Genomic DNA, 144179 nt, shown 5'->3' with positions numbered 1-144179 from the left:
GTGGTGGGGGGTTAGTGAGCCCTGGAACCCTGCTCTCTCTCCCGGGACAGCACGTGGTGGGTTAGTGAGCTCTGGAACCCTGCTCTCTCTCCCGGGACAGCACGTGGTGGGGGGTTAGTGAGCTCTGGAACCCTGCTCTCTCTCCCGGGACAGAACGTGGTGGGGGTTAGTGAGCCCTGGAACCCTGCTCTCTCTCCCGGGACAGCACGTGGTGGGGGGTTAGTGAGCCCTGGAACCCTGCTCTCTCTCCCGGGACAGCACGTGGTGGGGGGTTAGTGAGCCCTGGAACCCTGCTCTCTCTCCCGGGACAGCACGTGGTGGGGGGTTAGTGAGCCCTGGAACCCTGCTCTCTCCCGGGACAGCACGTGGTGGGGGGTTAGTGAGCACTGGAACCCTGCTCTATCCCGGGACAGCACGTGGTGGGGGGTTAGTGAGCCCTGGAACCCTGCTCTCTCTCCCGGGACAGCACGTGGTGGGGGGTTAGTGAGCTCTGGAACGCTGCTCTCTCTCCCGGGACAGCACGTGGTGGGGGGTTAGTGAGCCCTGGAACCCTGCTCTCTCTCCCGGGAAAGCACGTGGTGGGGGGTTAGTGAGCCCTGGAACCCTGCTCTCTCCCGGGACAGCACGTGGTGGGGGGTTAGTGAGCCCTGGAACCCTGCTCTCTCTCCCGGGACAGTACGTGGTGGGGGGGTTAGTGAGACCTGGAACCCTGCTCTATCCGGGGACAGCACGTGGTGGGGGGTTAGTGAGCCCTGGAACCCTGCTCTCTCCTGGGACAGCACGTGGTGGGGGTTAGTGAGCTCTGGAACCCTGCTCTCCCGGGACAGCACGTGGTGGGGTTAGTGAGCTCTGGAACCCTGCTCTATCCGGGGACAGCACGTGGTGGGGGGTTAGTGAGCCCTGGAACCCTGCTCACTCTCCCGGGACAGGGGGTTAGTGAGCCCTGGAACCCTGCTCTATCCGGGGACAGCACGTGGTGGGGGGTTAGTGAGCCCTGGAACCCTGCTCTCTCTCCGGGACAGCACGTGGTGGGGGGTTAGTGAGCCCTGGAACCCTGCTCTCTCCCGGGACAGCACGTGGTGGGGGTTTAGTGAGCCCTGGAAACCTGCTCTCTCTCCCAGGACAGTACGTGGTGGGGGGTTAGTGAGCCCTGGAACCCTGCTCTCTATCCCGGGACAGTACGTGGTGGGGGGTTAGTGAGCCCTGGAACCCTGCTCTCTCCCGGGACAGCACGTGGTGGGGGGTTAGTGAGCCTTGGAACCCTGCTCTCTCTTCCGGGACAGCACGTGGTGGGGGTTAGTGAGCTCTGGAACCCTGCTCTATCCGGGGACAGCACGTGGTGGGGGGTTAGTGAGCCCTGGAACCCTGCTCTCTCTCCCGGGACAGCACGTGGTGGGGGGTTAGTGAGCCTGGAACCCTGCTCTCTCCCGGGACAGCACGTGGTGGGGGGTTAGTGAGGCCTGGAACCCTGCTCTCTCTCCCGGGAAAGCACGTGGTGGGGGGTTAGTGAGCCCTGGAACCCTGCTCTCTCCTGGGACAGCACGTGGTGGGGGGGTTAGTGAGCCCGGGGACCCTGCTCTCTATCCCGGGACAGCATGTGGTGGGGTTAGTGAGACCTGGAACCCTGCTCTCTCTCCCAGGACAGCACGTGGTGGGGGTTAGTGAGCCCTGGAACCCTGCTCTCTCCCGGGACAGCACGTGGTGGGGGGTTAGTGAGCCCTGGAACCCTGCACTCTCTCCCGGGACAGCACGTGGTGGGGGGTTAGTGAGCCCTGGAACCCTGCTCTATCCGGGGACAGCACGTGGTGGGGGCTTAGTGAGCCCTGGAACCCTGCTCTCTCTCCCGGGACAGCACGTGGTGGGGGGTTAGTGAGACCTGGAACCCTGCTCTATCCCGGGACAGCACGTGGTGGGGGGTTAGTGAGCCCTGGAACCCTGCTCTCTCTCCCGGGACAGCACGTGGTGGGGGGTTAGTGAGCCCTGGAACCCTGCTCTCTCTCCCGGGACAGAACGTGGTGGGGGGTTAGTGAGCTCTGGAACCCTGCTCTCTCCCGGGACAGCACGTGGTGGGGGGTTAGTGAGCTCTGGAACGCTGCTCTCTCTCCCGGGACAGCACTTGGTGGGGGGTTAGTGAGCCCTGGAACCCTGCTCTCTCTCCCGGGACAGCACGTGGTGGGGGGTTAGTGAGCCCTGGAACCCTGCTCTCCCTCCCGGGACAGCACGTGGTGGGGGTTAGTGAGCTCTGGAACCCTGCTCTCTCTCCTGGGACAGCACGTGGTGGGGGGTTAGTGAGCCCTGGAACCCTGCTCTCTCCCGGGACAGCACGTGGTGGGGGGTTAGTGAGCCCTGGAACCCTGCTCTATCCGGGGACAGCACGTGGTGGGGGGTTAGTGAGCCCTGGAACCCTGCTCTCTCTCCCGGGACAGCACGTGGTGGGGGGTTAGTGAGCCCTGGAACCCTGCTCTCTCTCCCGGGACAGCACGTGGTGGGGGGTTAGTGAGCCCTGGAACCCTGCTCTCTATCCGGGGACAGCACGTGGTGGGGGTTAGTGAGCCCTGGAACCCTGCTCTCTCCCGGGACAGCACGTGGTGGGGGGTTAGTGAGCCCTGGAACCCTGCTCTCTCTCCCAGGACAGCACGTGGTGGGGAGTGGAATCTGTGATTTATCTCTGCCTGTAATCAGGAGCAGAAGCTGGTACATGTGGCAGAGACCCCCAGTACATGAGGCAGAGACCCCCAGTACATGTGGCAGAGACCCCCAGTACATGTGGCAGAGACCCCCAGTACATGTGGCAGAGACCCCCAGTACATGTGGCAGAGACCCCCAGTACATGTGTCAGAGACCCCCAGTACATGTGGCAGAGACCCCCAGTACATGTGGCAGAGACCCCCAGTACATGTGGCAGAGACCCCCAGTACATGTGGCAGAGACCCCAGTACATGTGGCAGTGACCCCCTGTACATGTGGCAGAGACCCCCAGTACATGTGGCGGTGACCCCCAGTACATGTGGCAGAGACCCCCAGTACATGTGGCGGTGACCCCCAGTACATGTGGCAGAGACCCCCAGTACATGTGGCAGAGACCCCCAGTACATGTGGCAGAGACCCCCAGTACATGTGGCAGAGACCCCCAGTACATGTGGCAGAGACCCCCAGTACATGTGGCAGAGACCCCCAGTACATGTGGCAGAGACCCCCAGTACATGTGGCAGAGACCCCCAGTACATGTGGCAGAGACCCCCAGTACATGTGGCAGAGACCCCCAGTACATGTGGCAGAGACCCCCAGTACATGTGGCAGAGACCCCCAGTACATGTGGCAGAGACCCCCAGTACATGTGGCAGAGACCCCCAGTACATGTGGCAGTGACCCCCAGTACATGTGGCAGAGACCCCCAGTACATGTGGCAGAGACCCCCAGTACATGTGGCGGTGACCCCCAGTACATGTGGGAGAGACCCCCAGTACATGTGGCAGAGACCCCCAGTACATGTGGCAGAGACCCCAGTACATGTGGCAGTGACCCCCAGTACATGTGGCAGAGACCCCCAGTACATGTGGCGGTGACCCCCAGTACATGTGGCAGTGACCCCCAGTACATGTGGCAGAGACCCCAGTACATGTGGCAGAGACCCCCAGTACATGTGGCAGAGACCCCCAGTACATGTGACAGAGACCCCCAGTACATGTGGCAGAGACCCCCAGTACATGTGGGAGAGACCCCCAGTACATGTGGCAGAGACCCCCAGTACATGTGGCAGAGACCCCCAGTACATGTGGCAGAGACCCCCAGTACATGTGGCAGAGACCCCCAGTACATGTGGCAGAGACCCCCAGTACATGTGGCAGAGACCCCCAGTACATGTGGCAGAGACCCCCAGTACATGTGGCAAAGACCCCCAGTACATGTGGCAGAGACCCCCAGTACATGTGGCGGTGACCCCCAGTACATGTGGCAGAGACCCCCAGTACATGTGGCGGTGACCCCCAGTACATGTGGCAGTGACCCCCAGTACATGTGGCAGAGACCCCAGTACATGTGGCAGAGACCCCCAGTACATGTGGCAGAGACCCCCAGTACATGTGACAGAGACCCCCAGTACATGTGGCAGAGACCCCCAGTACATGTGGCGGTGACCCCCAGTACATGTGGCAGAGACCCCCAGTACATGTGGGAGAGACCCCCAGTACATGTGGCAGAGACCCCCAGTACATGTGGCAGAGACCCCCAGTACATGTGGCAGAGACCCCCAGTACATGTGGCAGAGACCCCCAGTACATGTGGCAGAGACCCCCACTACATGTGGCAGAGACCCCCAGTACATGTGGTAGAGACCCCCACTACATGTGGCAGAGACCCCCAGTACATGTGGTAGAGACCCCCACTACATGAGGCAGAGACCCCCAGCCGAGTCAGTTTCCCAGGGTCCATGTAAATATTTAGGAGTTTCCGGACTATGCAGAGAGAAGGCCTGGAAACATCCGACACTTCCCAAGATACCGTTATCTCCCAGTTATCTCCCCTGGTAATCAGTGTCACTGTTGTGGGGAAGAGAGCGAGGCCTTCATAACCGCCACAACGGCCGCCCCCAAAATTTGCCACAACCCTGACATTTGCCGCCATAGGTATTGTATAAATCCTTCTAAAATATGGTCAACGTAGCGTTTCCCCCATGTTATGTAAATGTAACATTTGGGTAAGTGGAACACATGACTTTTTGAAGTCACCGCGATCCCCCGGAGAGACTGCCAGAAAGGGGGTCACTGAATAACCAGAACATATGGTGCCGCTTTGCAGCTGGGAGACGTTGATATATCGCCCTGTGCATTCCTCTAGTTACGCGGTTTCAGACATATACCTGCATGACAACTTAATTACGTTGTATGATCCTGCCATACAGCTCGGGCGGACAGCCATGTTACATCACGCCGACGCCAACGCTACGCAGGACTTCCTGTACCATGGATGACATCATGACATAGCGACCCTCTGTTATCTCTCAATAAACATTCAAACGTCAAGTAAGACTTAACCAAATAAACCGCCTTCCCATAAACAGCACTAACTGTATCCCAGCGGGACGTCACCCTGCTCTGTGCATGGCATGGCAAGGATGGAAAACAGCCGCGGTCTGGATCACACACATGTATGATGCACTTACACCCTACTAAGCCATGGTTAACCCCTGCACTGCCGTGCGGCCTGCACTGTCTCTGTCTGTCTCCGGGGTTAGGGACAATGTGCTATTGTGCTTTGGTGTTAACGCACGCAATGCATGGAGTTCGTGCTGTGCCCCCCCTCCCGCCCCCACCCCCTCCAACAGGTCAGGTTTTCAGGATATCCCAGCTTCAGCAGAGGTGGCTCAATCAATAACTGCATCAGCACAGGTGGCTCAATCAGTCCCTGCTTCAGCACAGTCTTGGACTGAGCCACTGATTGAGCCACCTGTGCTGAAGCTGCGATATCCTCAAACCCTGACCTGTTAGGGGTGCTCATCTCCAATCCTTAAGCCCCCCCCCCCCAACAGGTAAGGTATTCAGGACATCCCAGCTTCAGCACAGGTGGCTCAATCAGTGGCTCAGTTGAAGAAAACCTTACCTGTTGTGGGGGCTTGAGGACTGGAGGGGAGCCCCCCTGCTCTAAGATCTATTCACTGAAGCGGCTGCAAAGCATAGAAACCCGGCACAGGGACCCCCGGTGTGCACAGGGACCCCCGGGGCACATCCCATGGGGAATATCACTGCATTCATTTCTATGGGGTTCTCTCCCATACGTAGGGGTCATTTAGTTCCATCTTTTGGCCAAAACAAAGGAGCAATCCATGAGATAACTGATATGTGGGCTTTTAAGAACTAATCCGTTCTGTAGTATTAGATAATAGTTATGGCATTTAAAAAAAAATATTATTCAACTCTTAATGGCATTTTTAATGTGTTAATATACTGAGCATCCTTTGATTTCTATAGCAGGCTTTAGCCACCTCCCCAGCAGTGCAAGATCTTTGCAACACTTTTCCTGTTTGTGATCATTTGTTGCCAATGTTCCCAGCATCCTGAGCTGCAAACTGTAACAATAGATAATGTTCCCTTAGTAATATAAGGATACATTGTAGCTGCTGAGCTACACTGCATGAAGGATTGGTTGGAACTGAAAGGTGGCCATTTAGTGAACCCTGGGAAGCCGGATCTTTGCTGATCGATCCCGTGAGAACTAATCGATCGGCAGCTTAGGTCATTAGCTTTCAATAAAGGTAATCAAAGGCGGCGTATATTAAAACAAAATACAGTTTTTTTAAAGTTCCGCTTGAACTGCCTCTTTAATCTGCAACAACATCAAGGTATTTACCCAATCCGCAGGCCCGGCACTACCCATGCCATGATACACTGTGTGGTTTGTATTTCTTCCACTGCATAGAGAAAGCGGGAAACAAAACAGTGATATAGTCATTAGCATGAGATGTGTGACATGTGCGTGGTACCAGAGAGCCACGGCCCCTCATGGCACAGTGTGGTCACGTGACTGCGGCGGCCATCTTGTAGGAAACGGAAGAGGCGGGATCTTCCACCTCCGTTCCCTCACTCGTCAGATCGCTTCACGGGAACACAGGACGCGATCTAAGGCTACGGCCCTTAACTGCTGCGCGCGCCTGGCGACCTGGCGGCGCGTGCGCAGATTAAAGCGGCCTGGTGGGGGGCGATGGGATGCGCGGGGAGGGTGGCGGCCATGACGGGTAATACTGCCTTTCCATTGGCTGCCCGCCAACCACGTGGTCGCGGCACAGGAAGACAACATTGTTGTCTTCCCTGGCGGTGCTCGCGCCATCGCGATACCTGAGCGCCCACACAAGAAGCTGCTGGGGCCTGCCTGATAGAGGTGTGTATCTGGTGTACTGGGGACCTGCCTAACCCAGAAAAAACAAGCCGTTTAAGCATGATGCAGTCACTGTATCACGGGGGCCCTGAGCGCCAGTCCCCATGATGTAGTGACTATGTCCCGGGGCACTCAATGGGTTAAATTGTGTATGCAAAAAAAATAAAATCAATGAGAGTTTCCCCTCTGGTAAATCTGGTGTTTTTGTACTGGTTTTGCAGCCTGGAGACAATGTAACGCAGATCCGTGGGATCTGATGATAGAGCAGTGTTTAATTCAGAAGGGTGTATATATCACAATATACACTATAGTGACTGCATGAAGCTGGCATTAACACAGTACGAGGGTATGGGTGTTCCCTCTGTATATGTGGAGAATCAAAGGAGGATACGTAAAGAACTTTTATTAGAGCAGCAAACAGCTGTCAGTGTGAAACCTCGCACGGCCCTTCTCCGTAATTACTCTGCCGCCCACTGGGAATAACGCACAAATCCTAGTGCCACGGCCAGTGCCACGGGACAGTTCCACTTAGCGGGTCAACAACACAAATCTCGTGCCACGGGCAGTGCCACGGGGCAGTTCCACTTAGCGGGGCAACAGCACAAACCAACAACGTAGAAGTGTTATTAGAACGATTCACTCGCCTTAAACTGTCGTACTTCTTTCTGTGGGGTACAAACGCATTGCTGCTTCTTGTGGGGAACACCCAATTTAAGCAGATCAGCGCCTTAGAATTATCTGTGTGAGTAACATCGCGTTACTATGCAAACATAGGACAGAGCTAAGCTAACAGTGTGACTAGCTGGCAAACATCTTATCACACAATATAATAAAGGTTGTAACCCCCTCCCCCGCCCCCCTCCCCCCCCCCCCCAGGCATCTGTGCACCGTGAAAATGTTAGAAGGTTGATTTATTTATTTTTAAATAGATTTTTGTAAGAAAAGTGTCACTCAGGTATATGTAGCCTATTAAGTTCCCTTTCATCCCAGGCAGAGCCGAGCCCTCCCTTTCATGTCCCAGCCTGTGAGTCACCCATTGGAGATATGACTGATCCCCCGGCAGTGAAAGGACCGGGCATAATGAGACCTCTGATGTATAGAAGTGCTGCCTGGTGGGACCGGGAAGTTCAAAGCCCCTCGTCCCCAAGGGAAGCCCCTGGAATGTGGGGCCCAGGAGAATGTGTCACTTCCCTTTGCATACCGTGTGGCTGACAGAAGAGCCAGGTTTAAAGGAGGGGGTGGGGGGGGGTGGGGGGGGGGGGTGAGTGAGATTTGGGTGGGAAGCGCTCGGCGGAGATGTGAGTCTCCGTTACGGCATCCAACATTGTCCCAGGGGTTTGTACCCAGCAAGTCTTTCTGCCCCTCCAGGTGCCAACGTCAGGGCCAGCTAACTTTAAACAATCACCTGTTTGACGTTGAGCGCCTTGTGCGATTTGGGGAGCACTGGCAGGAGGAGTTGGCGCAGGATTTTCTTGGCACCGGGTTTAATATGTCGGTTCAGACTCAGAGACTGTAAACCCCCGGCAGTGACGACCTCCTGACCCATTATGTTATCATGTTTGTTACACTTGTTATCGCCTTCCACCTGCGCCGCGGAACATGTCGGCGCTACACCTACATTCATATACTACACTACTCTACTCTGGTACACTACACCTACATTGATACACTACACTACTCTACTCTTGTACACTACACCTACACTGGTACACTACACCTACACTGGTACACTACACTACACCTACACTGGTACACTACACTACACCTACACTGGTACACTACACCTACACTAGTACACTACACCTACACTGGTACACTACACCTACACTGGTACACTACACCTACACTGGTACACTACACCTACACTGGTACACTACACCTACACTGATACACTACACCTACACTGGTACACTACACCTACACTGGTACATTACACTACACCTACACTGGTACACTACACCTACACTGGTACACTACACCTACACTGGTACACTACACCTACACTGGTACACTACACCTACACTGGTACATTACACTACACCTACACTGGTACACTACACCTACACTGGTACACTACACCTACACTGGTACATTACACTACACCTACACTGGTACACTACACCTACACTGGTACATTACACTACACCTACACTGGTACACTACACCTACACTGGTACATTACACTACACCTACACTGGTACACTACACCTACACTGGTACACTACACCTACACTGGTACATTACACTACACCTACACTGGTACACTACACCTACACTGGTACACTACACCTACACTGGAACATTACACTACACCTACACTGGTACACTACACCTACACTGGTACATTACACTACACCTACACTGGTACACTACACCTACACTGGTACATTACACTACACCTACACTGGTACACTACACCTACACTGGTACACTACACCTACACTGGTACATTACACTACACCTACACTGGTACACTACACCTACACTGGAACATTACACTACACCTACACTGGTACACTACACCTACACTGATACACTACACTTACATTGGTACACTACACCTACACTGGTACACTACACCTACACTGGTACATTACACCTACACTGGAACATTACACTACACCTACACTGGTACACTACACTTACATTGGTACACTACACCTACACTGGTACACTACACCTACACAGGTACACTACACTTACATTGGTACACTACACCTACACTGGTACACTACACCTACACTGGTACACTACACCTACACTGGAACATTACACTACACCTACACTGGTACACTACACCTACACTGGTACATTACACTACACCTACACTGGTACACTACACCTACACTGGTACATTACACTACACCTACACTGGTACACTACACCTACACTGGTACACTACACCTACACTGGTACATTACACTACACCTACACTGGTACACTACACCTACACTGGAACATTACACTACACCTACACTGGTACACTACACCTACACTGATACACTACACTTACATTGGTACACTACACCTACACTGGTACACTACACCTACACTGGTACATTACACCTACACTGGAACATTACACTACACCTACACTGGTACACTACACTTACATTGGTACACTACACCTACACTGGTACATTACACTACACCTACACTGGTACACTACACCTACACTGGTACATTACACTACACCTACACTGGTACACTACACCTACACTGGAACATTACACTACACCTACACTGGTACACTACACCTACACTGGTACACTACACCTACACTGGTACATTACACTACACCTACACTGGTACACTACACCTACACTGGAACATTACACTACACCTACACTGGTACACTACACTTACATTGGTACACTACACCTACACTGGTACACTACACCTACACTGGTACACTACACTTACATTGGTACACTACACCTACACTGGTACACTACACTTACATTGGTACATTACACTACACCTACACTGGTACATTACACTACACCTACACTGGTACATTACACCTACACTGGTACATTACACTACACCTACACTGGTACACTACACTTACATTGGTACATTACACTACACCTACACTGGTACACTACACCTACACTGGTACACTACACCTACACTGGTACACTACACCTACACTGATACACTACACCTACACTGGTACACTACACCTACACTGGTACATTACACTACACCTACACTGGTACACTACACCTACACTGGTACACTACACCTACACTGATACACTACACCTACACTGGTACACTACACCTACACTGGTACATTACACTACACCTACACTGGTACACTACACCTACACTGGTACACTACACTTACATTGGTACACTACACCTACACTGGTACACTACACCTACACTGGTACATTACACTACACCTACACTGGTACACTACACCTACACTGGTACATTACACTACACCTACACTGGTACACTACACCTACACTGGTACACTACACCTACACTGGTACATTACACTACACCTACACTGGTACACTACACCTACACTGGTACATTACACTACACCTACACTGGTACACTACACCTACACTGGTACACTACACCTACACTGGTACACTACACCTACACTGGTACACTACACCTACACTGGTACATTACACTACACCTACACTGGTACACTACACCTACACTGGTACACTACACTTACATTGGTACACTACACCTACACTGGTACACTACACCTACACTGGTACATTACACTACACCTACACTGGTACACTACACCTACACTGGTACATTACACTACACCTACACTGGTACACTACACTTACACTGGTACACTACACCTACACTGGTACACTACACCTACACTGGTACATTACACTACACCTACACTGGTACACTACACCTACACTGGTACACTACACTTACACTGGTACACTACACCTACACTGGTACACTACACCTACACTGGTACATTACACTACACCTACACTGGTACACTACACTTACACTGGTACACTACACTTACACTGGTACACTACACCTACACTGGTACACTACACCTACACTGGTACATTACACTACACCTACACTGGTACACTACACCTACACTGGTACACTACACCTACACTGGTACATTACACTACACCTACACTGGTACACTACACCTACACTGGTACACTACACCTACACTGGAACATTACACTACACCTACACTGGTACACTACACCTACACTGGTACATTACACTACACCTACACTGGTACACTACACCTACACTGGTACATTACACTACACCTACACTGGTACACTACACCTACACTGGTACATTACACTACACCTACACTGGTACACTACACCTACACTGGTACACTACACCTACACTGGTACATTACACTACACCTACACTGGTACACTACACCTACACTGGAACATTACACTACACCTACACTGGTACACTACACCTACACTGGTACATTACACTACACCTACACTGGTACACTACACCTACACTGGTACATTACACTACACCTACACTGGTACACTACACCTACACTGGTACACTACACCTACACTGGTACATTACACTACACCTACACTGGTACACTACACCTACACTGATACACTACACTTACATTGGTACACTACACCTACACTGGTACACTACACCTACACTGGTACATTACACCTACACTGGAACATTACACTACACCTACACTGGTACACTACACTTACATTGGTACACTACACCTACACTGGTACACTACACCTACACTGGTACACTACACTTACATTGGTACACTACACCTACACTGGTACATTACACTACACCTACACTGGTACACTACACCTACACTGGTACATTACACTACACCTACACTGGTACACTACACCTACACTGGAACATTACACTACACCTACACTGGTACACTACACCTACACTGGTACACTACACCTACACTGGTACATTACACTACACCTACACTGGTACACTACACCTACACTGGAACATTACACTACACCTACACTGGTACACTACACTTACATTGGTACACTACACCTACACTGGTACACTACACCTACACTGGTACACTACACTTACATTGGTACATTACACTGGTACACTACACTTACATTGGTACACTACACCTACACTGGTACACTACACTTACATTGGTACATTACACTACACCTACACTGGTACACTACACCTACACTGGTACACTACACCTACACTGGTACACTACACCTACACTGATACACTACACCTACACTGGTACACTACACCTACACTGGTACATTACACTACACCTACACTGGTACACTACACCTACACTGGTACACTACACCTACACTGGTACACTACACCTACACTGGTACACTACACCTACACTGGTACACTACACCTACACTGGTACACTACACCTACACTGGTACACTACACCTACACTGGTACATTACACTACACCTACACTGGTACATTACACTACACCTACACTGGTACATTACACTTCACCTACACTGGTACACTACACCTACACTGGTACATTACACTACACCTACACTGGTACACTACACTTACATTGGTACATTACACTACACCTACACTGGTACACTACACCTACACTGGTACACCACACCTACACTGGTACACTACACCTACACTGATACACTACACCTACACTGGTACACTACACCTACACTGGTACATTACACTACACCTACACTGGTACACTACACCTACACTGGTACACTACACCTACACTGGTACACTACACTTACATTGGTACACTACACCTACACTGGTACACTACACCTACACTGGTACATTACACTACACCTACACTGGTACACTACACCTACACTGGTACACTACACCTACACTGGTACATTACACTACACCTACACTGGTACACTACACCTACACTGGTACACTACACTTACATTGGTACACTACACCTACACTGGTACACTACACCTACACTGGTACATTACACTACACCTACACTGGTACACTACACCTACACTGGTACATTACACTACACCTACACTGGTACACTACACCTACACTGGTACATTACACTACACCTACACTGGTACACTACACCTACACTGGTACACTACACCTACACTGGAACATTACACTACACCTACACTGGTACACTACACCTACACTGGTACATTACACTACACCTACACTGGTACACTACACCTACACTGGTACACTACACCTACACTGGTACACTACACCTACACTGGTACACTACACTTACATTGGTACACTACACCTACACTGGTACACTACACCTACACTGGAACATTACACTACACCTACACTGGTACACTACACCTACACTGGTACATTACACTACACCTACACTGGTACACTACACCTACACTGATACACTACACTTACATTGGTACACTACACCTACACTGGTACACTACACCTACACTGGTACATTACACCTACACTGGTACATTACACCTACACTGGTACATTACACTACACCTACACTGGTACACTACACCTACACTGGAACATTACACTACACCTACACTGGTACACTACACTACACCTACACTGATACACTACACTTACATTGGTACACTACACCTACACTGGTACACTACACCTACACTGGTACACTACACTTACATTGGTACACTACACCTACACTGGTACATTACACTACACCTACACTGGTACACTACACCTACACTGGAACATTACACTACACCTACACTGGTACACTACACCTACACTGGTACACTACACCTACACTGGTACATTACACTACACCTACACTGGTACACTACACCTACACTGGAACATTACACTACACCTTCACTGGTACACTACACTTACATTGGTACACTACACCTACACTGGTACACTACACCTACACTGGTACACTACACTTACATTGGTACATTACACTGGTACACTACACCTACACTGGTACACTACACCTACACTGGTACACTACACCTACACTGGTACACTACACTTACATTGGTACATTACACTACACCTACACTGGTACACTACACCTACACTGGTACACTACACCTACACTGGTACACTACACCTACACTGATACACTACACCTACACTGGTACACTACACTTACACCTGCAATGACATACGACGTTCTTGAAATGGAGTGAATACAATTTCTTTTTGTCCTCAAATGTCAGTCCAAATACCCCGCAGTGTCAGTCCAAATACCCCCCAGTGTCAGTCTAAATACCCCGCAGTGTCAGTCCAAATAACCCGCAGTGTCAGTCTAAATACCCTGCAGTGTCAGTCTAAATACCCCGCAGTGTCAGTCTAAATACCCCGCAGTGTCAGTCTAAATACCCCCCAGTGTCAGTCTAAATAACCCGCAGTGTCAGTCTAAATACCCCGCAGTGTCAGTCCAAATACCCCGCAGTGTCAGTCCAAATACCCCGCAGTGTCAGTCTAAATACCCCGCAGTGTCAGTCTAAATACCCCGCAGTGTCAGTCTAAATACCCCGCAGTGTCAGTCTAAATACCCCGCAGTGTCAGTCTAAATACCCCGCAGTGCCAGTCTAAATACCCCGCAGTGTCAGTCTAAATACCCCGCAGTGTCAGTCTAAATACCCCGCATTGTCAGTCTAAATACCCCGCATTGTCAGTCTAAATACCCAGCAGTGTCAGTCTAAATACCCCGCAGTGTCAGTCTAAATACCCCGCAGTGTCAGTCTAAATACCCCGCAGTGTCAGTCTAAATATCCTGCAGTGTCAGTCTAAATATCCTGCAGTGTCAGTCTAAATACCCCGCAGTGTCCGTCTAAATACCCCGCAGTGTCCGTCTAAATTTCACTTGGTACCAATAGTTTGGGGGTTAGTGACCCCTCCTCCCCCCTGGGTTTGAGTCCACTCGTCCCTTTTGAATGACAGCTCTTGTGGTGCGCCTGTGAATGAGCTGTGTAGTAAGACAGTGCTCCCTCTATTAGAGAGGTTAGGAGAGCTCGCCCAGGTTAAGTATTTAACGGGATCATTTGTCCTATTGGATGTAGCATTGTGTTTTTTATAAACTTTTGTTAAATTCCCCTCTCCACTGAACAGACGGTCACTGAGTGCCTGGGACTGGCAGACGTAAGAGAAATGTGTATTATTAATAGTAATAATAATATTATTATCATATCACTATGTAACGTGGGCACCCGCAGCTTTCCTTCATAATAAGGGATCTTTGCGCTCATGCCAGTTTTTAATTGCATTAAATCACAAAACGCATGCTGCGTCATTCATTTAACCCTTTGGGCACGCTCACATATCCCGCCGAGCTTCGTCCATAGGACAGCAAGAAATTGTATTCATGCCGTGTAGGTGCCGGCTAATATTTGGGGATTACCATGATGGGGTTGGCATTAGGAAACCTGAACCATGTTTTCATCAAAAGATGCAACAAAATGGCTCCTTTTTGTTAGTAGACTCGGGCTGTAAATATAGAAATGTCGCTCGTACACTGCGAGCCCGTGTGGGAGGAGCGCGGGGATTGTATGTTTGTTCCCCATCAATGTCAGGCCGATCCTTTCCCCAGCTGCATTCTCCATAAAGGGAGGCACGCGGGTTCTGTGAGGAGCGCGGGTTCTGTGAGGAGCGCGGGTTCTGTGAGGAGCGCGGGTTCTGTGAGGAGCGCGGGTTCTGTGAGGAGCGCGGGTTCTGTGAGGAGCGCGGGTTCTGTGAGGAGCGTGGGTTCTGTGAGGAGCGCGGGTTCTGTGAGGAGCGCTGGTTCACTACACCTACACTGGTACACTACACTTACACTGGTACACTACACTTACATTGGTACATTACACTACACCTACACTGGTACACTGCACTTACATTGGTACATTACACTACACCTACACTGGTACATTACACTTACATTGGTACACTACACCTACACTGGTACACTACACTTACATTGGTACATTACACTACACCTACACTGGTACACTACACCTACACTGGTACACAACACTTACACTGGTACACTACACTGGTACACTACACCTACACTGGTACACTACACCTACACTGGTACACTACACTGGTACACTACACCTACACTGGTACACTACACTGGTACACTACACCTACACTGGTACACTACACTGGTACACTACACTGGTACACTACACCTGCAATGACATACGACGTTCTTGAAATGGAGTGAATACAATTTCTTTTTGTCCTCAAATGTCAATCCAAATACCCCGCAGTGTCAGTCCAAATACCCCCCAGTGTCAGTCCAAATACCCCCCAGTGTCAGTCTAAATACCCCGCAGTGTCAGTCCAAATAACCCGCAGTGTCAGTCTAAATACCCTGCAGTGTCAGTCTAAATACCCCGCAGTGTCAGTCTAAATACCCCGCAGTGTCAGTCTAAATACCCCGCAGTGTCAGTCTAAATACCCCGCAGTGTCAGTCTAAATACCCCGCAGTGTCAGTCTAAATACCCCGCAGTGTCAGTCTAAATACCCCGCAGTGTCAGTCTAAATACCCCGCAGTGTCAGTCTAAATACCCCGCAGTGTCAGTCTAAATACCCCGCAGTGTCAGTCTAAATACCCCGCAGTGTCAGTCTAAATACCCCCCAGTGTCAGTCTAAATAACCCGCAGTGTCAGTCTAAATACCCCGCAGTGTCAGTCCAAATACCCCGCAGTGTCAGTCCAAATATCCCGCAGTGTCAGTCTAAATACCTCGCTGTGTCAGTCTAAATACCCCGCAGTGTCAGTCTAAATACCCCGCAGTGTCAGTCTAAATACTGTGAGGAGCGCGGGTTCTGTGAGGAGCGCTGGTTCTGTGAGGAGCGCGGGTTCTGTGAGGAGCACGGGTTCTGTGAGGAGCGCGGGTTCTGTGAGGAGCGCGGGTTCTGTGAGGAGCGCTGGTTCTGTGAGGAGCGCGGGTTCTGTGAGGAGCGCGGGTTCTGTGAGGAGCGCGGGTTCTGTGAGGAGCGCGGGTTCTATGTATTTGTGGCATAGACCAATGTTAATGAAACCCGTCAGATCTGAGGTGTCATTAACCTAGGGGCGCTCGACTCCAGCCCCCCCGCCCCCCCCCCCCCCCCGAGTCAAAGCCTGAGCCTCAGACTGAGCTATCTGTGCTGAAGCAGGGACTGATTGAGCCACCTGTGCTGAAGCTGGGATTTCCTGAAAACCTGACCTGTTTGGAGGGGGGGAGGGGGAGCTGGAGGACTGGGATTGAGCCCCCCCGGGTTAACCTGTGCGCCTAGGTCAGCGGCAAAAGATTGAGAAATTAGTTTCTATCTCAAAATTCATGAGCTGTATCAAGAAGCAAGTACAAGCGGTTTGTTACGCGACCTGTAGTGCGGTCCGGCGACCTGCAGTGCGGTCCGGCGACCTGCAGTGCGGTCCGGCGACCTGCAGGGCCTGCAGCCATTTCTTACATTAGATATCCATTACCCGGAATTATTTGGCAGGGAGAGGTCAGAGGGGTCTGTCACGGGGGACCGGGACTTTTAACACTATTTACCTTTCTGGGATCATTCACTAGGCAAAACGAGGTGGTGGAATAAAATGAGGTTTATTCGGGTAAAGCCGCGTACACACAATGAAATACAAAATACAGACAGAATACACACTAAGGCCGCGCTTATAGTGCGCGCGACAGATGACGTCACCCGTCGCCACCAGCGAAAGTTGTATTTCGCTTTGCAGCGAAGTCGCAAGCGACCTGGCCATCGATTGGTTCAGAGGCTGTCACATGTAGCGACAGCCTCTGAAAAATCAAATTTAACCGGCTTCAAAATTTTGCGCTGCCACCTCGCTCTGTCGCGTTGCGCTTACTATAAGCGCACGCGACAGCGGCAATACATTTGTTTTGCCGCGACGTCGCTATCGCCGTCGCCGGCACTATAAGCGCAGCCTTACTGGGGGTGCAAACTAGTCCCAAATAGGTGCAGGGTGCCTGCTTCAGCAAAGGCTTGCCCTGTCCGCTCCACACCCAGGAGCACACGGTACTCTTTTCCTGAAGCATGTTGTTCCTCAGAACATTGTCCCTCAGGAGTTGCCCGCAGCTCGGCTTCCCCGGCACCTCAATGCCCAGTGATTTGCTATTGCGAGCAAAGCACGTGGGAAACCCGCCTGCGCGTCACTGCACCAAGTCCTAAGATTGTCTGAAAGACAGAGAGAGCTCTCTGATTGGGCAGTCCCTTACATCAGCAGTGCGCAAAGTGGGGGGGGGGGCGGGTGTCACAGAGGCCCCTCGCTTCCCCCGAAGGCATTTAAAATAAATCACGTGAGGCCACTGTAACTGGTTTACTTACCTTGGTTCCAACGACGCATCTCCATGGCAACCGGCGGCAAAGGACGCCGCCGGGTCATGTGACGTCACGTTGTTATGGCAATGTGACGTCACACGACCCCGCGACGTCATTTGACGCTGGGCCGTGCGTGGGGGGAGGGTGGGGGCGGGTCGGAGGGGAGAGGAGAAAGGGGGCACATGAAGATAAGTTTGCGCACCCCTGCCTTACATAGACCTCGGTGTCCTATGTCTAACATGGAACAGGGACTAGAGCGTGGGAACTTTTCCCACCAGCCAATCAGAGCGTGGGAACTTTCCCCACCAGCCAATCAGAGCGTGGGAACTTTTCCCACCAGCCATTCAGAACGGGGGCTGGTCTGGCTGCTGATGTCAGAGGAGGGGGCGTGCCAAGCTGGCTTGAAAAAATGGGTGGGTGGGAAATATGAATTAGCCAATGAGAAACTCTCCCACAAGCAGCATCTTCCCCCAGCTAACCCATTGCTTGCTCCACCAGGTCTGGCAGTCTCAAAGGGGCCCCAGTTGGGTGACCCCTGTTCTCTGGAACTGGCACTTAGCCTTTCCCTGCTCACCAAACGGTTCTCTCACCTCTGGACGTCCTTCCTCCTTTGAATTTCACTGTCTATGCAGATATCCTGGCACCTTTGTAAATGCAAAGGCTGACTGCATGGACATTTATACATACAGTATAACACATTATAAAAGGTACTTTAATAAAGTATAGACCTTGGGGAACCTTATACCTGTGAGGGAAATAGGTCTGGGATACCTGGGCTCGAAAACCAAGATTCTGGGGGACACTATAGAGCCCCGGGTGTAATTCACCCCATGTACCCGCAAATTCCGCCTGCACGCCAGGGAGAATTACTGGACCTCCGGTAACTTCGTCCCCCAAACTCCTGCAAACAAAAGGAGTACATTTCGACCCAACTATCCCCCCTAAAACTTACACTCCCCAAATCCCACGTCTCTAGGAATCCAAAAAGTCCCTCAACAGGTCAGGTTTTCCCTATACTTAACATTGGGCTTCCGTAACCCACGCTGTCTTCATATACAGACGGGTACCCGCAAATCATACACTGTTTGCGGGTAACATAGTACTACCGGCGACTCCGCTCAGCAATACTTTATACAGTTTTTAACCCTAGTTGCTCCCCAATATCCACCTTAATCTCCTGCTCCCCAAGTCCCTGACCTGCAGCTATTTCCCAACAGGGATCCTAACTACACCTGGCTTCCCTAGCTTACACTCCTGCAGGGGACCGTAACATGGGGCAGAGAGACAGGGAAATACAGCAAGGTGCACAACTAGATCCAAGAGCTGACACTCCAGCCCTTGACATACGGTTTCTAGAGGCAGCCAGCCGGGCGTGACCTATATTAATGAAGGCCCCCTACCGTCACAGGGGTCCATGTTAAAATGGAGGAGAAGTGATGAGTGACCCGCGGTGCCTATTTGCATGTCATTACCCAGAATCCCTGGCGGCAGTGGACGCACTGTTTGCTAAGAGATAATGGGGAAGGGCAGGGTTGCAGACCTGTCTGAAACATGTGGATGCGCTCACAAGTGATATTTTTATTGACCTAAGAGGGACAAAATTAGTAAGCGATGCCAAACCACAAGACCACATACAGTGCAGCATAGTAACACACAACGATTTAATTTACAGACCCAACGTATCACTACCTTTTTATTTCTAGGCATACATTCCCACTTTCTCTTTAAGAAAAAGGTGTTTATTTTAGAAAGCAGCGTGTACAGACCAGGCACTCTAAAAAAAACAATTACTTTATTATAACAATCTAAAAAGACATAATGCCAACGTTTCCGTCCAGCAATGTAATGTACCTTCATCAGGCCTCCGGAATGCAACGTTTCCGTCCAGCAATGTAATGTACCTTCATCAGGCAAAGGAATGCAACGTTTCCGTCCAGCAATGTAATGTACCTTCATCAGGGCTCCGGAATGCAACGTTTCCGTCCAGCAATGTAATGTACCTTCATCAGGGCTCCGGAATGCAACGTTTCCGTCCAGCAATGTATCTTCATCAGGCGTCCGCAATGCAACGTTTCCATCCAGCAATGTAATGTACTTTCATCAGGCTCCGGAATGCAACGTTTCCGTCCTGCAATGTAATGCACCTTCATCAGGCAAAGGAATGCAACGTTTCCGTCCTGCAATGTAATGTACCTTCATCAGGGCTCCGGAATGCAACGTTTCCGTCCTGCAATGTAATGTACCTTCATCAGGGCTCCGGAATGCAACGTTTCCGTCCTGCAATGTAATGTACCTTCATCAGGGCTCCGGAATGCAACGTTTCCGTCCAGCAATATACCTTCATCAGGCGTCCGGAATGCAATGTTTCCATCCAGCAATGTACCTTCATCAGGCGTCCGGAATGCAACGTTTCCGTAGAGCAATGCTTTCATCAGGGCTTCAAGAATGCAACGTTTCCGTCCAGCAATGTACCTTCATCAGGGCTCCGGAATGCAATGTTTACGTAGAGCAATGTACCTTCATCAGGCCTCCGGAATGCAACGTTTCTGTCCAGCAATGTACCTTCATCAGGCCTCCGGAATGCAACTTTTCCGTTCAGCAATGTACCTTCATCATGGCGTCCGGAATGCAACCTTTCCGTCCAGCAATGTACCTTCATCAGGGTTCCGGAACCATCCAGCAATGTACCTTCATCAGGGTTCCGGAACCATCCAGCAATGTACCTTCATCAGGGTTCCGGAACCATCCAGCAATGTACCTTCATCGGGGCTACCGGAATGCAACGTTTCCCGTCGCTCACGTCATACAAATCTCAAAGGCCACGAATCGCTCTAGCTACAGGCGCACGTGACGCCATGCGCGCGCACTGCTATATTCAAGGCTTAACAGATAATGGGGAAGAGCAGGGGCCGCAGACGTATCTGAGACGTGAATGTGCACACACGCGGGATTTTTGTTTGCTGCAGATTGTTCTGATAAAGTCATGTGTCCGCGTGCCCAGCCTGCACCATGCTGCTTTGTGAGGGGACCCCTGATTCTTCAGCGGGAGCCGTTTTCTCTGATGTTTTTTTAGATTGTAAGCTCTCCGGGGCAGGGATTTCCTTTCCTACTCTCTGATCTTGTTTATTGCTGTAGAATCCCCTGTACTTCCTGTCTCTCTGGCAAAGCGCTGAGAGCTCCGTGAGCTCTGCATACATAAAGAGAGACATACATTCTGTAGACACACATTTTTTGCATTGAGTGCTCGCCCATATTTTTGTTTTATTTTGGAAAGACTTTCTCCTTTTTCTGTTTTTACAACATAAATATGGTATACATGCTACAGAAATAGGGCCCAAAAAAGGTTTCCTCCCGTGTTTTCATAAAGTTCCAAATAGTTTGGAAACCAGCCCCCGGGGGTAAGCCACTATATTAACCCCCGCCGAGCGAGGCTTGGGAGTGGAAAGACGTAGGAAAATATAAACCTCATCGTTTGGGGTTACAAATATATCTATGGGGAGGTCATTGTGTGTGTGTATATATATATATATATATATATATATATATACTGTAAATACTCCCAGGAGGCCGTCCTCAGACAAAAATCTCAATTTACTTCAATTTGGATATCTGGCCGAAAAACGACGTTGACAGCGACTGTCAGACTTTATAGACCAAGGCGGCTCAATTTAACCCCCCCCCCCCGAAGACTGAGCCTCTGATTGAGACACCTGTGCTGAAGCAGGGACTGATTGGGCCAACTGTGCTGAAGCAGGGATGTACTGAAAACCTGACCTGTTGGGGGGGCTGATGACATTGACTTTAACGGCGGGTACGGGCTCGATAGCGCGGATCACGCTTCGGTGTCTCCCAGCCTATGCGGCTTATTTAGTAAGCTGCAGTAGTGCCGATCTCACTTGAACGGGTCTTTTCCTTAATGGCTAAAGCCCCTGTGTGTCCCTGACGTTGCAATGTTTCGAAACGTTCACAAGCTTTCCGAATGATAAATGAAACGCAATTTTTTTTTTATTGCTGTACTCTGAATACTTCAAAATATTATTAGGTTGTTTTCCCTGCGCTGGGGAAGACTTTAGCCCCATTCTGGAGAAAGGAGCAGTACTCCTCGCCGGCACCGGGGAATGACTTCACATGAATATGGACAAGTGGGATAGGAGATTTAAAACCTTCCGCACATCCCGTACCCACCGACGCCCTCCCCTTCATACCCAGAATGCACCGGCTGTGAGCACTGCACTCTCCCGCTGGCATTTCTGACCTTAACCGGAGAACGATGTGTGGCTTTGACATTTTTGCCTTTAAATGGAGTGACCGGCGCTGGTTTCCTGCCCCTACATGGAAGGGGCACACACAGGATTTACCAGGATTTACACACACACAGGATTTATCTGTACTAATACCGGCCTCCAGCTGTTGGACATCCCTTCTTCCCACTGCTGTCGCTCATGTATACAGTGCAGTTAGGACCTATATCAATATATGTGCAGTGTGCCAGGGCCTGCGTTAAATAATCTACGGGACATGGTACCAGAGGCGCCTGAAAGGCATTGCGCTGAAGCAGTTTGCAGCTTTGTGCGCCTATTCCCAGGTGGGATCTAAAAGACACCGAGGGGGGTAATGACCTCCCAAAATTGCCTTTCCTTTATAAGTGGTTCTGTAAATCTGGGGTGGCCAACTCAAGTCCTCACGGGCCACGACAGGTCAGGTTAAGAATATGTATACAACAGGCGACAGAGAAGCCCAATGCTACATCCAACATGACAAAAATACACAGAAAAATACTTATATATTCTCTTGAAAAAGGGTCATTTAGTTTAACCCTTTGGCCAAAGCATTGTAAGCCTGTGAGCCACGACAAGGCAGACCCTGTTCACAAGGCCTAACACTACCAGATAAAATACTAATATATCTATTAGGATTAAAATTCTCATTTACCTCTATTAGGAGGGAGAAGGACCACAGTGGATCTATATCCAGTAGAATGAAGCATTGGGCTTCTCTGTCATTGGATGTAGCATTGGGCTTCTCTGTCATTGGATGCAGCATTGGGCTTCTCTGTCATTGGATGCAGCATTGGGCTTCTCTGTCGTTGGATGTAGCATTGGGCTTCTCTGTCATTGGATGCAGCATTGGGCTTCTCTGTCGTTGGATGTAGCATTCGGCTTCTCTGTCGTTGGATGCAGCATTGGGCTTCTCTGTCGTTGGATGCAGCATTGGGCTTCTCTGTCGTTGGATGCAGCATTGGGCTTCTCTGTCATTGGATGCAGCATTGGGCTTCTCTGTCATTGGATGCAGCATTGGGCTTCTCTGTCATTGGATGCAGCATTGGGCTTCTCTGTCGTTGGATGCAGCATTGGGCTTCTCTGTCATTGGATGTAGCATTGGGCTTCTCTGTCATTGGATGCAGCATTGGGCTTCTCTGTCATTGGATGTAGCATTGGGCTTCTCTGTAATTGGACGTAGCATTGGGCTTCTCTGTCATTGGATGTAGCATTGGGCTTCTCTGTCATTGGATGTAGCATTGGGCTTCTCTTTTTGTTGCAGGTTAAGAATATCCCTGCTTCTGCACACGTGGCTCAATCAGTGGCTGGTGGCCAACTCAGTGCTTAAGGGCCACCAACAGGTCAGCTTTTAAGGATAGCCCTGCTTCAGCACAGGTGGCTCAATCAGTGAAGAGCCACCTGTGCTGAAGCAGGGATATCCTTAAAACCTGACCTGTTGGTGGCCCTTGAGGACTGGAGTGGGCCACTCCTTCTGTAAGTGGCTAAATTAGAAAGTAGTGGTACTCCGGGTCCCCAAATAGGTTACTAAAGAAATAACACGGGGTGCTCCCTGCGGTATAATGCTGCCACACGGGGGTAGGATACAGAGGGTCAAATGTGTTCACGTTATTATTTGGGTTAACCTTAAATCCCAAGAAGGTTCACGTCAGGTACAATAAGGACAAAATACATCGCCCCCCCCCCCCTTTAATCCATGCCAAGCCACTTCCAAGTGCTGGGGATGAGATACGCTCCCGAATCAAGTGCTTCGGACTCAAATCTCGTCCGGCGCCACAAAGCGCTTCCCAGCTCGGCCCTACGTTATTATGTAATGCTACGGTCCTTTAACCCGGCGAGAGGTTGGGTGGCTAACAGTTAAATCCGCACTTCCAGCCCAGTGATTACATTCTGCTTCTCATCAGCTGGAATAAGGGCGCGTCCATACTGCACGCGGCGCCAGCAAAAGGCCTCACCTCAATGAGGCCGGCCACAGAGTGCGCGGCGAAGCGGCACATTTTTCAGGAGACAACATTTTTTTTGGTTTTGGCGCCCGATGGCCGGGTCACGTGAGCGGTTCAGCCAATTAGGGAGGACCAGCCTCGTGATGTCAAGGCCACGCCTCCCCATCGCTGTGGATCTCAGGTCACAGACTTAATGCCATTTTTAATGAGTTTTAAAGCATCCTTTGATTTCTATAACAGGCTTTAGCCCACTTTCCCAGCAGTGCAAGATCTTTGCAACACTTTCCTGTTTGTTAAAATTTGTAGCCAATATTCCCAGCAGTTTGAGCTGCAAACTGCAACAATAGATAATATTACCGTAGTAATATAAGGATACATTGTAGCTGTTGAGTTGCGCTGACTGAAGGATTGGTTGAAACTGAAAGTCGGCCATTATGTTAGGCACGCAACCAGGATTGTGACAGATTTATATCAGGAGCGCCTTACGATTGCCAGTTTAGGTAAGAAAGTAGAATTATACATCGTCGCGCGCTTTACATGTACAAATCTGAATAAATAAAAGGGGGATGTTTCTTTGGCTTAATGACGGGCTGATTTATGACAGGGTGACGGTGGGGGCAGGAATGTGCCGGATCTGGTTTCTGCAGCAGGGTCAGCGGGTAACATCCTTATAAACAAAGTATTGGCCACTGACACGGAGATGCATATTTCTGCCACGCTAGAGAAGGAGAGCTGCGGTTTCACTGAAGGACGCGGGACGCACGGCATAGCGCGCATTCCCCGGGGTCACTACGGATATAAATAGCGTGTGCAGCAGAGAGTTATATAACCGTCACATTGCAAGGAGACAGGGCTGTTCTCTACATTCACTGCCAATGTCCCAGTGCCTGGGAAGATTACAGCCCCGCTCATCGAGGGGAGAGAACAGAGTCACAGCATCGCACATACCGGCTTGTCACTACGCACCTTCTCCTCGCACTGAAGCAGCTGTTGTCTGTGAGCAGAGTTACTGGCTCTGCACTTCTTTTACCCCAGGCTGTGCTGAAAAAATGCTGTGTAACACGGCAGGGATAAGCTGATAGGGGGTCCGTGTTAAAATGGATTCGAAGCAAAAGGCGACGCTGTGCTCATTGGCATGCCATTACCCAGAATGCCTGGCTGCAGTGGAAGCACGGTATGCTAAGAGATAATGTGGAAGGGCCTTCTGTCACTGGAACTTTAACCCTTACAGTGCCAGGGGTTAGGGTTTCACTAGATCTGACACCTACGAGTCTTGTGATCACCCGTCCATGACTGGTGCATTGAAGCGGTCTGGCAGATCTACCCCCTCCCCCCCCACCCCCCCTAGGAAATGAGCTAGTGCCCCTGATATACTAGGTATGGTGTATGTGCCTCTGGGTGCCAGGGCCCATGTCCCCAGAACATCACTAGGGCGCCGTATTATGAATATTATTATTATTATGATTTATAGCTCACCAACATATTCCGTAGCGCTGTACAATAGGGAGGACAAAAGACAATAAGATAAGAAACATTAACACAGGGGGGCTCAACTCCAGTCTTCAAACCCCCCTAACCGGTCACATTCTCAGGATGTCCCTGCTTCAGCACAGGTGGCTCATTCAGTCCCTGCTTCAGCACAGGTGGCTCAATCGGAGGCTCAGTCTTCGACAACAGCTCTGTGCTGCCTGGTGGAGGTGGGAAATAGAGACTCGGCAGCAGGAGTTGCTATAACTAAAGAAAAATAAGGCTGGTTCATCTGATTTAAAGGGCCCACTTTCAAAATACGTCATATTGTGGGCACTGCACCGGGAGGCATGTGGGGGCAGGATGGGAGGCGGGTGGGGGCAGGGCGGCAGGTGGGTGACTGCAGGATGGGAGGTTGGCAGGTGCAGGGCAGGAGGCATGTGGGAGTTTGGCAGGGGTAGGACGGGAGGTTGGCGGGAGTAGGACGGGAGGTTGGCGGGGTAGGACGGGAGGTTGGCGGGGGTAGGACAGGAGGTGGGTGTGAGTTTGGCGGGTGCAGGGCGGAATGTTGCCGGGCGCAGGGCGGGAGTTTAGTGGGGTAGGGTGGGAGGTTGGCAGGTGCAGGACGGGTGATTGGCGGGGGTAGGATTGGGGGTGGGTGCAGGACGGGAGGTTGGCGGAAGCAGGAGGGGAGGTGGGTGGGGGCAGAATGGGAGGCGGGTGGGAGCAGGACAGGAGGTTGGCAGGGGTAGGACAGGAGGCGGGCGTGAGTTTGGTGGGTGCAAGGCAGAATGTTGCCGGGTGCAGAGCGGGAGTTTAGTGTGGTAGGTTGGCGGGGGTAGGATGGAAGGCAGGTCACATGACCTCCTCAGCCAATCAGCGCCAGTCAGTGTTTTGGCCACGCCCACCCCCGCTCGTGCTGACAGAAAAAGTTGCCAGACACCCGAACGCTCATGCTTATAGAGTTGGTAACATCACCACTCTCAAGCATGAGCGCGGTCCGCGGCATGAGGGACGCAGCAAGGATTCACTACATACTGATACACACATATACATAGTAACATAGACATATTCACAGGGCCACTGACAGGGGGGGGGGAGCTGGGACAAGTGTACTGGGGCCCAGTGGCTGTGGGTGGCCCAGCAACCAGAAAAAGCAGTGGGCCCGACCTCTGGCCGGGCCCAACTTCTTTGCCCAGCTGACAGTCCTCTCGTTGCCACCAGGCCCCGGCTCTCCCCTGCTGCGGGCCGCCCTGACTGCATATTCGACATAGGAAAGGAACAGGGGGCCAGGAAGGCAGGGACCCCCTCCGTAGTGGGACTTGTTTCACGGGAAACCCCCCTCATCAGAGGACAGTTTCTGAGCAGGGCACAGGTGGGAACATAAGGAACCTGATATCCAGCCGAGCACACGTTACCAGTAATGTCCCAGGACAACCGCCTGTTCCACGTCTAATTATAATGTAACGCTGCGTCACGTTGGCTTCTGCTGGGGGTGGATTATCCAAAAAAACGTCACAAAATAATCATGTAGCACAGTGATGAGGAGGAGGAGTGGGAAGGGTCATCGCAGATGCTGGCCCTCCTCGTCTGCTTTCCACTGTCTCTACCTCTATCTCAGGCGCATAGAGTGTAAGCTCACCTGGGCAGGGCCATGTGTCTGTAACATTCCTATGTGCTGCGTACCACGCGCTATACTGTAATTGTGACCCCCATCAAGAGAAAAACACTATATGAAATAACGTTATTATTATTGTCAGGTGTCCAGTCTGTCACTCAGGCTTTTGAAGGACTTGTTTAATCAATACTCAAGCATCAGCCTCCAGGTCTCCGCTGAGACGGTGGGAAGGGCAGGGTCTTGGGAACCCTCCCAGGCTCCTCGTGTTTCACGTGGGCAGCTGGAGAGCGCTGTAAGCCCCGGCTGATAACGTATCTCCATCCCACTGACGCAGCAGCAGCGCTTGTATGGAAAGATTGATGGTCATGTGATCCGGGCGGCGTTGGCAGGCTCCCAGCTCCCTGTCCGCAGTCTGTTATTACAATCACATTTTTTCGTGTTTTACTACAGAAAGAAATGACTATTTTGGCAGACAGACTATTTTTCCCTGAAGTTAATCCTTTATAAGAGTCAACACTCCTGTGGTCCAATGGTAATGGGCTATCCATAGAAATATATATAGTAATACATAGCCGGAGCATGGGGATATTTCCATTATGGAACCAGCGTGGTCACTGGTTTTTATTCCCCACTTAGGTTTGAAAATAGACACCAGGGAACTCTGAATGCCTCTATTGTACGTTATTTCCTTCTACCACCTCCACTGTGAGGCGGTGCTGTGCATCCACTATATTTTCTGCGAGCAAACTCTTATGTTTTCCAGTCTTGGTGCACGTGCTGCTCTCGGGAACACATGTCCCTCCGGTATATTTATAGCTTAGCGGTACAGAAATCCCTGTCTCTGTCCTGTATGTATGTGTAACTTCGGGGATTTTTACTTGCTGGCCAGTGGAGGGTTCTTGTCACTTTGTTTACCCACCATAACATAAACAGTATAACGTGTGGGTGAAACCTACTCCAACTTCACATTGCAAAGCCGGTATATCACTGAAGAGATTGAAGGTCGAAAGAGCTGTCTGTGAGCAGGGTTACTGGCTCTACACTTTTAACCCTGGCTGTGCTGAAAAGCTGTGTGATACGGCAGGCATACGCCAGCAAGGATTCTTTGCTTAATTGGACATGAGTAAAAATGTGACACTGTGACTGCTCATTTGCATGTCATTACCCAGAATCCCTGGCTGCCGTTGTAGCACTGTAGGCTAAGAGATAATGGTGAAAAGCGTAGGTGCAGACTTTGTATTATCCTCCATCATCTCTACTAGGCGTCTCTCCCACGCATTTGTCACTGCTTCAGCGAAGGAGGACTTCCTCACACTTTCCACGAGGCTTCCGCCCTCCAGCTTTAGAGAATGAATAACTATGTTAAAGCTGCAGTGCCGTTTAAAAAAATAAATAATGATTTCCATTCAATATGTGCATCAATACAATCTGCACACTGACAAGTGATTAGCTAAATTGCTGGTCGATCCGTTCTCCTGTAATCGATCGCTGAAGATTCGGCTGGGGGTTAACTAAATGCATCCTGGATCCTCTTCTGCTGCACTGACAGCCAAAGTTCTGTGAGGAAGATCATGTGACAAGGCAGCCACTAGATTCAATTGGTTCACTGCTAGAGAGGGCGGGGCTCAAAGGTGATGCTGTTTCAGAAGGGGAAGGGGATGTGACTGTATATGGTTGCTATAGAAACAAAAATGCTTGCTACATTAGAATTCATTAAAAATGTCTTTAAGTATTTTCTCATAGTACCGAACTGACTTATTAAAAAAAAAACCACACAGGTAGGATATTGCTTTGTCTGCAGCTTTTAGAGCAGGAATCCCCCCAGAAGCCTAAATGAGTATAACTCACATACTGTTACTATCTGACCCACTGAGCATGTCCTGCTCTTTAAAAAAAACCACGAATGCCTTCATTTCAAGTTTCTGGGGTTACCATGGTAACCTACAGCCGGCAATGAGCTCTGGGGAGAGCTTCATTTTAACCGCCCGGAAATGGAATATTTCAAACGCTTGAATCTCCCGCACGAAGCATTCCATTTTTAACAATAAAAGGCGCTTTGCAAAAGTAACCCAAATATAAAATGCAAGCACATGGCAATGAGCCTGGGCTGCTCCTTTAATAACGTAAGGGCAGTGAGGCAATTACAAATGGCCTAACATGTCCCCTCTCTCTGCACCCTCTTCCAGGTTGTACATCCTGCGTTCCTCCCCAATGTCCTTGGGTATACTCAGAAAGGTCACTTAGGTCATCAGATATTGTAACCACCATGTAACCACCATGTCACTTTCCTCTCTCGTGGGCGACATTACAATACATTAATAAACGCACAATCCCAGCAAGCTGTAACCCCAGAACCCACCACATCATGTGTATGTATATAGATACTGTATATATATATATATATATATATATATATATATATATATATATATATATATATATATATATATATATATATATATATATATATATATATATATATATATATATATATATATACTAGCTGAGAGACCCGGCGTTGCCCGGGATGTAAATGCGTAATAGGTAGTATTATTTATAAATTGTGGAACAATAGGTGAGTATTTGCTGTAAAGGTTGGATAATAATATTGAAAAGAAAGATGGAAGAAAATGTAATACGATGTTGTATAAAAATGGTTTATTGTAACCACACCACAGTACAATGTATATTTTGGTGCCATAAGTGATGTAAAAATGTGAGGCGTGTGTCCTGCTAGGGTGTGAGGCGGCGGGTGGCGCGTGGGTTGTGAGTGCTGTGTGCGAGTGGGGGTCCTGCTAGGGTGTGAGGCGGCGGGTAGTGCGTGGGTTGTGAGTGCTGTCTGTGAGTGGGGGTCCTGCTAGGGTGTGAGGCGGCGGCTGGCGCGTGGGTTGTGAGTGCTGTCTGTGAGTGGGGGTCCTGCTAGGGTGTGAGGCGGTGGGTCAGTGATGTCAGGGGGTAGGGGCGGGAGGCAGCAGGTGTGTGTGGCGGCAGGTATGTGTCGAGTGTAGCGGGTGTCTGTTGAGTGCGTGCAGCGGCTGTGAGGCGGTGGGTGAAAGGCAGAGGCGGCCGGAGTAAGGGCGGGTGAAAGGCAGAGGCGGGGGTGGGGAGGCGGTAAGGCGGGCATGAAGGCGAAGGGCGGCGGGAAGGGGAGGAGGGGGGCAAGGGGTGGAGGAGGGGGGCAAGGGGTGGAGGAGGGGGGAAGGGTTAGAGGAGGGGGGGGGAAGGGTTAGAGGAGGGGGGGGGAAGGGTTAGAGGAGGGGGGGGGGAGGGTTAGAGGAGGGGGGGGGAAGGGTTAGAGGAGGGGGGGAAGGGTTAGAGGAGGGGGGGGAGGGTTAGAGGAGGGGGGGAAGGGTTAGAGGAGGGGGGGAAGGGTTAGAGGAGGGGGGGGAAGGGTTAGAGGAGGGGGGAGGAAGGGTTAGAGGAGGGGGGGAAGGGTTAGAGGAGGGGGGGGAAGGGTTAGAGGAGGGGGGGGAAGGGTTAGAGGAGGGGGGGAAGGGTTAGAGGAGGGGGGGAAGGGTTAGAGGAGGGGGGGAAGGGTTAGAGGAGGGGGGGAAGGGTTAGAGGAGGGGGTGGAAGTGTGGGAGGGGAAAGGGTAAAAAGAGGTGGAGGGGGGGGGGAAGAGGAGCGGAGGGGGGGTGGAAAGGGGAGCGGAGGGGGGGTGGAAAGGGGAGCGGAGGGGGGGTGAAGGGGAGCGGAGGGGGGGAAGGGGAGCGGGGGGGGGAAGGGGAGCGGGGGGGGGGAAGGGGAGCGGGGGGGGAAGGGGAGCGGGGGGGGAAGGGGAGCGGGGGGGGAGAAGTGGTGGGAAGGGGGAGGAGGGGGGAGGTGGTGGAAAGGGGGAGAAGGGGGGAGGTGGTGGGAAGGGGGAGAAGGGGGGAGGTGGTGGGAAGGGGGGAGGTGGTGGGAAGGAGGAGGAGGGGGAAGGTGGTGGAAAGGGAGAGAAGGGGGGATGTGGTGGGAAGGGGGAGGAGGAGGAAGGTGGTGGGAAGGGGGAGGAGGGGGAAGGTGGTGGGAAGGGGGGAGGGTGGAGGTGGTGGGAAGGGGGGGAGGTGGTGGGAAGGGGGGGGAGGTGGTGGGAAGGGGGGGGGAGGTGGTTGGAAGGGGGGGAGGTGGTGGAAAGGGGGGGGGAAGGGGGAGGGGTGAGGTGGTGGGAAGGGGGAGGAGGTGGGAAGGCGGGGGGTGGGAGGCGGAGGGAAGGCGGGGGGTGGGAGGCGGTGGGAAGGGGGGGGGGAGGCGGTGGGAAGGGGGGGTGAAGGGGGTGGTGGAGGGGAGGTGAAGGTGGGGGGTTGGAGGGGAGGTGAAGGGGGGGTGAAGGGGGGGGAGTGGACGGGAGGTGAAGGGGGGGGGGTGGAAGGGAGGTGAAGCGGGGGGGGGTGGTGACGGCGGTGACGGGGGGGTGGAAGGGAGGTGAATGGGGGGGGTGGAGGGGAGGTGAAGGGGAGGTGGTGAAGGGGGGGTGGAGGGGAGGTGAAGGGGGGTGGAGGGGGGGGAGGTAAATGGGGAGGTGAGGGGGGGAGGTAAATGGGGAGGAGGTGAAGGGGGGTCGGCCAGGGAGCAGTGGAGTGAGGCGGAGGTGACGGAGGGCTGAGGGAGTGATGGGGGGGTGAGGGGTGGTGACGGCCGCTCCACTCACCCGTCCGGCCGGTCCCACGTGGATCTGAGGCGTGGAGGCAGCGTGTTGTGGCCGCTCTCCCGCTGTGTCCCGGGCGCTCGCTCGCTCCCCCGCTGACTGTAGCGGCGCCGGGGGGGGGGGGGGGGGGGTATCGGGGAGACACTGACACTGGAGGGGGAGGTGGAGGGGAGGTGAAGGGGGGGTGGAGGGGAGGTGAAGGCCGCTCACTCACCCATCCGGCAGGTCCCACGTGGATCTGAGGGGCGGGAGGCAGCGTGTTGTGGCCGCTCCCCCGCTGTGTGCCGGGCGCCACCATCTTGGGCACTCGGCGCCGCGAGGCAGCCTGCCTGGCCACTGGCTGTTCCCCCGCCCGGGGAGGGGTGAGTTGTAGCGCCGGGGAGGGGGGGGGCATGTATATGTGTGGGGGGGGAGAGGTGGGAGATATAGAGGGGGGGTCTCGCACGGCCGCTGACACTGGGTGGGGGGGGGGGGGCGCTGAAGGGTAATCAATAGTGTGTGTGTCCCGCTGAATGTAGCTGCGCCGGGGGAGGGGGGGGGGTCGGGGTGAAAGCGCGGGAGACACGGGGAGAGGAGAGGTGCGCGCGGGTGCTGCTAACTGTGAGCCCCGCTAATGTATGTAACAGTGTGTGTGTGTGTGTGTGTGTGTGTGTGTGTGTCACTGTGTGTGTGTCTGTCATTGTGTGTGTGTGTCCCTGTGTCTGTGTGTGTGTGTGTGTGTGTGTGTGTGTGTCCCTGTGTGTGTGTGTGTGTGTGTGTCCCTGTGTGTGTGTGTGTCCCTGTGTGTGTGTCCCTGTGTGTGTGTGTCCCTGTGTGTCCTTTGGCCCGTCACTCCGCCTCAGGCCAATGAGAGGTGTGCGGGGGCGGGCCAAGGGACCAATCAGATTTCCCCTAGGGACACCGGACATCCAGGCAGGCAGGCAGGCAGGCAGGCAGGCAGGCAGGCAGGCAAACATACAGTGCTTTCACTAATATAGTATAAGATATATATATATATATATATATATATTGTAGCATACCCAATGCTACATCCAATGTGACAAAATACATAGTTAAATATTTAAATGTTAGTATTCTCATGAGTAAGGCTCATTTAGTTAAACCCTTTGGCCAAAGCGTTATAAGCCTGCAGCCACGTCACGGAATGACCAGTATGCAGCCACGTCACGGAATGACCAGTATGCAGCCACGTCACGGAATGACCAGTATGCAGCCACGTCACGGAATGACCAGTATGCAGCCACGTCACGGAATGACCAGTATGCAGCCACGTCACGGCACGACCAGTATGCAGCCAAGTCACGGAATGACCAGTATGCAGCCACATCACGGCATGACCAGTATGCAGCCACATCACGGCATGACCAGTATGCAGCCACATCACGGCATGACCAGTATGCAGCCACGTCACGGCATGACCAGTATGCAGCCACGTCACGGCATGACCAGTATGCAGCCACGTCACGGCATGACCAGTATGCAGCCACGTCACGGCATGACCAGTATGCAGCCACGTCACGGCATGACCAGTATGCAGGTCCTAACACTGGCTGCGAGTATTTACCTCTGCTGGAGGGAGAATGGCCACAATGGACCTGTCCTGCACAGGAACATGGGAAAAACAGCTACTTAAAAAGTGGGGTGGGGTGAGCTTAAACCCTGGGGGGAGGGGCCACGAACCTTCAAACAACTGCTACTAGTTGAAAATGAATAAACACACAATCCCAGCCATCTCTAACCCCAGAAAGGTCACTTGGGTCATCAGATATTGTAACCACCATGTCACTTTCCTCTCTCGTGGGCAACATTACAATACATTACCAGTAATGCTTCTAGGTACCGGTGACACAGCTACTTGATGTGGTACGTTTCCTATGTATTATAATAAATTCATTGCAATTGTCTCCCAATGAGACCCAACGCGCTGCCACACTTACAGCACAGTGCGTGGTATACACAGGGTTTGTACACACACAGTATAGCATACATCCTGAAAGAGATGGGCAGAGTGAGGCAGGTGCTCCTTACCTGGCTTCTGCTTCTGTCGCCTGAACTACCCAGAGCCCACAATGCAATGGGCTTGTTTTGACTTGGCTGCACCGTGCTAGTGTTTTGTCTCTTGCGTAGGGTATTGTGTTGAACACCTGTCACTTTCCCACAGGACAATGCAGGCGTGACGCGGTGCTACCGTGAGCGCTGCACTCTATTCTTCTCCTGTTGCCTAAGTGTGCGTGCTCTGTTGTTTCTTTACCTTTCACCACATGCCTGGGGGAGATAGGAAATGCGTTGCCCTGGGGGGTACAGATCTATGTTCCCCATATTAAAGTAGCTATTAATATAGTTACCCTATTTCCGTCTGTCCTGGAGCCAGATTGCATGTTTACCCTGTTCTGAGGCTGCCAGCACCCCTCAGTGTAAAACTGCAACATTGTTGCTTCCACTTGTGGCTTCCCAGCCTGTTGCCTTGGCAACCTCCTCACTGCTAAAATCTGAGAATCTTTGCCTGTCCTCCCCTGCTAGCTGGTACACACCCTGCCTTGTCCCTGCTTGGACAGGAAAGTGTGCTTTCTTTTACAACCAGCAGCAATAGTGAGTAGCTGCACCTGTCACTGTCCCCCAGAAAAGCTTGCTTTTTTTTACCTTCTCATCACAAATGTTGCCTGCCTGCTGTTTTATACCTTCTGTATGTAGCCATGCCTGGTTTTGGCTACCAGTCTGCCCTCCCTGACATGCAAGCCCTGGCAACAGTGCAGGCAGTGTCAGGACCAATGATCCAGGGTCTTCCCCACAGTAGCTGCTCTCTTGAGTGACAGGGGAGGAGGTGGGACAAGGCCTGTGTTCTGCCCAATCCTGGGTTCAGACCTTGAACCTCCCCCCTCTGTACTTCAGGAGACGCACAGCTAAATTGTTTTCAGTTGTCTCTACCCTTGAGAGAGACAGGTACTCACACAGGGGTATATCTTGCATTGGCACCCACTGTCCTCTCCCCTTGGGGGAGAGTGAGTGATACAATTCTCCAGGTTCTAATAGAGAACCAGGGAAAGAGGAAGGACTACCTCAGGTTCCCTTGGCCTGGGTGTAGGTCCAGGGACCATCCAGAGGTTGGAGACCTGTTGAACTGTGATGAGCAGAGATCAGTGTATGCAGAGGAGCAATAAACCTGTTCCAGTTACTCATACTCCTGCCTAGTGTGCAAACTTTCTGGGGGGAGCGGAGTACGTTCTTCTGTAGGAGATTGCCTTCACACTACTGAAGCCTGCAGCAGATGGAGGCGCTGTACCAGCAAAGATAAAGACCAGTGCCCCAGAAGCCTGTCCAGACGTCCCAACACCACCGACGGACCACTCGGCATCATGTGAGACAACAGGTAGTCGGCACTATCACCATGTAATGGCAGAATCTCCCAGAGGGTGGGGGAAACACCGTTACGTGTACACCCCCTCCAATAAAAGTGACAGAAAATAGAAGGACTCCGTGTGTATTTCAAGGAGATGACTTTAGCTACCTGATCCTACTCACTTGCCACAGTTGGCCCAGGGCCAGAATACAGTCACTCGGTAGGAGGAGGCTTAAGCTGCTGGTGCTGTACCTCTGCCGTGTGTGTATCGCCCATCATGTATCTGTGCCGGCACCACATATTAACACTTTGAGTGCCCTGGGATGTAGGTGCAATGTCGCGGGTTCTGGCACCCTGAGTGTCCCCAGATGTAGTAGATACATCAAACACGAATGCTCGTTTTATTAGGGGAGATCGCGTCAGGAGTGCAGGACGCGATCGGAAATGATGGTGGGCAGAAGGGGGATGAGCGATAACCATGCGGTCATGTGATCGGTGTTCCGGAGGGACCGTGGCACTGTGGCCCCCGCTCCTCACCGGCACTTAAAGGGTCCGTGGCTGTCCACGCTGCTTTGATGCATTGAGATGCCAACCTACGCCACAGTGCGGTACAAAGCCTGTGAGACAGTAACAATATAATGGAAGTATGTTCACCTACCGATACAAAATGATTCCTGGGCAAAGGAGCTAGCAATCTACGAAGCCCTGTGAGTTTATGGAAAGTACACTTCTAAATTCAGAAGCCAGACGTCTGAGAAGTCGGTGATCTCTGCTCCGTCTATTACTGGAGACTTGGCCGTCCTCGGGGCGTAGGGTAATACACATAACAGCCTTACAGCATCTATTACAGAACTGCAGACACCACGCAACAACAAGCCTGGTCCCAATTACCACTCCTCTGTGTGTGATAAGCTCAACTCCCAAACAGCCACGTCTGCGCTTTCTGGTCCCACCGGGAGACAGAGAAGGAACAGCAGTGTGCCGGCTGTGCTCAGTGCACAGGGCCGCCGACAGCTTCCCGGGGCCCACGACTGGATTGTACACCGGGGCCCCCCATGTCGGGGGGCCTTGCGTGCCCCCCCCTTTTTTTACTATTCCCCCCTCACACACCTCATTCTCTCACCCCCTCTTTTTCTTTCCCACTTCTCACACTCCCCTCTCAACCCTCCCTCCTCCCTGTATTTCTCGCCCCCACCTCTTTCCCCCTCCCTCCTGCTTCTCTCTACTTCTTCTCTCTCTAGCTCCCCCACCTCCCCCCCTCCCTCTCTTACACCCCCTTGCTCACTCAATTCCCTCACTCTACCCCTCCTCTTTCACTGTTCCCCCATCTTCTTAAACTGTTCTCCCTCCTCTCTCAATTTCAACCCCCCTCCTTTCTCCCTTACACCTTCCCCATCCTCTCTCCCCCTTCTCTCTCACCCCTATCCCCCCTGATCTCTCACCCTCCCCCCTCTTCTCACCCTCTCCCCCCTCTCCTCTCACTCTCCCCTCTCGCTATCCCCCCTCTCCTCTCACTCTCCCCTCTCACTATACCCCCTCTCCTCTCACCCCCTCCTCTCTCACCCTCCCCCCTCTTCTCACCCTCTCCCCCCTCTCCTCTCTCACTCTCCCCTCTCACTATTCCCCCTCTCCTCTCTCATCCCCTCCTCTCTCACCCCCTCCTCTCTCACCCTCCCCCCTTTTCTCTCACCCTCTGCCCCCTCCTCTCACCCATCCCCCTCCTCTCTCACCCTCTTCACCCTTCATTTCTCTCTCTCCCCCATCATCTCTCTCTCCCCATCATCTCTCTCTCCCTATCATCTCTCTCCCCCATCATCTCTCTCTCCCCCATCATCTCTCTCTCCCCCCTTCCTCTCTCATTCCCCTCAACCCCTCTCACTCTCTACCCCTTCTCCTCTCTAACTCCCTTCCTCCTCCTCTTTCATCCCTTTCCTCTATTATTCAATGCCTCCCCGCCACTCTCATTCCCCCCATCTCTCTCATTCAATCCCACTTAACACCCCCCTCCTCTCTCATTCAAATCCCTTCTCATCTCTCACTCAACCCTCCCCCCCAGTCCTCACACTCAACTCTCCCCCACCCCCGTCTACCCACTGCTCGACTTCCGGGCAGGCCCAACTTCCGGCGCCGTCCGGCAGAGTGATTAGTGTGAGGGGCCGGCGTGTGCTGGGGGAGAGCTGGGGCCCCACAGCAAGCAGAGGCCAAGCTCTCCCCCCCCGTGTCAGCGGCCCAGTGTATGAATATTATCACTGCTGTGGCCTGTCTGCTCCATTCTAAGGGAGTCTGGGAATTACCTCTGTCTCTGTCTTGAATGAACTTAGAGAGAGAAATAGCAGGAATACTATAACTCTGACTCTCCTGGCTGCAACACTGGTGTAGAAAATAACAGCACCAGATTTATTAAAAGTAATGTGGTTTAACTGTTTGCACTTTTTTTTTGGCGTCAGTTTTACTCCAGTTTTTAACTTGACAGAAAAGGGGGATATTTTACAAAAAAATCTGGGGCAAAATAAGTGCAAAAAAAGCACCGTTTTTATGTTGGTAAATCTGGTGCGGTTCCTTTGTGCCGGTTTGACACCGTGTCCTCCAGAACTGCACACGCGGGTGTGATAAGGATTTTAGAATCTGATTTATCACTGAATTAAAGCACTTTCTCCTGGAGGGACTGGATAAATTGTTCTCTGGTGAAATCTAGTCGCAAATGCCAAAGTTGGAACGCAAATGTTGATTTTTCACTTTGACTTTGTCAATTTCGCCCAACAATTGATATTACAAGACAAGCTTCCGAGAGTTCTCTCTCTTCCTCAGGTCAAGCGATTTCTCCATCCTGAGGAAGAGAAGGAGAACTCTTGAACGCGCTTGTCCTATAATATCAATTGTTGGTCCAAATATAGAAGGTCTCACCTAATACTGAAGTACTCATTTATTCTGCACTATCGCAACGGGACTAACGGCTTTTTCTACTTCATTCAATTTTGTCCTGACTTTTTAGGGTAAAAAATGTTCTGGCAAACTGTGTTGAATTTTCCAGGTTTTTTTTTTACATTTGAACAGGAAGTTGGCAAAGCAAATGTGTCCGGGTTTGCACATCTGTAGTGAATAGGTTTCCTTTGGGTGTCGCACACACCTGTTCTCTCTCTGCCATGTAATGCAGCAGCCGAGAAGGACGGAGACAGGAGATCTGGTCTGTGCCGTTCCTTGCCGAGCCCACGGTTGATAAACCTCTTGTTGCCAGTTGTGCTTCTGGGAAAACCACTATGCAATTTATGTATCAGTGTGACAATGTGGGCGTTTAATAGTGTCTCAGCATCAGTGTATCAAGGTGTTTTATATCTGTTTTGCCACAGGTAAGGCCTCGGGCATGGTCAGCGCTTAGGCGCTGACCCGTGCTGAGGCACGCTGGTGCTTGCCAGTGAGCCCCTACAGCCGCAATGAGAGCGGCTTTAGTAGGGGCTCGCATACGCTACCGCAAGCGCGCGGAAGCGTAGGTCTTATACAAATTTTAGATTTGGAGCTCGCCGGAGCGCAGGGCCGGTCACGTGAGCGGTTTGCCCAATGAGGGCGAACCAGCTCCGTGACGTCACTGGCCCGGCCCCCCGACACGCCCCAGACACGCCCCCGGACGGCGCGCGTTCCAAGGCCAGGGAAAGCACCCGCTTTCCGTCAGCCTCCGCGCGCCTCAGCACGGGAGCAGGCACCCTGGACGCAGCCTAATTCGGCATGAGATTTTGGTGGTGATAATGTAAACCATCCTGGTTAACAATTGGAGTCGAATGTAAGCAAATCTGGTAATAGGCTCCTTAACCCTTTTGGCGCCGCAGGGGCATTAGAATGCCACGCCCTTCCGACAAATGGCGATCACGTGTCGGTGGCATCCATAACCCCGGAAACGGCAGAGGAGTCCTCCACTTCCCTTACCCTGCATTAACGATCGCGTGCTGTGCTCCATTGGAGTGCTGGACTCCATCATCAAAGGATTGGCGCCAGTAGAGTGCCAGGCCCCATGACATAGTGGCGACGTCTTGGGGCACCCAGAGCGTTAAAGTAGACATCTTCCAGCAGAAGATATAAAGACGCCGCAGTGGGGATGTGCCGCCATTAATCCACTGGGATGGGAAGGTACTAACAGTCTGACTTGAAGGGAAGGCTCCTGGCAGAGAGCTGCCTGGCATTGTGCACTCTGCACATGTCACTGTGCTGCTCATTGCCTGCCCACATGACACGGCTGCGCTGACAGCTTGGGGAGCTGGCGTTGTTGAGCAGAGGGGCCTTTATTTGGGAGCTGGAGCCAAACCCTTGGCACAGGGGTTAACCGCTGAGAGACTCTGTGGTGTTGTGATTGGAACATTGGCTGGCATGACAGCCCCGAGTTACTGTAAGAGTCAGTAACGCTAACCGTAGAGGCATCTCGTTCCAATGCAGAGCCATGTACAATACAAGGGAAGGGTAATGGGATCGGGGCAGCCACAGGGACCCAGAGAGATAAGGGAACCCCTGTCCTGAGGAGCTGCCCAATGTAAGTGCTAATGCACCGGACATCGGCCATGGAAGTACCTGTGGGATCTCAGCGTGCGACATATAATGTAAGTACATGGAGTGATTCATTAGGGCATGGGGGGCTCAACTCCACTCCTCAAGACCACCCCCCACCAACAGGTCAGGTTTTAAGGATATCCCTGCGTCAGCACAGGTGGTTCAATCAGTCCATGCTTCAACACAGGTGGCTAAATCAGTCCCCGCTTCAGCACAGGTGAATCAACCAGTTCCTGATTCAGCACAGGTGGCTCAATCAGTCCATGCTTCAACACAGGTGGCTAAATCAGTCCCCGCTTCAGCACAGGTGAATCAACCAGTTCCTGATTCAGCACAGGTGGCTCAATCAGTCCATGCTTCAACACAGGTGGCTAAATCAGTCCCCGCTTCAGCACAGGTGAATCAACCAGTCCCTGATTCAGCACAGGTGGCTCAATCAGTCCTTGCTCGACTGAGCCTCTGATTGGTCCACCTGCTCAATCAGTCCTTGCTCGACTGAGCCTCTGATTGGTCCACCTGTGGTAAAGCTGGGATATCCTGAAAACCTGACCTGTTCGGGGGTCTTGAGGACCGGAGTCGAGCCCCCTGCTGTAGGGTAAGGCTCGTATTATACTAAGAGCGTGCGCGCGCATGGCAATGAGAAATACCTGTCTTCCTACGGCAGTGTATCCACTGCCGACGCGCGCGCGGCAGACAGCGTTGGCGCGGCAGCCTGGTGGAAATACAAAGAAATTTGTATTTTCGAGCGACTGTTGCGTCACGTGACACTGTGAGCCAATCATAGATGTGCGCGCCACGAGCTCGCGCTTGCTATAATACAAGCCTAAAGCACACACGCTGTACATGGTCAGTGGATGTATTTTTATTAATTCAGAGGAAAGCAGACATGAGGCATTTTGTAGGGAAACACTGGAAAACAGTGGGGCTGGAAAACAGTGGGGCTGCAATACTCCCCTGGCTTTGTGTTCCAATCTCATAGCCTGCTGGTAACTTTGGTTTAATATATGGAGCATTATCACAGTGTGACCGGGAGTTAGTTGGAGGGGGTATGAATGCTGGTGTGAGAGCGGTCTCTCTCCGTGCAGGTGATGGTATAATATATGGAGCACTATCACAGTGTGACCGGGAGTTAGTTGGAGGGGGTATGAATGCTGGTGTGAGAGCGGTCTCTCTCCGTGCAGGTGATGGTATAATATATGGAGCATTATCACAGTGTGACCGGGAGTTAGTTGGAGGGGGTATGAATGCTGGTGTGAGAGCGGTCTCTCTCCGTGCAGGTGATGGTATAATATATGCAGCATTATCACAGTGTGACCGGGAGTTAGTTGGAAGGGGTATGAATGCTGGTGTGAGAGAGGTCTCTCTCCGTGCAGGTGATGGTATAATATATGCAGCATTATCACAGTGTGACCGGGAGTTAGTTGGAGGGGGTATGAATGCTGGTGTGAGAGGGGTCTCTCTCCGTGCAGGTGATGGTATAATATATGGAGCATTATCACAGTGTGACCGGGAGTTAGTTAGTTGGAGGGGGTATGAATGCTGGTGTGAGAGGGGTCTCTCTCCGTGCAGGTGATGGTATAATATATGGAGCATTATCACAGTGTGACCGGGAGTTAGTTGGAGGGGGTATGAATGCTGGTGTGAGAGCGGTCTCTCTCCGTGCAGGTGATGGTATAATATATGGAGCACTATCACAGTGTGACCGGGAGTTAGTTGGAGGGGGTATGAATGCTGGTGTGAGAGCGGTCTCTCTCCATGCAGGTGATGGTATAATATATGGAGCATTATCACAGTGTGACCGGGAGTTAGTTGGAGGGGGTATGAATGCTGGTGTGAGAGCGGTCTCTCTCCGTGCAGGTGATGGTATAATATATGCAGCATTATCACAGTGTGACCGGGAGTTAGTTGGAAGGGGTATGAATGCTGGTGTGAGAGAGGTCTCTCTCCGTGCAGGTGATGGTATAATATATGCAGCATTATCACAGTGTGACCGGGAGTTAGTTGGAGGGGGTATGAATGCTGGTGTGAGAGGGGTCTCTCTCCATGCAGGTGATGGTATAATATATGGAGCATTATCACAGTGTGACCGGGAGTTAGTTAGTTGGAGGGGGTATGAATGCTGGTGTGAGAGGGGTCTCTCTCCGTGCAGGTGATGGTATAATATATGGAGCATTATCACAGTGTGACCGGGAGTTAGTTGGAGGGGGTATGAATGCTGGTGTGAGAGGGGTCTCTCTCCGTGCAGGTGATGGTATAATATATGGAGCATTATCACAGTGTGACCGGGAGTTAGTTGGAGGGGGTATGAATGCTGGTGTGAGAGCGGTCTCTCTCCGTGCAGGTGATGGTATAATATATGGAGCATTATCACAGTGTGACCGGGAGTTAGTTAGTTGGAGGGGGTATGAATGCTGGTGTGAGAGGGGTCTCTCTCCGTGCAGGTGATGGTATAATATATGGAGCATTATCACAGTGTGACCGGGAGTTAGTTGGAGGGGGTATGAATGCTGGTGTGAGAGGGGTCTCTCTCCGTGCAGGTGATGGTATAATATATGGAGCATTATCACAGTGTGACCGGGAGTTAGTTGGAGGGGGTATGAATGCTGGTGTGAGAGCGGTCTCTCTCCGTGCAGGTGATGGTATAATATATGGAGCATTATCACAATGTGACCGGGAGTTAGTTGGAGGGGGTATGAATGCTGGTGTGAGAGCGGTCTCTCTCCGTGCAGGTGATGGTATAATATATGCAGCATTATCACAGTGTGACCGGGAGTTAGTTGGAGGGGGTATGAATGCTGGTGTGAGAGAGGTCTCTCTCCGTGCAGGTGATGGTATAATATATGCAGCATTATCACAGTGTGACCGGGAGTTAGTTGGAGGGGGTATGAATGCTGGTGTGAGAGGGGTCTCTCTCCGTGCAGGTGATGGTATAATATATGGAGCATTATCACAGTGTGACCGGGAGTTAGTTAGTTGGAGGGGGTATGAATGCTGGTGTGAGAGGGGTCTCTCTCCGTGCAGGTGATGGTATAATATATGGAGCATTATCACAGTGTGACCGGGAGTTAGTTGGAGGGGGTATGAATGCTGGTGTGAGAGGGGTCTCTCTCCGTGCAGGTGATGGTATAATATATGGAGCATTATCACAGTGTGACCGGGAGTTAGTTGGAGGGGGTATGAATGCTGGTGTGAGAGAGGTCTCTCTCCGTGCAGGTGATGGTATAATATATGGAGCATTATCACAGTGTGACCGGGAGTTAGTTGGAGGGGGTATGAATGCTGGTGTGAGAGCGGTCTCTCTCCGTGCAGGTGATGGTATAATATATGGAGCATTATCACAATGTGACCGGGAGTTAGTTGGAGGGGGTATGAATGCTGGTGTGAGAGGGGTCTCTCTCCGTGCAGGTGATGGTATAATATATGGAGCATTATCACAGTGTGACCGGGAGTTAGTTGGAGGGGGTATGAATGCTGGTGTGAGAGCGGTCTCTCTCCGTGCAGGTGATGGTATAATATATGGAGCATTATCACAGTGTGACCGGGAGTTAGTTAGTTGGAGGGGGTATGAATGCTGGTGTGAGAGCGGTCTCTCTCCTTGGGCGTTTGTTCTGTTACGACCCTGTCGGGCTTGGCCAGGTGTCCTGTAGCACTATGTAGGGCCCTTCTCACTAGTGGTTGAAGTACCCCAAGCCTGGCTTGCCAAAGTCATTTCTTTAGCTTTATTGGGTAGGGCAGCTTTGAATGGGACCATGTTGGTTCTTTGACTAGACACGTAATTACCTACAAGTAGATGGAAACCAGCCCTCCAACAAACGGTGCAGAGGGGGAGGTATACTAAAAAATGTACATCTGGAAACTCCTAGAGTAGCAGAGGCACATTCCATTAAAATAGAGCAATATTGTCAATGTTTGGCCCTAATCCCCGATTAGAATCTACCTCTATCGCTGTAGCAGCGATGATCAGCCTGGATCGGGATAACCCTGCCAGATTTGTTACCGTTTAGTATCAACTGTACTGTCTCCAGTGTGAGGGACGGAGGGGGAGCAGGACTGTCTTGGGTCTTGTCTGGGTTAGTACAGTATTTTCTTCGGTTTTGTTGGTAAGGGGATTTGCTTCGGCCTGGCTATATTAGTGTGTCATTTCTGGGGGCACTGCCTTTTACCTCATATTAATCCTACCACCACCTCCTTATACATCCGTGCCTGTGTTTTAGTTGTTTTTATTACTCACTACACTTTTTGCGTCGTGACAATGTGCGTCTACATAGATGTTTAATAAAAGTTTATTGTTTTGCCCATAGGGCATTTTAGGTGATTGTTCTATCCCAATTTTGGGTACAATTACCAGGATCCCCCTCCCCTCAATCCACCCCCTGTAGCAATACAAGCTACTCTATCTGTACAATATATTCTATTAGCCTGTGTGCAGCTATCTGGGATCTGTGGAAGATTTACCTATTGTCTTCCTGCTTACTTGCGATATCAGTACTATCCCTTTGCACCGGTTACATTATTTGCTATTTGGTGAGCGGTGTACTACCAGTTATTTTACAGTTTATTTGGATGCCATTATTTTGATGACTGTTGTGCAGAAGTTTTACAGTGAGTTAAATCCCTTTTGTACCCAGACTAGGAGTCTCCAGTCCTTCTACCCACAAGTTTTCTCTTCCCTTTCTGATCCAACGTGGCTCCCGCCTGGCCTTGCGCCTCTGCCTTCCAGTCTGATGTATGCAGCTCACGTTGGGACAGAGACGCGTCCGACCAGAATGTGAGGGTTTAGGTGACCATGAACGAGCTGGAAGTTGCTGGTCCCGCTCCCTTACACGGAGGGCAGCTTCAGTAGCGTGGTGGATGTATGGGAAACGGGAGGACATATGGAACTAATCGCCAGTGGGTTGGAATTACTGTTCTAATGTAGGATTATCCACATCAGCATGGTGTCCTGCACAGGGCTGTCCTGTATATAGGGTCTGATGTGATAATCGTAGCAATATGCTCATTAATACCGTCTCCTCTGAGATTTCTAGGTTATAACTGCAGTGTGTTCCTGGCCAGTACAAAGGTAATCGGTCTCGTGCAGTGCTGTATTCCCACGGCAGACACACAGGGCATTTTAAGATCCATAGGGAACATTGCCGGAGCATTTTTTTTCCCTAGGTGAAAGGCAGGGGGTATCTGGAGCTGAGCCGCGTTCTTTTCAGCTTGCGGGAACCCCCTGCTCCCCAAAATACCTACCGAGGTCATGCCCCAAGCTGGGCACGCAACCTGGCGATTTAAACGTCCTGCATTCCGCGGGCCAATAGGAAGCCACAACATCAACCCTTGCGGCTTCCTATTGGCCCAGTGGCGCAGCACCTTTAAACAGAGTTGATATACCGGCAGCACCTTTAGAGTTATGTATCCCGGGAACAAAGGGGTCCCCGGAGCTGAAAGTAACAGTATATACAGTATACAGTATATATATGTAATTTATTGGATTGAACATGAGGAGCAGTGAGAGTAATTAGGAGCCAGGTATCATATCATTTTGTTGCCCTTGCAGCATTATGTGAGCATGCAAAAGGCATACGCGGACTGGAAGGATAAAGAGATACTCAAAATATAAAGAGATACTCGACATTGCTATACGGCTGCATATTCATTTTCAGGCATTTAAAGCAGCTTAAAAACAAATATATATAAAATGTTTTGTTTTAATATGTGCAGCATTTGATAACCTTTATTGAATTACCTAAGCTGCTGATCGATCAGGAAAATCTTGCTTCCCAGGGCTCACTAAATGGCTGCCTTTCAGTTTCAAATCAATCCTTCAGTCAGTGTAACTCAGCAGCTACAATGTATTCTTATATTACCAAGGTAACACTATCTATGTTACAGTTTGCAGCTCAATCCCTTATACCAGCGGTGCACAGAAGGGGGACCGCAGAGTACGTTTATGGGCAGAAGGGGGAGGGGGCGCCGAGTACGTTCATGGGCAGAAGAAGGGGGCGCCAAGTACGTTCATGGGCAGAAGGGGGAGGGGGCGCTGAGTACGTTCATGGGCAGAAGGGGGCCCGCTGAATCCGCGCATGCGCAGAAGGGGGCCCACTGAGTCATGTGCAGAAGGGGGGCCGCCGAGTACGTTCATGCGCAGAAGGGGGGGGGGGGCGCTGAGTCCGCGCATGCGCAGAAGGAGGCCCACTGAGTCCACGCATGCGCAGAAGGGGGGCCGGCAAGTACGTCATGCGCAGAAGAGGTAGGAGAGATAGAAAATCGCCCGTGGACATAGTAAATGCTGTGTTCCGCTTTTCGGCTATTTCCGGCCGCGGCTTGGAGCGGAATCCGCTGTGTGAGTGGGGCCCGACTGTAGTCTAAATAGACTTCAATAGGTCTTATAAATATAATTACAGTAAAATATCACGTGGTCCGATACCGTGAATGCTCACTGGTTTCAGTCCTTGGCGGTTGATTTCTCTCCACTTAATTAGATTGTAAGCTCTTAAATTGTAAGCTCTTGGGGTCAATGTGTTTTTGCCTCTTCCACATACATTACTGTACACGTACAGTATGCACCATTATGTTACAAATAAAGTAGTGTTTTAAGATGTGATTATTATTCAACATAATCCCCTCTGTCACTGAACGGGTTAAGGCCCTAGTAGGATAAAGGGTATAGGGTCAGGAAGAGGTGGAGTGGGGAGGGAAAGATGAATCATGTTCCTTTCAGCCTCCTCCACCTCCCTGTCACTGCTGAAAGGCCAGTGGCCTGGAGACCCCACTGGGAATGTAAGGTCTATTTATATCCAGATCCCAGCGCTGCTCAGCACTCACTGGCTGTCCTCCGGAGATTTCCTTTATCCCAGATCCCAGATCCCAGCGCTGCTCAGCGCTCACTGCCTGTCCCCTGGAGATTTCCTTGATCCCAGATCCCAGCACTGCTCAGTGCTCATTGGCTGTCCCCTGGAGATTTCCTTTATCCCAGATCCCAGATCCCAGCGCTGCTCAGCGCTCACTGCCTGTCCCCTGGAGATTTCCTTGATCCCAGATCCCAGCGCTGCTCAGTGCTCACTGGCTGTCCCCTGGAGATTTCCTTGATCCCAGATCCAAGCGCTGCTCAGTGCTCACTGGCTGTCCCCTGGAGATTTCCTTTATCCCAGATCCCAGATCCCAGCGCTGCTCAGTGCTCACTGGCCGTCCCCTGGAGATTTCCTTTATCCCAGATCCCAGATCCCAGCGCTGCTCAGCGCTCACTGGCTGTCCCCTGGAGATTTCCTTTATCCCAGATCCCAGATCCCAGCGCTGCTCAGCGCTCACTGGCCGTCCCCTGGAGATTTCCTTTATCCCAGATCCCAGATCCCAGTGCTGCTCAGCGCTCACTGGCTGTCCCCTGGAGATTTCATTGATCCCAGATCCCAGCGCTGCTCAGCGCTCACTGGCCGTCCAATGGAGATTTCCTTTATCCCAGATCCCAGATCCCAGCGCTGCTCAGTGCTCACTGGCTGTCCCCTGGAGATTTCCTTGATCCCAGATCCCAGTGCTGCTCAGCACTCACTGGCTGTCCCCCCGAGATTTCCTTTTTCCCAGATCCCAGATCCCAGCGCTGCTCAGTGCTCACTGGCTGTCCCCTGGAGATTTCCTTTATCCCAGATCCCAGCGCTGCTCAGCGCTCACTGGCCGTCCCCTGGAGATTTCCTTTATCCCAGATCCCAGCGCTGCTCAGTGCTCACTGGCTGTCCCCCGGAGATTTCCTTTATCCCAGATCCCAGATCCCAGCGCTGCTCAGCGCTCACTGCCTGTCCCCTGGAGATTTCCTTGATCCCAGATCCCAGCACTGCTCAGTGCTCACTGGCTGTCCCCTGGAGATTTCCTTTATCCCAGATCCCAGCGTGCTCAGTGCTCACTGGCCGTACCCTGGAGATTTCCTTTATCCCAGATCCCAGATCCCAGCGCTGCTCAGTGCTCACTGGCCGTCCCCTGGAGATTTCCTTTATCCCAGATCCCATATCCCAGCGCTGCTCAGCGCTCACTGCCTGTCCCCTGGAAATTTCCTTTATCCCAGATCCCAGATCCCAGCGCTGCTCAGTGCTCACTGGCTGTCCCCTGGAGATTTCCTTTATCCCAGATCCCAGATCCCAGTGCTGCTCAGTGCTCACTGGCTGTCCCCTGGAGATTTCCTTTATCCCAGATCCCAGATCCCAGCGCTGCTCAGTGCTCACTGGCTGTCCCCCGGAGATTTCCTTTATCCCAGATCCCAGATCCCAGCGCTGCTCAGTGCTCACTGGCTGTCCCCCGGAGATTTCCTTTATCCCAGATCCCAGTGCTGCTCAGCGCTCACTGGCCGTCCCCTGGAGATTTCCTTTATCCCAGATCCCAGATCCAAGCGCTGCTCAGCGCTCACTGGCTGTCCCCTGGAGATTTTATTGATCCCAGATCCCAGCGCTGCTCAGCGCTCACTGGCCGTCCAATGGAGATTTCCTTTATCCCAGATCCCAGATCCCAGCGCTGCTCAGCGCTCACTGGCTGTTCCCAGGAGATTTCCTTTATCCCAGATTCCAGATCCCAGTGCTGCTCAGCGCTCACTGGCTGTCCCCAGGAGATTTCCTTTATCCCAGATCCCAGTGCTGCTCAGCGCTCACTGGCTGTCCCCCGGAGATTTCCTTTATCCCAGATCCCAGATCCCAGCGCTGCTCAGCGCTCACTGGCTGTCCAGGAGATTTCCTTTATCCCAGATCCCAGTGCTGCTCAGCGCTCACTGGCTGTCCCCCGGAGATTTCCTTTATCCCAGATCCCAGATCCCAGCGCTGCTCAGCGCTCACTGGCTGTCCCCCGGAGATTTCCTTTATCCCAGATCCCAGATCCCAGCGCTGCTCAGCGCTAACTGTCTGTCCCCCGGAGATTTCCTTTATCCCAGATCCCAGATCCCAGCGCTGCTCAGCGCTCACTGGCTGTCCCCAGGATATTTCCTTTATCCCAGATCCCAGATCCCAGCGCTGCTCAGCGCTCACTGGCTGTCCCCCGGAGATTTCCTTTATCCCAGATCCCAGATCCCAGCGCTGCTCAGCGCTCACTGGCTGTCCCCCGGAGATTTCCTTTATCCCAGATCCCAGATCCCAGCGCTGCTCAGCGCTCACTGGCTGTCCCCCGGAGATTTCCTTTATCCCAGATCCCAGATCCCAGCGCTGCTCAGCACTCACTGGCTGTCCCCAGGAGATTTCCTTTATCCCAGATCCCAGATCCCAGCGCTGCTCAGCGCTCACTGGCTGTCCCCAGGAGATTTCCTTTATCCCAGATCCCAGATTCCAGCGCTGCTCAGCGCTCACTGGCTGTCCCCAGGAGATTTCCTTTATCCCAGATCCCAGATCCCAGTGCTGCTCAGCGCTCACTGGCTGTCCCCAGGAGATTTCCTTTATCCCAGATCCCAGATCCCAGCGCTGCTCAGCGCTCACTGGCTGTCCCCTGGAGATTTCCTTTATCCCAGATCCCAGATCCCAGCGCTGCTCAGTGCTCACTGCCTGTCCCCTGGAGATTTCCTTTATCCCAGATCCCAGCGCTGCTCAGTGCTCACTGGCTGTCCCCCAGAGATTTCCTTTATCCCAGATCCCAGATCCCAGCGCTGCTCAGCGCTCACTGGCTGTCCCCCGGAGATTTCCTTTATCCCAGATCCCAGATCCCAGCACTGCTCAGCGCTCACTGGCTGTCCCCCGGAGATTTCCTTTATCCCAGATCCCAGATCCCAGCGCTGCTCAGCGCTCACTGGCTGTCCCCCGGAGATTTCCTTGATCCCAGATCCCAGATCCCAGCGCTGCTCAGCGCTAACTGGCTGTCCCCCGGAGATTTCCTTTATCCCAGATCCCAGATCCCAGATCCCAGCGCTGCTCAGCGCTCACTGGCTGTCCCCCGGAGATTTCCTTTATCCCAGATCCCAGATCCCAGCGCTGCTCAGCGCTCACTGGCTGTCCCCTGGAGATTTCCTTTATCCCAGATCCCAGATCCCAGCGCTGCTCAGCGCTCACTGGCTGTCCCCTGGAGATTTCCTTTATCCCAGATCCCAGATCCAAGCGCTGCTCAGTGCTCACTGGCTGTCCCCCGGAGATTTCCTTTATCCCAGATCCCAGATCCCAGTGCTGCTCAGTGCTCACTGGCTGTCCCCTGGAGATTTCCTTTATCCCAGATCCCAGATCCCAGCGCTGCTCAGCGCTCACTGGCCGTCCCCTGGAGATTTCCTTTATCCCAGATCCCAGATCCCAGCGCTGCTCAGCGCTCACTGGCTGTCCCCTGGAAATTTCCTTTATCCCAGATCCCAGATCCCAGCGCTGCTCAGCGCTCACTGGCCGTCCCCTGGAGATTTCCTTTATCCCAGATCCCAGATCCCAGCGCTGCTCAGCGCTCACTGGCCGTCCCCTGGAGATTTCCTTTATCCCAGATCCCAGATCCCAGCGCTGCTCAGCGCTCACTGGCTGTTCCCAGGAGATTTCCTTTATCCCAGATCCCAGATCCCAGTGCTGCTCAGCGCTCACTGGCTGTCCCCTGGAGATTTCCTTTATCCCAGATCCCAGCGCTGCTCAACGCTCACTGGCTGTCCCCTGGAGATTTCCTTTATCCCAGATCCCAGATCCCAGATCCCAGCTCTGCTCAGCGCTCACTGCCTGTCCCCTGGAGATTTCCTTTATCCCAGATCCCAGATCCCAGCGCTGCTCAGTGCTCACTGGCTGTCCCCTGGAGATTTCCTTTATCCCAGATCCCAGATCCCAGCACTGCTCAGCGCTCACTGGCTGTCCCCTGGAGATTTCCTTTATCCCAGATCCCAGATCCCAGCGCTGCTCAGTGCTCACTGGCTGTCCCCTAGAGATTTCCTTTATCCCAGATCCCAGCACTGCTCAGCGCTCACTGGCTGTTCCCTGGAGATTTCCTTTATCCCAGATCCCAGATCCCAGCGCTGCTCAGTGCTCACTGGCTGTCCCCTGGAGATTTCCTTGATCCCAGATCCCAGTGCTGCTCAGCACTCACTGGCTGTCTCCCGGAGATTTCCTTTATCCCAGATCCCAGATCCCAGCACTGCTCAGTGCTCACTGGCTGTCCCCTGGAGATTTCCTTTATCCCAGATCCCAGATCCCAGCGCTGCTCAGCGCTCACTGGCTGTCCCCCGGAGATTTCCTTTATTCCAGATCCCAGATCCCAGCGCTGCTCAGCGCTCACTGGCTGTCCCCCGCAGATTTCCTTTATTCCAGATCCCAGATCCCAGCGCTGCTCAGCGCTCACTGCCTGTCCCCCGGAGATTTCCTTTATCCCAGATCCCAGATCCCAGCGCTGCTCAGCGCTCACTGGCTGTCCCCTGGAGATTTCCTTTATCCCAGATCCCAGCGCTGCTCAGTGCTCACTGGCTGTCCCCCGGAGATTTCCTTTATCCCAGATCCCAGCGCTGCTCAGCGCTCACTGCCTGTCCCCCGGAGATTTCCTTTATCCCAGATCCCAGATCCCAGCGCTGCTCAGCGCTCACTGGCTGTCCCCTGGAGATTTCCTTTATCCCAGATCCCAGCGTGCTCAGTGCTCACTGGCTGTCCCCTGGAGATTTCCTTTATCCCAGATCCCAGATCCCAGTGCTGCTCAGTGCTCACTGGCTGTCCCCTGGAGATTTCCTTTATCCCAGATCCCAGATCCCAGGGCTGCTCAGTGCTCACTGGCTGTCCCCTGGAGATTTCCTTTATCCCAGATCCCAGATCCCAGGGCTGCTCAGTGCTCACTGGCTGTCCCCCGGAGATTTCCTTTATCCCAGATCCCAGTGCTGCTCAGCGCTCACTGGCCGTCCCCTGGAGATTTCCTTTATCCCAGATCCCAGATCCAAGCGCTGCTCAGCGCTCACTGGCTGTCCCCTGGAGATTTCATTGATCCCAGATCCCAGCGCTGCTCAGCGCTCACTGGCCGTCCAATGGAGATTTCCTTTATCCCAGATCCCAGATCCCAGCGCTGCTCAGCGCTCACTGGCTGTTCCCAGGAGATTTCCTTTATCCCAGATCCCAGATCCCAGTGCTGCTCAGCGCTCACTGGCCGTACCCTGGAGATTTCCTTTATCCCAGATCCCAGATCCCAGAGCTGCTCAGTGCTCACTGGCCGTCCCCTGGAGATTTCCTTAATCCCAGATCCCAGCGCTGCTCAGCGCTCACTGCCTGTCCCCTGGAGATTTCCTTTATCCCAGATCCCAGATCCCAGATCCCAGCGCTGCTCAGCGCTCACTGGCCGTCCCCTGGAGATTTCCTTTATCCCAGATCCCAGATCCCAGTGCTGCTCAGTGCTCACTGGCTGTCCCCCGGAGATTTCCTTTATCCCAGATCCCAGATCCCAGCGCTGCTCAGCGCTCACTGGCTGTCCCCTGGAGATTTCCTTTATCCCAGATCCCAGATCCAAGCGCTGCTCAGTGCTCACTGGCTGTCCCCCGGAGATTTCCTTTATCCCAGATCCCAGATCCCAGTGCTGCTCAGTGCTCACTGGCTGTCCCCTGGAGATTTCCTTTATCCCAGATCCCAGATCCCAGCGCTGCTCAGCGCTCACTGGCCGTCCCCTGGAGATTTCCTTTATCCCAGATCCCAGATCCCAGCGCTGCTCAGCGCTCACTGGCTGTCCCCTGGAGATTTCCTTTATCCCAGATCCCAGATCCCAGCGCTGCTCAGCGCTCACTGGCCGTCCCCTGGAGATTTCCTTTATCCCAGATCCCAGATCCCAGCGCTGCTCAGCGCTCACTGGCCGTCCCCTGGAGATTTCCTTTATCCCAGATCCCAGATCCCAGCGCTGCTCAGCGCTCACTGGCTGTTCCCAGGAGATTTCCTTTATCCCAGATCCCAGATCCCAGTGCTGCTCAGCGCTCACTGGCTGTCCCCTGGAGATTTCCTTTATCCCAGATCCCAGCGCTGCTCAACGCTCACTGGCTGTCCCCTGGAGATTTCCTTTATCCCAGATCCCAGATCCCAGATCCCAGCTCTGCTCAGCGCTCACTGCCTGTCCCCTGGAGATTTCCTTTATCCCAGATCCCAGATCCCAGCACTGCTCAGTGCTCACTGGCTGTCCCCTGGAGATTTCCTTTATCCCAGATCCCAGATCCCAGCACTGCTCAGCGCTCACTGGCTGTCCCCTGGAGATTTCCTTTATCCCAGATCCCAGATCCCAGCACTGCTCAGTGCTCCCTGGCTGTCCCCTAGAGATTTCCTTTATCCCAGATCCCAGATCCCAGCACTGCTCAGCGCTCACTGGCTGTTCCCTGGAGATTTCCTTTATCCCAGATCCCAGATCCCAGCGCTGCTCAGTGCTCACTGGCTGTCCCCTGGAGATTTCCTTGATCCCAGATCCCAGTGCTGCTCAGCACTCACTGGCTGTCTCCCGGAGATTTCCTTTATCCCAGATCCCAGATCCCAGCACTGCTCAGTGCTCACTGGCTGTCCCCTGGAGATTTCCTTTATCCCAGATCCCAGCGCTGCTCAGTGCTCACTGGCTGTCCCCTGGAGATTTCCTTTATCCCAGATCCCAGATCCCAGCGCTGCTCAGCGCTCACTGGCTGTCCCCCGGAGATTTCCTTTATTCCAGATCCCAGATCCCAGCGCTGCTCAGCGCTCACTGGCTGTCCCCCGGAGATTTCCTTTATTCCAGATCCCAGATCCCAGCGCTGCTCAGCGCTCACTGGCTGTCCCCCGGAGATTTCCTTTATTCCAGATCCCAGATCCCAGCGCTGCTCAGCGCTCACTGCCTGTCCCCCGGAGATTTCCTTTATCCCAGATCCCAGATCCCAGCGCTGCTCAGCGCTCACTGGCTGTCCCCTGGAGATTTCCTTTATCCCAGATCCCAGCGCTGCTCAGTGCTCACTGGCTGTCCCCCGGAGATTTCCTTTATCCCAGATCCCAGCGCTGCTCAGCGCTCACTGCCTGTCCCCTGGAGATTTCCTTTATCCCAGATCCCAGATCCCAGTGCTGCTCAGTGCTCACTGGCTGTCCCCTGGAGATTTCCTTTATCCCAGATCCCAGATCCCAGGGCTGCTCAGTGCTCACTGGCTGTCCCCTGGAGATTTCCTTTATCCCAGATCCCAGATCCCAGGGCTGCTCAGTGCTCACTGGCTGTCCCCCGGAGATTTCCTTTATCCCAGATCCCAGTGCTGCTCAGCGCTCACTGGCCGTCCCCTGGAGATTTCCTTTATCCCAGATCCCAGATCCAAGCGCTGCTCAGCGCTCACTGGCTGTCCCCTGGAGATTTCATTGATCCCAGATCCCAGCGCTGCTCAGCGCTCACTGGCCGTCCAATGGAGATTTCCTTTATCCCAGATCCCAGATCCCAGCGCTGCTCAGCGCTCACTGGCTGTTCCCAGGAGATTTCCTTTATCCCAGATCCCAGATCCCAGTGCTGCTCAGCGCTCACTGGCCGTACCCTGGAGATTTCCTTTATCCCAGATCCCAGATCCCAGAGCTGCTCAGTGCTCACTGGCCGTCCCCTGGAGATTTCCTTAATCCCAGATCCCAGCGCTGCTCAGCGCTCACTGCCTGTCCCCTGGAGATTTCCTTTATCCCAGATCCCAGATCCCAGATCCCAGCGCTGCTCAGCGCTCACTGGCCGTCCCCTGGAGATTTCCTTTATCCCAGATCCCAGATCCCAGTGCTGCTCAGTGCTCACTGGCTGTCCCCCGGAGATTTCCTTTATCCCAGATCCCAGATCCCAGCGCTGCTCAGCGCTCACTGGCTGTCCCCTGGAGAGTTCCTTTATCCCAGATCCCAGATCCAAGCGCTGCTCAGTGCTCACTGGCTGTCCCCCGGAGATTTCCTTTATCCCAGATCCCAGATCCCAGTGCTGCTCAGTGCTCACTGGCTGTCCCCTGGAGATTTCCTTTATCCCAGATCCCAGATCCCAGATCCCAGCGCTGCTCAGCGCTCACTGGCCGTCCCCTGGAGATTTCCTTTATCCCAGATCCCAGATCCCAGCGCTGCTCAGCGCTCACTGGCTGTCCCCTGGAGATTTCCTTTATCCCAGATCCCAGATCCCAGCGCTGCTCAGCGCTCACTGGCTGTCCCCTGGAGATTTCCTTTATCCCAGATCCCAGCGCTGCTCAACGCTCACTGGCTGTCCCCTGGAGATTTCCTTTATCCCAGATCCCAGATCCCAGATCCCAGCTCTGCTCAGCGCTCACTGCCTGTCCCCTGGAGATTTCCTTTATCCCAGATCCCAGATCCCAGCGCTGCTCAGTGCTCACTGGCTGTCCCCTGGAGATTTCCTTTATCCCAGATCCCAGATCCCAGCACTGCTCAGCGCTCACTGGCTGTCCCCTGGAGATTTCCTTTATCCCAGATCCCAGATCCCAGCGCTGCTCAGTGCTCACTGGCTGTCCCCTAGAGATTTCCTTTATCCCAGATCCCAGATCCCAGCGCTGCTCAGTGCTCACTGGCTGTCCCCTGGAGATTTCCTTGATCCCAGATCCCAGTGCTGCTCAGCACTCACTGGCTGTCTCCCGGAGATTTCCTTTATCCCAGATCCCAGATCCCAGCGCTGCTCAGTGCTCACTGGCTGTCCCCTGGAGATTTCCTTTATCCCAGATCCCAGATCCCAGCGCTGCTCAGCGCTCACTGGCTGTCCCCCGGAGATTTCCTTTATTCCAGATCCCAGATCCCAGCGCTGCTCAGCGCTCACTGGCTGTCCCCCGGAGATTTCCTTTATTCCAGATCCCAGATCCCAGCGCTGCTCAGCGCTCACTGCCTGTCCCCCGGAGATTTCCTTTATCCCAGATCCCAGATCCCAGCGCTGCTCAGCGCTCACTGGCTGTCCCCTGGAGATTTCCTTTATCCCAGATCCCAGCGTGCTCAGTGCTCACTGGCTGTCCCCTGGAGATTTCCTTTATCCCAGATCCCAGCGCTGCTCAGCGCTCACTGCCTGTCCCCCCGAGATTTCCTTTATCCCAGATCCCAGATCCCAGCGCTGCTCAGCGCTCACTGCCTGTCCCCCGGAGATTTCCTTTATCCCAGATCCCAGATCCCAGCGCTGCTCAGCGCTCACTGGCTGTCCCCTGGAGATTTCCTTTATCCCAGATCCCAGCGTGCTCAGTGCTCACTGGCTGTCCCCTGGAGATTTCCTTTATCCCAGATCCCAGTGCTGCTCAGTGCTCACTGGCCGTACCCTGGAGATTTCCTTTATCCCAGATCCCAGATCCCAGCGCTGCTCAGTGCTCACTGGCCGTCCCCTGGAGATTTCCTTTATCCCAGATCCCAGATCCCAGTGCTGCTCAGTGCTCACTGGCTGTCCCCTGGAGATTTCCTTTATCCCAGATCCCAGTGCTGCTCAGTGCTCACTGGCTGTCCCCTGGAGATTTCCTTTATCCCAGATCCCAGATCCCAGGGCTGCTCAGTGCTCACTGGCTGTCCCCCGGAGATTTCCTTTATCCCAGATCCCAGTGCTGCTCAGCGCTCACTGGCCATCCCCTGGAAATTTCCTTTATCCCAGATCCCAGATCCCAGCGCTGCTCAGCGCTCACTGGCTGTCCCCTGGAGATTTCATTGATCCCAGATCCCAGGGCTGCTCAGTGCTCACTGGCTGTCCCCTGGAGATTTCCTTTATCCCAGATCCCAGATCCCAGCGCTGCTCAGCGCTCACTGGCTGTCCCCAGGAGATTTCCTTTATCCCAGATCCCAGCGCTGCTCAGCGCTCACTGGCTGTCCCCTGGAGATTTCCTTTATCCCAGATCCCAGATCCCAGCGCTGCTCAGCGCTCACTGGCTGTCCCCTGGAGATTTCCTTTATCCCAGATCCCAGATCCCAGCGCTGCTCAGCGCTCACTGGCTGTCCCCTGGAGATTTCCTTTATCCCAGATCCCAGATCCCAGCGCTGCTCAGCACTCACTGGCTGTCCCCTGGAGATTTTCTTTATCCCAGATCCCAGATCCCAGCGCTGCTCAGTGCTCACTGCCTGTCCCCTGGAGATTTCCTTCATCCCAGATCCCAGATCCCAGCGCTGCTCAGCGCTCACTGGCTGTCCCCTGGAGATGTCCTTGCTCCCAGATCCCAGATCCCAGCGCTGCTCAGCGCTCACTGGCTGTCCCCCGGAGATTTCCTTTATCCCAGATCCCAGCGCTACTCAGCGCTCACTGTCACGGTAAGACCCGCTTATTACCACTTTTAATAACCGGGATCATTGATTGAGCCAGCAGAGAGATAAAAATAAATTGCGTTTATTCACCTAATGAACGCACACAACTATGTTACACAAAAATACAGTTAAAAGACACACTTACTTTGGAAAACTGGGATAACAAAACCAATCTTTCCTAATTGCAAACACACAGCAAAATATTCCAGGCCACTTCTCCAATGGGACTGAATCTCAGGTGAATCACACAAGATGGAACTGATGGAACTCTTACATGGATCTCTTAGAACGTCTCTGCTGCTGCAGGATAGTCTCAGGACCAGCAGTATAGGAGAACGTCTCTGCTGCTGCAGGATAGTCTCAGGACTAGCAGTATAGAAGAACGTCTCTGCTGCTGCAGGATAGTCTCAGGACCAGCAGTATAGGAGAACGTCTCTCTGCTGCTGCAGGATAGTCTCAGGACTAGCAGTATAGGAGAATGTCTCTCTGCTGCTGCAGGATAGTCTCAGGACTAGCAGTATAGGAGAACGTCTCTCTGCTGCTGCAGGATAGTCTCAGGACTAGCAGTATATGAGAACGTCTCTCTGCTGCTGCAGGATAGTCTCAGGCTCAGCAGTATAGGAGAATGTCTCTCTGCTGCTGCAGGATAGTCTCAGGACTAGCAGTATAGGAGAATGTCTCTGCTGCTGCAGGATAGTCTCAGGACTAGCAGTATATGAGAACGTCTCTCTGCTGCTGCAGGATAGTCTCAGGCTCAGCAGTATAGGAGAACGTCTCTCTGCTAATGCAGGATAGTCTCAGGACTAGCAGTATAGGAGAACGTCTCTGCTGCTGCAGGATAGTCTCAGGACTAGCAGTATAGGAGAACGGCTCTGCTGCTGCAGGATAGTCTCAGGACTAGCAGTATAGGAGAACGTCTCTCTGCTGCTGCAGGATAGTCTCAGGACTAGCAGTATAGGAGAACGTCTCTGCTGCTGCAGGATAGTCTCAGGACTAGCAGTATAGGAGAACGGCTCTGCTGCTGCAGGATAGTCTCAGGACTAGCAGTATAGGAGAACGTCTCTGCTGCTGCAGGATAGTCTCAGGACTAGCAGTATAGGAGAACGTCTCTCTGCTGCTGCAGGATAGTCTCAGGACTAGCAGTATAGGAGAATGTCTCTCTGCTGCTGCAGGATAGTCTAGCAGTATAGGAGAACGTCTCTGCTGCTGCAGGATAGTCTCAGGACTAGCAGTATAGGAGAACGTCTCTCTGCTGCTGCAGGATAGTCTCAGGACTAGCAGTATAGGAGAACGTCTCTCTGCTGCTGCAGGATAGTCTCAGGACTAGCAGTATAGGAGAACGTCTCTGCTGCTGCAGGATAGTCTCAGGACTAGCAGTATAGGAGAACCTCTCTGCTGCTGCAGGATAGTCTCAGGACCAGCAGTATAGGAGAACGTCTCTCTGCTGCAGGATAGTCTCAGGACTAGCAGTATAGGAGAACGTCTCTGCTGCTGCAGGATAGTCTCAGGACTAGCAGTATAGGAGAACGTCTCTCTGCTGCTGCAGGATAGTCTCAGGACTAGCAGTATAGGAGAATGTCTCTGCTGCTGCAGGATAGTCTCAGGACCAGCAGTATAGGAGAACGTCTCTCTGCTGCTGCAGGATAGTCTCAGGACTAGCAGTATAGGAGAATGTCTCTCTGCTGCTGCAGGATAGTCTCAGGACTAGCAGTATAGGAGAATGTCTCTCTGCTGCTGCAGGATAGTCTCAGGACTAGCAGTATAGGAGAATGTCTCTCTGCTGCTGCAGGATAGTCTCAGGACTAGCAGTATAGGAGAATGTCTCTGCTGCTGCAGGATAGTCTCAGGACTAGCAGTATATGAGAACGTCTCTCTGCTGCTGCAGGATAGTCTCAGGCTCAGCAGTATAGGAGAACGTCTCTCTGCTAATGCAGGATAGTCTCAGGACTAGCAGTATAGGAGAACGTCTCTGCTGCTGCAGGATAGTCTCAGGACTAGCAGTATAGGAGAACGTCTCTGCTGCTGCAGGATAGTCTCAGGACTAGCAGTATAGGAGAACGTCTCTCTGCTGCTGCAGGATAGTCTCAGGACTAGCAGTATAGGAGAACGTCTCTGCTGCTGCAGGATAGTCTCAGGACTAGCAGTATAGGAGAACGGCTCTGCTGCTGCAGGATAGTCTCAGGACTAGCAGTATAGGAGAACGTCTCTGCTGCTGCAGGATAGTCTCAGGACTAGCAGTATAGGAGAACGTCTCTCTGCTGCTGCAGGATAGTCTCAGGACTAGCAGTATAGGAGAATGTCTCTCTGCTGCTGCAGGATAGTCTAGCAGTATAGGAGAACGTCTCTGCTGCTGCAGGATAGTCTCAGGACTAGCAGTATAGGAGAACGTCTCTCTGCTGCTGCAGGATAGTCTCAGGACTAGCAGTATAGGAGAACGTCTCTCTGCTGCTGCAGGATAGTCTCAGGACTAGCAGTATAGGAGAACGTCTCTGCTGCTGCAGGATAGTCTCAGGCTCAGCAGTATAGGAGAACGTCTCTGCTGCTGCAGGATAGTCTCAGGACTAGCAGTATAGGAGAACCTCTCTGCTGCTGCAGGATAGTCTCAGGACCAGCAGTATAGGAGAACGTCTCTCTGCTGCAGGATAGTCTCAGGACTAGCAGTATAGGAGAACGTCTCTCTGCTGCTGCAGGATAGTCTCAGGACTAGCAGTATAGGAGAACGTCTCTGCTGCTGCAGGATAGTCTCAGGACTAGCAGTATAGGAGAACGTCTCTGCTGCTGCAGGATAGTCTCAGGACCAGCAGTATAGGAGAACGTCTCTCTGCTGCTGCAGGATAGTCTCAGGACTAGCAGTATAGGAGAACGTCTCTGCTGCTGCAGGATAGTCTCAGGACTAGCAGTAAAGGCGCAAGGCTCTGCTTGTCATTGGCATTTTTGTGGACAATGCTACAGCAGCGTACCCTGTAGTAATAAGCAGGGCACTGCAGGTCAGGGTAGCAGTTGATGAGCTATGCAGCCTATTTTGTAAATATGCAAAGCCGTCCATTTAAACCGTAGCGGAAATATGCTCTGCAGAATCTGCTAGGCAACACTATGCCAGTCACTAGCAGTATAGAGGAGAAATGCTCTGCAGCCTTCTCGAACACTGCAATGCTCTGCTTATCCCCGTGTAACTTCGTGGTAAAACTGCTTTGCACAACAGTGCGGTCTGGTGATCAAACGCAAAGTCCAACACCAGCCCCGCGCCTCCGATAATGGAGGTGGACTCCAGACTTGTCAGTTCAGGAGATCATTAGATGTTTGGTCATTGGCTGCACAAGTGATCAAGAAGACGGGGTAGGTCAGTGCAAAGGCATGGTCACAGCAGAGAGGGGGCGAGAGGGGGCGACGAGGGGGCGACGAGGGGGCGACGAGGAGAAGATGCACACATACAGAATATCTTTCTCCAGGAAAATACAGAGGCTAAGATTTTATTTTACTTTCTTTGTTGTGTCAAAAAGTAATACAAACATTCAGAAACTGTGTACTGTATGTACGAAGGCGTTACACACACCGGGTAAGACACGTCACTGTTCTTAGAAATGGCTTCTGACGCATTGGGTTATGTAGAGCACCTGATTGATACAATTTAAATGAAAACAGGATTATGTGTATTTTTGTTTAATGAGTACCGGTAAATATACATTTTTCGTGTATTATTTATAATAGCCGTACTGTGAAAATAATGTATTTATTAAATAATAAATATCCGCGCTGCGTCAAATAGATTTGGGGGTTGATACAGAACAACTAAATCCCGCGCTAACACCAATAACAGACTTTTATGGTTTACTTCAAGTTGAACGGGTGAGCGCTATTGCCTCATTATCTCACTATTATCATATTTTGCCGCAAAGAAGCATTTTTTTTTTGCACATGCCATTAACATCTCAGCCTCATTGTAGACCAGGGATGCGCAAACTCTCCTCCCTGCGCCCCCCCTGCCTGCTCTCACCCCCTGGCCGCGTCCCCGCCTCGGCTCCGGCGTCAAATGATGCAGCGATGTCATGTGACTTCACGTGACCCAAATGACGCTGGGTTGCCATGGCGACGCCAGGGTGTTAAGTTAAGGTAAATAAAGTTACAGAGGCCTGGCGCGATCCCCAGCATTTAATTTAAATGCATTCGGGCCAGCGCGGGGCCTCTGTAACCGCCGCGCCTACTCCCCCCCCCCTGAAAATGTGGCGCCCCCTAGTTTTCGCCCCCCTGGTGTAGTCCCTGATAGCGCGGGGGGAGACATTTCCAGCCAGCACACAGGGAAATCTCATTTTGAGTAGGGATCGTTTGCTTTGCCGATTTTGGCAACCCAAAAGAGAAAGCCGTTTCAGACGTTTCATACATAATGTCTGTAAATAGGTTACCCAGCCCGACTGCGAGAGGCAGATGTGGACAGGGAATGTGCACCTTGCCATGTGTCATTTACTATTCCATGGAAGGGTTTATAACCCCTGCAGTGCCTGGGTGATCTGCAGCACAATGGTCTCGGACATATAGCCGCGACCAAATCACCGCCGGCATTTAGCCGCCACTTACCTCGTCGCAGGGGAAATCTCGCCACCGGCCGGTTCGCCATCCAGGTAAACCCCTCACCTTATCCCGTACCCTAAACCCCCCCTAATATTAACCTGTAATACTAACGCTACCCCCTACCAACACCTAATCCCTTAAGGGTTCTTTACAGTAAGGTCAGTTACAATGTGGAATTCATTACCCATGGAGACTGTGATGGCAGATACAATAGATTTGTTCAAAAAAAGGTTGGACATCTTTTTAGAAAGGAAAGGTATACAGGGATATACCAAATCAGTATACATGGGAAGGATGTTGATCCAGGGATTAATCCGATTGACAATTCTTGGGGTCGGGAAGGAATTTATTTTTCCCCTTATGAGATATCATTGGGTGATATAACACTGGGGTTTTTTGTTTGCCTTCCTCTGGATCAATATGTAAGTATAGATATAGGATAAAGTATATGTGGTCTAAATTTAGCATAGGTTGAACTTGATGGATATACGTCTTTTTTTCAACCTCATCTACTATGTAACTATGTAACTATGTAACTATGTAACTATCCAAACCCCCCTAATATTAACACTTATTACTAACGTTACCCCCTACCAACACCTTATCCCTCACCCTAAAACCCCTTGCCCAAAGCCCTCACCCTAAAACCCCTTTCATCAACCCCCACCCTAAATCCTCACCTTAAACCCCTATACTTAACCCCCACCCTAAACCCTCACCGTTAACCCCTATACTTAACCCCCACCCTAAATCCTCACCTTAAACCCCTATACATAACCCCCACCTTAAACCCCAATACTTAACCCCCACCCTAAATCGACACCCTAAACCCCTACCCTAAACCCCTATCCTTAACCACCTACCCTAATCACAAAGCCCCCTTAAATTAACTTACCTTATTGGTGAAGCAGCCGGTGGCTGAGTGTCCAGCGGCGAAGGGTCCCACAGCGGCCATGTGCCGGCGGAGACATGGTCGCGGCGAGATGTCCAATTCCGCAGCCCTACGCTTTCCACTGACGGGACCCGCCTCCCCTATCCGCGCTGTGTGACGAGAATCTCACTTTCACCCTCACGCTGCTCTTCTCGAGACCAAGACATTAACCAATGTGGTGCAGGACGTTCTGGCAGCCAAAGGGTTAACCAATAGTGCGTGGTCCTCACACTGGGGGAGTTATTATATGAGGTTACCTCACACTGGGGGGGTTATTATATGAGGTTACCTCACACTGGGGGGGTTATTATATGAGGTTACCTCACACTGGGGGAGTTATTATATGAGGTTACCTCACACTGGGGGGGTTATTATATGAGGTTACCTCACACTGGGGGGGTTATTATATGAGGTTACCTCACACTGGGGGGGTTATTATATGAGGTTACCTCACACTGGGGGGGTTATTATATGAGGTTACCTCACACTGGGGGGGTTATTACATGAGGTTACCTCACACTGGGGGGGTTATTATATGAGGTTACCTCACACTGGGGGGGTTATTATACGAGGTTACCTCACACTGGGGGGGTTATTACATGAGGTTACCTCACACTGGGGGGGTTATTATATGAGGTTACCTCACACTGGGGGGGTTATTATATGAGGTTACCTCACACTGGGGGGGTTATTATATGAGGTTACCTCACACTGGGGGGGTTATTATACGAGGTTACCTCACACTGGGGGGGTTATTACATGAGGTTACCTCACACTGGGGGGGTTATTATATGAGGTTACCTCACACTGGGGGAGTTATTATACAAGGTTACCTCACACTGGGGGGTTATTATATGAGGTTACCTCACACTGGGGGAGTTATTATACAAGGTTACCTCACACTGGGGGGGTTATTATATGAGGTTACCTCACACTGGGGGGGTTATTATATGAGGTTACCTCACACTGGGGGAGTTATTATACAAGGTTACCTCACACTGGGGGGGTTATTATATGAGGTTACCTCACACTGGGGGGGTTATTATATGAGGTTACCTCACACTGGGGGGGTTATTACATGAGGTTACCTCACACTGGGGGGGTTATTATATGAGGTTACCTCACACTGGGGGAGTTATTATACAAGGTTACCTCACACTGGGGGGTTATTATATGAGGTTACCTCACACTGGGGGGGTTATTACATGAGGTTACCTCACAATGGGGGGGTTATTATATGAGGTTACCTCACACTGGGGGGGTTATTACATGAGGTTACCTCACACTGGGGGGTTATTATATGAGGTTACCTCACACTGGGGGGGTTATTATATGAGGTTACCTCACACTGGGGGGTTATTACATGAGGTTACCTCACACTGGGGGGTTATTATATGAGGTTACAGGGGGTTGTGGGCAGGCGGCGGGGGGCAGCGGTTATAATGAAGCTTCTGTGTCAGAAGTGGCTGTCATGCTCAGTATTCATTAGTAATGTGGCGTACACAGCGTCACTCCTTTCTTACACACAGGTCCTATACATACAAAACAAAAAATATTGCCGCTCTCCGGACATGTAGAATATATATAGGTCAGGGGTGCATACGGGAATTATATACATATAATAAAGGGGAAAGGGTTCACGGGTAACCCAAACGAAATCCTATTTGCACTCCCTAGCAGGAGTCCCTGCCCTGAAGAGCTGACCATGTGAGGGAGTGCAAATAGGATTTCTTTTGGGTTACTCTTTAACCCTTTCCCCTTTATTACATGCAGGTCCCACAGTAGCAGTGCTGGTTCTGTTACACACTTATTACTGGGGCACTTTCTATTGCAATAGGAGAAGGGATGGATTTGAGGACGTCCCTCTCCATCGCTGATGTCTGAGCATTACACGGTGTGTACATCTTATTCACGTGCTGCAAATAGCTTCTTTTTTTGTATTGTTAAATCATTTCTGACTTTATGCTTATATATGTGTAGCCCTGGTCCCCTCTGGTGCCCCGTCTCCTGCTCCCCTCCCCCCCCCAACCTCCACTGCTACTGGGAGATGCGGGTGGACACACCCGGCAGGTAGCTTCTTCACAACACGTGCACCAACCACCTACGCAAACTAGTGGGCAGCGCTGCCTTACACTTGGGTGGCTGGGGGACTCTTGGGACACTGTGTTGGGGAATAAGGTGTGGGGTCATGGCCCTGTGAGGCCCAGTGTTACAGCGGGACACTATTGTCATATGGTTATATTGTTATATGGTTCTGTGTGCATGTAGTAAGCTGTTTTACCCATACCCTGGTGTAAGTACTCACTGTATGTGGTTCCTGTGCCAGGGGTTATTCTACACACTAGAATCCCTGCACAGGTGGAGGCGCTGTAAGCAGTACGTTCCGGGATACACCCCAGGCTCCCAGTGGCGGATGTTCAGGCCTCCTGGGGGAGGGGGGGGGGGAAGAGTGTGTCATATGGTACAGTACCAATGCGTTTATTAGGCACGTCTGCTGTCTACATGGGAATTAGGCTGAGTCCATAGAAGGACAAGCAGCGCTGAGCCCCTGCATCCTCCATAAGGATGTGTTTAGAGGGGGCTCACGCGAGCGTCCGCAGGCGTGCTGAGGCGCTGGATTTTTCAGCCGACAGCCAAACTGTTTTTCAGAGCGCTGTCGGCTGAAAACATCCAATCAGCGCGGAGCAGCGTCAATGTCACGGCGCCGTGATGTCGGCGCCGTGACGTTGACGTCGGTGCGTCACGGGCGATTGGCCCAGCGACGTCACTGCCCCGCCTCCCTCAGCGTCGGCGCGCCTCAGCCCTGCTACCCCGTCTATGGCCCCAGCCTTAGATCAATCATCAGAGACTTGCATCAAGGTAGGAAAGGCCCTCTATGCTACAATAATCCTCAGGCATTTTGATCAAGTCTTCAAAAATCAATTTATCAAAGTAATTTTTCTCTCTTCTCTGGCTCTTGAGCAATAAATATTTTATAACAGGGTGCGCCTTCATCTCTCTCTTCCTCACTCTCTCCCTCCTTCTCTCTATCTCTCCTTCTCTCTCTCTCTCCTTCCCTCTCTCCTCTCTTCCTTCCCTCTCTCTCCTCTCTCTCTCTCTCTCTCTCTCCTTCCCCTCTCTCCTCTCTATCTCCTTCTTTCTCCCTCTTCTCTCTCTCCTTCCCTCTCTCCTTCTCTCTCTTCCTCCCTCTCTCTCTCTCTCCTTCCCTCTTCTCCCTCCCTCTCTCCTTCCCTCTTCTCTCCTCCCTCCCTCCGCCCACTTCTCCCTCTCCTCTCCTCTCTCGCCTTCCCTCTTCTCTCCTCTCCCTCCATTCCTCTCCTCTCTCCTTTCCTCTCCTCTCTCCTTTCCTCTCCTCTCTCTCCTTTCCTCTCCTCTCTCTCTCCTTTCCTTTCTCTCTCCTTCCCTCTCTTCCTCCCTCTCCTTCCCTCTCTCTCCTTCTCTCTATCTCTCTCTCTCTTTCCCTCTTCTCTCCTCCCTCCCTCCGCCCACTTCTCTCTCTCCCCTCTCTCTCTCTCCTCTCTCTCTCCTTCTCTCTCCTTCTATCCCATTCTCTCTCCTTCCCTCTTCTCCCTCTTCTCTCCTCCCTCTCCTTCCCTCTTCTCTCCTCCCTCCCTCCGCCCACTTCTCCCTCTCCTCTCCTCTCTCGCCTTCCCTCTTCTCTCCTCTCTCTCCATTCCTCATCTTTCTCTCTCCTTTCCTCTCTTCTCTCCTCTCTCTCTCCTTTCCTCTCTTCTCTCTCCCCTCTCTCTCTCTCTCTCTCTCTCTCTCTCTCTCTCTCTCTCTCTCTCTCTCTCTCTCTCTCCTCTCTCTCTCTCTCTCTCTCTCTCTCTCTCTCTCTCTCTCTCTCTCCTTCCCTCCTTTATTCTCACTTTTACAATAAATATATTTGCCAGGTGGCTAAGGATGTGCAAGAAATATACAAAGATACGGCACATACATGAGAATCGCCAACAAATTCAAACAAAAAGGACATTTACTGGAGTAACCCGATTTCTTGTTCATTTTTACATACCGACTTTAATGGACCAACTAGCTTTCTTTACAGATAACACTGTGTGTACGTATGTATATCTTTATTTATATAGCACCATCCCAGCAGTAACACACGGGACTTAATAGTAATAATAATAATACTACATAAAAGTAACATTAGGAACAGGAGTCCCAGCCCTGAAGGGCTTACCATCTAAATGTGTACAGGTCTTTGGAAACCACGCAGGTCTCCATGTTAAACAATAAGAGTGATAGAAGTGCGACGATGTACAGTAGTGCAGAGTACAACTCCTTTTTATCCATTTTCCCAAACTTCAGCATTTTTAAAAGGTCTTTTTTTTTTTTGGATTGATCCCGGGTATTTTGCTAACTGTTCTCTCTGCGTACATTCAGCACAAGCATCATACAAACAGGGCCTAGCTCTGCCAGTCCCGCTGCTTTCACTCACTGGGTAGGAGCAGCAGAGTGAGAGTTAGCGGTCTGTGTGTGTTTGGGGGAGGAGGAGGAGGAGGAGGAGGAGGGGAAATTGGGAGACGAGGGACCTGACTTTGCTGCCAGCAGAGAAGGACTTGGCACAGCGCCCTGGTTACACCTCTCTCTCCAGCGCCGGAGCTTGGCCGGGACTGGGAGCTGGGGTTCGGGTTACAGTTTTTGCAGGGTGGGGGTATAATAGCCGGGGAGCGCAGGGGGCTGGCAGGGGACTTCTCTCTCTCTCCTTCCCTTCTCACGGGGAGCTTTCCTGCGGCGCAGCGCGTTCCTCAGCCGCTGGGCTCTCGGCGCCGCTATCATGTGGAACAGAGGAGCCTCTGTGGGGTGGTGAAGGTAAGCCGGCATGCCGTCTCTCTGCAGAAAAGGGGCGCCTCATTGCAGGGGAGCTCTGTATTGGTAATCACTCTTAATGAGGCCTCTCTAAAAACCCCATTAAAAACAAAACTTGCTTCTCTCGTCCTTTTACAAGAGCACAGATGAGAGGTCGCTTGTTTAAATGCGTTTTTGTAACCCCTTTGCAGCCAGAGCGAAGTCCCAATGAGCTCGTCGCATCCTATTGAGGCTGCGCTTATAGTGCCGGCGATGCGACATCAGGCTGCGGTCACTGGAAAAATCAAATCGAGATGACTTCCCGCGGTCGCGACCAGGCCGTCGCTCCATCGCGTCGCGCTTACTATAAGCGCACGCGGCGGCAATGCTTTTGTTTTGACGCGACGCTATTGCGGCGCTGTCGCCAGCACTATGAGCGCAGCCTTAAATGGGAGTTTTTGATGGTGGTGCTATCAGCCCGTAAATGTGTGCGCGAATAAACAGAAATAGTGACGGTGCTCAGTATCACTATATATTGCCACCGGACTGCCCTTTAAGTCTTTCACTTGAAGACCCCACGAATAGCAATCTCTCTTTTACATAACACCGAGACCGTAACTGTCCTACCTGGGCAGAAACCCACAGCAAAGGCACGTCGCGGGTAACGCGCCACTCATTGCAAGGTGCGCCCACGCGAGTGGTTATAGTAATGCTGTTTTTGCGCAGGTAATTCGCGTTGAGTGTGTGGAGCGAGAGCTTCTGACTTTTATCACTACCAACGGGAGATTGTGCATTTATTATAGCGGGGGGTGTCAAATTCTGCGCCTCCCCTCTGACTGGCCGCAGAATGTATTTATTTATTTATAAAATGTGTTATCAGGAAGTAATACAGTGAGAGTTACCGCTCGTTTTCAAGTATGTCCTGGGCACAGCGTTAAAATGACAAATACATGGTTACAAATACAGTTACATAAGTGAACAGGGTATACAGTATATACAAGGCATTGCATGCACAGTAAGAGATAATATATATTATAGGCGTATATAACAGTTACAGACCAGATTAAAATGTGAGACAGCCTTAGATTTGATAGAACTTAGCCTGGTGGCGACTGTGAGAGTCTCCGGTAGATTGTTCCAGTTTTGGGGTACAATGATATGGAGGCGGGGGGGGGGGTACTCTCTGTCATATCCAGATGTGGCACGCGGTCGGCAATATACCGATAGGATAGTAATATTGTGATAATAAAAAGGACAATAAAGGAATGTGGACATTTTTTTCATTATATGTTTATTGTTACATTCCTTTATGTCATTACCGGAGAGGATTTTGTGTCCTTGCCCAAAACCTAAATCCAAGTGAGCCTGCCGGGGTCCAAGCTAAACTGAAAGTACCCCGTCCCCGTGTGTATAGGAAACGTTATTAGCATTTAATAGACTCTTAAGCACGTCTTGTTCCTGGCCGTATTTGGGGTGTATTAGTCGTTCTGTGTCTCGGGATGTTATCTCCCTGTTCCCAATGTCCGGGCATGGTGCAGGTTTGGGACAGGTTTCTGCTTCGTGAAGTTATGATTCAGTTAAGTTTTTATTGTTTCTCAAATGTAACCTTTTTTATATTTAGTACACTGTTCCTCCTCTTTGCTTTCTGTCCCCTTTCCTTAAAAAATGTAACTTAAAAAAATCCAATAAAAACATAGTCTGAAAAGGAAATTAAAAAGCTTTTTCAATTTCAGTACTGGAGTACTTTCCTAAACATTGCTATTGCTGAGGGCCCTTTGTGTTCCTGCAATCTGTTAGTGCCCACCTCCAGTCTTCAAGTGCCACCAACAGGTCAAGATATCCTTGCTTCAGCACAGGTGGCTCAGTCAAAGACTGCACCGCTGAGTTGATAAAAGCGCTCTTTCTTGTGCATCGGGCCAGCGGACACTCTGGGAGGTGCAGGTCAATTATTCCAGATACAATTTTGCTTTGGTTCGCAGCAAACATTTTTTGCGTGTGACAGTGTGACATTTAATTGATGCAAAGAAAGATAACAACTATAACATCTCCCTAACTGCTCCTATTACCGTCCCCTATAACATCCCCCTAACTGCTCCTATAACATCCCCCTAACTGCTCCTATAACCGTCCCCCTAACTGCTCCTATAACCGTCCCCCTAACTGCTCCTATAACCGTCCCCCTAACTGCTCCTATAACTGTCCCCCTAACTGCTCCTATAACTGTCCCCTATAACGTCCCCCTAATTGCTCCTATAACGTCCCCCTAACTGCTCCTATAACTGTCCCCTATAACGTCCCCCTAACTGCTCCTATAACTGTCCCCTATAACGTCCCCCTAACTGCTCCTATAACTGTCCCCTATAACGTCCCCCTAATTGCTCCTATAACGTCCCCCTAACTGCTCCTATAACCGTCCCCCTAACTGCTCCTATAGCCGTCCCCCCTAACTGCTCCTATAACTGTCCCCTATAACATCCCCTAACTGCTCCTATAACATCCCCCTAACTCCTCCTATAACCGTCCCCTATAACGTCACCCTAACTCCTCCTATAACCGTCCCTCTATAACGTCACCCTAACTGCTCCTATAACCGTCCCCTATACATCTCCCCTAACTGCTCCTATAACATCTCCCTAACTGCTCCTATAACCGTCCCCTATAACATCTCCCTAACTGCTCTATAACCGTCCCCCTAACTGCTCCTATAACCGTCCCCCTAACTGCTCCTATAACCGTCCCCTATAACATCTCCTATAACTGTCCCCTATAACATCTCCCTAACTGCTCCTATAACCGTCCCCCTAACTGCTCCTATAACTGTCCCCCTAACTGCTCCTATAACTGTCCCCTATAACGTCCCCCTAATTGCTCCTATAACGTCCCCCTAACTGCTCCTATAACTGTCCCCTATAACGTCCCCCTAATTGCTCCTATAACGTCCCCCTAACTGCTCCTATAACCGTCCCCCTAACTGCTCCTATAGCCGTCCCCCTAACTGCTCCTATAACTGTCCCCTATAACATCCCCCTAACTGCTCCTATAACCGTCCCCCTAACTGCTCCTATAGCCGTCCCCCTAACTGCTCCTATAACCGTCCCCTATAACGTCACCCTAACTGCTCCTATAACATCCCCCTAACTGCTCCTATAACCGTCCCCTATAACATCTCCCCTAACTGCTCCTATAACATCTCCCTAACTGCTCCTATAACCGTGCCCTATAACGTCCCCCTAACTGCTCCTATAACATCCCCCTAACTGCTCCTATAACCGTCCCCTATAACATCTCCCCTAACTGCTCCTATAACATCTCCCTAACTGCTCCTATAACCGTCCCCTATAACGTCCCCCTAACTGCTCCTATAACCGTCCCCTATAACCGTCCCCTATAACATCTCCCCTAACTGCTCCTATAACATCCCCCTAACTGCTCCTATAACCGTCCCCTATAACATCTCCCCTAACTGCTCCTATAACATCTCCCTAACTGCTCCTATAACCGTCCCCTATAACATCCCCCTAACTGCTCCTATAACCGTCCCCCTAACTGCTCCTATAACCGTCCCCTATAACATCTCCCTAACTGAGCCTATAACCGTCCCCCTAACTGCTCCTATAACCGTCCCCTATAACATCCCCCTAACTGCTCCTATAACCGTCCCCTATAACATCCCCCTAACTGCTCCTATAACTGTCCCATAAAACTCTGTCCCAATAACGACTGCATACGAAGAGCCCTAATAGATATGGTCAAAAGATGAAAGTTTAAACGGCGCCCCCACTGGGCGTAACAAAATAGCACATCTTATACTATATTAGTGAAAGCACTGTATGTTTGCCTGCCTGGATGTCCGGTGTCCCTAGCGGCAATCTCATTGGTCCCTTGGGCCGCCCGCCCCCGCACACCTCTCATTGGCCTGAGGCGGAGTGACGGGCCAAAAAAACACACACACACACACACACACACACACACACACACACACACACACACACACACACACACACACACACACACACACACACACACACACAGTGTCACCACACACACACAGTGTCACACACACACAGTGACACACACACACACACACACACACACACACACACAGTGACACACACACACTGTCACACACACAGTGTCACACACACAGTGTCACACACACACACACACACAGTGTCACACACACACACACCTCCCTGAACATCGTGACCCGCGCGCACCTCCTCTCCCCGTGTCTCCCGCGCTTTCACCCCGCTCCCCCCCCCCCCCGGCGCCGCTACAGTCAGCGGGAAACACACTATTATTACCCCTTCAGCGCCCCCCCCACCCAGTGTCAGCGGCCGTGCGAGACCCCCCCTCTATATCTCCCACCTCTCCCCCCCCCACACATATACATGCCCCCCCCTCCCCGGCGCTCACAACTCACCCCCCTCCCCGGCGGGGGAACAGCCAGTGGCCAGGCAGCCTGCCTCGCGGCACCGAGTGCCCAAGATGGCGGCGGCCTCACTCGCGGCGGCGGCCGGAAGCCTCCCTGTTTCCCGCGCTTTCAGTCCCCCCCCCCCCCCGGCGCCGCTACAGTCAGCGGGGGAGCGAGCGCCCGGGACACAGCGGGGGAGCGGCCACAACACGCTGCCTCCCGCCTCAGATCCACGTGGGACCTGCCGGACGGGTGAGTGAGCGGACTTCACCTCCCCTCACCCCCCTTCACCTCCCCTCACCTCACCCCCCTTCACTCCACTTCCCCTCACTTCCACCCCCCCTTCACCTCCCCTCCACCCCCCCCTTCACCTCCCCTCCACCCCCCCCCCTTCACCTCCACTCCCCTCCACCCCCCCCCTTCACCTCCCCTCCAGTGTCAGTGTCTCCCCGATTACCCCCCACCTCCCCTCACCCCCTTCACCTCCCCTCACCCCCTTCACCCCCCTTCACCTCCCCTCACCCACCCCTCACCTCCCCTCACTCCACTTCCCCTCCCTTCCACATCCCCTTCCCCTCCCCTTCCCCTCCCCTTCACCTCCCCTCCACCCCCCTTCACCTGCCCTCCACCCCCCCTTCACCTCCCCTCCACCTCCCCGCCACCCCCCTTCACCTCCCCGCCACCCCCCCTTCACCTCCCTGCCACCCCCCCCCTTCACCTCCCCTCCACCCCCCTTCACCTCCCCTCCACCCCCTTCACCTCCCCGCCACCCCCCTTCACCTCCCCGCCACCCCCCCTTCACCTCCCTGCCACTCCCCCCCCCTTCACCTCCCCTCCACCTCCCCTCCACCCCCCTTCACCTCCCCTCCACCCCCTTACCTCCCCTCCACCCCCTTCACCTCCCCTCCACCCCCCCCTCACCTACCCTTCACCTCCACTCCACACCCCCTTCACCTCCCCGCCACCCCCCCCCTTCACCTCCCCGCCACACCCCCCCCCTTCACCTCCCCGCCACCCCCCCTTCACCTCCCCGCCACCCCCCCCCTTCACCTCCCCGCCACCCCCCCCCCTACCTCCCCGCCACCCCCCCTTCACCTCCCCGCCACCCCCCCCCCCCCTTCACCTCCCCGCCACCCCCCCTTCACCTCCCCGCCACCCCCCCCCTTCACCCCCCCTCCACCTCCCCTTCACCTCCTCTACACCCCCCCCTTCACCTCCCCTCCACCCCCCTCCCCGCCACCCCCCCCCCTTCACCTACCCACCACCCCCCCCTTCACCTCCCCGCCACCCCCCCCCCTTCACCTCCCCGCCACCCCCCCTTCACCCCCCCCTCCACCTCCACTACACCTCCTCTACACCCCCCCGTTCACCTCCCCTCCACACCCCCTTCACCTCCCCTCCACACCACCTTCACCTCCCCTCCACACCCTCCACACCCCCTTCACCTCCCCTCCACCCCCCTTCACCTCCCCTCCACCCCCCTTCACCTCCCCTTCACCTCCCCTCCACCCCCCTTCACCTCCCCTTCCCACCGCCTCCCCCCCCTTCCCACCGCCTCCCCCCCCTTCCCACCGCCTCCCCCCCCTTCCCACCGCCTCCCACCGCCTCCCCCCCCTTCCCACCGCCTCCCCCTCTTCCCACCGCCTCCCCCCCCTTCCCACCGCCCCCCCCCCCTTCCCACCGCCTCCACCCCCCCTTCCCACCGCCTCCCCCCCCCTTCCCACCGCCTCCCCCCCCCTTCCCACCGCCTCCCCCCCCTTCCCACCGCCTCCCCCCCCTTCCCACCGCTTCCCCCCCCCTACCCACCGCCTCCCCCCCCCTTCCCACCGCCTCTCCCCCCCCTTCCCACCGCCTCCACCCCCCCTTCCCACCGCCTCCACCCCCCCTTCCCCTTCCCACCTCCTCCCCATTCACGCCACCTCCCCCCTCCTCCCCCTTCACACCACCTCCCCCCTCCTCCCCCTTCACACCACCTCCCACCTCCCCCCACCCGCCGCACGCATTCAACAGACAACCCACACACTCGACACACACCTGCCGCATCCTGCCCCTACGCAACAATATCACTGACCAGCTGTCACCCGCACTCGCCACACACCCGCCGCCTCACACCCTAGCAGGACCCCAACCCACAGCCAGCACTCACTACCCACGCGCCACCCGTACTGAACACCCATCCGCCGCCTCACACCCTAGCAGGACACACGCCTCACATTTTCACATCACTTATGTCACCAAAATATACATTGTACTGTGGTGTGTTTACAATAAACCATTTTTTTACAACATCGTATTACATTTTCTTCCATCTTTCTTTTCAACATTATTATGAAACCTTTACAACAAATAGTCATCTATTGTTCCACGATTTATAAATAATACTACCTATTACGCATTTACATCCCGGGCAACGCCGGGTCTCTCAGCTAGTTTATTATAAAGCGACAAAATGTCAATGCTTCTCTCCCACTCTCAGACTCTGTCAGCTGGTTATAAAGCAGCAGAAGAGCCCTAATCATTGTTTCACTTTATTTCTCAGGACACTTCTGTTGTTTTTAAGCAGTTTTAATGGCTCTGTAGCTCACACATTAGCACATACAGTGCTTTTAAATTGTAATCCTTAGGCCTGGGACATAGTGCCCAAAACAGTGCGGAGGCGCGCTGAGGCGCAGGGAAAGCGGCGCTTTCCCTGGCCTTACACAGCGGGCCGTCCGTGGGCGGGTCTGGGGGCGGGCCAGTGACGTCACGGAGCTGGTGCGCCCTCATTGGGCGAACCGCTCACGTGACCGGCCCTGCGCTCCTGCGAGCGCCAAATGTCAAAACTCCGTCAGACACACGCTTCCCCAAGCGTGCGGACACGTGCGCAAGCCCCTGCTAAAGCCGCTCTCATTGCGGCTGCAGGGGCTCAGTGCCGAGCAGCAGCACGGCGCTGTCCATGCCCGAGGCCGTAGTCTGCTCTTACATGTCACACGTCCCATGCTATTGATTATATCATTGATTTGTTTCCCTGTCTCTGTGCGGAGCAGGAAACACACAGGACACAGCATAACAGTAGTGTGGGACCTGCTGGTAGGGTTTATACACATGTATTGTGTTAGATTTCAGGTCCCGTTCCCAGCAGCACGCCAGTTGGCACAAATCTATAAATATATAATACTGTGGGTCTGGGTTTTGTGCTTGATAAGATTATGTATGTCTACGTGTGGTTCTGTACCAGAAGAATGATGGAAGAGTTACACAGTGTTCATATAACAGGATGTCCAGTATAAAGTTCTGTGTCTTGTACAGAAAGAATGGGTCAGGCCCGGGGTGGTTATCTGAAGTCTGTTAAATGTAAGAGCGTTTGGACCTATATACAAAAAAACCATAAATCACCTTAATTCAGGTGAAAGTGCCATAAAGCAGTAATCCTGCCTGGGAATTCTTGTCTGATTGATTTTCCATTCTTGGTAGGGGAAGGACATTTTGTGGTATTTGACTTATTTTCAGCGCGAGGGACCTGATTCCCCGAGATAATCCCTGGTGCCGCGCTCCCTTATGGGGAAACACTACAGCCACCACATTTTGCTTGCTCCACGTGTCAATAGGAAGACTCAACCTCATTGGCTGTGGCTATCTATTGGTGGACAGCAGCGACCCACTTGGATTCCGGATGCTCGAGGGAGCGCCAGCACTGAAAACAGTCATTTTGCCCGGAACCGGGATCAGCGCCATGTTACCTCCTGGTGGCAATGATGTAAAATAGTAGCTATGTATATTTGCCGGATTGCTGCCACTTGAGGAGAGGGGTTTGATTTTGTCCATAAGTGGGAGCGGGGAGGGTCTCCAGAGCTGAATCGGGTTCATTTCAGCTCTGGGAATCTGCTGCAACCCCGTCTTGTGCCTCCTAGTAATGGTGCGGTGACACGGCGTTCCTTGCTAGCTCCTGGTAGTAGCCGTACTAGTAGTGGTACTGGTGGTGGTCGTAGTAGTAGTGGTGGTAGTATCAGTACTAGTAGTGGTACAAGTGGTGGTGGTGGTAGTAGTGGTGGTGGTGATGGTAGTAGCAGTACTAGTGGTGATGGTAGTAGTGGTGGTGGTGGTAGTAGCATTACTAGTGGTGGTGGTAGTAGTAGTAGTAGTAGTAGTGGTGGTGGTAGTAGTGGTACTAGTGGTGGTGGTAGTAGTGGTACTAGTGGTGGTGGTAGTAGTAGTAGTAGTGGTGGTGGTGGTGGTGGTGGTAGTAGTGGTACTAGTGGTGGTGTTGGTGGTAGTAGTGGTACTAGTGGTGGTGGTAGTAGTGGTACTAGTGGTGGTGGTAGTAGTAGTAGTGGTGGTGGTAGTAGTGGTACTAGTGGTGGTGGTAATAGTAGTAGTGGTGGTGGTAGTAGTGGTACTACTGGTGGTAGTAGTAGTAGGAGTGATGCGTAGCGAGCCTGGCAGGTTCTGGGCGTTGTGTTTCGCACTCTCCTGTACGTTTTGGAAAATTCTTTCTTGGAATCTGGAGGGACCTTCAGTAAGTTCTGCAGGAGCTGCTCCCCGGCACATACAGACACAGAGACAACTACACACAACACACACCTGCCGTGTCTGCCTTGTGTGTGCGCGAGGAGAAATTCACATACACACAAACCACAGCTACAGTGTCGGCCAACTGAAGAAACACGCAATGACTGTCTGTTAGCTGAGTGCAGAAGTAGTGTGAGACACACACAGGTACACATGGCTGCAATGCCAGGCGGCCTCTGCATAAAGCTCAGTCTCACTCATCACAAGTCACTCACTCAGAAAGGTGCAGGTCGCTTGTTTGGTCCCAAATTTGACTGGCTTTGTTTCTTAGACCGTGGCTCGTCTGCTGAAGCAATTAATGACACATCTTGGCAGCATCTCTGAGGCCTGCTCTTCGTGCTATGAGAAAAACATGTTAAATGGGGCTAACCTTAGCGTGCCTAAGTGTACACTGGAGCGTAGCACAGTTTAGTAAACATGGGCCCATGCATTATGCATTGTTTATAGCTTGGTTGCTGTTATATGGATGCTCGCAGAGTGCGTTAGCTATGCATCTCCTTCCCTCGCTGTATGAAGGTGCCGTGTGCCAAATTAGCTTTGCTTAGGTCAATAAGAGATTTGGGGGGGGGGGGTTATTGAAGTAAAGGGCGGAGACCCTAATTAAATAGAAATTTGTTTATGTGCAACATTATATTGTAAGTTTATATTCAAAAGTATTTTTTTTTTGTGTGTGTGTGATCACTGCGTGAGACTAGTAACTAAATACATGTGGACACATACCATCTTCCCTTTTGGCCTGCTAAAAAGAGAGGTGCAGTTGCATTTTTGGACACTCTTTGCAGCGCGCTTCAAACTGCTCCTCGCTCTCTCGTTGCATTGTGTGTAAGTAATTGGTTCTCACCTTGCAGGGCATCCGGCCCTAAGCGTGTGCGTGTGCGTGTGCGTGTGCGTGTGTTCTCCCAGCGGACTGGCTTCTCACACCTTCCAGGGGAAAACACCCCAGGCACACGCCTCGCAAAGGAAAATAGAAATGTCTAAGAATATACTGCGGAAATACGCGGAAGGAACGCCTGCTTCCGCTCGCAGTAAGGGCCTGGGAGCTGGGTATTATGGCACAGTAAATGCCATGTTCTGCAGGGATTATTACCTAATTACTGGCTAATGCTTTCCCCTTGGAGAGTATTTATGCCTTGGCCGGCTGCTTCTGGCCGGATTCCCGCACTTATTTGCTTTGGGTCTCAAAGGATGGAAGAGATTTTCCCCTTCACGCTGCAATGTGTTGCTGGCCTCTCTGGCAGCGGAGGGGTTAATGCGAAACGATTTTCATATCTGTGTGTCCTTGTGACGCGTGTGTCGTGCAGGGGAGGCCGACCCCAGTCCTTAAGAGCTACCAACAGGCCAGGTATTGCGGATATCCCTGCTTCAAAGACTGAGCCGCTGATTGAGCTACCTATGCTGAAGCAGGGATATCCTGAAAACCTGACCTGTTAGTTGTCCTTGAGGGCTAGAGTTGGCCACCCACGGTGTATATCAAGGGTGCGAAAACTGTTTTTGAAGTGAAACTTCTTTAGTGGCTCCTCATTCGTAATGGGACAAAAATGGATTGTGGAGACAGAAAATGAAACGGATGTGACGTCAAAGTGCTGGCAGTTGCGGCCGGGCTGTGTTCTGGCAAAACACATGCGGCGGCGGCGGCAGCGCCGCTCCTAACTGCCGCCGCTCCCCCCACACGGCTGCTGACATGTGGCGGCGGCGGCGGCGCTAGCCGCCGGCACCGCTTCCCCGCACCTGCTCAAAATTTACTCACGCCGCCACAGCTCCTAACGAGCGCCGCTCCCCCCACCCACCCACACGCTGACATGTGGCGGCGGCGGCGTTAGCCGCTGGCGCCGCTCCCCCACACCCGCTCAAAATGTAAGCGCCGCCACCACTCCTGCTGCTCCCCCACACCGGACGCTTACTCTGCATTTGATCTCAGATGCATAGGTTGTGGGCTATTTGCCCAAATTAAAGATGGCTGCCCTGCAGCGATTGCTGTGGACTGCGCATGCGCCGCAGATCTGTTGAGAGGACAAGGCAGAGACGCATCTCTTCGGTCTCCAAGGTAATGTTTTAGTGGGCCGGGCGAGGTGGCGAGCTGCGCAGCCGCAGAGCGGCTGCTGAGGCAGAAAGGAAGAAGGGAAGAGCCTGGATAATTCAAGATGGCTGCGGATGCTGCGGATGCTATGAAGCCTGGGAGGGGTAGGCCGTGAAACCCACACACCCTGGGACAGGGGTCCTCACAGGTAATACAACATAGTGTGGGGGTCTGCTGGGGAGGGGGGGAGACTAGGGAGGGGGTACAATGGAGACCCCCTACATACAGCAGAGAGACCTTACGAGAACCAGTGACCCCATACACCCAGCTCAGGCTCCTTATAAAGGGTCAGTGACCCCATACACCCAGCTCAGGCTCCTTATAAAGGGTCAGTGACCCCATACACCCAGCTCAGGCTCCTTATAAAGGGTCAGTGACCCCATACACCCAGCTCAGGCTCCTTATAAAGGGTCAGTGACCCCATACACCCAGCTCAGGCTCCTTATAAAGGGTCAGTGACCCCATACCCGCATGGCCCTGTACCTCTGCCGTGTGCGCTGGCTGCAGCAGGACATGCAGCCGTGTGCGCATCTCCGCATACATACACAAACACACACTGACTGACACACACACACACACTGACTGACACATACATACACACACACACACTGTCACAAACACACTGACTGACACACACACTGACTGACACATACATACACACACACACTGACTGACACACACACACACTGACTGACACATACATACACACATACACTTACTGTCACAAACACACTGACTGACACACACATTGACTGACACATACATACACACACACTGACTGTCACACACACGCACACTGACTGACACACACACACAGTGACTGACACACACACGCACACTGACTGACACACACGCACACTGACTGACACACACTGACTGACACACACATGCACACTGACTGACACACACACAGACTGACACACATACCTCCGCAGGGGGGCTGGCTGCCACAGGACACACAGCCCGCAGCTCTGCCGGGGGGAGACTCAGACAGAGCCCACCGTGTCCGCAGCTCCGCCGGGGTGGAGAGAGTCAGGAGGGGGGGGCACGACACAGAGAGAGACATACACACCACACGCACACACTGACTGACACACACACACCCAAGGAATTCAGTTACTATAAATATAGACGTGTAAATAGCTAAAACACGCGGTCAAACTTCTTTGTGTTTTGGAACTGAAATTGTGTTTTGATTTTTAATTAAAAACATCACCATCACAAATACAATTTCTGTGACAAAAGACAAAGAAGTTTCACTTACTATGCGCGTGCACAGCACACACAGCTTTTTTTTCTGTCAGATTCTTGTGTCACCATCCCCAGGGAAATGAAACCTAACAAGTAACAATGTGAGGACACCACACTGAGCTATTCTGTAACCCATGGGCTGCCACTACGGGTGCATGATGGAAAGAGTTCCTTTCCTCATAGCCTGGCTCCGGGAACATGGAATGTATGCAGTTCCATGCTGTGCCATTAAACCCCCACAGTTTCATTGCATTCACTCTCTCGCACGCATTGCTTGCCCCCAATTAACTGTAATGGGATGGCCCACATAGAAGTCAGGATCGTTCTCCCTCTCCCACTTCATTGGAGTCACTCCCATAATATTTACACTATGACCGTCCTCTTGCAGGTGCCATGTTTCCATTGACCTGATAAACAATAGTGTCACCTTGTGAAAGGTCAGGGTCACCGTCTCATACGCTTCAGCTGCCCTCAGAAATGGCAATGAACATGTCCTCTGCAGGAAGCCCTTCTCTGTCGGAGAGCCAGCAACGCCATGCATAGGGTTAAAAGGCAGACTCGCTCTCCTACATATATCAGTTGCCGCCATGGGGCACTTTAAGCTGATTGCCAAATTAAAGATTAGTTGTCCACTTACACACAGTTGACCCTCAGTGGACCCTGCGGTACCAGTGACCTTTGTATTTACTGCTCATTTATTCCCTGTTGGTTAATCAATATAGCTAATCAGTAGTAGTATATCTGGCACACATCTTACTTGAGTGAATAAAGTAAATTGCCGGTGCTGGCTGGATCAGGGGATGTCCTGCAGGTCCCATGTATAGGTGCTGGCTGGATCAGGGGATGTCCTGCAGGTCCCATGTATAGGCGCTGGCTGGATCAGGGGATGTCCTGCAGGTCCCATGTATAGGCGCTGGCTGGATCAGGGGATGTCCTGCAGGTCCCATGTATAGGTGCTGGCTGGATCAGGGGATGTCCTGCAGGTCCCATGTATAGGCGCTGGCTGGATCAGGGGATGTCCTGCAGGTCCCATGTATAGGCGCTGGCTGGATCAGGGGATGTCCTGCAGGTCCCATGTATAGGCGTTGGCTGGATCAGGGGATGTCCTGCAGGTCCCATATAGGCGCTGTAGAAAAGAAGATCCTGGCACTCAGGCTTAGCAAAATTAAGATTTAATCACAGCCAAAAGGTCCAACGTTTCAACTGCACATGCCGTCTTTCTCAAGGGGAGGGCTATGATTAATACTAAAACACTCACCTATATATACCCCCTTACCTTCCTACCAGTGATATGCTGCAGGTGTATAGTTGTTCTATATGTAATACTCTCTGTTTAGGGGATACATTTTGTTATCCTCATACAGGGAGGAATATTGCTATTAAGCAGAGGATCACGTGTACAGTAGGTCCACACATGTATATTTTATTAAATGTCCATGTGGGCTCTTATATGTCGGTAAGACAAGAATGCTCAAGCAACGGTTTATTGAGCATAAGGGCGTAAGAATGAAAGGCACACTGCCCACAGTACTTGTACAGCATTGTGTACGGCACAAACATCCTATATCAGCTCTGAGGATTATGGGAATTGAGACAGTACCAGCACGTAGACGTGCTCTAGACAAGGACGCAGCACTACCTAGACGTGAGGCATATTGGATACATTTTTTGCGGACGTCTAATGGAGGTGGACTTGACGAACAGCTTAACTTCAAATGTTTTCTCGACAGGCGATGATTCTGTTGTTGCAGCAGCGATGGGTCTGCGCGTCTGACACCTCCTTTTGGTTTACCATTTCATTGCAAGCTATACTGGAACTTTCATTCATGTGTATATCTAACATTCTTTTGGGATGACTTATTGTTTTATAAGTGGTTAGATCTATCCCGTAGACACTTCATTCATGTATGTCTGTATGTTGTTTGTCATTGTTGTCTTGTTAGTCTTTTGGGTACTATTTATTGCACTATGTTCAAATATTTATTGCTTCTTTTACACTTACATACATTTATTTATGTGATATATGTTTGTTTTTTTATATTCTTATGGGTTTACACCCTTATTTTTGGGTATTTATGGTGGTACATAGGTAGCTATTAGTAGGTATTTCGGTGTCTGTTTACACTGCAGGGGCTGTGCCTTTAAATGATGAGCTGCGTCTTGTCATGAGACTGAACGCAGTAGTTTCCATCCTGTCGCTATGACAATATAGGGGGAGGAACTCGGAGGACTGCAGTGATGCCGGGTGCTTTGTCGGTATGCCGCGCGCATGCGCCGGGTGCACAGTGGTGTGTACTTCGTGTTGCGCATGCGCGGACCTCCGTTGCGCCCGTGACGTCACTGTGGGGTCCGATTTTTGCACCAACTTTAATCAATATAGCTGCATAGGCCAATAGTGTGCACTCCAACCGTACATGTTTAAAATGGACAGATTAGGGGTCTTCCATTAGATTTGTTTGGAAGTTCCTCCATCCACCACAAGTAGATTTATGTGCAAAATACTGGAGGCTCTGCAGTAGGAAACTGCAATGTCGTAAGGGCATGACATCTTAAAGGCATGCAAGCAATATAACACTGCAATGGGGAAAAACAACAGGATGCTACACACAGCTTGTGTAGGGAAAGCTATTAGCAGCAGAAAAAGAGAGGCAGTGATGCCGTTGTGTAGATTTGTTGTTTTTCAACAGAGGTTCCACAGAACCATTGGGTTCCCCCGGGCATCCCTAAAGGGTTCCCTGTAATTTTCAGGTCATTTGAAAATTGTACCAAATACAGAAGAAATTTACAATGCATCTGATCTCAGACTTACTATTAGAGAGGGTTGGGGTTCCTTACAATGCATCTGATCTCAGACACGCTATTAGAGAGGATAGAGAGGGTTGGTGTTCGTTACAATGCATCTGATATCAGAAGCGCTATTAGAGAGGGTTTTGGTTCCTTACAATGCATATGATCTCAGACTCGCTATTAGAGAGGGTTGGGGTTCCTTACAATGCATCTGATCTCAGACGCGCTATTAGAGAGGGTTGGGGTTCCTTACAATGCATATGATCTCAGACGCGCTATTAGAGAGGGTTGGGGTTCCTTACAATGCATCTGATCTCAGACGCGCTATTAGAGAGGGTTGGGGTTCCTTACAATGCATCTGATCTCAGACGCACTATTAGAGAGGGTCGGGGTTCCTTACAATGCATCTGATCTCAGACGCGCTAGTAGAGAGGGTTGGGGTTCCTTACAATGCATCTGATCTCAGACGCGCTATTAGAGAGGGTTGGGGTTCCTTACAATGCATCTGATCGCAGACACACTATTAGAGAGGGTTGGGGTTCCTTACAATGCATCTGATCTCAGACGCGCTATTAGAGAGGGTTGGGGTTCCATAGAATTTCACAGTATAACTATAAGGTTCCTTAAAGCTGCAGTTCAATCAATATCCTGCATGTGTGTTTTTTTTTAAATAAATCAGTTCTGTAGTAAGAAAAAATACTTTTAGCATTTTCTGTTTTTAAAAAAACAACTTTGAAAGACCAATTTTCTTGTATTCTATTTTAACAGCCATTTGCTAAGGCACTGCCCCTTCATGTCCTGTCACAAGCCCTGGCACACCCCTTTGTCAGCCCTGCCCTCCCTCTAGCACATGTCAGTGCAGGAATGCTCATGAATATTCATGAGCTTCCACTGAGTGACAGAGGCAGAATATAAACAGATCCCTTCACTAATTATGTCACCACATTTCGACCTATCAATACATGGAGAACGAATTGACCTGCAGCTATACAGTTCTTTAGGTAATTAGAGATTGCACAGATGAAACTATTGAAGTAAAAAAATAAATTAAAAAAAAAAAAAAAAGGCTGAACTGCAGCTTTAACCAAGTAAAGGTTGGGAAACACTGGTATAGATCACTGGTAAGACCTCCCCTGGAGTACTGTGTTCCGTTCTGGAAACCATATCTCCAGTAGGGCATACTGTACATCATTTAGAGATTTCCAAAAAAGGGCTCATACATGATTCAACTTATCAGAAAAAGACTAAAGAATTGCAATATGTACAACTTGGAGGAGAGAAAGGAGAGAGGGATATGATTGAAACGTTCAAATATTTACATTACATTGTTTCAACTAATTACAGGAGAAGCATATTTCCAAGAAATCGAGCGTTCACACGCTGAAGCGTGAGGGTGGGAGGCTCAGGGGAAACGTGAGGAGGAACTTATTTACAGAAAGAGTGGTGGTTTGGTGATATATTGTATATACAAGTCCCAACAGTGGGGTCAGGGGGTCATTCAGTAAGGGTAAAACATGCTCGGGATAGATATAATCCAAGGATTAAATAGGGTGTAAGGTTTTACACCAGATATGGAAATGGCCAGTCTAAAAGTGGTTCTTATCTGCCGACAAATTGTGTTTCTACAGAAGTGTCCCATTGAATTCCCCTGACAGCCGTCTTGATTTATTGTTCAGTTATCCAGAATATCCAAAAATGTATTTCTCGCCAACCAGGGTGTCGCCAGAGCTAAAGATAGCATGTTTAATCTCAGGAGAACCTCACTGCTCACGTTATGGAAAGAAAATCAACATGTGGGGCCCCCGTAACCTAAATGTTTAGTTATAATGGGCCTCGCTTACTAAGTGATGCTAATCCAGTGCTATAAAACGTCTTGCAGTCATTTCAACTCAATGGGCTTTAAGGAGTCTTCCAGCACAGGGATATGCCTTATGGAGTAGCCCCACGTAGTAAATAATGACCTATATTTACACCTTGTTACTCATGTCATGGAAGAGCATCATGTAATGAGGGATCCTGTAGGCTTGTCTTTAGAATGATGTTATCCTGGCTCATGTCTTTCTCTCTTGGTGTCTTCCAGATGAGCAGCTTTGCATCATGCCTTAGCTGGGTGATTGTGCTTCTCACGGCGACCGTGACTTCTGTTTCAGTCACTTCATCTGAATGGGGAGAGGCAGGTGAGCATGGGGCAGCCTCTCCGCTTTCATACCCTGTTCCAATTCACCTATCGATTACTACAAGATACGTGAAGCTGAACACCTACTATAGGTCCATGTTTACAAAGTGGTAGTCAATTAGGCACCTTCCAGCTCTGGAAGACAGCTGACAGCCCATGTACTGTATCTTATAGTATAGCACCACTTAAAGAATGTGGCCCTCAGGATCTACAGGGTCATTAACTTATTGTATGGGTGGGATCAGAATACAAAGTTAAATGGGGCCAGAGGAGAGCTTGGAACTCCTTAGCTAATACAAACTTACAACACAAGTTCAGCTTGCCCCAGATACAATAGACGTGGGACACAGAGGACATCTTTAATAAGGGGTGTTAGGGAACTCTGTATGGTCCATACTATTGGATCAAACATACAGCACCATGTCACCTGGACCAGTACAGAGAATGGGACTCCGTATAAGACATATAACAAACTTATAACACCGTATTACTGTGTCTCTTTAGAAATGCTCATGTACACCATTTTATTTATAATGTTAGATTATTACTATTGTTATTAATTAATAGCAATTAATTCCTTTTTCAGGGGTCAAGTATGGGAAAATTGGAGCCAGCATCACCTTAGTGTGTGTCGATAAAAATGACAGGTAAATCTATATTCTGCGTGAGATCCCAAAGTATGAATGGAAATATTATTGATTATCAGTGTTAATAGAGTAAATCCTTAGTGACAATAGTTAGTTTTTGTTGTATTAACGCTGACTCGAGATTATAAAACCACTGATTCTACACTGTAGTTTTATTGATACGTAACTGCAATACTGCTGATATTAAATATTAATACTACTGATACTCAACTGCAACACTACTGATACTAAACCTCACTTATATTCTGATACTAAACTGCACTTACAGACAGATATGAAACTGTAGGTAGAGGAGGCTGGGATCTGACAATCATTCCACCTTTAACAGAGTGTTCTTCTCCTTTCTACAGTGCGGTAGCAATGTGGAGGTTCAATGGGGCTGAGGATATTCCCTGGGGCTTCATCACTCAGCTAGGACACCTGCAGCTCACCAACACAGAGCTCTCTGCAGTAGGAAACTACAGCTGCCACGACCAGTCTGGGGGACTCCTGGGTTTCGTGCTCCTTAGAGTGGGATGTGAGTCTGACTTCTGAATGCGTACACCGCATGCAAGGGCTTCTGGGAAGCAAACATACCTGTGCTAGTTTACACTGTGTGAGATAACCCATGCAAAACAGTGGCACTGGCCTTACCGCAGGAAGGCGCCATTTTGAACAAAGGCACAGAGTTCTGGAGACACTATTTTTTGTTATTGTTTATTTACTTTTTCATTTCGGCAAAGGTCACAACAAGGCAGGACTATAAGTCCAATATTGATGTGTGTAAGGAGGGAAGAGTATGGACAAAACAGGGAAAAAAATCTAATTAATGAACGGAAAGAGGAAAACACAAAGAATGTAGTTAAGACATCATTTTTAAAAGCTTTGTGGAATATTTGTTAGAAGAACTGATTTTTTCTGGATGTTTCGATGTGTAAATAATAATAATAATAATAATTATAATAATACTAGTGTTACTCTTTACCTTGTGCCATCAGACTTCCCCACAGTGTAAAATACTTGTATCAAGGTGATACCAGGTGTCTCTGACGCAGGTTAAGTTATTTCTGTTATTTAAGTCAGTCAGAGGGAGACAGTCAGAGATTAGGGAGGTTAATGCATGGCTAAGAAAGTGATGCAGGAAGGAGGGTTTGGGGTTTTAGAGCACTGGGACTCCTTTTCTGAGAGCTGCCATCTTTATTCTAGGGACGGATTGCACCTCAATGAAGAGGGATCTTCTGTGCTAGGGGAGAGAATGTTACTGCTAATAATACCTACCGACTGCAAATGTGGGCTTTATACAGCACTTAGGGGTTCAGGGTTCCATTGATCCAAATAAAGGCGATTTGCGGGTTCTTGTACTGGACGACATGTTACTGGAACAGTTCTGCCTTGTACGAGTGAACCATTATTGAAACGTACAGACTGCATGAATGGGTCTGTATGCATAGGACTCGGGCACATGAGAGACACGTCCATACTAGCTTTGCACCGCGCCGGTCAGCAGGTCACCTGGTGTGAGGAATGTACATGAACTCCCATGTCTAAAAGAGTATAAAGCGTATTACTTAGCATGAAGAAGAAAAGGAGAAGTCACAAGTCCAATGGATAATCTTGCCACAGGTACACGTCAATCCAGTATAAACAGAAGGAAAGAAAAGCTACCTGTGCTACCTAAAGAACTAATATGGGATAGGTGAAAAAGGTCCAGATAGTGTGAACCTGTTTGATGAAGTAAAAATTAATAAATATTGTAACATTAATAATGTGATGTTACACAAGTACATGTGACCAATAGTTACAAAAGACAACATCAAAGTAGGGTTGAACAACAAGAAAACAATTTCAGGGGTAAGCTAACACAGATAAAAGCAGATGGGTATAACACCCTCTGGTAATAACTGTGTCAGCTGGCGCTCCTACTTAATGACCAATAAATGCATACAAAAAGAGGGTTACACAGTGAAAAATGGCAAACAATAATTAAATAAATACTTGGTATATGGTATACTTCACAACACGTATTCCCAAATACAGAGTCCAATGCCAGCAGAAGTATGGGTATGCAGCTTCTTTGCAACCGGAACTAACCTCAGGACCGGTAGAAACTATAGAAAAAAGACAAAAAAAGACAAAAAAGCGCAAAGCCCAGAGTAGTAAAGTCTGTTTATGGAATAATAAAAAACGGTTCTAAACACTCACAGAAGAGTAAGTAAATACAGGCACTTCGGTACTTAGAATGACCGCGGGAACAGGAGTACTTCTCTCGTCTGCTGGTTGGGGTGTTTAATGTCTCATCCCTTCTCCTCCACTCGATCGGCGGCGTGTTTCCGCTTCCGCGTCAGATGACTCGTGACGTCAGCACGTGTGTCGTCGATCGGGGGTTGGGCTATGGGTAGCCACTTGCTCCCCCTCCAAACTCGGCGTGCAGGAGTTCTGTCAGTCCCACGTATCCTCCGTAGCTCAGTGCTCACAGCAAACATCAGCAACCAGACTTGGGGATTGTATTAACAGGAAATAAAGCGCTTTGGAATACATTCTCACATACATAGTGCATTATACATTCCCTGTTCTCCCCCAGAAATTAAATACATTTGGTTGAAATACGCTTTACATAGTTGGCCAAGTTACATGGATTTAGGGGTAGCTAGTTGTTCTTCATCCCAGTATTGTGATGCCAGCTACCACTATCGTCACACAGGGATAATCTGAAAACCTGACCTGTTGGTGACCCTTGAGGACTGGAGTTGGCCTCCCATGCTGTAGAGGTTAAGCCGTTCTGCAGGCCTCACTGAAGTGAACCCATAAGTCACCACATCTACTGGAGAACCAAGGTTATTCCCAGCAGGGCCATCATTATTCCCCCGCTCCATTATTTTATTGCAAGTTCTTAGCTGTGATTGTTATTTGGAGAGATACTTTCCCAGTTGTATAAATATTTGGAAACAAAGCCATGGAGACTGATAGAAACCAGGGAACGTACCGTGCGCGTAACATTCACAGGAGATACCTCTGGGAACTGTACGGGTTCGTGCGTCCGCAGTCTGAGCTGGGAAGGACACTGTCACAGCGAAGGATACAGCACCTTACGGAAACAACACAAAGCTTGTGCACATGCTGGTACAACCCTTTATAGTCTGAAGCTGATGGGTGGTTGTAAGCAAGGCATTGTAGTATTGTCTTGTGTGGTGAAACATAAATGATAGGATAAGAATTCCGAAATAAAGGAACAAATCCTCAGTACCCCAGAGAAAGGCAAAAGATTCTGTATCTTCTTATAGCTTTGATGGACGGTGCATGTCTCTTCAAATGTGGCCACACTACAGTACATATCTATCGGAAAATATAGAACAAGAGGCATTACACTGCCAAAGTAACACTCACAGTTGTAGTATTAAACCTCTCTAACTCACTGCCCCACACCTCTGGAATTTCCTTCACCTCAATATCTGGCTGACACCCTCTCTCGCCACCTTTAGGGCCTTTCTTAAAACACACCTCTTTAATAAAGCATATGGGTAGCTCCGCTGGCTGATCCTATACATCTCATATGCACTGACCTTGCAGATGCACCCTCCAGAAAGCTCTCCTACTGTCTCTGTAAGTTCCCCCCACTTACCACTTAGATTGTAAGCTCTTCGGGTCAGGGACTCCTTTTCCTTTTGTTTTATGTCTGAAGCACTTGTTCCCTGTATGTGTTATAATATTATGTTGGAGTGTATTGTAAAGCGCTATGTACCTGGATGGTGCTATATAAATAAAGATATATATATATATATATATATATATATATATATATATATATATATATATATATATAAGCAAAACGATACTGTGTGATGGCGAATATCAAAGGCAGCACTCCAAAGGGTTGTCAAAGGAATATATTTTATTAACAAGACATCATTCCGATATATATATATATGGTCTGAGAGAATGTATGTACAGTATATATATATATATATATATATATATATATATATTACAGTGTTCGACAAACCTATACATTTGCTCGCCCCGGGCGAGTAAATATTGGCCCCAGCAGCACACGTTTGGTACTAGGTGGCGAGTAGATTTTTTTGTGTGGCGAGTAAATTTTTTGGTGATTTGTCAACCACTGTGTATATATATATATATATATATATATATATATATATATATATATATATATATATATATATATATATATATACTGTACATACATTGTCTCAGACCATATTACATAGCACTCATTCGTAGTGGAAAACAGCCTGCCTTTATTTCCAATGAACAAACAGGGCATCAAAAAAAGTGACATTTCAGTCCCACCATGGGCCTTTTAATTGTTTCAAATTTTTTATTGTTTTTTGAGAGAATGACATCAAATAACAGGTTTCAACATACATCTGTTACAACTTCACAGTGTACAAAGAGAATAAATATTAAACATTATATTACAACATAAATAATACTCTTGTTGTCTTCTTTATCTTATAACCTAACTTACAACCATTGAATTCTACAAAACATTGTATATTTTATTTTTTTGAAATTTTAACAGCCTATTTAGGAAGCCGCCGCTTCCGGCATCTCTCTCAGAGAAAATCAAGGATAGAGGAGAAAAAAGCAAGAAAGAAGAGGGAGGGGGAGTGGCCTATTAACTCCAGTCTTGTATGGTCCCTATGTTTTATTATTAATTGTCTGGCCATACTGACCAAACCTTAAGGAACTTATAAACCTTTTGACTTAGCTGTGCCGAGAGGAGTTCCATGGGCCTTTTATTGTAGGTGATCTCTTCAACAAATAATGACCTCTCGCCCAACCTACATAAAAAAAGGTAAAGATATTTCTTATAGGTAGATGCTTGTGGGGAGATAGGGTAGAGAGCAAGGTGGGTAGGTAGGTGAATAAGAATTCCTGCACGCACTCACACGATACACGTATAGGCTTTAAGGACTTTGGGAATAAACATGTAAATTAACCAATGCTTAAAACCTATACACCTGCATTTCTACACCCCAAATTCATTCACATGAGGTTGAATAATGACGATCTCCAATGATTTTGGTTTCAGACCCCCCAGGGATGCCATCTGTCTCCTGCAGAGCTTCAGATTACGAGAACTTCTCCTGCTATTGGAAGTCTAATGTGGAGACTCTGCTCCCTACGCGATACATTGCATCCTACAGGTGAGATTTTGCTGTGTAAAGGAAGGTACATTAAATCGTACAAGTCGGGCTCTAGCGTTTTACACAGTAGTTACATACATGTCATGGTTTACTTCCCATTAGATACATGCCATGGTTTACTTCCCATTAGATACATGCCATGGTTTACTTCCCATTAGATACATGCCATGGTTTACTTCCCATTAGATATATGCCATGGTTTACTTCCCATTAGATATATGCCATGGTTTACTTCCCATTAGATACATGCCATGGTTTAGTTCCCATTAGATACATGCCATGGTTTACTTCCCATAAGATACATGTCATGGTTTTCTTCCCATTAGATACATGCCATGGTTTACTTCCCATTAGATACATGTCATGGTTTACTTCCCATTATATACATGCCATGGTTTACTTCCCATTAGATACATGTCATGGTTTACTTCCCATTATATACATGCCATGGTTTACTTCCCATTAGATACATGCCATGGTTTACTTCCCATTAGATATATGCCATGGTTTACTTCCCATTACATACTGTGACAAACGGCTTACTCCGGGGCTCCGCCGTCTGTCCGGGACTGTTAGAACACGGTCTTTTAGGGTAGGTTAAATGATGAGACGTCACGTACTGTTCCTTTAAACAGGCTATGCCTGGTTTATTCAGTCCCAGGCACTGAGACTGGACACAGTTTAAACAGAAAACAAAGCCAAACAAAAAGCTGCTCGTCTGAGCGATAACTTAAACTTAGATGTCCCTGACTCAGAGTTGGAAGTGGCTTATCCACTTCCACCAACAAAATAAGTACCTTTGCAGTCTTTAGACAAACTAACAGAATGAATGAAGCGATTTGGGAAAGAGGCTTTCTCACCCCTCTGCAGTTCAGCAGCCTTCCAGGCTCTTGGGCGGGGCCCAGAGGAAACAGGAAACAGGTCTTATATACCTGAACTCTAATCAGCATGACAGGTGACAGAAAACAGGCAGCAGACAAACTGTGGAATGGAGTGCCTGTACCACGAGGCTGCCCTGTTCAGCTTAGACAGGACAGAAACTGTTCAGTATCCTGGGAGCCCTGTATATGGAGTTTATTACCAACCCCTGGTTTCTGTCACATATCCTCCCCCCCAGCTCAGACCTCGAGGGGTGAGCGACCATGGATATTAGGGAGTGCATCCTTGACAACCCGTCGGCATTGCCATGTTTGTGCCCCGACCTGTGTTCCACAGAAAATTTAAAGGGCTGTAGGCTTAGGAACCACCTGGTCACCCTAGCGTTCTTCTCCCTATTTTGACAAATCCAGGTAAGGGGTGCATGATCTGTGACCAATCGGAACTTTCTCCCCAACAGATAATACTTGAGTGTCTCTACAGCCCACTTTATTGCGAGACACTCTTTCTCGACTATGGAGTAATTTTTCTCCTGGGGATTTAGTTTCCTACTTAAATAAAGGATGGGGTGCTCCTCCCCTTGAGACTCCTGGGAGAGTACCGCCCCCAGCCCTACCTCAGATGCGTCGGTTTGGACTACGAACTCTTTGGAGAAGTCAGGTGTGACCAACACTGGTTGGGCACAGAGAGCTTCTTTCAGGCTTCTAAAGGCCTGTTCGGCTTCGGGGGACCACTTTACCATTAGCGGTCCTCTTGCTTTTGTGAGGTCGGTTAGTGGGGTTGCCTTAGTTGCAAAATTGGGAATAAACCTCCTATAGTAGCCAATTAACCCCAAAAAGGTCCTTACTTGTTTTTTTGTGACTGGCCTTGGCCAATTTTGTATCGCCTCTACTTTGAGTGTTTGTGGTTTGAGTAACCCTCTACCAATAGAATACCCCAGATACTTGGCCTCCTCCAGACCAATAGTGCATTTAGCGGGGTTAGCAGTTAGTCCAGCAGACCGAACTGCGTCGAGCACAGCTTGGACCTTTGGAAGGTGGGACTGCCAATCTTCACTATGGATTACCACATCATCCAGGTAGGCGGCAGCGTACCGAACGTGTGGTTTTAAAATTTTATCCATCATTCTTTGGAATGTGGCGGGAGCTCCATGTAAGCCAAAAGGCAGCACCTTATATTGAAAGAGGCCGTCTGGGGTTGAGAAGGCTGTTTTTTCTTTTGCCCTTTCTGTGAGGGGAACCTGCCAGTACCCTTTTGTTAGGTCTAGGGTTGTGAGATATCGGGCTTTGCCCAGTCTCTCTACAAGTTCATCCACCCTGGGCATAGGATAAGTATCAAATTTTGACACCGCGTTTAGTTTCCGGTAGTCATTACAAAACCTTGTTGTACCGTCTGGCTTTGGGACTAAAACTATAGGGCTGTTCCACCCACTTTGGGATTCCTCAATTACGCCTAGTTTTAGCATTTTTTTAACCTCTAAACTTATAGCCTCTCTCTTGGCCTCTGGGATTCGGTACGGTTTAAGGTTAACTCGGACCCCCGGTTCAGAGACTATGTCATGTTTAATTACGTTAGTTTTACCTGGCTGTGTAGAGAAGATTTCTTTGTTCCTTCTCACTAAACTCTGGACCTCTCGTTTCTGATGCACGGACAGTGTTTCAGCTATGCTAACCTCTGGGTCAGTTTCTTGATTCTCTGACGGACCTGGGGGTACTAGGGTTAACAAGACCTCTCTATCTTTCCAGGGCTTGAGTAGGTTTATATGGTAAATTTGCTCAGGTTTCCTCCTACCTGGCTGCCTTACCCTATAATTTACTTCTCCCACTCTTTCCAAAACCTCATATGGCCCATGCCATTTAGCAAGGAATTTACTCTCCACGGTGGGAACCAGAACTAGTACCCTATCACCTGGAAAAAAAATTCTGACCCTAGCACCCTTATTATACGTATTCCTTTGTGCTTCTTGAGCTTTCTCCATGTGTTCGCTCACTATGGGTAGGACTGCAGCAATGCGGTCCTGCATTTGGGCAACATGCTCTATTACACTTCTGTAAGGGGTAACCTCGTGTTCCCAAGTTTCTTTGGCTATATCCAGTAAGCCTCTTGGATGTCGGCCATACAATAGTTCAAACGGGGAGAAGCCTGTGGATGACTGGGGAACTTCCCTAATGGCAAATAACAGGTATGGTAACAAACAGTCCCAGTTTTTCCCATCCTTATCGACCGCCCGGCGTAACATGCTCTTTAAGGTTTTATTGAACCTTTCCACTAAACCATCTGTTTGTGGATGATAGACTGAGGTTCTGAGATGCTTGATTTTTAGGAGTTTACATAGCTCTTTTGTTACTTGGGACATAAATGGTGTTCCCTGGTCAGATAAGATCTCTTTAGGAATTCCGACCCGGGAAAACAGAAGTACTAACTCTTTTGCTATGTTTTTAGCAGAGGTGCTACGTAGGGGAACTGCCTCCGGATATCGGGTAGCATAATCTAATATTACCAATATATGCTGATGTCCCCTAGCAGACTTTATTAGGGGTCCTACTAGATCCATAGCAATCCGGTCAAATGGTACCTCTATTATGGGAAGGGGTACCAATGGGCTGCGGTATGCTTTGAACGGGGCGGTGATCTGACATTCTGGGCATGAGGAACAATAGTTTGTAATTTCTGCCAGAACCCCAGGCCAATAAAAGCTTCGGAGAACCTTTTCTTTTGTCTTTTCCACCCCTAGGTGTCCCCCCAATGGATGACTATGTGCGAGGTGTAATACTACGTTACGGAATGTCCGTGGTACCAACAATTGTTTAGTTGTAACTGATTTTCTTTTATCAACCCGATATACTAGGTCGTTCTCTACCTCGAAGTAGGGGTAAGCAAGTGACCTATCTGGTTGGCCATGAGTACTATTCTGGTCCCGTATATTTCCCCTTGCTACCGCTAATGTGGGGTCCTCCCACTGGGCCTTCTTAAAACTCCCAGGACTGACCTCTAGGTCAGCGAGGGTCTTATCCTGTACTGGGGTGGTAAGTGCCTGATCAACATCTTGATTTGGGGTATTCCCTACCAAAGTAGTGATGGGGAAGGGAATTTCACAGCACTCCTCCTTTTCCCCTTTCTTATTTGGGCCCTCGTCAACCTCCATTTCTGAAAAAGGGAAAGGATTTGTTTCTTCTAACACTTCGTTATGGTCTGCTATTGAACTCTGGGCGCTATTCTGAGCTGGGGACCACATTTTTAGAAAATGGGGAAAGTCGGTCCCTATTAACACATCATGTGCCAGTTTGGGTACAACACCCACCTTGAAATCTAAAGAACCAAATTCTGTTTAAAAAAAAACATCAACAGTGGAATATTCATGATTATCCCCATGTATACAACAAATTGCCACTCTTTGTGAACTGTTTACCTGTTTCTTCTTAATGGGCAATAGGTATTCGGACACTAGTGTGACCATACTCCCAGAGTCAAGAAGTGCCCGAACCCTCTTACCATTAACCTTTACAAATGCCCACAGATGGTTATTCAAGGGGTCCTCTGGGCTAGGGCCCATACATTGGGACAACAGCGAATAAGGTTCCACGCTGTTGCATTGCATGGGCTCCTCATTTAGTGGGCAGATTTTTGCTGTGTGGCCCCTCTCATGACAATTTACACATGTAGGTACATAGTCTGTGTCCCACTTAGAGCCTTTTCCCGGCTCCCCATGTTGGCTATTGCCCTTAGTGTGCGAACCACTGTTGCTGGTGCTGCGTGAAGGTGGTCGCCGCTCTTCAGCTCCCCTTAACCCCGGTACCCTTTTACCGTCTCTGGAAGAGTCCTGGAACCTCGGGTAGTGGGGTTGCTCCACGACTGTGGGTTGCGGGTGCTCTCCTGCTGCATTGTACCTTTCTACGAGGGCCACAAGCTCATCCGCATTGTGGGGGTCACTCCGACTGACCCAATGGCGTAAGGCAGAGGGAAGTTTCCTCAAGAACTGGTCCATGACCAACCGTTCCACGATGTGGCTTGCTGAGTTGATCTCGGGTTGTAGCCACTTCCGGGCGAGGTGGATGAGGTCATACATCTGGCTTCGGGTGGCTTTATCCATCGTGAAGGACCATGCGTGAAACCTTTGGGCGCGAACAGCCGTGGTTACGCCGAGGCGGGCGAGGATCTCGAACTTCAATTTTGCATAGACGTTAGCTTCGGCTGGCTCTAGATCAAAGTAAGCCTTCTGGGGTTCGCCGCTTAGGAAGGGTGCGATTAGACCAGCCCACTCAGCTTCTGGCCATCCCTCTCTCTGTGCCGTGCGTTCAAACGTGAGAAGATAGGCTTCCACATCATCCGAGGGTCCCATCTTCTGAAGGTAGTGGCTTGCCCTGGTCATTTTCGGAACTGGGGCTGCCGCTGCCAGTGGAAGGTTACTGATAGTCTCCCTCAGGATCTCGAGTTCCTGCTGTAAGCCCTGAGCGAACCGCTGTTGCTCCTCTTTCAGCAAGCGGTTTGTCTCTTGCTGGTTTGCATTCGCCTGTTGCAGGGCTTCATTCGCGTCTCTCTGGACAGCGACATTGCGTACCAGCGCACTCACCACGTCTTCCATCTTGTTTGGAGAGAGAAAAAAAAAACCTTTTTTTTTTTTCTTTAAAGTTCTTTAACCCCCAGACCTTTTAGTGTTCTGCCCGCATTCTCCACCATATGTGACAAACGGCTTACTCCGGGGCTCCACCGTCTGTCCGGGACTGTTAGAACACGGTCTTTTAGGGTAGGTTAAATGATGAGACGTCACGTACTGTTCCTTTAAACAGGCTATGCCTGGTTTATTCAGTCCCAGGCACTGAGACTGCCACAGTTTAAACAGAAAACAAAGCCAAACAAAAAGCTGCTCGTCTGAGCGATAACTTAAACTTAGATGTCCCTGACTCAGAGTTGGAAGTGGCTTATCCACTTCCACCAACAAAATAAGTACCTTAGCAGTCTTTAGACAAACTAACAGAATGAATGAAGCGATTTGGGAAAGAGGCTTTCTCACCCCTCTGCAGTTCAGCAGCCTTCCAGGCTCTTGGGCGGGGGCCCAGAGGAAACAGGAAACAGGTCTTATATACCTGAACTCTAATCAGCATGACAGGTGACAGAAAACAGGCAGCAGACAAACTGTGGAATGGAGTGCCTGTACCACGAGGCTGCCCTGTTCAGCTTAGACAGGACAGAAACTGTTCAGTATCCTGGGAGCCCTGTATATGGAGTTTATTACCAACCCCTGGTTTCTGTCACAATACATGCCATGGTTTACTTCCTATTAGATACATGTCATGATTTTCTTCCCATTTGATATATGTCACGGTTTACTTCCCATTACATACATGTCATGGTTTACTTCCCATTACATACATGTCATGGTTTACTTCCCATTACATACATGTCATGGTTTACTTCCCATTACATACATGTCATGGGTTACTTCCCATTAGATACATGATACATGGAATTGTACATGTCCTATTATTTTCCCTTAGATGCACTGACTTGTACATGTCATGATTTGCACACGTCCCCCTCCCTCCCTCCCCCCCCCCCCCCCGTCACCCCACAGTGAATTTCTCGGCGCTGGTGGAAGCCGCGTGATCCAGACCGCGGGTTCCCCCTAGCACCGAGAACACAGGGGCAGCCTACATCGGTCTCACAGAAAAGGCTCCCATTAAAATCAAGAGGATTTTTTTTATGTTGACACATTTCTTTTGCCCCAGAATGAATTCTCTTTTGCCCCAGAATGAATTCTCTTTTGCCCCAGAATGAATTCTCTTTTGCCCCAGAATGAATTCTCTCTGGCCTTGGTGCGTAGACCCGTTGGATGGTAAGCTCTGACAGGCAGGGACTTTTGCACGAAGAAACATCGATGCAAATCTCCATGTACACTGCAGAGCTGCACAATAGCAATTAGTATGATTAGAAGGTGGTATGGAGTTATTTGATCTCCTTTGCTGATGGAAAATGCATCGCTCTGCAGCGTGTTACCGGTCTCTCGAGCCGTCTACCTTCCCCTGTTCTTACTAATCCAGCGTCTCCTGGAATTCTCCGTGTTTATACAGCACCTCCAATCACAGCACACGTGCCAGCTGAGAAACAGGCCATTTATTATCGGGCCTGGCTCAGCTGCGATCCGGCACAAGAATACTGTATAAGGGCAGACTGTATTCCCTGTCCCAATCCTTTCTCTTTCCCCTTCATTGCTGACCTCTCTGGTCTAAATAAAACGTTGGGAATACGTGACAAGGGATGGAAACAGATGACCATTTATGTCCAAGCAGCTACCTGACCGCAGGTTACCTATTTCGGTCTTTGGGATCAATGTAATACAATTTAAGTGGCATTTTGAACCTTTTTATTTATTTATAAAAATGTGTTACCAGGAAGTAATACATTGAGAGTTACCTCTCGTTTTCACGTATGTTCTGGGCACAGAGTTATAACAATACACGGTTACATTAAAGGAACAGGGTTCATTTCAGCTTGTCTATTATTATTATCATCGTTTATTTGTATAGCGCCAACATATACCGCAGTGCAGTACAAGGGGTGTCGAAGACTGAGCCTCTGATTGAGCCACCTGTGCAGAAGCAGGGATATTCTGAAAACCTGACCTGTTGGAGGTGGGTGTGGGGGGGTTTGGACTGGGGTTGAGCGTTGCTACAATATAGCGACAGGCAAGTTAATGTGTGTCATTAAATAGCGCTTTCTAAAGGAACTTTCTCACAGCGGCAGCTCTGACACCCCAAAGGGCTGTATCTGTGTTTATTAAGGTAACATGCAATGTACCACACCCCAATGTATCAAGGCGAAAGTGGGGCGATTTTGGGGCGAAACAATTGCATGAGATTTATGGAGGGAGAAAGAACGGTTGGTTTCAGTGTGAGGTTTTGAGCGGTACATGTGGGGGGGGCTTTTAGCCCTGAACTGCAATGTCACCAGTTACTTTAATGGTAGAAACATGTAGCCTCTTGCACACGTCTATAGAATAAATCCTGCAGTAACAGTTCTCCCGTACAGCATTTACCGGGCTGCAGGGTGTTCACTGCTGTATCTTTTTAATTCCTTGTTTCAAATTACCGATCCCCGATCACTGACACAAACATGCATCATCCGGGCACAATGTACTTAACATGCATCATCCGGGCACAATGTACTTAACATGCATCATCCGGGCACAATGTACTTAACATGCATCATCCGGGCACAATGTACTTAACATGCATCATCCGGGCACAATGTACTTAACATGCATCATCCGGGCACAATGTACTTAACATGCATCATCCGGGCACAATGTACTTAACATGCATCATCCGGGCACAATGTACTTAACATACATCATCCGGGCACAATGTACTTAACATGCATCATCTGGGCACAATGTACTTAACATGCATCATCCGGGCACAATGTACTTAACATGCATCATCCGGGCACAATGTACTTAACATGCATCATCCGGGCACAATGTACTTAACATGCATCATCCGGGCACAATGTACTTAACATGCATCATCCGGGCACAATGTACTTAACATGCATCATCCGGGCACAATGTACTTAACATGCATCATCCGGGCACAATGTACTTAACATGCATCATCCATGCACAATGTACTTAACATGCATCATCCGGGCACAATGTACTTAACATGCATCATCCGGGCACAATGTACTTAACATGCATCATCCGGGCACAATGTACTTAACATGCATCACCCGGGCACAATGTACTTAACATGCATCATCTGTGCACAATGTACTTAACATACATCACCCGGGCACAATGTACTTAACATGCATCATCCGGGCACAATGTACTTAACATGCATCATCCATGCACAATGTACTTAACATGCATCATCCGGGCACAATGTACTTAACATGCATCATCCGGGCATAATGTACTTAACATGCATCATCTGTGCACAATGTACTTAACATGCATCATCCGGGCACAATGTACTTAACATACATCATCCGTGCACAATGTACTTAACATGCATCATCCGGGCACAATGTACTTAACATGCATCATCCGGGCACAATGTACTTAACATACATCACCCGGGCACAATGTACTTAACATGCATCATCCGGGCACAATGTACTTAACATGCATCATCTGGGCACAATGTATTTAACATGCATCATCTGTGCACAATGTACTTAACATGCAACATCCGGGCACAATGTACTTAACATGCATCATCTGTGCACAATGTACTTAACATGCATCATCCGGGCACAATGTACTTAACATGCATCATCTGTGCACAATGTACTTAACATGCATCATCCGGGCACAATGTACTTAACATGCATCATCTGTGCACAATGTACTTAACATGCATCATCCGGGCACAATGTACTTAACATGCATCACCCGGGCACAATGTACTTAACATGCATCACCCGGGCACAATGTACTTAACATGCATCATCACTGCACAATGTACTTAACATACATCACCCGGGCACAATGTACTTAACATGCATCACCCGGGCACAATGTACTTAACATGCATCATCTGGGCACAATGTATTTAACATGCATCATCTGTGCACAATGTACTTAACATGCATCATCCGGGCACAATGTACTTAACATGCATCATCTGTGCACAATGTACTTAACATGCATCATCCGGGCACAATGTACTTAACATGCATCATCTGTGCACAATGTACTTAACATGCATCATCCGGGCACAATGTACTTAACATGCATCATCTGTGCACAATGTACTTAACATGCATCACCCGGGCACAATGTACTTAACATGCATCATCCGGGCACAATGTACTTAACATACATCATCCAAGCACAATGTACTTAACATGCATCATCCGGGCACAATGTACTTAACATGCATCATCTGTGCACAATGTACTTAACATGCATCATCTGTGCACAATGTACTTAACATGCATCATCCGGGCACAATGTACTTAACATGCATCATCTGTGCACAATGTACTTAACATACATCACCCGGGCACAATGTACTTAACATGCATCATCCGGGCACAATGTACTTAACACGCATCATCCGGGCACAATGTACTTAACATGCATCATCTGGGCACAATGTACTTAACATGCATCATCCATGCACAATGTACTTAACATGCATCATCTGGGCACATTGTACTTAACATGCATCATCCGGGCACAATGTACTTAACATGCATCATCCGGGCACAATGTACTTAACATGCATCATCCGGGCACACTGTACTTAACATGCATCATCCGGGCACAATTTAATTAAGTGAACTGAAGTACATTGTGCATGTATAACGCATGTTAAATACATTGTGCCCGGATGATGCATGTTAAGTATATTATACATGGATGATGCATGTTAAGTATATTATACATGGATGATGCATGTTAAGTATATTATACATGGATGATGCATGTTAAGTACATTGTGCACAGATGATGCATGTTAAGTACATTGTGCACAGATGATGCATGTTAAGTACATTGTGCCCGGATGATGCATGTTAAGTATATTATACATGGATGATGCATGTTAAGTACATTGTGCACAGATGATGCATGTTAAGTACATTGTGCACAGATGATGCATGTTAAGTACATTGTGCACAGATGATGCATGTTAAGTACATTGTGCACAGATGATGCATGTTAAGTACATTGTGCCCGGATGATGCATGTTAAGTATATTATACATGGATGATGCATGTTAAGTACATTGTGCACAGATGATGCATGTTAAGTACATTGTGCACAGATGATGCATGTTAAGTACATTGTGCAGAGATGATGCATGTTAAGTATATTATGCACGGATGATGCATGTTAACATGCATCCGGGCACAATGTACTTAACATGCATCATCTGTGCACAATGTACTTAACATGCATCATCCATGTATAATATACTTAACATGCATCATCTGTGCACAATGTACTTGTATATAGTATAGCACTATTCTTTGAGTGGGAGTAACACTAAGTGGAGTGTTACTCTGCCGCCGCTGATCATTCCGGGGCAAAGGTTTCCCAGCTGAGAACTGGATCAGTGAAGGATGATTGTAGTACAAACCGAGCAATGCTCTGCAGGTGCAAAGTGAAGGAGCGCAGGGTCCTGGAGGATTGAATCGGGAGATACACACTGACGCCGTGCGTGGGGTGCGGAGGATTGAATCGGGAGATACACACTGACGCCGTGCGCGGGGCGCGGAGGATTGAATCGGGAGATACACACTGACGCCGTGCGTGGGGCGCGGAGGATTGAATCGGGAGATACACACTGACGCCGTGCGCGGGGCGCGGAGGATTGAATCGGGAGATACATACTGACGCCGTGCGCGGGGCGCGGAGGATTTCCATGGGATAAACAGGTTGATTAGCAGCTACTCATTAAAAGGCGTATTGACAAATAGGCAGGTGCTCATTAACATGTCAATGTGTGTTGCATAACAGCGATGATCTGCAGGTGGCGGGTAAGTGGGGGGATTAATGGTAGATAAACAGCGAAGTTCTGCAGGTGTGAAGGGCATTGAGGGATTACCGTTTAATAAGCCCAGCTCCGCTCTGCCGGTTCCCCTGACACCACGGAGGTGATATAGTTAGTGTCTGGATACATGTAAATGCCTTTACATTGCACCAGAGCCCCAGACTGACCCATAGCTCCGCTCCTGTGCCCTCCACACACAGGTCCCATTCAACAGGTTCTGGCACTTCTTCCCTATCGCTGCTGCTGCTGGCAGGTACAGGAAGGAGGGCAGGGGGCCTCGTTCCTCACATTTGTGTGCTCCGTCACCCAGCCTCCAGACTGAGAGGATCCATTGATGTGTGTTTCTGCTGGAGGGGTCACCCCATTCTTGTAGGGGTTTGTAATCGGAGGTCAGTATCCTGGGACTGGCCGTGATGGATGTTACTAGCCTACCCTGTGTGTGATGGGACGTTTACCGTAGCAGACCTGCTGTATGGTGGCCGGTTCTGAGGGTCTGAGCCAGTCCCTGCAAGAACTGTGCTCGATCTTCTCTCTACAAAGCAAAGGATGCTGGGAGGTCTATGGCCCATATATAAAACCTATTGATATCACTAGGATTTGGCCCTGGAATTGCCCCACTCTTGGCCCTGGAATTGCCCCACTCTTGGCCCTGGAATTGCCCCACTCTTGGCCCTGGAATTGCCCCACTCTTGGCCCTGGAATTGCCCCACTCTTGGCCCTGGAATTGCCCCACTCTTGGCCCTGGAATTGCCCCACTCTTGGCCCTGGAATTGCCCCACTCTTGCCTTGATGCATATTTCCCCTTGAGAATAGGAAACTCTTTGCAGAAAGGCGGCAATGTTTGTGTGTCGGGCGTGTTGGGAAGGACTTAGAAGACTCGCATTATAATGGTACAGATCAGGACTGGCCAACTCCAGTCCTCAAGAGCCACCAACAGCCCAGGTTTCAGGAAATCCTGGCTAAAGCACAGGTGGCTCAATCAGTGGCTCAGTCGAAGACTGCACAGGTGGCTCTTCACCACAGGTGGCTCAGTCTTTGACTTTGTGCTGAAGCAGGGATATCCTGAAAACCTGGGCTGTTGGTGGCACTTGAGGACTGGAGTTGGCCACCCCTGGTATAGATGAAGTTGTGGACATCATTTCTTGTCCATGTGTTAGCTACAAAAACACTTCCACTCGTGTGTGTCTGGGTGTGCAGTGTGTCCCTACCCATTTGCAGACTGTGCTTGAATATTTGATGGAGGACGGTCAGTGTGTAAGTTTGGGGGACTGAGAAATGTCGGTGTGTGTGAGTACTTGGGGAGCATCTCTATGTATGTGGGAGCTTGAGGGTGTATATTTGGGAGGGGTTCTTTGCTTATACAGAGACGGTTTTGTGTGTCTTTGGTATTGCATCGCGGCTCCTCGAGCAGTGAGGGTGTTGATGTAGGCTGCGAGTAGTTTTTCTTTAACATTGCTGGTCTTATAATCGCACGGGGACAGTGCGACAGAGGCGTGCTTTTCCCCTAAAGCGTATGGGTGCCATTTGTAACAGGAACACTTTTCCCCACCAATTACACATTTGGTCTTATTTGTTCATCAGAAAGAGGTAAGGTCACAAAATGAATGTTATCTGGATGTTTCACAAAATAGTTTTGGAGAATCGCAAACCTTATTTTGTCTGCAGAGCGACTTAACGTATTTGACAATATCAAGAACAGATTTGGTAAACCTGTGTTGACCGCATACCTGTTGTCGGTCATTTTGTTGACAAACTGCATCCCCGGGGTCAGTGAGGGCTCAACTCCAGTACTCAAGCCCCCGCCAACAGGTCAGGTTTTCAGGATATCGCAGCTTCAGCACAAGTGGCTCAATCAGAGGCTCAGTCAAAGTCGGAGCCTCTGATTGAGCCACCTGTGCTGAAGCAGGGACTGATTGAGCCACCTGTGCGGAATCAGGGACTGATTGAGCCACCTGTGCTGAAGCTGGGATTGATTGAGCCACCTGTGCTGAAGCAGGGACTGATTGAGCCACCTGTGCTGAAGCTGGGATATCCTGAAAATCTGACCTGTTTGGGGGGGGACTGGAGTTGAGCACCCCCTGCCTTTGGTGATCCACAGCAGCCTGGGCCCCTTCCCCAAACATAGCCACACTACTGGAAGTGCCTGTGTTACAGCGTATCACCGTGCAGCACTGTGCTGCTCAGTTCCTGCTGGCTGTTACTGGCCGCATATAACCCGTGCGGAGAACAAGACGAGTGCCGCTCCCGCGGTCCTGTGTAAATAAGCTCCGTTTATTTGCAATACATCAACGTTTCGGTCTGCTGCAAATACAATGTATTTGCACAAGGCTGTCGGTGTCGCTCTTCACCGCGTCTCCTCTGTATTGTGGCAGGACCCATCGCGTCTCCTCTGTATTGTGGCAGGAGCCGTGGCAGCAGCTTTCTCTCACGGGAATGGCCAGTGCTCCCATATTCAGCGCAGAACTATAGCCGGGGAGTTTTTCAGGAGCCTGGCTTGATCCTGCCAATTTCAGGTCAGCAAACACGGGGATGCCAGAAGGTAGACGGGATTCTGGGTAATAAAAACACAGAGGAAAGGACCATGTGTTCCTGCTGCTGGATCGGTTGGGGAAACGGGCCTCTTGTATGGCTGCGCAGAACAAATTCTGTCTGTTTGCCAGTTTAATGCGAGAGGCGACAAAGGGGAGAATGTTAAAGGTGCAGTGTTACATATAGTGTGGGTACAAATAGATGCACGCTTGTCTGGACCCATTTGAATAAGGTTGCTCTTTAACGTCTATTTCACACGAGCGATGAGCCTCCCCCTTCCACTCACTTCCGCCTTCTCTCAAAGTGATCCTGCGGCAAGAGAACATTTACGTACTGCAGCAAATGTGTCTGCTGAAGTCCTGCTGGGTGTCACTGACCTATGACCTGATTTTAACCTGAGGTCTAAGTGGCAGTGCATGGCACGGGGCAGGGATGGACGGACAGACAGGCAACTAACATATAAGAAGTATAATCATAACGACCGGTATGTTTTATCTATATACAGGAGTATATGGGTTGAATGAACGGCTCAGTTAGAAAAGGCCCTGACTCTGAAAGCAGTGACACGGAGTATGTGGGGAACCCGTTTCCAATCCCGGTGCTCCTTGTGACCTTGGGCAAGTCACTATCTCCCTGTGCATCAGTCACCAAAATCATAGATTGCAAGCTCTATGGGGCAGGGCCTGCGTCTGCAACATTTTTTGATGTACAGTGCTGCTTACACTGTCAGCACTATACAAGAGAAAACAAAACGATGATTTTAGCTATCGCTACTAGATATCAAGTTTGTTTTTCTTCCTTTACCTCTCTGTGCATAGAAAAGCATTGTTATTGATTCTCAATGGGAGTCACGGGGAGATAAACCCACTTCACTTAGATCTGGGTCCCAGGCACTGCTTCCAGGGTTTGGGCCTGTAACAGAGACCTGTTTCCCCCTGCGCTGCAGTGACTTGGCTACACATTAGCTATTAGTAAATAGCTGATACACTATACCTCATGTCTTTTGTAGGATATGCCTGTAGGGTTATATGTGCTGATTGCAGCTGCAGACGGGAAGGCTGATCCACTGCTGAAATCCAGCTGGAATGATGGGGACATTATTTTGGCACCCACTGCCCATCTAATGTTCCTGCATGAGCCTTGGTCCACGTCCAGTCCTCCAACAGGAAATGTCTGGATGGAACGTTGGTGATCCTTTGGGCTGTATCTTCTATTTATAGCACATGCTTTGACTATCTCTTGTTGCTTCCCAAAATTCCACAAAGTTAGAGGATGCCAGCAGTCCTCACCCTTCCTGGAGATAACATTCAAAAATAGGATCAGAAAACAGAATAATAAATGTTTAATTTGGATAAAAAAGTGAACGTTTGGTCAATTTGCAACAATTCTTTTTTTTTTTTTTTTTACATTGTGAGATGTTTGAAGCCTGAGCTGTCTTGAGTTTATTCATATTCCTTTTTGCAATGGGGATTAAGATGTTTGGTGGATCCCAGGAACACCCCTATGACCTCCACATTATTACATGGCTATGTTTGTAGGGGAACACTCAAGATCTGAGTTAGGAACCTGTCGCTAGAGGTCAACAGGAAACTCCATCAAGAGATGAGATTATTAGGATTAGGCCTGGAATACTGTCTGGGAGGAACTCTCAGGAGAGAGATTAGGAATAAATAAGCAAACAAGGTTGAAAGAGATATATAGCAGGAGGAATATGGGGAGATATGGAAAGAGTCGGTCACCTGAAATGATAGTACAGCTGTGGCAAAGAGCATTAGGACATTGACAGGTGGGAAGAGGAGGCGAACAAGAAGATGAAGAGAAGGTTGGTGGTGACCTAAAAGGACAGAACAGGGATCAGAGCGATGGTTTGCAAGGGTCTACTTAACTGTGCATGACCACATAGCCAGCCAGAAAACGTAGTTTTATTTCCCATGCCAGGAAAGCCACAACAACATGACCACTGGATCCCCCGGCAGCCAGGGCTAACGCTGCGTGGAGTCTTATAGAGAAGAATTGACCCACTAGTGGCTCTCTGAAGGGTTTTACCTTCCCCGGAGCCGTGGCTTTTGGCTTGTTTTGCCGCAGCTCCGAAGAGGGCTAGTTCACTTTGGTCCTACAATGGATTGTTCTTTAAATCAGCGTTACCCCCTCCTTATTTTGTTTTACTCACCATTTTCTTTTGGGGGGGGGGGCATGCTATTTTCATGTCCAGGTACTACCCGTGTTTGCTGGTGACATTATTTGGTTTAAGTACCCATTTAAAAGAACCAAAATGGCTGCTAAATCTTTGGCCAATAGGAAGCCGCTATGTCAACAATTACAGCTTCCTGTTGGACGGCCATTTAAATCTCCGTTTAAAAGCAGGAAGAAATACCAGTAACTTCACCATTTATTATTTCGGGAACAGGGGGGGGGGGGGAGTCTCTGGAGCTGAAAATAGTGCGGTTGGGCCCGAGAAAGACTCCCCGGTTCCTCTCCGTAAGAAAATTATTAGGGGAATTGCTTCTTACAAGTTTAGAATATGTACATCTATCTCAGGGTCATTACTCTGAGATGACCTTTTCCATCTGTTAGCGACAGCCAGGCCCGCACATCATCCCTAGGGCCCAGGATAGAAGTCTACAACTGGTGTGAGAGGGGGTGTTGTGCTGAGACCCTCTATTGTATGGGACCGTTTATATTCTTCTGTAACTCTTCCATAACCTTGTAGCCTGGTTGACTTCAAATGATGAGGTCTAAAAAGAAACACACAGATGTGTAGATCGGTTGACCTAAGCAACCACACAATATAGTCACACTGACTCTCCCGATTTATCGTCATTATTAGCTAAAAAAACGGTGGATATTTTATTGTACTTTCTCGCTGAAATGATTTCAATGCTCATCCCATATGGAAGTCAACGGAAATATCAGGCGTCTCCTGCACTGTTTCCCTACATCTCCCTGAAAGTAGCAATGGGGGAGGAGGGAGGGGAGAGAATTTAAGGCAGAAAGCAGGCGATAATTCTACCTGACAGATTATTGATGATGAAGTACAAGAAGGAAGCATATGTCAGAGATAAAGAGGCGCTAGAACAAGAGGTCATGTTCAGAAACTGGAGAGCGGGAGGCTATGGGGGAATGGTGAGGGAGTACTTCATGGCGAGGGTGGTGGCTTCATGTTATGGCTTCTCAACAGAGGTGGTAGAAGCTAATACAGTAATGGAATGAAGTGCTTGGGGCAGACAGCAGGTTATCCTATATATGAAAAAAAACAAAGGATCTAAGACAGGGATGACCAATTCCAGTCCTCAACTTTCGAGTTTGACCGAGCCACTGATTGAGCCACCTCTGCTGAAGCAGGTATACCCTTAAAACCTGACCTGGTGGTGGCCCTTGAGGACTGGAGTTGGCCGTCCCTGGTCACTGGATTCACAGTGAGTAGGGAAATGGCAGACTAAAATAGTAGGTGGCCTTACATGCCATAAATGTCTATGTTTTGATGTTCCTAATGTAGAGGTATTAGAAAGAAGAGCAGCTACGTAGGGCACCCACAAACTTCTGAGCAATGGCTACAGGATCTGCACACTTTGTAAAACAAAAAAGGCGATAAGATGCCTCAAATTGCCTTATGACTGGTTTTTCAGTCTGTGTTTTTTTTTTGAAAAGCACAAACAAAAATCTAGGCGCTATTTGTGTTAACAATAAATGAGAAGAAAAAACTAAAAGTGAAGCACTAAGAACCCTGTATTAAGTGAAATGGTGAATACAATGTAAGTGTAAATGGGAACAAAATGACACTAGTGTTGCATTTGATAAACACTGAAAAGCAAATAGAAAAGGACAGTGACAAAGGATCCAGGACTGTGATTCCTGCAGGGGATCAGAGGGAATCCTGTTCCCAGTTCTCTCACAACTCACCAACTCACAGTTCTCCAACAACTCACCTACTCACAGTTCTCCAACAACTCACCTACTCACAGTTCTCCAACAACTCGCCTTCTCCCAGTTCTCCAACAACTCACCTTCTCCCAGCTCTCCAACAACTCACCTTCTCCCAGTTCTCCAACAACTCACCTTCTCCCAGTTCTCCAACAACTCACCTTCTCCCAGTTCTCCAACAACTCACCTTCTCCCAGTTCTCCAACAAATCACCTTCTCCCAGGTCTCCAACAACTCACCTTCTCCCAGCTCTCCAACAACTCACCTTCTCCCAGTTCTCCAACAACCCCCCTTCTCACAGTTCTCCAACAACTCACCTTCTCACAGTTCTCCAACAACTCACCTTCTCCCAGTTCTCCAACAACTCACCTCCCAGTTCTCCAAAAACTCGCCTTCTCCCAGCTCTCCAACAACTCTCCTTCTCCCAGTTTTCCAACAACTCACCTTCTCCCAGTTCTCCAACAACTCGCCTTCTCCCAGTTCTATTAACAACTCGTCTTCTCCCAGTTCTCCAACAACTCACCTTCTCCCAGCTCTCCAACAACTCGCCTTCTCCCAGTTCTCCAACAACTCGCCTTCTCCCAGTTCTATTAACAACTCGCCTTCTCCCAGTTCTATTAACAACTCGTCTTCTCCCAGTTCTCCAACAACTCACCTTCTCCCAGCTCTCCAACAACTCGTCTTCTCCCAGTGCATATGTCTAATGTTTTATACAGTTTTATAGTAACGGGTCACCATAGGCAGATTACAAAACATTAGCCACCCAATCAGTATACTGTATAATGTCATCTTCTGTGTATCTGGTTCCTTTTTCGTTTATCAACAGAACACACATTGTAATCTAAATAATAAAATGTGTTGGTTGATAGAGAGCTACATTCAGATATTATGGGGTTAATTCTTCATAAAGACCCAGAGTCACAATAAGGGGATATGGATGGGTGTAAAGGTGGGCTAAATCTTAGCTCCTTTTTGTGGATCGGAGCCAAAGAGTCTTTAAGGATAACAAGTTACTATTAAAGAGACTCTATGGATCAAGGCAATTTTGGAGCAAAAGCTGGGCATTTTCACCCGACACTACAGTCAGTATGCATGATATCAAAGCATTTTGCTCCAATGTTGCCCTGCCTGCCCCAGCTTGCACCATGGATAGTGTCAGTAGGAGTTATATGGTGCACGTATCATTATGATGTGTATCACGGTATGGGCCTCTCCGCATCATTCTTTTTGCCTTTTTATTTGCGCCCCCCGCCCCCCAAATCCTCCACATCTGATATGGCGTAACTTTAACATGCAAAACACACAAAATCCACGGGGAGCATGGGGAGGAAACAAAAATAAATTTAAGTGCAGCAAAAAAAGGCAACGTGGAAAAAAGCCTTCAAATGACTTGGCTCTAATGAATTAACTACTTAGAAGATGTAAGAGTCAAATAGGCAGGGTTGACTCAAACAGTCACAGGTAAGTGGATGATGCAGTTGTCATCAGAGTGGATCGAGTCCCCAGGATCACGTACCCCAATGTTGAGTGAAAAACGTCCTGCAACGTTCCCCCACTCCTCCGCCTCAGCCCCCGGTCAGCTGTTACACTGCTCCGACTGGCGTCTGACGTCACTTCTGGGTTCGTCGCGCGGTGAGTGCTGGATCTTCCTGCAACTTCTCTGCTGTATGCTCCGGTCTGAATGAAAACTCCCACTCTACGCGTTTCAAAAGCAACTGCTTTCTTCCTCAGGAGCTCCTGAGAAGTTGCAGGAAGATCCAGCACTCACCGCGCGACGAACCCAGAAGTGACGTCAGACGCCAGTCGGAGCAGTGTAACAGCTGACCGGGGGCTGAGGCGGAGGAGTGGGGCCTGAGGAGAGTGGTACCCGATCCACTCTGATGACAACTGCATCATCCACTTACCTGTGACTGTTTGAGTCAACCCTGCCTATTTGACTCTTACATCTTGTAAATAGTTTCCAGCAGAAAAGGAGAATGCGCTCGTCTGTTCTCTCCTGGATATCTCTGTTTATCCACCTCTCCCCCGCAGCTCCCAAATCCTCCGGCGATCACCCGGGACAACAGTCAGAAATACAATAAAGTTGGAGCGCAGAGAGAAAAGGGTGGTGTTAGACAAAATCACTTTAATGGGTAAAATAACATTTAAAACTTACAATTAGTAAAGCTGCATCGCCCATGGGGTTCCCAAGCCTGTCCTCACTAACACTGCCTCCCTCGGCAGTGTCCTACTGCGAGTCGCTGCCCTGCTACAACCCGGAAGTAGAAGTCCAATACAGGGCTCTCTCGCGAGATCACTACTCAGGAAGTGCTGGCTCTGGCTGGATAATAGAAATGAACCCCCGATAGGCTATAGGTACCACTCTCCAAGACCGAGTGTGTACCCTATATTCTATGCAACCCCTCAACGCGTTTCGCGCAATCTTGCACTTCGTCAGGATACAGCTTTACTAATTGTAAGTTTTAAATGTTATTTTACCCATTAAAGTGATTTTGTCTAACACCACCCTTTTCTCTCTGCGCTCCAACTTTATTGTATATCTTGTAAATAGTTAATTCATTAGAGCCAAGTCATTTGAAGGCTTTTTTCCACGTTGCCTTTTTTTGCTGCACTTAAATTTATTTTTGTTTCCTCCCCATGCTCCCCGTGGATTTTGTGTGTTTTGCTGTTACTGTGGGGGAAGAGTGAAGACTACCCCTTCCAGTGGGTTCCAGAGCAGGGGGTGAAGCTGTATTCATTTAAATTTTATCACATTATCACCTATTTAAGATTTTGATTAGTCACTTATTATTAGTGTTCACTTTTTATTTGTTTGCGCCTTATTTCACTTTACCACTATACAATTGTAACTTTAACATGCTGCATTAGTTCCAAAAATCTGGCCAATGCATCAAAGCAAACCTTTCTCTGCGTTTATACAAAAGCCCCTAAGGGAGAAGGAGGGAGTCGTAGGAAAGATTTTATTGGACCAACAGATAATGGCTCAATGCAAAATAGAAAGAAGACAAGCACGACCTGGTTTCAGAAACTGCAAATAAATGTATTTGGACCAAAAGCCCCAATTCTTACTTACACGTAAGATAATAGTAGTGCAGCATCTGAGGGTACGTGGGGTTGGACCTCTAGTGATCACCACCATGCAGTAGAAATGTACCACAGTGTCCCGCTGTGTAGGAAGCCTTTGGAGTGCTGCCGGCAACAGCAGGGCTCCCGGCGCCCGTGTGCTTCCGCACTTCAGAGTTCCTCCATTGGCGTCTGACGTCAACGCGTCGTGCGTCAGAAATTTGTTGGAGGTCCTCTGGCAGGACCTTGAAGAGCCGAGGAACCCGGCCGTAAGAAGACTTAGGACCTGAGACCTTTTTTCTACATTTTATCAACTAATATGTTTTTCTAGGAGGACTTTTAAGTAGCGCACGGAATTTCTCTTTAGATAATTGCTAAAGTTACAGTCTTTCAAACCACAGGATTCTTCTTCAGGTGTAAAAGATAGATTGGGCTCAGGTTTGAAGGACCTGGAAATACGGTGACATGTAGGGAGTATTGAAAATAAAAATGTAAAAAAGTATAAAGAAAGTGGTCGTGCTTTAAAGAAGCTGGAGGGTGAGCGGCTCGGGGGGACATGTGTGGCCATACCTGAAGAGCACCTGTGTGAGGTTCAGAAGCTTGCAGCTTACAGGTGTAGCAAGATGTATGGTTTCTGCGGCGCCAGAGCTCACCTGCCGCGGTCATGCTTCTGGGGGGGGGGGTTCCATGCTTCCGGATGACCCCCCCGAGCAACGTTAATCCTCCCGTGCCGGGACCACCGTGGTTGAGTGACCGCAGCTTGCCCCAGTGTCGAAAACAGTTGAGTCTGGCTACATCTGTATCAACTATCTGTTGGTTAAATATAAAAGGTATCACGCCACCTACTTCTTCTTCTCCCTCATTTGTTTCTTTACCGCATGAAAGAATGGACCAATGGGGCTACCCACCCTTCCCTTTCTTTTGAAGAGATTTAGCACTTTGTTTGTGTAGATCTTTCCCTAGAAATCACATAGTATACATGTAATTACTGTGTAAAGGGGCGAGGCATCCAAGAGATGTCTGGCTCCATCGCACAGAATACATTCTCAATTAGCTTGACCCCCTTAGCAGTCTGTGTCAAGGCCTGCGTAGGAGGTGGCGGCCTGCCAGACGGCTGAGAGCCAGGCCCCGGCTGTTTGAGCAGACGGCAGAAACTGCCTTCTGGCAAACACTCCACAACTCCCAGACTCCCTGCAGTCCTTGTGAGGAATGGCTGTTTGGCAGTCTGGCTCTCTTAGCACAGGAGGGCGGTATGAGAGATCGGCTGAATAGGCGTGTGCGTAAAAAGCATATAGGCCTCAGCCTGTGCGAAACCATGATAGGCCGCAGTGTATGTGAATGTCCAACCAAGATAGGCCGCAGTGTATGTGAATGTCCAACCAAGATAGGCCGCAGTGTATGTGAATGTCCAACCAAGATAGGCCGCAGTGTATGTGAATGTCCAACCAAGATAGGCCGCAGTGTATATGAATGTCCAACCAAGATAGGCCGCAGTGTATGTGAATGTCCAACCAAGATAGGCCGCAGTGTATGTGAATGTCCAACCAAGATAGGCCGCAGTGTATATGAATGTCCAACCAAGATAGGCCGCAGTGTATGTGAATGTCCAACCAAGATAGGCCGCAGTGTATGTGAATGTCCAACCAAGATAGGCCGCAGTGTATATGAATGTCCAACCAAGATAGGCCGCAGTGTATGTGAATGCCCAACCAATACAGGCCTCAGTGCGGAACCAGGCAGATTTATAGATTGAAGTCTAAACTTGGACAGCTATGAAACGGATGTGTAGTCGGTCTCACTGATTTTGTAAGGCTGCGCTTGTAGTACCCGGCGACGCGACGTCGCGCCCAAACAAATACATAGAATCTGTCGCATGCGCTTATAGTGGGCGCGACGGAGCTACAACAAATTTGGAAGCCAGTGAAATTTGATTTTGGAAGAGACCGTCGCCACATGTGACTGTCTCTACACCAATCACAGACCGCCTACTGCACTCTGCCCGCCCCCTTCGTGACATCACTGGCCTTGTCGCCTGCGACGTAGCTCCAAACGAAAGTGCAACGTTCGCCGATGGCGACGGGTGACGTCATTGGTCGCGTCACCGGCACTATAAACGTGGCCTAAGCATCGTCAAACTTGTTGTAGATGTGTGCAGGGGTTGGTTAGAACAGGAGAAGTTTTAAAGGGAAAAACAAATATGATTTTATTAGCTGCAACTTTCATAAAACAAACCGCTTATGATCAGTAAAAATAGGGGCAAAGAAAAACAAACAGACCTAGCTCCTATAGGGAGCGCTGGCCAAACGACAGCATACATTACACCCTGTCGGTGATTTGGGGGGTTATGTAGGGTGACCAGACGACAGCATACTGTACATTACACCCTGTCGGTGATTTGGGGGGTTATGTAGGGTGACCAGACGACAGCATACATTACACCGTGTCGGTGATTTGGGGGGCTATGTAGGGTGACCAGACGACAGCATACTGTACATTACACCGTGTCGGTGATTTGGGGGGCTATGTAGGGTGACCAGACGACAGCATACTGTACATTACACCGTGTCGGTGATTTGGGGGGCTATGTAGGGTGACCAGACGACAGCATACATTACACCGTGTCGGTGATTTGGGGGGCTATGTAGGGTGACCAGACGACAGCATACTGTACATTACACCGTGTCGGTGATTTGGGGGGCTATGTAGGGTGACCAGACGTCCCGTTTTTTTTTGTACTTTGCCCCGGGTCCCGACTTTTTTTTTTCTTTTCTTAAGTGTCCTGATTTTGGGACGTTTGGCGCAAGCGAGCTGCCGGCAAGCGCCCATCTCGCATGCGCACGAGCGTCTGGCAAGTGCTGGGCACGCATGCGCGGCTGGCAAGCACGATGGGCGAAAATATTTATTAAGCTACTTTTTAGTTGAACAGTAAAGAGGGATGATTGTCCTCTGTCTGCTCCCTTTATATGATCAGCGAGCGCTTGCACAACCAGAGCCCCCCTCCCCACCACCCCTTATCTTAATGGTTCTCTGACAGGAGTAAAATAAACCAGTTGCTTGACAAACACTAACCTTCAGAGGCCCCTACGACATTCAACTAGCCGACTGGGGGATTGCACCTTTTTAAAGAGAGCATAACCTCTGCAGTGCCTTTTATACCCGTTTCCTCGTAGCCAGGGAGCCGTTGGGGTACTGTATATTGCTAGTTCTTTCCCAGTGTCCTCTTTGCTCTCCCTGAGTGGGATCACTTCTTTCTTTTCCCTTTAGCTTCTGAGAAGTCCTAGTTTTTTGTGTTAAAAACAAAACTGGAACTGAAATATAGTAGAAGTGAAAAAACAGAAAGTACCGCTGGAAAAGCGGAATACAGCTATGTATCTGAGCAATAGCACCACCCTCCCCTTCCATCACACCTCAGAACTCCTATGGGAACGCAAGAAGATCTCGCACCCCATAATGGAACCCTTGTTATGATGCGGCTCCCTCCCCTTCCTGTTGGCCGCCTAGGGGCGCTGCATTAATATCCCATGAAACTTTGTAGCGTCAAATCATTCACTGAAGGGTGAGGTCTGTTTATCCAAGTTCCAGAAAAGTGTATCCACCATCTTGTTTTCACCCGTCCTTCTGTACGTACAGGTGCGCCGACGAGTATTCTAAAACTTGCCTTAAACTTGCCTTGGAAAATCTGGGGCTATCACCAACAAGACCCAGGTAGATGTTGGGTACATGCTGGGTACATGCTGGGTACATGCTGGTACATGCTGGGTACATGCTGGGTACATGCTGCAACATTTCAGTGACATTTCTGCAGAGACTAATGGCCCATCAGTTTGAACAGGACTGCCAGGGACCCCCGCTGTTACTCCGATGGGCCATTAGTCCGTCTGCAGAAATGTCACTGAAATGTTGCAGCATGTACCCAGCATGTACCCAGCATGTACCCAGCATGTACCTGGGTTTTGTTGGTGATTGCCCCAGATTTGTTTTAGAATACTCGTCGGCGCTACAGTACAGTTGTCATGATTCAGTGTTCTTTCGGGTGTGATCCTGTTGTAACGGTTACTGTATATTCTGAGTTATACTGATAAATATCTTACATGGCGGTAATAACGTCACATGCTACTGACGTATGTATTATACCCCCCTCCCTCCCCCACTCCCCCCTCCCTCCCCCCCTCCCTCCCCCCCTCCCCCCTCCCCCCCTCCCCCCTCCCTTCCCATCCCCTTCCCCCTCCCTTCCCGTCCCCTCCCCCCCCCTCCCCCCTCCCTCCCCGTCCCCCCCTCCCTCCCCCTCCCCTCCTCCCTCCCCCTGCCCCCCCCTCCCCCCCTCCCCTCCCCGCCCCCCCCTCCCCCCTCACTCCCCCCCTGCCCCCCCTCCCCCTCCCCCCTCCCCTCCCCGCCCCCCCCCCTCCCCCCTCCCTCCCCCCCTGCCCCCCCTCCCCCTCCCTCCCCCCCTGCCCCCCCCTCCCCCCTCCCTCCCCCCTCCCTCCCCCCCTGCCCCCCCCCCTCCCCCCCCAGGGCAGTATCTGATTTATCAGAGGGGGGAGGCGGGTGTGGGAAAGTCCATTACTTTACATTTGGGAACGTCTCTGGGATATTTTTTATAACTAAAGTTGACCCTTGTATAGTATTGTTCTGTAGCAAAGTACTGGAGCTGGTTAAGTGGAGTTTCCTTGCCAACAATTCTCTGAATGAGAAGACATTGCACACATGTTAGTGAGTCAGAGTCCTGTCATCTCAGACCCCCTGAATGGATCATACCCGCCCATTATTAAGCCCACAACTACCGGCATGTGTGCCTGCAACACAGCATGCTTTCAGAAGCTGTGGGGTTAACAGCCCTTACACATAAAAGGGTGGTACATTCACCAGCTGAATATGGCTCATTAATCATTCACACAGGGCTGCCAAGTCTGGCCTCTGTCTCTCCAGCTTCTAATTAGACTCTCAAAGCTAGAACTTGTTCCAGAGCAGAACTTAAGGTACCACATCTTCATTCAAAATAAGACCCAATACTATTCTTATTGTCATGTCAGAGCTTATCTGTTTTGAACGTTACCATTTTTAACATAGTAATAGCTACTCTGTAAATGCTGACCTGTGGATTGTGAGGTCCTTGGGGCAGGGGTCTTGCATCTCTCACATCGTAAAACCAGGTGACATTGTATGTGTTATATGAGGTTATATAACTAAATAATCTGTTCTTTGCATTCTAAAAAACGTCACTTACATGTTAGTGGCTGCTTTGTTAATTCTATAGATTGTCCTATGCCACGAGTGGCCAACTCCAGTCCTCAAGGGCCACCAACAGGTCAGCGTTACAGGATTGTCCCTACTTCAGTCCTCGACTGAGCCGCTGATTGAGCCACCTGTGCTGAAGCAGGGATATCCTTAAACCCTGACCAGGTGGTGGCTCTTGAGAACTGGAGGTGACCACCCCTGGCATAACCCATCTTAACTCTTCGAGTGTCAGAGAGGCGGCAGCACCACAGTGCCATGACGCCTCTGCCACTCACGGCCACTGATGGCGGAACGGCAGGAGAGGAGTCCTCTTTGCGGTCTGTTTCTTTCTAGGTTGCGTCCTGCGACCCTGACCCGTTCTCCCCAAGGAAACCGAGCAGGGACTTTAGGAAGTAGATACAGCGCCACGGGACACCTGGTGGGCCAGACCCCAGGACGTAGATACTATGTCCCAGGACATTCAGAGGGTTCATTGGGAATCGACTAATGTACTAACGAGATTCCTGCACTCCTACGATAACCCGTTCTGCTAACCCTAAATAAAACCGTAATGAACAGAAAATGGGCTTATTGCTTTGTTCATACATTGACCCCTTGGCTTTGATGCATAGGGGCCATATGTATCGGACCAAACATCTGTACCTTGTGTATCAAAGAAACAATCATTTAAATCCAGATATTTTTTAGATTTGATACATAGTTTGTTTTGCCCCAGAATTGTACCATGTTTTGAATATGAATACATAGGGGGTTACCTGTTCAAGTCTCCCAGCTGGGGCAAAGCCAGCACACAATAATTGAATTCCTTCTCTGGTGTTGTCCCAGTTTTTATTATATATATAGGCCCCATACACTCCTAGGTATCCCCCCGCGGGACTTGTTTTCTTGCGGTAAAACTATATCCCTGAAATCCTGTGGATATCACCTCTGCAATGCCTGTGGTGGGTAAAGTCTCAACGATTAGATCAGTCCCAGGCACCCGGCTCCTCTCTCTGAAGCTGTGGCCACACACGGCCTGACCCCTGGTTGTGGTCAGGGCAGCAGTCTCCAGTGGTTACTGAGTCCATATCACAAAACCACTGCCATGCCCCGTGTCACTACTTCTTGTGCAATATCGGTACACACGGCTGAATCACAGGACCTTACTCTGTGCAGTTGCTGTTACAAGCAAATGAAGTTGCTTCTTAGCCAGTTATGTAAACGCCAGCTTCAGATTAAAGGATCAATCCAAGCGCCTTTTTTTTTTTAACATGTATTTTTTTTACCTCATTCAAGCAGGGGGTCTATGGAGTTGAACCCCATTAATTTCAGTTCTGGGGACCCCCTGCTTCTGGAGATATTTACCTCCATAGTAGGTGCCGGTTGCCGCTCCGGCTGAGCGAGCTGGGCTTTAAAGTTTAAAGCTCCCGCGTCCCACCAGCCAATTGGAAACCGAACGTGATGACGTCACAGCCTCCTATTGGTCCGCAGGGAGCGGAGCTTTGAACAGAGGCCATTATGTGATCCTCGCTAGCCGAGGGGCTACCGATACCCCCTACAAAGGTAAGTATCTCCGGAAGCAGGGGGTCCTCAGAGCGGAAATTAATGGGGTCACGTGGGCGCGGCACCAAAGGATTAACACTGCGGGGGTCTTATTCAGAAGCATGGAGCCCACCTCCCCCATCCTGCAGCTCCATCGTGGCAGACACTGTCCCCCGCCCCGCGGACAGTATTGTCCCCTATATACTGTAGCATAGGGATTCTCAACCAGGATGCAACAACTCCGTGTTGTGTCCCGAGAAATGTAGCGATCCAGAAAGAATTGAACTTACAAGAATGAAGGAATAGGAAAATGACATGTAAAAAAACAGTAAATCGGACAAGATGCACAAGTAACTTGTAAGAAGGAGTAACGTGTAGGGGTGTGCGCAGTGTGTGTATATAATGAGGTGTAATTTGGATTTTAGATGGTCACTTTGCAAAGTAATGTGTATCTGGTTTGTTACAGGAGCCGGAATCACATCACTGGGATCTGCCTGCAGGACCCCGCCAGGCCCAACATGTGCTCTGTGAGCAATTCCGAGTTCTGGAGTTCCTACCAGATGAACATCACCGAGGAGAACCCGCTGGGCTCCAGCTTCCGGCTGCTAGAGGTCACTGTGCACTCCATCGGTGAGGGTCACCCCAGTAACTTGCCCTTGGTCACAGAAACCCCTTTTTGGGGGGTTAAAAGGAGCTGACATTGGGATCTGAGCCCTCTTTAAAGACAGTGACATTGCAGCGCTCCTACATACAGATGTAGCGCCACATAGCATGTGCAGTGACGAGCGCTAATGCAATTACAATCCCACACACAACCCCACAAAACCCAAACCCACCACACCATATATATATCTGTGTCAAAAAGGAGTGCTACTGGGATTGTGACATAATGTATATAACAAAAGACAAAAAGGCCCAGTGCTACATCTAGTATGTATATATGTATGTATGTATGTATGTATGTATGTATGTATGTATGTATGTATGTATGTATGTATGTATGTATGTATGTTTCCGTACAAAGGTTCAGCTGTTACAGGGTTTCTAAGCAACGACAGCAAGGAGTGGAGGAGAAAGAGAGAGAGACAGCAAGGAGAGGAGGAGACAGAGAGAGAGACACAGCAAGGAGAGGAGGAGACAGAGAGACACAGCAAGGAGAGGAGGAGACAGAGAGAGACACAGCAAGGAGAGGAGGAGACAGAGAGAGACAAAGCAAGGAGAGGAGGAGACCGAGAGACACAGCAAGGAAAGGATCAGACGTGGATGATGAGTGAATGGGGAGCAGTGTGGACATGGGGCAGGAGGGAGTGCAAAGAGAGAGGAGGAGAGACAGCAAGGAGAGGAGGAGCCAGATAAGATGGAGAGGAGGGAGTGCAGTGTACCTAGAGAGGAGCAAACACAGGGAGTGCAAAGAGAGGGGAAGAGAGTGGGAAGAGGAGCAGGGCATGATGGAGGAGAGAGTAAGGTGGGGAAGAGGGGACGAGACGGCAAGGCATTAAGCTGGTATTATACTAAGCGCGTGCGCGGCAATGAAAAATGCCTGTCTCCCTATGACTGTGTATCCATTGCGACGCGCACGGCAGACAGCGTTGGCGCGGCAGCTGTGTGGACAGACGAAGAAAGTTGTATTTTTCAGCGGCTGCCGTGCCACGTGACACTTGAGCCAATCAGTGAGGCCTACCCTTGTGACGTCATGGCCACGCCTCCTAGTTGCGCGCGTCATCGGTTTGCCAATACACACAACGCGCACGCGCAACTTCATGCACACGCAATAATACATGCCTTACAGGGAGGGGTGAAAACAGAGTAATGTTTAATTAATAACCTTTAGGATCTGCTAGAGTGGCGTACAGTATGTTACGCCGGGTGCAGCTACTTATATAGTTCAATACTTTTTTGTGATTTAGTAAAATTCTTTGGACAAAGCATTTTTAACCCTTTACCCACGCCACGGTAATGCAATTACAGCTTTGCTTAACTCTTGTAAACATGGCGCCAAAGCAGCGTGTCGCTACCAGACTTCCTGTACACGTTAGCGCAGTGACATGTACAGATGTGTCCCAATTTATCAACACGAAGCCGCAACCGATACATGTGCTGCGGCGGCGGCTTATCGCCCTGCTAATGGGGCTTGCAGCTGCCCCTTTCCCTGTGACACGTGGCATGTTACACGGGCTGCATCTGCATTAATGTCAGGGTAACTCTAATGGATATTGTTATTTCTTATTTTTTATTGAACTATAAATGTTTTTACATTGTTACAGTCCATTTAATCTGTCCCATGCACACTGCTTCAGCTGAGCAATTGTGCCGTTCTGCCACAATTTACTATGGTCTATTAATATTTATGGCTTGGTTAGGCACAAAAAAAGACTGCACCTATGTTCATTACGGCAAACTCTGTTCACCAGTAGGGGGTCGGGTTTCAGGATATCCCTGCTTCAGCACAGATGGCTCGGTCATAGGCAGCACAGATGAGCCACCTGTGCTGAAGCAGGGATATCCTGGAAAGATGACATGTTGGTGGACTGGAGTTGGCCTCTGATCTCGAGCCATGCGTTTCAGCACTGCATGGGGCGAGAGGTGGACGAGGCCCGATGGGTGGCTGAGATATTTCAGCTTCGAGCCAGCAGCACCACCTGTTTCTCCGGCACGGTTCTACCTATCCCCCAGGACCCAGTGATACTGAGACGGGCGCATCTCAGAACCCGATGAAAGACCCAATGAGTCAGCAACCTGAAAGCCAGAATGCTGCCTGTGGAGCGTGTCCAGCCCTAGCTGAGATCTTACGTACGGCACAGTGACTGCATTGTTGAGGCATTCAGCGACCAGCCACACCACTGACTGCCTGCATTGCAAACCGACTCCGGGGGAAATAGCCTCTTTCCATTGTATTACTGTAAACGATGCTGGGGCTTTCGATTGCTACAAACTGCGTGTATTTTCCTTTCACTTACGCCAACAATAAAATCCTCCAGTAGTTTCCTGATGTGGAGAAATGATGAGGTGGCTGCTATCTATTTGTAACGTGCTAACATATTTCACAGATCGGTGATGTCACACATAGTATGGAAGTAACAAGTTAATACCTGCTACTGCAATAGGCAAGGGGGTGCCATGTTGTTTTTGTTAGGAAGTGACAACTTTAAACATACTACTGTATCAGTGGTGTTTCCGTGATATGTGTAATAGTCATTTTAGCAACACTGAAAGTGGCCGGTGTTGAGCATGTCCTGCTTTCCAACTCAGCCCTGATTAATGCAACTTGGAATGTAATGCTGCATTTTTGAGTTACAGGTGCAAGCCGATAATGAATAATAATAATTGTTTGTTCTTCTATAGCACTGCTAGTTTTACGTAGCGCTTTACAGAGACATTTTGCAGGCACAGGTCCCTGCCCCTGTAGAGCTTACAATCTGTTTTTAGTGCCTGAGGCACAGGGAGATAAAGTGACTTCCCCAAGGTCAGAAGGAGTTCACATTAGGATTTGAACCAGGTTCCCCTGCTTCAGTGTTGTCAGTCAGTGTCTTTACTCCCTGAGCCACTCTCCATCCCTTCTCCCCTCTCTCTCCTCTCTCCCCTCTCTCTCTCTTTCCCCTCTCTCTCTCCCCTCTCTCTCTCCTCTCTCTCTCTCTCCTCTCTCTCTCTTCCCTCTCTCTCTTCCCTCTCTCTTCCCTCTCTCTCCCCTCTCTCTCCCCCCTCTCTCTCCTCTTCTCCTTTCATCTATCTCTCCTTTTCTCTCTTATATCCACGCTATGCTCCAGCCTACAGTATCTTTCCCCCACTTTTAGTTCTCTGCTGTGTCCACCCACTGCCGCTCCTCCCCCTGTCAAGATTTGGTGACCCACTGCTGAAGATTGCGAGACTTATTTAAAGACCGAATGAATGGCGTGCGCGCATTAAATCTCGTCCTGTTATGCCCCATCCCAAGAAACCCTGGAATCCATGCTGTCTCCTTTACCCCTAAAGCCCGCTCACTTTCCCTCTGCTGCCTCTCCCCCAATATAATTCCAAATTTAACTTATATTTTTATCTCTCAGCATTGGTGTAATCCCCACATCTTTCAAGCATGCTTGTGAGGCATCTATCCTAAGGCTACGTCCAAAGTGTGAGCCACAGCGCGCGGCGAGAACAAAATGCAACGGCTCTATAGGGCCGGCCATAGTGAGCGCGACCGCGCGGGATGATGAAGAGCGATTTTGTGGCGCGACTGCTGGGTCACGTGAGCGGTTCAACCAATGAGGGTGAACCAGCCTTGTGATGTCACAGCCACGCCTCCCCGTCACTGTGGATCTCAGTCCACAGATCGCTCGGCCGACAGGCGCGCACAACGCCTTGCGCTCCGTCGCGCGTGCCCACTATATACGAGGCCTAAGGAAGCTATTCTTGATTCAGCCTCTTCCTCCAGCTACCACCCCAAATCCATTTTTGCTGCCAAACTACTAGAACTGCCCATATACAACATGCATGTGTGGTTTTCTGTCTGCGCACATCACTCTGGATTCCATCCTAACCACTCCACTGAGGTTGCCATAGGAAAAGTAGCCAATGACCTTTTAATAGCAAAATCCACAGGGCACTTTCTCATTACTCACTTTACTAGGACTTTCCGCTGCATTTGACACTGTCGATCATTCCCTCCTCCTCCACACATTGTAATAGTCTCTGTAACACGGCTCTCTCTTGGTTTAGTTCCCTCTGTCGAACAGTTCCTTCAGTGTTTCTTTTGCTGGAGCCTCTTCTAACTTTCTTTCGGGTTCTCACAGTCTTCCGTACTAAGACCTCTGCTCTTATGCCTCTGTACCCCTCCTTTCATGGTTACTAATTCACAAATTTGGTCTCCGTGATCATTTTTATTGTGTTTTCTGTCCTTTCAAGAGCTCTCTTCTTCCTCCAGAAGCTGCTGTCCCATCCCGGATGTCCCACCAATACCTCCCACCCACTACGTAGTTCCGTGTCTACACCCAAATTCTCCATGAACATTGATGATTTCACAATTATCCCAATATCTTAAGCCTGATGCCTAGGAGTCATCTTTGACTCCTCTTCGTTTATCCCACACATACACTTCCTCACCACATATTGTAGCTTCCACCTCTGCAACATTGCTAGAATCTACTGCTTTCTTACCCCAGACTCCACCAACATCTTAATCCTCTCCCTTATAATTCCCAGCATTGAATACTGTCACCTACTCTAATCATATCTGTTCTTCCTCTTTCACATCTGTCTCCCCACCAGTCCATTCTTAATGCTGCTGATAGACCTATTTTTCATAGAAGCCGCTCTTATCTGCCTCCCCACTGTGCAAGTCCCTACAATTTCTACCACTATCATCCAGGAATCAAATTCAAGGTTATGGTGCTCACATGCAAAGCCTTTCCATACAGCCCAGAACTCATATCATCTCCAAATACTTCCACATATGCTCTCACCACCCTGCCTATGATCTCCTCCTCCTCCTCCCCATTTCCCTCATAACGTCCTCCAATCCTTTTTTTTTGGACTGCCCCACACCTACAGAATTCCTTTCCCTGAAACATCAGACTCTCCTCCACCCATCACAGAAACGTGACCTTAAAAAAACTCCCCTTTCCAAGGAAGACTATGCATCCTACTCCTGATATCCTCAATCTTCTGCCTCCTGCCTCTACCATAACACCTCTTATCAGTCACAAAGCTCGGAGACTTCCAGCTGTCTCCTTCATGGCCAGAAGCTGTTAGGCCGCGCTTATAGTGCCCGGCGACGCGACGACACGCCAAAACAAATACATTGGATCCGTCGCATGCGCTTATAGTAGGTGCAACGGCGACGGGGCTACAATTTTTTTTGAGGCCATTGAAATTTGATTTTGGGAGAGACAGTCGCCACATGTGACTGTCTCTACACCAATCACAGAGCACCTATCTACAGACCGCTCCAAACTAAAGTGCAACTTTCGCGCCGGGTGACGTCGCCGGCACTATAAACTCGGCCTTAGAAACGCAACAGCCTCTTCCCCTATACATTGTGTTTCTACCCTCCCTTCCTTTTAGATTGTAAGCTCCATGGGACAGAGCCCCCCGAGCTCACTGTGCCATGTTAATCTTGAGATCGTACTGTTGTTGTCCGCACACCTCATAGTACAGTACTACGCTACGGAATAGGTTGGTGCTTCATAAATAGAAAAACAATATTTCTGGACATTTTGCGTAGGTCTGGGGCAGTTGTTGTTTTGCTTTTCATTGTAACATTTTCAAAGCTATTCAACATATTTTACACTAGAAAACAAGTGTGAGAAGTAAGGCAGCGTTACATCTTTCATTGTGTGGTAACTCCAATGTATGTTGTGGATGTGACAGTGCTATTAAAGCGGCAATCCAAGCGGCCGTTTTTCCCCCATCGGATTGGAGCAGGGGGTCTCCAGAGCTGAACCCCATTAATTAGAGCTCCGGTGACCCCCTGAATCCCGAGCTCCTTACCTCTGTAGGGGGTGCCGATAGCCACTCCGGCTCGCTAGCTGGGGTTCACGTAATGGTGGGGTTTTTTTTAAGCTCCCGTGCCCTATGGGCCAATAGGAAGCCGTGACATCATCCAGTGCAGCTTCCTATTCGCCCGCATGATGCGGAAGCTTGGCGCCCCGTTCAGAGCCAAGTATCTCTGGAGGCATGAGATCCCCGGGGCTGAAATACATGGGGTTCAGCTCCGGAGACTCCGGGCTTTAATTCCATAAAGCAAAAAGGGCAGGTTGGGTCGCTCCATTAGAGCAGCAGTCTCCCATTCTTAATTAACCCCTCCACTGCCAGAAGAGTCAGCAACACAATGTCTGGCTGACCCATCTGGCATCAACGGGGTTACATAAAGGATGATTCCTTTTTTTTAAATAATGATTAGTGGAGTATGGAGATTTATGCCCTGTTTAACATGGCACTTTCTTCTAAAAGCCCCTTTTCAGTATAGTGTGAAGTATTTTTTTTTTTTAAACCTACATTATTGTTATTCGAGTGAATCTCACAGACCTAACCCTATATCAGATATATTCAATGCGCGCTGTATTGTGCAGAAGTAACAGGAAGGAGGTCTTTGTTATTAATTCTTCTCTCTTGCTGGGTGAGGAGGCATGTTTCTGGGACTGATGCTTTTAAGCCTCCATCATTTTACAGTAATACAGCACAAGCTCTTTCCCCCATAAAACCTGCTCCTGAGCCTGTAATTAGAGAACAATTAGCTCATACACATATTACAGAGTACTGTATTTTCCCTGAAGTCCTGCTGTTTTTCTTGGCTGTTTTCTGGCGTTACTTTGTTTCTCTGTATCTATATCTATATTTTTGAAAACATTGTATGTCCCTGTGTCTAGGGGCAATCACATTGGACCTTTGGTCCGTCACTCCGCCTATATATATACTGTGTGTATATATACTGTGTGTATATGTGTGTGTAACCATGCTGTAAAATGGTTGCAGTCATCTCTCCTGCTGACAGTAAGGCCTGGTAAGTTATGGGCATGCCAGCAGTAATTATGGAGGTTTGCCCTCACACCCTGGTGAGGTGCCCTATGTATGGCTGGGAGTGGTCACAGGCTCTGACTCCCTGATTGGTGATGTCAGAGTTGTGTCAGCCCCCAGAGGGTACATAAGGCACAGCACTGATCAAAAGTTAGTTCCGTCTAGGCTAGAAGTTATCAGAGGAAGATCAAAGTTAGTGTATCAAAAGGACTAATGAGACTGTGACCAGGGACCTGGCACAGGTGAAGTATCCCTGCGGGGATAGGGAATCCCTACATTAGGAGGACACACCTTTCAAAGGGAAGTACGGTGAACGATGGAGGGCTGAATACACCCCATTGTGGAGGGCAGCTGGCCCACCGTACAAATAAAGATGTCCTTGATTACCAACACCCTCGTGTGCAAGTGTGGAGTTATTGCACGGAGAGGGGCACCACAGAGGAGTTCCTCACCAGGACCATCCCCAAGTGACCAAAGGGACCCTGATGAGGTGGAGGCGCTGCACTGGATATAGGTAGGACTCAAGCACACTACCTCAGCTGCCTGTCTGGGTTGGCAAATCCCCACACACCATCATGCGGGAGACTCAGGAGTCCTGTTGCCAACAGGTGCACCACCAGACATCACACTGTAACGGGGACTGGTTAGACCACAGGGGCCAATATGAGATTGGGTGGGTCAGGCCAGTCCAGAAAATCCGTTACATGTGTATATATACTGTGTGTATATGTGTGTATATGTACTGTGTGCATATGTGTGTGTATATATACTGTATGTATATATACTGTGTGTGTATATATACTGTGTGTATGTGTATATATACTGTGTGTATATATACTGTGTGTATGTGTGTATATATACTGTGTGTATGTGTGTATATATACTGTGTGTATATATACTGTGTGTATGTGTGTATATTTACTGTGTGTATATATACTGTGTGTATGTGTATATATACTGTGTATATATACTGTGTGTATATATACTGTGTGTATGTGTATATATACTGTGTATATATACTGTGTGTATATATACTGTGTGACTGTGTGTATGTGTGTGTATATATACTGTTTGCATATATACTGTGTGTATGTGTGTATATATACTGTGTGTATGTGTGTATATATACTGTGTGTATATATACTGTGTGTATGTGTGTATATATACTGTGTATATATATATATACTGTGTGTATGTGTGTATATAAACTGTGTGTATGTGTGTATACATACTGTGTGTATATATACTGTGTATATGTGTATATATACTGTGTGTATATATACTGTGTGTATATATACTGTGTGTATGTGTGTATATATACTGTGTGTATATATATATATATACTGTGAGTATATGTACTGTGTGTATATATACTGTGTGTGTGTATATACTGTGTGTATATATACTGTGTGTAAGTGTGCATATATACTGTGTGTATATATACTGTGTGTATATATACTGTGTGTATGTGTGTATATATACTGTGTGTACACACTGATGAGACCCATCAAGGTCGAAACAGCTGTCTGTGGGTGGTTTTCTGGGTATGCACCTTAACCCTGGCTGTGCTCAAAGCTGTGACCATGCAGCAAGCTTAAGCCTATAGGGAACCATGTTAAAAATGGTTATTGAGGCAAAAAGTGACACTGTGTGCTCATTTGCATGTCATTTCCCAGAATCCCTTGCTGCAGTGGAAGTGCTGTATGCTGGGTGATAATGGGGAAAGGCGGGGTTGCAGACCTGCCTAAGACATGCAGATGAGCATACAGCTATATTTGCATATTTGCTTTCCTGTGGAGGGTTTTTGACACTTTTTTTACTCACCATAACTTAACTCAGTATTATGGTTTAGCCTATCCCATAGCCTCTCTTTCATTCCCAGTAAAATCAACCCCACACTGATGAGACCCATCAAGGTCGAAACAGCTGTCTGTGGGTGGTTTTCTGGGTATGCACCTTAACCCTGGCTGTGCTCAAAGCTGTGACCATGCAGCAAGCTTAAGCCTATAGGGAACCATGTTAAAAATGGTTATTGAGGCAAAAAGTGACACTGTGTGCTCATTTGCATGCCATTTCCCAGAATCCCTTGCTGCAGTGGAAGTGCTGTATGCTGGGTGATAATGGGGAAAGGCGGGGTTGCAGACCTGCCTAAGACATGCAGATGAGCATACAGCTATATTTGCATATTTGCTTTCCTGTGGAGGGTTTTTGACACTTTTTTTACTCACCATAACTTAACTCAGTATTATGGTTTAGCCTATCCCATAGCCTCTCTTGCATTCCCAGTAAAATCAACCCCACACTGATGAGACCCATCAAGGTCGAAACAGCTGTCTGTGGGTGGTTTTCTGGGTATGCACCTTAACCCTGGCTGTGCTCAAAGCGGTGACCATGCAGCAAGCTTAAGCCTATAGGGAACCATGTTAAAAATGGTTATTGAGGCAAAAAGTGACACTGTGTGCTCATTTGCATGTCATTTCCCAGAATCCCTTGCTGCAGTGGAAGTGCTGTATGCTGGGTGATAATGGGGAAAGGCGGGGTTGCAGACCTGCCTAAGACATGCAGATGAGCATACAGCTATATTTGTATATATATATATATATATATATATATATATATATATATATATATATATATATATATATATATATATATATATATATATATATATATATATATATATATATATATATATATATATATATATATATGTATATATATACTGTGTGTATATATACTGTGTGTATGTGTGTATATATACTGTGTGTATGTGTATATATACTGTGTGTATATATACTGTGTGTATGTGTGTGTATATATACTGTGTGTATATATACTGTGTGTATGTGTGTATATATACTGTGTGTATATATATATACTGTGTGTATGTGTGTATATATACTGTGTGTATATATATACTGTGTGTATGTGTGTATATATACTGTGTGTATATATATACTGTGTGTATGTGTGTATATATACTGTGTGTATATATATATACTGTGTGTATGTGTGTATATATACTGTGTGTATATATATACTGTGTGTATGTGTGTATATATACTGTGTGTATATATATATACTGCGTGTATGTGTGTATATATACTGTGTGTATGTGTATATATACTGTGTGTATATATATACTGTGTGTATGTGTGTATATATATACTGTGTGTATATATATATATACTGTGTGTATGTGTATATATATACTGTGTGTATGTGTGTATATATACTGTGTGTATATATATATACTGCGTGTATGTGTGTATATATACTGTGTTTATGTGTGTATATATATACTGTGTGTATATATACTGTGTGTATATATATACTGTGTGTATGTGTGAGCTCTGAAGTGGGGGGTGGGAGGAAATCACTAACCAAAGGTGACCCAACGCTGCTAAGCTCTGAAGGGGGGGGGGGATTACAACCCTCCTGCCCACCCAGGGAGCCGCCGGCTATCTGTCAAGGGGGGGGGGGGGGAATCCCGGCAGCCCCCACCCCCCCCCTCTGTGAGCCGCCGCCGAGCTATGAAGGCGGGGGAGGGGGGGAATTGGAGATGTGAAAGGGGGGGGGGGGGAAATGGAGCTGTGAAAGGGGGGGAAATCGGACATGTGAATGTGGGGGGGGGGACACCGCTGTGAAGGGGGGGAGCGGAAAGCGAGGGGGAGCGGGAAAATTAAATCTCGGGCAACGCCAGGTATATCAGCTAGTATATATATAGGGGACGGATCTTTCTAATATTACACATTGTTGAGGAGGTACAAAGTGTATATGTTCAGCAGACGGGAAGAAGAGGTTTTAAACGCTCCCTACACACTTCTATCTATGGATAGCTCTCTTCTCCATACAAAGGTATCAACCAACAGCATATTTGTTGAGGGACATATTTCATAGACCACTGTCCTCGTCTGCCTGTGGTACCCTGCGAATGGCCAGTGGACACTTCAGTCAGTGTTACTTTGTGTCTATTTATAGTGTGTTCCTATGACTTCCAGAGGTCCCCAAACTTACTTCATTACCCCCATCGCCCCATGTTTTAGAGTGGTGGAGTTGCAGAAAAGGGCTATCGGTCGTTACCCAGCGGACATCTCCCGTTTCACCCCCTACCCACTTTATTACATGGATGTCCTGAAGCTTGTATCCGCTGCAAGACGCAGTAGACCATAGGCACCTACTGTGTGTATTGTATATAGGGACAGAGTCAGTAGACCATGGATTTTTCTGTCTCTGTAGCTTTCTCACAGAGTCAATATAGGGACAGACACAATTAACAATAGATTCGTTAAGATACTTGACAGCCGAGAGCACTTGCTCCTTTGTGGGTATGGAGGCAGATTTGAGAAACCATTGTCCTGTCTGTCTGTTTTACTGAGCTCCATAGACCACGGGTTCCTTTTCTGAGTTCTCAGAGGGACAGACTTGATGTGTCATAGCTTTAAACCCTCTGTATATTAAGTTCATATTTCGGGTTGGATTTTGTCTCCTAGTTAAGCCGGACCCTCCAGAGAAGGTGGTGGTTGAGCCTGTCCCGTCTGCCCCCAGACGTCTCCGCGTGAGCTGGGATTATCCGCCCACCTGGCCCCACAAGCCGCAATTTCAGCTGAAATTCCGCCTGCAATACAGACCCGTGCGCCACCCCTCCTGGTCTGTGGTGAGTTCCAGCTTTCACTCCCTTATTTGTACATGGCTGTGCGTGTTTGTTTGTTGCATGCGTCTGTATGTGTGTATGCATGTGAAGCTAGCACTGCCTTGCGTTAGCTTGAAATAACATGGCTTAAGCCTCCTACACATTGTTGGCATTACTCTCAGGCAGACCCTGATAGGTGTTTAATTAAAGTAAAAAAATAGTGAATACAGCAGAGAGAAAGGACGCTGTAAATAACAACATAATAATTAGATCATGCAGAACTGTGATCTTACTCTTATCCAGACCCTGTAAAAGACGTGTTCCAGGTTCTGGATGTGAGTAACGCCAAGCTTAGCTCCAACCTAACTAACGTCGTTAAATCCTGCGCTAACTATAGCGGATTTCTGGGGATCGGCGCTTTTACAGGGACCGCCTCTTTTGCATATCATTAGCGCCAACGTCCGTTATACTACACACGAGGGCTCGTTACTGCTGAAAACAGCACTTTGCGCATCGTTACTGAGCTGTGAAGATTCCCCGTTAGCACTTAACGAGACGTTAACGGAAGTTAGTGTCTCGTTAACTCATTAACGGACTTCTGAGGATCTACCCCAAGTTTTGAGGTGTATAAAACACCAAAAAAATGAATCCTCCAATAAGCACACAGTGGCTGCAACGAATACACTTACTTTTAATTCAATACAAACATTAAATAGTTATAATCATCCAACATTTTTTTTCTTTTTTTTTTTTTAAACCCTCATAATAAATACTGTGCTACATGTGGTGATATAGATCCAAGCCAATAAGACGACTTCAGCATAATGACAGCTGTGGGGTCTAATTAATAATCAGAACAGTCAAGTCAAATATATTACCCAGAATATTTGGGTAATGTTTGATATTGGTGCTGGTGTTGGGGCGTATGTGACCAATGTGCGACCCCTTGTAGAATTGATGCGCTGATGTACCACACAGCCTACGAACCACCCTGGTGTCCTCGGGAGCTTGTCTGATCGGAGATCTCTGCTTTCCCGCGGGACAGGTGGAGACGGTGAATTTGTCGGACGTTATCACCGATGCGTTCGCTGGGATGGAACACGTGGTCCAGGTGAGCGCCAAGGATTTCCTGGATGCCGGGAACTGGAGTGAATGGAGCGTAGAAGGCCGAGGCACGCCGTGGACTAGTAAGGACGCGTCGTGGGCTTTCATCAGATGTTCTGAGCGGCATCAACATTGAACGTGTTTCCATTATATGTAACAATTAAGCTTTATTTCATATAGCGCTTTTCTCCCAATGGGACTCAGAGCGCGTTTCACAATTACAGCACAGCGCGCGGTGCGCAGCACATAGGAATGTTGCACACACACAGTTCCTGCCCAGATGAGCTTGTTATCTATGTTTTTGGTGCCTGAGGCACAGGGAGATAGGGACTTGCCTCGGGTCACAAGGAGGTGACGCAGAGATTGGAACCAGGTTCCCCTGCTTCACACTCAGTGTCACTGTTCGCAGACGTCAATGTCTTTACTCGCTGCGTCGCTCCCTTCCTCTGTACACAAGAGGAGCGCTGCACAAAAGAAATGTCCGATCACACCGATAACTTACAGTAACAGTAATGGGATGCTTGATCTTTCTTTTAAAGTGTCAGGAGATGCAGCCTCCCTGAAGCACCAGTCTGCTTCGTGACACACACACGTCGCACAGCCACGCCCGGGTTAAGAAAGCACACAATGGGTTAAAGCACAGTTGTTAAAGACAGTTGTTTCAGTATTTGGGGCTTCATTAGCTTGAGCTGGGTCCGTGGTTCTGCATTGTGAAGCAGGTGGCCGACAGACTTCGTGGGTATGTGTGGCCATAGTTACTAAGCAGTGCTACTTCATAAGACCTGGGACATAGTAAAGAATTTAGTGCTGCTGCTTGCTGCCGCTCGCTCTACCAGGAGCTTTTTGCTGTCCTGGCAGAGGAGACAGCAAGCGTGCTTGGGAGGCGGGTATCACTCTGTGTGTGTGTGTCACTTGGTAGCTGTCAGTGTGTGTGTGTGTCTCATTGGGTAACTGTGTGTCACTTTGAAGTGGTCTGTCACTGGGGAACCTGTGTGTGTGTATATGTGTGTGTGTGTGTGTGTGTATATTATATAATATTTTACAAATTAAAAAAAAGACATGTGAGAATAAATTATTTATTAACATTGTGCAACTTTGATAAATATATTCATACACGCACACATCACACACACATCACACACACACATCACACACACATCACACACACACATATACACACCATACACACATATACACACCATACACACATATACACACCATACACACATATACACACACACATACACACACACATACACATATATATATACATACACATATATATACACACCACACACACATATACACACACACATCACACATATACACACACACACACACACACACACATACACACCACACACACACACACATATACACACACACACACACACACATACACACACATATACACACACACACACACACACACCACACACACATACACATAATATATACACACACATACACACACACACACACACATACATATATATACACACATATATATACACACCACACACACACATATACACACACATATACATATATACACATACACACACCTCTGTGCTGCCTCTACTCTGTCTGGTGACTCCGACACAGTAGTAAAAATGCCAGCTGCAGCCCCATTGGATGGGAGCGGTCACGTGACCGCTCCTCCTCTCCCCCAAGCGGCAAAATTTCAAACCTGCCTGTCTCTTCTGATTTTCTCAGCCTCCGCACGCATCAGCAAGCATGCGGAGGGAGGAACTATAGCCGCGCTGATTACAGATGCAGGGGCTTTGTACATCTGTTCAGCGCGGCTCAGCCCGCCTCAGTGACGCTGATTTCACTATGTCCCAGGCCTAATACTACTTCCAGGCTATGGGATAGCAGCACTCGGTAAATATGGGCAGCGGGTCCCTTCTGTGACAGTACAGAGGTCGAGAGTAGAGATAAAGTGGGGGATTTGTATCAAAGCCCAGAAAATCAGAGCACAAGCTGAGCGAAAAACGTTATCAGATTTAACGCAGAGAATGAATCTTATTAGAGGCGATAGGGTTTTTTGAGCTGATAACTCTGGTGGCGTTTTTACTGCCCTTTCCCGTGGTTTTGCATGTGTGAGTATTTGATGCATGACCCCAGTGAGGTTTCTCTCTGGCCCTTGTGCTGTGCAGTGACAGGGAAACCGCTCCAGGGACTATACAATTGATATCCGTAGTTGTAACGCCGTGCGATGTCCCAAATCTGAGGTTATTGGATCCCTCAGTATGTTACTCCTTCCTGCCCTTTCTCTATCTCTGTAGCAAGCTTATATTTTGTGACTGTATCCACCTCCACCGTCTGTGCTGCTCTTTGCGTCTACTACTCTTTCAGTTGGAGTACTTTCTTACAACTTTCTTGTTTCTCCTGTGGCAATAGGTCTCACCACCAGGGCCAGTGACAGTGATGAAACCACTACAATAGAACCAGAACCTCCCGTGGAGGAGCCGTTTGGTGAGCTGCAGTGTTAATGCCATTGTTCTGCTACAGACCTTGCACAAAATGTACATTGTGTTGCAATCTTACAGTATAATCAGTGTAGTGAGAGGCAGAAAGACACAGTACGTCTCGTGCACATGGGGTAACGGGAAATATAGGCAGTCACATGCAGAGTGGTGTTGTACGACGTGGAGAAAGGTAAGGGAGAAAGTGCAGTATATTTAACAGATGGGCTGGGGGTGGTGGGATGGTGGGATGAGCTGGGGATGGTGGGATGGATGGGGTGGTGGGATGGGCTGGGGATGGTGGGGTGGGCTGGGGATGGTGGGATGGGCTGGGGATGGTGGGATGGGCTGGGGATGGTGGGATGGACTGGGGATGGTGGGATGGGATGGGCTGGGTATGGTGGGGTGGGCTGGGGATGGTGGGATGGGCTGGGGATGGTGGGATGGGCTGGGGATGGTGGAATGGACTGGGGATGGTGGGATGGGATGGGCTGGGTATGGTGGGATGGGCTGGGTATGGTGGGATGGGCTGGGTATGGTGGGATGGGCTGGGTATTGTGGGATTGGCTGGGGATGGTGGGATGGGCTGGGCTGGGGATGGTGGGATGGGGATGGTGGGATGGGCTGGGGATTGTGGGATGGGCTGGGGATGGTGGGATGGGATGGGCTGGGTATGGTGGGATGGGCTGGGGATGGTGGGGTGGGCTGGGGATGGGATGGTAGGATGGGCTGGGGATGGTGGGATGGGCTGGGTATGGTGGGATGGGCGTGGGATGGCCTGGGGATGGTGGGATGGGCTGGGGATGGTGGGATGGGCTGGGCTGGGGATGGTGGGATGGGCTGGGGATGGTGGGATGGGCTGGGGATGATGGGATGAGCTGGGGATGGTGGGATGGGCTGGGGATGGTGGGATGGGCTGGGGATGGTGGGATGGGCTGTGGATGGTGGGATGGGCTGGGGATTGTGGGATGGGCTGGGGATGGTGGGATGGGCTGGGGATGGGATGTAGGATGGGCTGGGGATGGTGGGATGGGCTGGGGATGGTGGGATGGGCTGTGGATGGTGGGATGGGCTGGGGATTGTGGGATGGGCTGGGGATGGTGGGATGGGATGGGGATGGGATGTAGGATGGGCTGGGGATGGTGGGATGGGCTGGGAATGGTGGGATGGGATGGGGATGGGATGGTAGGATGGGCTGGGGATGGTGGGATGGGCTGGGGATGGTGGGATGGGATGGGCTGGGTATGGTGGGATGGGCTGGGGATGGTGGGATGGGCTGGGGATGGGATGGTGGGATGGGCTGGGGATGGTGGGATGGGCTGGGGATGGGATGGTAGGTTGGGCTTGGGATGGGCTGGGGATGGGATGGGGATGGTGGGATGGGCTGGGGATGGTGGGATGGGCTGAGAATGGGATGGTAGGATGGGCTGGGGATGGGATGGTAGGATGGGCTGGGTATGGTGGGATGGGCTGGGGATGGTGGGATGGGCTGGGGATGGGATGGTGGGATGGGCTGGGGATGGTGGGATGGGCTGGGGATTGGATGGTAGGATGGGCTGGGGATGGTGGGATGGGATGGGCTGGGGATGGTGGGATGGGCTGGGTATGGTGGGATGGGCTGGGGATGGGATGGTAGGTTGGGCTTGGGATGGTGGGATGGGCTGGGGATGGTGGGATGGGCTGGGGATGGTGGGATGGGATGGGGATGGTGGGATGAGCTGGGGATGGTGGGATGGGATGGGTATGGTGGGATGGGCTGGGGATGGTGGGATGGGCTTGGGATGGTGGGATGGGCTGGGGATGGGATGGTAGGATGGGCTGGGGATGGTGGGATGGGCTAGGGGTGGGATGGTAGGATGGGCTGGGGATGGTGGGATGGGATGGGGATGGTGGGATGGGCTGGGGATGGTGGGATGAGATGGGCTGGGTATGGTGGGATGGGCTGGGGATGGTGGGATGGGCTGGGGATGGGATGGTAGAATGGGCTGGGGATGGTGGGATGGGCTGGGGATTGTGGGATGGGATGGGCTGGGGATTGTGGATTGGGATGGGCTGGGGATGGTGGGATGGGCTGGGGATGGTGGGATGGGCTGGGGATGGTGGGATGGGCTGGGGATGGTGTGATGGGCTGGGGACGGTGGGATGGGATGGGCTGGGTATGGTGGGATGGGCTGGGGACGGTGGGATGGGCTGGGTATGGTGGGATGGGATGGGCTGGGGACGGTGGGATGGGCTGGGGACGGTGGGATGGGATGGGCTGGGGATGGTGGGATGGGATGGGCTGGGTATGGTGGGATGGGCTGGGTATGGTGGGTTGGTTTTCCTTTCATTGGGTTGTGAAGGTTTTTAATGATCTGCACACTATAATTCCATCTATAAAGAACCTTTACATTGGTCCCCTAATCGGTATGACAACCTGCAATCTCTTTATCCTGACAAACTGCACTGTAAGTGATGTTTGTCAGTGTCGCAAGGCACTATATACATGCAAATAGAATATATGTAACACCAGCATGGCAGCCATAGGGTGTTAGCTGTTTGCTGCCCTTTGCTAATGTTCCTGGTGTTCCTGCTGCCCTAATACTGGCGTATGGATATATAAGGAAGCCTTCCGCCTTCATACACTGATTACCTTGCTGTCACTGCTCTATCTCCGCTTCCTTACCACCCCACCTACTTCCCCAGCAGCCCAGCCGCTTGCTCCATGTGTTCCACTTAGCCACTGATCCAGCCACAGGTCGGGTTTTCTGGTTATCCCTGTTTCAGCATTGGTGGCTCGATCAGACTGAGCCTCTGAGCCACCTGTGCTGAAGCTGAGACTGATTGAGCCACCTGTGCTGAAGCTGGGGCTGTTTGAGCCACCTGTACTGAAGCTGGGACTGTTTGAGCCACCTGTTCAGGGATATCCTGCAAACCTGACCTGCTGGTAGCCCTTAAGGACTGGAGTTGGCCACTCTGTTCCATGGGATCGCCCTGTTAAATATCAGCACCCCAACAATACACATCCCCCCCAATAAACTTGGGACCTCCTGCAAACCTGACCTGTTGATGAGCCTTGAGGACTGGAGTTGCCCACCCCTAATGTTTAGTTTGCGATCAATATTTGTGATAAAGGCCTAATACCCCATTTTTTGGTATTAACAGCCTCACATCACGTCCCGGTATTTATCGGAAGCCTATGATAGAATAGTATTACCGTGAGCGCGACGCGGTAATAAACAGTCGTGAAAATTCCCGCATCACGATATTGGCCCACATATGGCACCGAGTAAATTATTACTGCAATGTTGATGTTTAACATCGTAAAATTGCACGGGTAATAAGACCGATTTATTTATGTTTTGCCGGGTGCGATATTAACGCCACTTGAATGGGGTTTGATGTATCCGGGCCATAGAACAGTCTGATCTGTGCATACATTCAAATCACTTCACCCATTACAAGGTACCCATGCAGGGCTCCTAATGAGAATACCCAGAGATACCGGGAGGTTTGCAAGGTCAGGCATCCTGCAGTTTGACCAGAGTACATGAAGTCAGGCTGTAAGTCTCAGGACTGAGGCACAGAGGTAGTTACCAGGACAGAAATCCATAGCCCGGCTTCCAGGCATACAATGGAACGGGAACACATCCTTTTCCTCGCCTGTGATTGGACAGACGCGCCCTGAAAACTCTTCCCTGCCACAAACTCCTCTTTCTTCTCTGTGATTGAATGGGGTGTCCTGAGTGTCACACTCTTCCGGTCAGACCCGTTCTTCTTTGCTTGTGATTGGATAGGGGAGAACTGGCAGCTCCCCCCTCTTCCTCCCCTGTGATTGGACAGGGAGTCCTGGAAGTGGCTCGCTCTCTTCCTGCTGCACCTTCCTGTCCCCTCCCCTGTGTTTGGATGGGGTTCCTAACCTCTCCCCTCTCTCTCTGCCTCTTCCTCCCCTGTCACACCCTCCTCTTCCTCTCAGTGTTTGGGTGGGGTTCCTGACCGCTCCTCTCTCCCTCCCCTGTCACACCCTCCTCTTCCTTTCAGTGTTTGGGTGGGGGTTCCTGACCCCTCTTCTTCCTCTCAGTATTTGGGTGGGGTTCCTGACCGCTCCTCTCTCCCTCCCCTGTCACACCCTCCTCTTCCTCTCAGTGTTTGGGTGGGGTTACTGACCGCCCCTCTCTCCCTGTACCTCCCCTGTCACATCCTCCTCTTCCTCCCAGTATTTGGGTGGGGGTTCCTGACCGCCCCTCTCTCCCTCCCCTGTCACACCCTCCTCTTCCTCTCAGTGTTTGGGTGGGGTTCCTGACCGCCCCCTCTCTCCCTGTACCTCCCCTGTCACATCCTCCTCTTCCTCCCAGTATTTGGGTGGGGTTCCTTACCACCCCTCTCTCCCTCCCCTGTCACACCCTCCTCTTCCTCTCAGTATTTGGTGTGGGGGCCCTGACCGCCCCTCTCTCCCTCTTCCTCTCAGTATTTGGGTGGGGGTCCTGACCCCTCCTCTTCCTCCCAGTATTTGGGTGGGGGTCCTGACCGCCCCTCTCTCCTCTTCCTCTCAGTATTTGGGTGGGGGTCCTGACCCCTCCTCTTCCTCTCAGTATTTGGGTGGGGGCCCTGACCGCCCCTCTCTCCCTCTTCCTCTCAGTATTTGGGTGGGGGTCCTGACCGCTCCTCTCTCCCTCTTCCTCTCAGTGTTTGGGTGGGGGTCCTGACCCCTCCTCTTCCTCTCAGTATTTGGGTGGGGTTCCTGACCGCCCCTCTCTCCCTCTTCCTCTCAGTATTTGGGTGTGGGGTCCTGACCACCCCCTGTCTCCCTCTTCCTCTCAGTATTTGGGTGGGGTTCCTGACCGCCCCTGTCTCCCTCCCCTGTCACACCCTCCTCTTCCTCTCAGTATTTGGGTGGGGTTCCTGACCGCCCCTCTCTCCCTCTCAGTATTTGGGTGGGGTTCCTGACCGCCCCTCTCTCCCTCTTTCTCTCAGTATTTGGGTGGGGTTCCTGACCGCCCCTCTCTCCCTCTTCCTCTCAGTGTTTGGGTGGGGGTTCCTGACCCCTCTTCTTCCTCTCAGTGTTTGGGTGGGGGTCCTGACCGCCCCTGTCTCCCTCCCCTGTTACACCCTCCTCTTCCTCTCAGTATTTGGGTGGGGTTCCTGACCCGCCCTCTCTCCCTCTCCCTCTCAATATTTGGGTGGGGGTCCTGACCGCCCCTCTCTCCCTCTTCCTCTCAGTATTTGGGTGGGGTTCCTGACCGCCCCTCTCTCCCTCTTCCTCTCAGTATTTGGGTGGGGGTCCTGACCGCCCCCTCTCCCTCTCAGTATTTGGGTGGGGGGTTCCTGACCGCCCCTCTCTCCCTCTTCCTCTCAGTATTTGGGTGGGGGTTCCTGACCGCCCCTCTCTCCCTCTCCCTCTCAGTATTTGGGTGGGGGTTCATGACCACCCCTCTCTCCTCTTCCTCTCAGTATTTGGGTGGGGGTCCTGACCGCCCCTCTCTCCCTCTTCCTCTCAGTATTTGGGTGGGGGGTCCTGACCGCCCCTCTATCCCTCCTGTCACACCCTCCTCTTCCTCTCAGTATTTGGGTGGGGGTTCCTGACCGCCCCTCTCTCCCTCTTCCTCTCAGTATTTGGGTGGGGGTCCTGACCGCCCCTCTCTCCCTGTACCTCTGCAGATCGCAGTGACCCTCTGGAGAAAGTTGCTATACTGATCTCTCTGGGGATTTTTGCCTTTGTGGTCCTTGCCCTGTTTCTGGTTATTGGTGCCCTCATCTGGTAAGAATAATTCTAATTCCTGTTACATGGGGATGTTCAGAAGATGTTACGTGGAATTATTTCATTGCAAATCCAATTTATGTTCTAAATGTTCTGTATTAAAGTGCTGCCCTCTTCTAATGGACTCTGCATTCAAGTCTGTGTGTCTGTGTGTGTCTGTGTGTGTCTGTGTTGTGTGTCTGTCTGTGTGTCTGTGTGTGTGTGTCTGTGTGTGTCTGTGTTGTGTGTCTGTGTGTGTCTGTGTTGTGTGGCCGTGTGTCTGCGCGTGTGTGTGTATAGGATGTGGTTTTATTATTGGCTCTGCAGAACCCTTTCCCCCCTGTTAGCCGCGTTATCAGAGTTTGGGAAGAAGCGTGAGTAGATTTCCATGGACGTGGTCGCAATATTTCCCCTTTTCTGTTTTCAGGTTAAGGGTGAGAAGAAAAATCAAGCACAGCGGATAAAGACCAACTTTCTGTCCGCTATCCACATGAAGGCTTTGCCAAGTAAGTGTCCTGCACAATGTGGGTGGGGGGAGGGGGGTGGGGGGGGTGGTCTTGTGCAATAGCACCGATTTCATAAATACGAGTCTTAATTGTTAGCTAAAGTAAAACCAGTTTTGGTTTCTATGAGAAATGAATGTTTTTTTGTTCTTCGGGGTCCTGTGAAATTCGCCCCTTTCAGATACCTGTTGTGCTCAACTACTGACCTGTTATATCTTAATTACTTTCTGAATAAAGACGAAAGACATGGAGGATGTGATTGTGCTGTACCTGGAGACCAGCGATTCCAGTGGGGGGATGGGGGAACCCCCTAGGGATTCGTGAGGTGTCTCCCTTTGGGTTTTCAACAAAAAAACAAATCTGTAATGGCGGCTCCCAGGCAGCATAGCTGTCACGCAGCGCTGCCCGCAGACCCGTCCCCTACTGAGGTGGGACGTACTGTTACACGCACCCGCAGCAGAAAGGAGCGTGTCCGGAGTGTGGTATTGGCGTGGCCAGGCAGGAGACTATAACCATACTACTTGCCGGATCCGGGGAGTAGAAATGCCTTAGTGGTTGCCGTAGCCGAGTTCAGGGAGCAGAGAGGTCTGGGTGGTCGAGGTGCAAGCCGAGTTCGGGGGACGAGAGAGGCAGCGTAATCAGGGGGAAGCCGGGGTCGAGAGCCAGAGAGGGTAGTCAGACAAGCCGGATCAGAACCTAAGGAGCACTGTAATAAAGAGACGATTAAAGCACACGTCCACCAGAGCTAAGACCACGCAGTGCAAGGCTTGCAGGGCAGGACAGGGGTAATAAAGGTAGGAGATCCAATAGGAGCAGGGGGCGGGACCAGGGTGTGCTGAGGAGCTGCAGCTGATTGGTGCCGGTATCTAAAATGCTTCTGGCACAGCTGAGCAGGAGGAGGGACCCGGCGCGAGCTGTTGTGGGAGCCGGGGGCCGTGGTTAGAGCCCGAGTGAACTGAATAAATTTAAAGCTGGGGACGCGCACTCTGTAAGCGTGTCCCGCGCGAGTCCCAGCAAGATGGCGGCCACATGTCCCGGCGCCGGCAGCGAGGGAGCGGAGGTGCGGCGGGGGATACCGGTGAGTGGAGGTAGTAGGCGGGACAGAGAGATTGCGCCGCAACCCGCGGCTCCTTACAATAGCGCAGGGCTGCGCAATCTTTCCCTTCCCTCCCTTACCTTGTCTCCGGCTCTCCGACGTCAAGTGACGCTGCGGGGTCACGTGACATCACATTGCCATGACATTTGACGCTATGGCGACGCGTTGCCAATGTAAGAATAGTTGCAGAGGCCTCACGCGATCCTCCGACATTTCATTTAAATGCAGTGTGTGGCCTAAGGCTGCGTCCATGGTATGGACGTTGTCCGCTGCGGTCACGGTCAGACTGCCTAAAGGCGGGGATCGCGTCTATACTGCGTGCGGGCGCGTGAGCGTCGGGGGGCGCGCGTTGCGCAAGAAATCAGTAAGAACTGATTTCTTGGCGCGACGGGCCGGTCACGTGAGCAGTTCGCTCAATGAGGGCGAACCTGCTCCGTGACATCACTGGCACGCCCCTGGACGGCGCGCGTACCACGGCCAGGGAACATCAGCGCCTCCGCGCGGGCAAAGGGTCTAAGGACGCAGCCTTAGTAAGCGTGCTCCCCCCTAAAGCTCAGGACACTGTGCTGCCTGGGATTGGCCACACACTAATGTTAGCGATTGTCTGAGTCTGCAATAAGATGTATTCATTAGGGGGTTCGCGGAACTAAGGTTTTCTGGTAGGGGTACACAATGCAGAAAAGGTAGGGAACAGAGGCAATTGTATTTTGTGAATCTGGACCCGCAGCGGGCCGGCCGGTTCTTTTGGTCCGCGGATTTATCTCAAAAAGGGCGAGTGGCGTTTTGCGGATTTTGCGTTATTATTACCTATATACTCTGCGGATTCAGCAGTTCTTAAGGATCCGCGCCCGGGTTGTATCCAAACGCGGTTTGTGATGAATCCGCGCGGATGAAAACCAACCAAATCCGTTTGCGGATTTTGCACCACAAAGTGAATTTTGGGGGAAAATGCGAGAAAATCCGGGGAACGCAGGACGGCAGATTCGCCCGTCTCTGATTGGCCATCGCTGCAGGAGTCCAACAATTTTATAACAATAGAGATTAGGTAAGGATTGTAAAGTCTCCAACGCATTGATTTACCTGGAAAAATGGAACATTTCAAAGAATATATATAGATATTTTATATATATATATATATATATATATTTTTTTTTTTTGGATTGCTTTGATTCTATTTTTTCACTTTCTACACTGAATATATATTCACAAATTAATTTATACATTACGTTTTGCATTGTTATAGGTTATTATCATTCACTATTTGATATATTCACTAAATATCCAATTATACAAATTATTGTATAGTCACATATTGTTACTATTCACAATTATCACAATAAGACCACACACCAATAGTTTATTTGAATATGTGATACCACTCAATTAGCGCTAATTATTGTGTTGTGTGAGGAGGAGAGGAAGAACAAGGGGGAGAGTGTGAGGGGGAGAGGGTGCGTTAGGGGGAGAGTGTGAGGGGGAGAGGGAGCATAAGGGGGAGAGGAGGAGGGGGAGAGTGTGAGGGAGAGGGGAGCGTTAGGGGGAGAGTGTGAGGGGGAGAGGGAGCATAAGGGGGAGAGGAGGAGGGGGAGAGTGTGAGGGGGAGAGGGAGTGTTAGGGGGAGAGTGTGAGGGAGAGGGAGCATAAGGGGGAGAGGAGGAGGGGGAGAGTGTGAGGGGGAGATGGAGTGTTAGGGGGAGAGTGAGGGAGCATAAGGGGGAGAGGAGGAGGGGGAGAGGGAGCATAAGGGGGAGATGAGGAGGGGGAGAGTGTGAGGGGGAGAGGGAGCATAAGGGGGAGAGTGTGAGGGAGAGGGAGCATAAGGGGGAGTGTGAGGGGGAGAGGGAGCATAAGGGGGAGAGGAGGAGGGGGAGAGTGAGGGGGAGAGGGAGCGTTAGGGGGAGAGTGTGAGGGGGAGAGGGAGCATAAGGGGGAGAGTATGAGGGGGAGAGGGAGTGTTAGGGGGAGAGTGTGAGGGGGAGAGGGAGCATAAGGGGGAGAGGAGGAGGGGAGAGTGTGAGGGGGAGAGGGAGCGTTAGTGGGAGAGTGTGAGGGGGAGAGGGAGTGTTAGGGGGAGAGTGTGAGGGAGCATAAGGGGGAGAGGAGGAGGGGGGGAGTGAGGGGGAGAGGGAGCATAAGGGGGAGATGAGGAGGGGGAGAGTGTGAGGGGGAGAGGGAGCATAAGGGGGAGAGTGTGAGGGAGAGGGAGCATAAGGGGGAGTGTGAGGGGGGAGAGGGAGCATAAGGGGGAGAGGAGGAGGGGGAGAGTGTGAGGGGGGAGAGGGAGTGTTAGGGGGAGAGTGTGAGGGAGCATAAGGGGGAGAGGAGGAGGGGGGGAGTGAGGGGGAGAGGGAGCATAAGGGGGAGATGAGGAGGGGGAGAGTGTGAGGGGGAGAGGGAGCATAAGGGGGAGAGTGTGAGGGAGAGGGAGCATAAGGGGGAGTGTGAGGGGGAGAGGGAGCATAAGGGGGGAGAGGAGGAGGGGGAGAGTGTGAGGGGGGAGAGGGAGTGTTAGGGGGAGAGTGTGAGGGAGAGGGAGCATAAGGGGGAGAGGAGGAGGGGGAGAGTGTGAGGGGAGAGGGAACATAAGGGGGAGAGGAGGAGGGGAGAGTGTGAGGGGGAGAGGGGAGCGTTAGTGGGAGAGTG

General features: G+C 50.1%; 1 protein-coding gene and 1 long non-coding RNA gene across 2 annotated transcripts; one reads left to right on the top strand and one right to left on the bottom strand.

Moving 5' to 3' along the window:
- Positions 1 to 67700: 67700 nt before the first annotated feature.
- IL11RA (interleukin 11 receptor subunit alpha) lies at positions 67701 to 140443 on the top strand. The gene is made up of 11 exons (XM_075581703.1): positions 67701 to 67858; positions 84992 to 85088; positions 85674 to 85734; positions 86085 to 86251; positions 90767 to 90881; positions 118995 to 119158; positions 130510 to 130673; positions 131695 to 131836; positions 134157 to 134231; positions 139859 to 139958; positions 140365 to 140443. The coding sequence occupies exons 2-11, from the start codon at positions 84992 to 84994 to the stop codon at positions 140399 to 140401; spliced, it is 1122 nt and encodes a 373-aa protein (XP_075437818.1). The 5' UTR covers positions 67701 to 67858; the 3' UTR covers positions 140402 to 140443.
- LOC142476287 (uncharacterized) lies at positions 105788 to 115047 on the bottom strand. The gene is made up of 3 exons (XR_012791528.1): positions 114842 to 115047; positions 112426 to 112582; positions 105788 to 106082 (listed from the first exon to the last, which is right to left on the bottom strand). It is a non-coding gene; the product is annotated as an uncharacterized LOC142476287 (long non-coding RNA).
- Positions 140444 to 144179: the final 3736 nt, after the last annotated feature.

The sequence above is a fragment of the Ascaphus truei genome, chromosome 1 (assembly GCF_040206685.1).
Source record: "Ascaphus truei isolate aAscTru1 chromosome 1, aAscTru1.hap1, whole genome shotgun sequence".
NCBI lineage: Eukaryota > Metazoa > Chordata > Amphibia > Anura > Ascaphidae > Ascaphus > Ascaphus truei.
Note: the sequence above shows the minus strand (reverse complement) of the source record. Positions and strands in the feature narration are given on the sequence as shown.

Excerpts from the sequence above, each read along its gene's own strand:
- IL11RA (XM_075581703.1), top strand. The coding sequence starts at position 84,992 with ATGAGCAGCTTTGCATCATGCCTTAGCTGGGTGATTGTGCTTCTCACG. Across the intron at positions 85,089-85,673 it reads ATCTGAATGGGGAGAGGCAG|GGGTCAAGTATGGGAAAATT; the intron begins GTGAGCATGGGG and ends TTCCTTTTTCAG. Across the intron at positions 131,837-134,156 it reads CCGAGGCACGCCGTGGACTA|GTCTCACCACCAGGGCCAGT; the intron begins GTAAGGACGCGT and ends CTGTGGCAATAG.